At 41.6% G+C, this 131897-nt stretch overlaps 4 protein-coding genes across 12 annotated transcripts; all 4 read left to right on the top strand.

Annotated features, from left to right (window-relative positions):
* Positions 1 to 10519: 10519 nt before the first annotated feature.
* Positions 10520 to 31482, top strand: C8H5orf24 (chromosome 8 C5orf24 homolog). 7 transcript variants are annotated; one of them, XM_030572148.1, is made up of 6 exons: positions 10520 to 10655; positions 21240 to 21330; positions 21945 to 22037; positions 26724 to 27154; positions 29065 to 29144; positions 29443 to 31482. In XM_030572148.1, the coding sequence occupies exons 3-5, from the start codon at positions 21982 to 21984 to the stop codon at positions 29103 to 29105; spliced, it is 528 nt and encodes a 175-aa protein (XP_030428008.1). In that variant the 5' UTR covers positions 10520 to 10655; positions 21240 to 21330; positions 21945 to 21981; the 3' UTR covers positions 29106 to 29144; positions 29443 to 31482. The 7 variants fall into 7 exon arrangements, with proteins under 7 accessions (XP_030428008.1, XP_030428007.1, XP_030428006.1 ...); XM_030572147.1 differs by having other exon boundaries at positions 29414 to 31482; XM_030572146.1 differs by having other exon boundaries at positions 29065 to 31482.
* Positions 31483 to 46498: 15016 nt separating this feature from the next.
* Positions 46499 to 51688, top strand: TXNDC15 (thioredoxin domain containing 15). Of its 2 annotated transcripts, XM_030572141.1 has the most exons (6): positions 46499 to 46660; positions 47140 to 47615; positions 49171 to 49334; positions 50010 to 50140; positions 50221 to 50311; positions 51164 to 51268. In XM_030572141.1, the coding sequence occupies exons 1-6, from the start codon at positions 46582 to 46584 to the stop codon at positions 51174 to 51176; spliced, it is 954 nt and encodes a 317-aa protein (XP_030428001.1). In that variant the 5' UTR covers positions 46499 to 46581; the 3' UTR covers positions 51177 to 51268. The 2 variants fall into 2 exon arrangements, with proteins under 2 accessions (XP_030428001.1, XP_030428000.1); XM_030572140.1 differs by lacking the exon at positions 50221 to 50311 and having other exon boundaries at positions 51164 to 51688.
* A 3042-nt stretch (positions 51689 to 54730) lies between these two features.
* On the top strand, positions 54731 to 89145 carry PCBD2 (pterin-4 alpha-carbinolamine dehydratase 2). Of its 2 annotated transcripts, none has more exons than XM_030572283.1 (4): positions 54731 to 54847; positions 60089 to 60220; positions 85122 to 85202; positions 87255 to 89145. In XM_030572283.1, exons 1-4 carry the CDS (start codon positions 54734 to 54736, stop codon positions 87348 to 87350), a joined length of 423 nt encoding a protein of 140 aa, XP_030428143.1. In that variant the 5' UTR covers positions 54731 to 54733; the 3' UTR covers positions 87351 to 89145. The 2 variants fall into 2 exon arrangements, with proteins under 2 accessions (XP_030428143.1, XP_030428144.1); XM_030572284.1 differs by lacking the exon at positions 54731 to 54847 and adding an exon at positions 83258 to 83372 and having other exon boundaries at positions 60095 to 60220.
* Positions 89146 to 94526: 5381 nt separating this feature from the next.
* On the top strand, positions 94527 to 114590 carry CATSPER3 (cation channel sperm associated 3). Its single transcript, XM_030572958.1, has 8 exons — positions 94527 to 94971; positions 95660 to 95813; positions 98339 to 98578; positions 108954 to 109136; positions 109550 to 109690; positions 110469 to 110588; positions 112647 to 112804; positions 114362 to 114590. Exons 1-8 carry the CDS (start codon positions 94859 to 94861, stop codon positions 114462 to 114464), a joined length of 1212 nt encoding a protein of 403 aa, XP_030428818.1. The 5' UTR covers positions 94527 to 94858; the 3' UTR covers positions 114465 to 114590.
* Positions 114591 to 131897: the final 17307 nt, after the last annotated feature.

Raw genomic sequence — 131897 nt, 5'->3', positions numbered from 1 at the left:
AGTTTTTCTGTGTAGTGGGTGACATATATTGGTGGGAGCTACGTTTAGTGCAGATGCTTACAGAGTTAGATCAATGTAAGGTGCCTTACATGACCTAACTTTAGTGTAGACCAGGTCTAAGTGCCTATGCAATGGAGTGAAGGGAGAACAGGCATATCCCTTACACCTGTATGTTGGTTACATGTACCTTGCGTCACTGGGCCCACAGGAGTAAGCAGGTGCTGTACGTCCACTTACTACCTACACTTCCTTCCCAGCAGCTGAGTGGCAAATTGGCAGAGCCTTAGCTCCACTGGCTGGCCAGCACAATGGGACTTGCATAGTGGGAGTCACAATTTGCTGCTGGTTTTGTCTGGAACCGAATTCTTGCTCTCTAATCCTGAGTAGGGAGGAATCGTGTATCAGTTGGATGCTGGAGTCACAATGCCACATGAGACTATTTAGGGCAGTTAAGTTTATGCACTCCTTGCTCACAGCTGTGCCTACTATTTGTACTGTAGTAGTGCTAGGAGCCCCAGTCTGAGACCAGGACTCCATTGTACTAGGTGCTGAGCAAACACAAGCAAAAGTATAGTTCCAATCCTTTTACTTTGTCAGAAACACTGACTGGGCTTGTGCATGTAAGAATTCACATTAGTGGATTTTTCAGAATACATCAAAATGGTTGTCAATACAAGAATAGCATTCCCTCCACTGACTGCATTAGAGGCAGCTAATTACATGATCTGCATCTGTTCCTGAGGAGGTGTCAGCACAAGAGCTACCCCTCTGCTTTGCTTTCAAGTTGTGTACAGGGGTTTGTACCTTCGTGAGCACCGCAGTGCAATAGATGTGAAAATGATGCTCAGAATGGTGCAATGTAACTTGCAGTGTATATATAAATTGTACAGTCCCTTCCCCAAAGATCTAAGTGCACTCATGATGCAGCAAACTCACATGTGGTCTCTGAAGCCCATCATCCTGCAGTCCATCTTTGTAGCTTGGAGCATTCCGATGATCAACCTGTTTGCCACAAGAGATGAGAAGAAATGCCAGCTGTTCTGCTCCAAAGAGGGTCTCAGTCCAGACTCCTTGATGGATGCTTTTCACCTGAGCTGGGAATCAGCACTCTTCTATGCCTTTCCTCCAATTCCAACCATCCTGCAGGTCATTTTCAAGCTGAAACAACCATTCCAGGCTCATTTGTATTGCTCCTGTGTGGCTGGGACAATGTTGGTTCTCCGACCTCCTCGCGTTGTTGGTTCGGCTTCCCATATCTCTTCCTCTTCATCCTGACCTCCTGATTCAGCATCATGGTAAGGTTCTGTGTCCAGTGCTCAGCTCTCTATATCTCACAGCATTGATGCTGCATGGTTAGATGAAGAGGAGGAACAATGTTTGGAGACAGTCCAGCAGGTCTTGCTTAACAGTGGGAATTCCTCCACCCGGGCAGCCTAAGTGGCCAAGTGGAGGAGATTCTCAGTATTGTCATTAGGGGGAGTTCAACCAATGCTGGCTTTTATCCAGGACATCTTGGAGTACATGTTACACCTTCAGTCTTCTGGTCTTGCACTTTAGTTCACTGAGCATCCATATGAAGGCAATTTCGGCACTTCATCCACCTGTTCATGAGTGGTGGTGTCAAACTCTGTGGCAGTGAGGTTCTTGAGAAGAGTCATTTGTTTTCATGCACCAGTTAAAGAGCTGGTTCCTACATGGGACCTTAATACCATTTAAGTAGTGTGACAGACCCAGGCCAGTTGGGTGCAGGAGTCTGGTAGAGGGTAAATATACTGGTCACTGGGTGATTAGTTTTCTGTTTCCTGACTGACCAGAGCAGGGTCTGCACTAGAGTAATCAGGAACTTGCTAGAACCAATTAAGGCAGACAGGCTGATTAGAACACCTGCAGCCAATCAAGGCAGGTTAATCAGGGCACCTGGGTTTTAAAAGGAGCTCTCTCCAGTTAGATGGAGAGGAAGTGCATGTGAGGAGCTGGGAGCAAGAGACATAAGGAGCTGAGACTAAGAGGGTGTGCTGCTGGAGGACTAAGGAGTACAAGTGTTATCAGACACCAGGAGGAAGGTCCTGTGGTGAGGATAAAGAAGGTGTTTGGAGGAGGCCTTGGGGAAGTAGCCCAGGGAGGTGTAGCTGTCACACAGCTGTTACAAGAGGCACTATAGACAGCTGCAAATCCATAGGGCCCTGGGCTGGAACCCAGAGTAGAGGGCGGGCCTGGGTTCCCCCCAAACCTCCCAACTCCTGATCAGACACAGGAGGAGTTGATCCAGACTGTGGGGGAGATCACTGAGGTGAGCAAATCTGCCAATAAGCGCAGGACCCACCAAGGTAGAGGAGGAACTTTGTCACAGTGGCTCTTATGGAACCTCTTTTCAAGACTCTGGTGACTTCTTTCCTCCCTCTGTGTCAGAAAACTGCCTTCTGTGTGGTGATAACATCTGCTAGCAGTGTGAGAGTTGCAGGTGGAGCCTCCTTCCATGCAATTTCCTAAAGACAATGTGACCCTGCAACTGCACCCTTAAGTTTTTATCTAAAGTGGTTTCCTAGTTTCACTTGAACCAGGTTATGTATTTATTAGTGTTCTTCTCTAAGCCACATTCAACCCCAGAGGAGCAGTATCTTTACCTGCTGGATGTCAGGAAATGTCTAGCTTTTTATCTGGATAGAAGTAAGCCTTTCCATTCCTCACCTCATCTGTTTCATATGCAGATCAAATGAACAGAAGGACATATGGGTCAGACCAGTTTGCCCACCTTCTAACTATGCCTATGTTAGAAAGTGGGGGGCATGCTCCTCCCTTCTACAAAGGTTCCGGTGCCCTTGCTCCCCTTCCTGTGTTTCGGTGAAACAGGTAATTTAATCCATTACTCTTTATGCTGTAAAATGTGTATCCAAAATGTAATGGATGTGCAACTTGGCCCAGCATGGGGTATAATTAGAACATTAACTGTTCAGTGGAACATTCATACTGTACATCTTTGCTTGTATTATTGTTTAAATATGTATATAGCTGGTAATTGAATAAATGGTTGTGAGGGTTGCATACAATGTATCAGTAGCTTTAGGAACAATTTCTCACATGAATCACCCAATTACTTGAAAATATAGTTTGTTTCTAAAGCTAAAATGGTTTATTTGGCTAAAAGTTTGCAACTGTCATAGCCCAAGAAGATGAAATTAAGTGGTAATGGCTGGATCCAGGAGCTTGCTGAGATATGAAAAGATGGCACAGCTCTCTGGAAGGATGCAATTCAAGGCTGCAACCCTGCAAACATATGTACTTAGCTTTAAGCACACAAGTAGTCCCAACAACTTTGCTAGGACTACTTGTGCTTAAAGTTAAGCACATGTGTACATGCAGGATGGGGACCTAAATGGAAACCTATATATCTGGTTGGTTGTACAGATAATAAACTATCCATGGCTTGGTGCTGTGCTCCTCTGTGCTTAAAGGTTTTCCCAAACCAGCATGGCTCACCTTTAAATAAGCCAGTAAAACTGAGGTTTTTAGAATGTGAAACAGGGTATGATGCCAGTTCACCTCCCTATCTCCCTCTTGCACCAAAGCTTGATGGAGCTGTTTCTTAGAGCAGTGTCCTGTCCCTTTGCTTTAGCTGATGCTAAAATGTGCATGTGTGCAATCTGTTCCAGTCACATGACTGAAGAGGAATGCACTTCCCTTTTGATTATTTTTCTTGACCCAAATCTCTTCCAAATATGGTATCAGCTTAAACAAGCTTGTGATCTTAAGCTCAGGCTTTTGCAGAAGAAATTCTGGCTTCCAGAATGGAGGGGGAAAAAACCTTCTGCCTGGAGCTCTTTCCAAAAATACAAAGACTAAAGAGACAACGTTGGACTCAAATTTGGCCCCAAATGCACATTTTGCAAATATAAGTGTTAGCAAAACCTCAAACAGATTTTTATTATTTTCTTTATAGTTCCAGTGGAAACAACAGTTTTTAAACAAAGAGCCCTTGCCCTGCAGCGATTGCAACCCAAACATTGCTTCACTGAGAATTCTCATCTGAAACAGGCTTACTTGCAGGATGAGCCACACCTGGGTTGAATCAGGTTATCCCAGGATAAGAAGGCAGCAGGAAGCTGGGGGGGCCTCCTGCAGTGAGGGAATAGCAGTGTGAAGGTACAGGGAAGGAGGGCTTCCTGCAGCACTGTTCCTGAGGAAGGAGGGGCTATGCCCAGTTTAAGGCTAAGTGGAAGTCTGTTTTCTTAGGGCAGCTTTATATTTAAAGAGCTGTGACTGAAAGAGATTGTGGTGTTTCCCTGGGGAAGGAATCCTGGTGAAGGGAAAAAATAGGGGCACTCCTGTGCATGAGGGGGTACTTGGGAGGCAGCTGATCCTGTTACAGCCAGCATAAATGGGGGGAAGGGAAATAAATTTAGATTTAAAAAAAATTTAGTTCTGATTATCTAAGGAACTATTGGTAATATAATACAGAGGGGTGTATAATTTTTATGGTGACAGTGTTTCTTAAATAAGACTATCAAGGCATTCTAGTTAGAAAGTCACCACTACTCTGTGACCCTGTTTCCATAACACTAGATGCAGCTGCACTCTTGTTCTGAACCCTGAGCCAGGAAGTTTTATTATTTTTACCTTCAATGGAACATTAGCCCCTGTTGCATGTAGGTGTTAGCATCTGCCTGATGCATTTCTAGAAATGAACTATTTTATTAATTTACTATTAAATAGACATGAATACACAGCTGGAGTGGTCCAAGAATGAGATCTCGGGCATGTATAGCTGCAGCACAGATGTACCCACACCCAGATGTAGCACCCCTTCCTCTTCCCACTCTGCCACATGTGGTCCCAACTTCATGTGTAAAAAGAGAATGTTGCAAAGCTGTTTTGGGATGTGTGTATGGGAGGGAAATAAAAGGAATACATTTCCGCAAAACCCTTCTCTTACAAATTGAAATTCCCTGCCCTGTCCCTCAGTGAGACTAGAAGCTGCATTGGTGGGTGGGGACACCGACCACACTGAAGGCAGAAGGAGAACTCCATTCTTTTGGTTGGTGGAGAAAAAGGTAGCATTTCACCTCCCCTTTCCATACAGATGGAAAGTTTATAGTTTGCATAGTGCCTGGGTGCTTTGGAGACAGAAAGAGAAGGTCCCTGCCCCAAGTAGTTTACAATGTAAATAAGGGCCAGACTGCAGATCTTGAGGAGCGTTTTCAGAAAATCAGGTAGTGTAGCACTCAAATTCTTTTGTTTGCACCTTGTGTTAATCAAAAACCCTGAATCAGAAATCCAGACATTAGTGCTACCAGACTAACATTTGAGCAATATGGGCACCAGGGTTGCCTTACTGATCACCTGGAATTAATTTGCCCCCCGAACAATACATATCAGTCACACAGACTTAGTACAGCCACCAATCCATTTCCAGCTTGAAGGTCAAATGTTTAGATCTTGCTCTGTCAGTCTCACAGTGATAGCTTTAACAACAGGCTGATTTTGGTTTCCCTCTTTATAGAGCTGGAACAGTTCAATGCTTGGAAATGCTATCGCACTTCACTTGTACGCATTATTTTGCTAATGCTCGTGTCTGCTGAGATCAGAGAGCAGAGCTGCTTGTAGGGAAATTGGGGTATAAAGCATGCCAGGACTTCATCTGATTTCAAAGAATGGGGGTAGTGGTGGTTGGAAACTAAGGGGAAATAATGTAAAGGAAGGTAGCAAGGAAGTATTTGAAGCCTAATTCTGTTTGATTTGATATGGTGCCTCTCGGTAAAAATTAAACTGAGTCTGGCAGAAAGTCACATAAATAAACGAAATCATTGTGCAGGGATGAAAGTGGCTTTTAATTTAAAACAAAATCTTTGTTTGTCTTCCATGCTACTTCCTAATGGCAGAGGTTAAGAATTCCACAACGCTTGGGCAACAAAGGCAAGGAGGCACCTATTCTACCTCTGTCATTCCTTTGGATTAAAACCTTACTCTGTCTGAATTTAGAGGTAAATGTGGATCACAGTCCTGGCAAGTTAAATGTCTCGCATTTGTATAGCAACCTTCATCCCAAAGGACCACAACATATTTTAGAAATGATATATACCTTTGGGGTGGACCACAGCAGCCACGACACTGCACAACACTGGAGGAGGGAAACATTTGGACAAGCAGTGTTGGAAAAACTCTTACAGAAAGTTTGTCAGCTCTGTCTAATCAAAGCTAACACACCCTTGTTTTTGTAAGGTCTTATTTGAATAACACAGTACATCTCTCACCACTCAACTCCAGGTACATGGGACTCAGTCCTTTTAAGGTTTATTGTAATTTAAATCCAGGACCTATAACTTGACATGTATTGGACAAAGCAGCACTTAGGCAGAATAGCTTCTGACCTTATTGCTGCTGCAACTGCATTCATTAGCAAATTCAGGCAAAAATCAGCAGTTGGTAGCTCTATACAGTAATATGGCTCACCTTGATAACTAAAGGCCTAATGCTGTGAAGTCCATTGACTTTGGGTCCTAAGTTAGCCCATTTGGCTTTTAAATCTCCTTCAAAATCTCAAGTGGAATTGCTGTTCCCACTCTATAGGGGCTGAGATGAGTGTGTAGAGTCTGGTTTATAAACTGCCTACCTGAAGGGAAGAGATGATGAGGGACCTGCACTCTCAGGCTTCACAGAATTCAATCATTAAAAGAAATACAGCAGATTAAAATGTAATAGTTCTTTTGCTGGTGGTGCTGCAAGTCTATACTGGCCTACGATGCATGTACCCGGACACTTATGGGTTATACATAGCAGAGCAACGGCTGCCTTCCCTGTTGCAAATCTGAAGGGAAAAGGGGAAACAATCTTTCAGTGAATTATTTTTAATGCAGTCTTAGGACTTGATTTTTGCTCTTGTGGATTGTAAGGGGAGCGTTAGTGGGCCTTTGGAAGAGAACCCATCAAACTCTTTAGCACCCCTTCTAAAGGCAGCAATGGAAACATTGCTTGGGAATAAAATGCAGCTTTTTCTATTGTGTTTAACCCTTCATGTTCCAGAAAAAATTCCCCTATAAAAATATTTTATATTTTAAGGTAAAATAAATCAGTAATGTAACTTGTCTTTAATAGAGAGGCAATCAGTGGTAGAGAACAGCATTGTCAATTTCTACATAGATCAGAATAATAAAGTCAGGAAAGGAAGGATGGTTCAGTACTACCCTGAAACTTATAGACTCTCATAGACTCTAGGACTGGAAGGGACCTCGAGAGGTCATCGAGTCCAGTCCCCTGCCCTCATGGCAGGGGACTGGACTCAATGACTTGGGAGACACTGGTTCAATTCCCTGATCTACCACAGATTTCCTGTGTGACCTTGGGCAATTTACTAACCCCTGGTCTACACTTTGGGCGAGGAGGCGGTCAATCTAAGTTACACAACTTCAGCTAAGTGAATAACACAGCTGAAGTCAACTTAGTTAGATTGACTTACTGTGGTGTCTTCACCGCGCTGAGTTGACGGCTGCTGCTGCTCCCCCGTCAACTCTGCCTGCGCCTCTTGTGGTGCTGGAGTACAGGAGTTGACAGCAGGGCCGGCTCTACTGTTTTTGCCACCCCAAGCAGCGTGCCGAATTGCCGCCATGGACGGGGGGGGCAGTCCGTGTGCCATTAGAACAGCATGTGCGTTTCTGCGGTGGCAGCTTCTGGCTTCAGCCGGAAGACAGAAGCTGTGTTGCCGTAGACAGCTGAACATAGAAGCTGCTGCCAAATTTCCAGTGCCGCTGAAATGCATGTGCCACCCTAACGGCACACAGACTGCCCCCGCCGTCCACGGCAGCAATTCGGCGTGCTGCTTGGGGGCAAAACCACACAGACTGCTGCCCCTTGCACATTTCCGCCCCAAGCATCTGGTTGGGATGCTGATGCCTGGAGCTGGCCTTGGTCGACTGGAGAGTGCTCAGGGGTCGATTTAACGTGTCTAGACTAGACAAGATAAATTGATCCCCCTATATCGATCACTGCCCAGCGGGTAGTGTCAACATACCCTTAGTTGCTCTGTGTCTCAGTTCACCAAGTGTAAAATGGAGATCAATAGTACTTCCCTACTGCACAGGCCTATTAGGAGATTAAATTAATTAAAACAAATTGCAAGGCACTCAGATACAATGGTAATGGGGGCCTAAAACAGACCCATGTGCCTAAATAGATATGCAGAAACACTGGATTGGACATACAGAATCAGAAACACCAGTTGTTAACTCCAGTATGTTGCTTCAAGCACTGGCCAATATCAGAACCTTCAGAGGTGCTTTTTGGAGAAACTCTGAATATGTTCAGTCAGCTGTCGTCAATGCTGTGTGTCAGTACATATGTTTTTGTATTTAAATTAGGAAATTAAATCAACACCTAGGATTTATCTAGCACTTTTCATCTCCCAAGTGTTTTATCACACTATCTAATTAATCTTCAACATGCTGCTGAGAGAGCCAAATGTTCTCCCTAATTTACAGATTAGGAAATTGAGACGGAGTAGTTCAGTGACTGGCCCTAGGCCACAAAGGAAGTCATTATCAGAGCTGGCCACACATCACTTTTTAAATTAAAATCCTTTTAAATAGTTGAATATGCAGGCAAAAAAGTTACAGGTACCTTCTAGTTTGGTGGCTCTTTTTCAGCTTCCGGTTTAAATTGCAATAGGGCCTTGTCTAAGTGACAAAATTAAGTCAACCTAAATTAGGTTGATGCCCAGACACAACAGCAATTACTGCGGTGGTTCATGTCCACGCTATGCCCCCTCTGTCGGTGGTGCACATCCTCACCAGGGGTGCTTCCAGCGAATTAAGTGTGTGGGGATTGTGGGGCACTGACAGCTGGAGCCCCCCCTCCCTGGGGCTCACAGCTGGAGTCCTTCCACCCGGGACTGGCAGTTGGAGCTGTGAGCCCTGTGTCAGGGGGAGGGGAACAGGCAGAGCAGGGCCCCCCATCTCCTCCCTCAGTGCGGGGGGCAGGGGGACTGGCAGTTGGAGCTGTCAGCTGTGTGTGAGTTTGACTACTCTAGCTGTCAGCCCTGGGGCAGAGGAGCTCCAGCTGTGAATTCCTTGTGGGGCTCTCAGCTAACAGATTATGTAAGTAACGCAGTGTCTAGACAGACACTGTGCTGCCCTAACTATATCAACCTAAGCGCTGTGACTCTGGCAGAGGTTTAGTTATTAGGTAAGTGTAGTAGTGGGTAACTTACATGGGGGGGGGCAACACTGTAGTATAGACACACAAAGAGTTAAATTGACTTAAACTGCCTTACATTGACCTAACTCTATAGTGTAGAGACCACGCCTAGGAAACATGATGTGGATTGCAGTCAGGCCAGTTTGCTGGAATCTTGATAAGAGACAGTCCTGCCTTATTTCAATGTGCAATGCCAAATTTTCAGTCCTTTTAAATCACTTTTCTTTAATTCACCATTGTTCATAAAACATGGATATGTACAAATTGATATTTCTCTGATTTGGGGTTCCTCAATCCTTGAGGATGGGAACGGAGCACAAACAGCCATTGTGAGAAAGTCTGACCACTCTTGGATAATCATTTCCACTGCAGCTAACTGCTCTTATGAAATAGAAGTGATAGAAGAAAAGAGACCAGAAAATAACTCAGGGTGTCAGTCAGGATAAGAACCCCCCAAATCTCATACCAATTCTCCTCCCTGAACTTCCCCCCACATCCTCTCCCACTGCCCCCCAGGACCTCCCTCCATCTACATCTCCCCACTGACAATCCCCCTCCCCCTGGATCTCCAGCTACACCCCCAGTGAATCACTGCCCCCTAATGATTTCTCCCTCTCCCCCATCTACTCTCCCACTGCCCTCCAGGACCTCCATCCATCTACACCCCCCACTGATTCTCCCCCTCCCCCTGGATCTCCAGCTACACCCCCACTGAATCACCCCCCATCTATTCACCCCAGTGCTCCCCCCACATCTACTCTCCCACTGCCCCCCAGGACCTCCCTCCATCTACACCCCCCCACTGATTCTCCCCCTGGATCTCCAGCTACACCCCCACTGAATCACCCCCCATCTATTCACCCCAGTGCTCCCCCCACATCTACTCTCCCACTGCCCCCCAGGACCTCCCTCCATCTACACCCCCCCACTGATTCTCCCCCTCCCCCTGGATCTCCAGCTACACCCCCACTGAATCACCCCCCATCTATTCACCCCAGTGCTCCCCCCCACATCTCCCACTGCCCCCCCCAGGACCTCCCTCCATCTCTACTCCCATCCTACTGCTCCTTCCCACTGCGCCCCTTCCCCTCTAGGACCGCCCCCACCCCCACCTACTGCCCCACTGTCTCCCCGCGTCCCCTATCCACTAACTGTCTCTAGTCTCTCCCCCAGACCCAGGCTCTGCCCACGGCGCCTGTCCCCCCCCCCCCCCCTTCTTCCGTTAACCGCCCCAGCGCGCGCACCCGCTTCCCCACTCAGCCGCCAGGCTCGCTCGCCCCCTCCTGTCGGGAGCGCGCCCCGCACGCCCGCGCACGCCGCAGCCCCGCTCCCCGCCCGCTGCTTGCAGCCGCCCGGCCGGGCCCGGTCGCTGTGTGCTGGGGGGGAGGGGGCCGCACGGCCTGGTCCGATCCGGGCCTCTCCGACACCCCGAGCCGAGGAGGGGAGGCGCCGCGGTCCGGGCAGCCCTGCGGGTAGGTCCGGGCCGAGCCCCGGGACTAGGCAGTGGGCGGGCGGGCAAGATGGAGACTCAGCGGGCACCCGGTCGGGAGGGACGGGAGCCCCTTCCTCGGGCCCGGCGGGGGCCGCGGGCAGCTCCTCCCTGAGCGCCGGGGGAGCGGGGCCCCCACCTCTTCCCTGTACTCCGGGGGGGGAGGGAGCAGGGCCCCCATCTCTTCGCTGTACGCCGGGGGGGGAGCAGGGCCCCCATCTCTTCGCTGTACGCCGGGGGGGAGGGGAGCGGGGCCCCCCCATCTCTTCGCTGTACGCCGGGGGGGAGGGAGCGGGGGCCCCCCCATCTCTTCCCTGTACGCCGGGGGGGAGGGAGCGGGACCCCCATCTCTTCGCTGTACGCCGGGGGGGAGGGGAGCGGGGCCCCCCCATCTCTTCGCTGTACGCCGGGGGGGAGGGAGCGGGGCCCCCCCATCTCTTCCCTGTGCGCCGGGGGGGAGGGAGCGGGACCCCCATCTCTTCGCTGTACGCCGGGGGGGAGGGGAGCGGGGCCCCCCCATCTCTTCGCTGTACGCCGGGGGGGGAGGGAGCGGGGCCCCCCCATCTCTTCGCTGTACGCCGGGGGGGGAGGGAGCGGGGGCCCCCCCATCTCTTCGCTGTACGCCGGGGGGGGGAGGGAGCGGGGCCTCCCATCTCTTCCCTGTGCGCCGGGGGGGGGGGAGCGGGCCCCCCCATCTCTTCCCTGTAGGCTGGGGGGGGAGGGAGCAGGGCCCCCCCATCTCTTCGCTGTAGGCCGGGGGGGGAGGGAGCAGGGCCCCCCCATCTCTTCGCTGTAGGCCGGGGGGGGAGGGAGCAGGGCCCCCCCCATCTCTTCGCTGTAGGCCGGGGGGGGAGGGAGCAGGGCCCCCCCATCTCTTCCCTGTATGCCGGGGAGGGAGGGAGCAGGGCCCCCCCATCTCTTCCCTGTACGCCGGGGAGGGAGGGAGCAGGGCCCCCCCATCTCTTCCCTGTACGCCGGGGAGGGAGGGAGCAGGGCCCCCCCATCTCTTCCCTGTACGCCGGGGGGGAGGGAGCAGGGCCCCCCCATCTCTTCCCTGTACGCGGGGGGGGGAGGGAGCAGGCCCCCCATCTCTTCCCTGTATGCCGGGGGGGAGGGAGCAGGGCCCCCCATCTCTTCCCTGTACGCCGGGGGGGAGTAGGGCCCCCCATCTCTTCCCTGTACGCCAGGTGGGAGAGGGAGCAGGGCCCCCCATCTCTTCCCTGTACGCCAGGTGGGAGAGGGAGCAGGGCCCCCCATCTCTTCCCTGTACGCCGGGGGGGAGGGAGCAGGGCCCCCCCATCTCTTCCCTGTACACCGGGGGGGAGGGAGCAGGGCTCCCCATCTCCTCTCTCAGTGACGGGGCGGAGCAGGCCCCCCCCATCTCCTTCCTCAGTGCCGGGGGGGGACGACGACAGACGGAGCAGGCCCCCATATTTCCTCTCTCAGTGCCGGGGGGGGGGGGGGCGGAGCAGAGGCCCCCCATCGCCTCCCTCAGTGCGGGGGGAGGGGAACAGGCAGAGCAGGGGCCCCCCATCGCCTCCCTCAGTGCCAGGGGGGCAGGTTTAGGCGGAGCAGGGGCCCCCCATCTCCTCCATCAGTGCTGGGGGGGAAGGGGATAGGTGGGGTAGAGCCCCCCATCTTCTTTATTGCCCTGGGGAACATTTTTAACACCATTCACCCAGGTCTCCTTTCTCTGTGGGGAAGTGACAGGCCTGAGTAAAGCTGCCCCTTGTCTACTTCCTCAATTCTCTGGGGTCAAGGTGATAGAGCTGGGAACTCCTCTAAACATTTATCTGTCTCAGTGCCATGATGGGGAGGTGATAGAGCTGGGCTACTCCCCATCTCCTTCTATCAGTGCCCCAGGGAGGTGGCAGCTGGGCAACCCTCAGCTACCCTGGAGGTTGGGGTAGCAGCTGGACAACCTCCCCTGCAAATACTGGGAGGAGGGACATCCCAACTCAGATGCCCACAGGGTGGGGGCAGCTGTGCAACCTGTTCCCCCTCTTGTTTGTTACCCACTTCTCTGGCCTCTAAGCAGCAGGGAGAGCTGAACATCATGTTGTCTTAGTACAGAGTCTTTGTAGTGCCTTGAAATCATCTGTTTATTCTCTTTAGTTCATATTCTTTTTAATTCACATTTTTGACCTTTCCATTTAGTGCATAGTTCAATTAGTGCATGGAATTTTAATGCATGTAAACAGTGCATATTTATTAGATGCACATATTGTTTAATGTATATGAATAGTGCATATTTTCATTATCACATAATTTGAGTGCATCTACATTGTCTCTGTTAATTTCCTTTCGTGCATGTTTATTAGTATATACTGTACTATTGTAATGCGTGTAAATAATGCACATTTCCATTAGTGCATATAAATAGTACCTATTTCTTTCCTTTAGTGTGTACTTAATAGCATATAACACTTTCAGTGCAGTTAGCTAGTGGATATATATGTCTTGATTGTTTGTTTTACATGTGTTTATCACTGGGCATATATTTAAAGGGAAATAATACTATGATTTTTCTCTCTCTAACTCTCCACAAAATATAGAAGTAGCAAGAAGTTGCTTTTGGAGTGTGACCCTAGATTAGTTTAAGATGATTAGAAAAATAAATGAATATGTTACAACCGGTTCCTCGATCAGGATCAGAGGCTCTCTTACTCTAGTTTATTATTTTTTATCTTTCTTCAGAGAGATGTGTGTGTTTGCCTTTCTGTGTAAGGATCCAAGTGGCAATTGTTAAATATGCCTAGCAAGTGGACTTCAAACCGAACACATACTATCCTAGGTAAATTATGACTTGGCTTGGTAATGCAGGGCCACTGCAACCTTTAATGCATAGTGCTTGAGTAAGTAGCTCCATTGAAGTCAGTGAGGCTACTTCTGTAAGTGCTATTCAGTATGAGGAAAGGTTGCAGTAGCTGACTGTGTCATCAAGCCAAGGATCACAATTCTAATTTATTTGTGGTACCTTGTTTTGGTTCAGGAATCTCTGAACACTTCTTAGTACAGAGGGAATCTAATAGACTGCTTTCCTCCCATTCAGTCATCCACACTCACTCTTCTGTCATTCACAGTCTCTTGACATCCTTGTGGCATCTATAACAATTGTCTATGTAGAGGGGTGATACTAGGAAATAATTTAATATTTGTTTAGCTTTTTAAAATATAATTTCGCAAGTGCAAAATAAAAAGCCATACTATGCGACCAGTCTACTCTCTATGGGTCACCAGGAAATGCTTCATGACTGAAACTTGGGAAACTCTTATCTAGCTTCAGACGTAGACTGTACTTTTGCATGTATGTTTGGGTGGCTTGGTGGTGTGTGTTGTAGAAATACCGATAGCACTTCGAAAAACTACATACAAAGTTTGCTGGTGTTGGAGATTAGGATTTACAGGTAGCTTGTGCATATTTAATTTATTTAGGAAGTTTCAACAAGTTTATAAATCCTTGCCATGTAAATGTCAGAAACAAACAAAACCCCAAAATTTTTACAACAGTTAGATTTTGTTTAAAGCGCTGTTATAAAGTAATATAGTCATCAGAACACCTATAATATGATGCTTTAATAAAATCTCTAAAATTGAGTGAAAGCTCTCTACGCATTTAACAGACTAGGTATTTTTCTCAAAATTAATATTCAAAAACTGGACAAGTGTATTGGTTTTTTTTGCAGGTGAATGAATTTTATTGGAATATTGAATAAAAGAGAGAGAACCAAAATCTAAATATTTATGCTCTATTTTGCCGGGTACATAATTGAGATAAACCTATTTAATTCAGTGGAATACTCAAGATAGGTGAATGTTTCTTTTTATAAACTATTTTTAAAGCTTTATTTACAAGTTGCAAAAGCAAGCATTTAGTGTTTTAAAAAACAAACAAGATCTGAATTTCACCGGAGTTAATTTGTACAAACTGAGTTGATAAATATTAACTCTTTTTAGGTATTTGTACAGTTCCTTTTATTTGTGGATATAGTTCAGTTTATAGATGTTGTATGCCAGTGTATCTCTCATTGTCTGTATCCTTTGGTTGAAGCAGTAAAAACAATATAGTATGTGACTTCTTTTGGAAGTTTGAAGGTAAAATGTGCTCCTCCAAAGTACTAATCTGTGGCACATTGGGAACCTGCACTCCATAACATTGTAGCTTCACACTCAGAATCATACCAGTATTGTCCATGCTATGGCCTTGTAGATGCTAGACTTTACAAACACTCTACCTTGCTCTTCCACTGTTGCAGCTTCACCAGTGGCAGCAACAGTTGGAAATACTAGTGCAAATAGAACTTCTGGCATTCTTATTATCACATTGTGCAGACTTGCTCTAATCAAGGTTAGATGACAAGATGATATCATGCTGGTGCCAAGTCTGCACTAGCCACCAGTGGAGTTGGTAATTCAGTAGCAAGAGATTTCAGAAAATAAGGTTAGTTATGTTTAAACATTATTTCTAGCACAATTCTAGCAAGGACACTAGGACCATTTTTGTCAACACAACTTCAACTCTACAGTGTTGAGAGCCATAGTGTAGATGCTCTGCCAGTTATTGTCATCATTTTTAACTCTGCGTCAGGTAAACCTATTCAGAACAGGTCTTATCAATATTGTTAAAAACATCATCTGTGAGTCAACACTAGAACTTCCATTTTATATTGTTACCACTGGTGTTAACATTAGGGGGAAATCTCCCTACTGTGGACAGGACTCCACTTCCTGTGCTTGAAATAGCTGTCCCACTAGTGTAGGTAAGTTGAGCCACGTTCAATACGCATTGTAAGAAATTATGACCAGTTGATTATTAGTGGTGACTGATGCTTTCTGCCCGTGGTGTTGAACATGTTTTGGCTCTGTCCACAAAAGCAGCCTAACCCATGGTTAAGGAGGGAGTAGAGGGCATGGTGTTTGACAACTGGTATCAAACACCGCACGAGTTAAGACCTTAGGGGTTTGTCTGTGACATGGCTTGGCTAGTATTATTCTTTAAAAATACCCTCTCTGTCTCTTTGAACTGAGAAGCTGATTTAAACATAGTGTTAGCACAGTTTCCATCATCGTGTTGGATCGACCATAGTGGTGAAAGAGAGATCCCAGTAGCTCTAAGCTTAAAGCGTAAGGTTATATTAACACAGACAAAAACTATGATTAGTGATAGTTAAGGTTTCATCAGGATGTACACTGTGCATCCACCTCTGGGCATCTCCCTAGAGTGTCTACGCCCACCGGACACTCTCAGTACACCTCAGCTTACCAGTTACTCCTCAGGTCATCACTCCGCTTAACACACAGTACTTAGGTACATTTATAGTGAAAACAATTAACATAGAGATATAAGTGATGAAAAGTAGAAGTATTGGAAACAAATGGTTACATATAAAATGAAATCATAACATGCCTTCTACTTAACTAGATACTTTCATGTTTTATAGAGCAGTGCTCAGGTCCTTCCAACATTTTATAGCCAGGCTTGGCTGCCTGTCATCCTCCATTCATAAGACAGACACACTATTAGTTTGCCACCTCGGTGGAGGATCCACCCTTAAGTATACCCCAACAATCCATTGTCTTTGCTTGTAAACAAGATCCCTTCTTGCTGTTTTTCTCCCTGTAAATTTCCTCTCTTGAAAATTTTGCAATCTTGATTAACACTTGGCTCAATATGCAAACAGGCATCCATTGAGAGATGTATAATGCCTAATACACAACCATCTGCTTAAAAGGAACCTATCTGAGACGTGTCACCTCTTGGTTACCTGCCTTCAAAACAGAATTTTCAGTACTGACACAACGCTTTAAATATTATGCATACATATGTTTCACAGTGATTAGTATGTTTAGTGGGCTACTGGCTCTTGGGGACCTCACGTGCCATGCTTTAATGAATTATTATGCATATACCTGCCCTCAGGGGTCCCTGTAAAACACTCTACACCCCCTGTGCCCTCTGCCTGTCAGTACTAAGAGATTCCTGGGTCACAGTTAATAACACCCATAAGGCTTTCACTTCATTCTCCAGCAGATACCAAAAAGCAATATGTACCCAACTTTATCAAACTTGTTCATGGTACGTATAGGTACCGATGACACAGGGAAGGGTTGTAGAGATGTCTTGGAGGCCAAATTTAGGCTGTTAGGAAAGAGACTGAAATCCAAGACCTCTATGGTAGCATTCTCAGAAATGCTTCCAGTTCCACATGCAGGGCCAGGTAGGCAAGAAGAGCTTCAGAGTCTCAATGTGTGGATGAGACAATAGTGTAGAAGAGGGATTTATGTTTATTAGGACTTGGGGAAACTTCTGGGATGGGGGAAGGATGTGCTCCACCTAAGCCGAAGTGGATCCAGACTGCTGGCACTTAACATTAAAAAGGTTGCAGAGCATATTTTAAACTAAGAGATGGGGGAAAGCCGACTGCTGCAGAGGAGCGCATAGTTCAGACAGAGACTTCTCTTAGAGGAGAGCCTATTGATAGAGATTCTCTAGGTTTTAGTCAGGAGTAGAGGATGGAAGAGGATAAAGTATGGACCAGATCAGATGAGAAATAGTCACATAAAAAAGAATGTGACACATCAGAAAAGAGAAGACAAATAATCAGTGACAAGTTTTTAAAGTGGTTGTACACAAATGCTAGAAGTCTAAATAATAAGATGGGTGAACTAGAGTGCCTTGTATTAAAGGACGATATTGATATCATAGGCATCACGGAAACCTGGTAGAGTGGGGACAATCAGTAGGAAACAATCATTCCGGGGTACAAAATATATCGGAAGGACGAAACAGGTTGTGTGCGGGGGGTGAAGTGGCACTATATGTGAAAGAAAATGTAGAATCAAATGAAGTAAAAACCATAAATGAATCCACATGTTCCATAGAATCTCTATGGCTAGTAACTCCACGCTCTAATAAGAATATAACAGTAGGGCTCTATTATCGACCACCTGACCAGGACAGTGATAGTGACGATGAAATGCTAAGGGAGATTAGAGAGGCTATCAAAATAAAGAACTCAGTAATAGTGGGGGATTTCAGTTATTCCCATATTGACTGGGTACATGTCACCTCAGGACGAAATGCAGACACAAAATTTCTCGATACTTTAAATGACTGCTTCTCAGAGCAACTGGTACAGGAACCCACAGCAGCGGAGGCATTTCTTGATTTAGTCCTGAGTGGAGCACAGGATCTGATCCAAGAGGTAACTATAATGACCACTTGGAAATAGTGACAATAATATAACAATATTTAACATTCCTGTGGTGGGAAGAACACCTCAGCAGCCCAACACTGTGGCATTTAATTTCAGAAAGGGGAACTGTACAAAAATGACCAGGTTAGTTAAACAGAAATTAAAAGGTACAGTGACTAGAGTGAAATCCCTGCAAGTTGCATGGATGCTTTTAAAAGACGCCATAATAGAGGCCCAACTTAAATATATACCCCAAATTAAAAAACACAGTAAAAGAACTAAAAAAGAGCCTCTGTGGCTTAATAACCATGTAAAAGAAGCAGTGAGAGATAAAAAGGCATCTTTTAAAAAGTGGTAGTCAGATCCTAGTGAGGTGAATAGAAAGGAGCATAAACACTGCCAAATTAAGTGTAAAAATGTAATAACAAAAGCCAAAAAAGAGTTTGAAGAACAGCTAGCCAAAAACTCAAAAGGTAATGTTTAAGTATATCAGAAGCAGGAAGCCTGCTAAACAAGCAGTGGGGCTCATGGATGATCAAGATGCAAAAGGAGCGCTTAAAGACAATAAAGTCATTGCGGGGAAACTAAATGAATTCTTTGCTTCAGTCTTCACAGCTGAGGATGTTAGGGAGCTTCCCAAAACTGAGCCGTCCTTTGTAGGTGACAAATCTGAGGAATTGTCACAGATTGAGGTGTGTCACTAGAGGTGGTTTTGGAATTTATTGATAAACTCAACATTAACAAGTCACCGGGACCAGATGGCATTCACCCAAGAGTTCTGAAGAACTCAAATGTGAAATTGCATAACTATTAACTATGGTTTGTAACCTGTCCTTTAAATCAGCTTCTGTACCCAGTGTCTGGAAGATAGCTAACGTAACGCCAATATTTAAAAAGGGCTCTAGAGGTGATCCCAGCAATTACAGACCGGTAAGTCTAATGTTAGTACCGGGGAAATTAGTTGAAACAATAGTAAAGAATAAAATTGTCAGACAATTTAAGTTCTTCTGTGTGTTGGGCAAAAGTCAACATGATTTATGTAAAGGGAAATCACGTCTTACTAATCTATTAGAGTTCTTTGAAGGGGTCAACAAACATGCGGACAAGGGGGATCCAGTGGACATAGGGTACTTAGATTTCCAGAAAGCCTTTGATGAAGGCTCTTACGTAAATTAAGTTGTCATGGGATAAGAGGGAAGATCCTTTCATGGACTGAGAACTGGTTAAAAAACAGGGAACAAAGGGTAGGAATAAATGGTGCATTTTCAGAACAGAGAGGGGTAACTAGTGGTGTTCCCCAAGGGTCAGTCCTAGGACCAGTCCTGTTCAACTTACTCATAAATGATCTGGAGAAAGGAGTAAACAGTGGCAAAGTTTGCAGATGATACTAAACTGCTCAAGATAGTTAACACCAAAGCAGACTATGAAGAACTTCAAAAAGATCTCGCAAAACTAAGTGATTGGGCAACAAAATGGCAAATGAAATTTAATGTGGATAAATGTAAAGTAATGCACATTGGAAAAAATAACCTCAACTATACATACAATATGATGGGAGCTAATTTAGCTACAACTAATCAGGAAAGAGATCTTGGAGTCATCGTGGATAGTTCTCTGAAGACGTCCACGAAGCGTGCAGTGGCAGTCAAAAAAGCAAACAGGGTATTAGGAATCATTAAAAAAGATAGAGAGTAAGACAGAGAATATCGTATTGCCCTTATATAAATCAGTGGTACGCCCACATCTTGAATACTGCAAACGGATGTGGTCTCCTCATCTCAAAAAAGATATACTGACATTAGAAAAGGTTCAGAGAAGGGCAACTAAAATGAATAGGTCCCATGAATGGAATGGGTCCCATATGCAGAGCCTCCGGTGGGGGGGGGGGTAAGTGTGGCCATTTGTCAGCAAATCTTACTTTCAAACATTCAGAGTATTTGGGAAGTTAATCTGCTTTAACATTATTGAGGTTACCATTAAGGGTTTATCTTGTTCTGGTAACAAACCAGCTGTATTTTTTTTAGGCTGGGACCTGCTACTGTCCCCAAGATTCATAGGTGTTCCCATCAGAAATGCCTTGCAAGTTCCAGGGAAGAAGAACTTATTCTTTGACTCCTGTGTAGCACTGGTAGAGCTCCCGTGCTTCACTATAGAGGAGGTCCCTAGGCCATCCATCCTTCTTTTCCCAAATCCTCTGGCCTATTGTTCTCTTCCTTCTGCCACAGCAACACCTATTTTAAAAAAAGAAATTACCATGAAACCTCTTTTGTTTACAACCAGTTATAATTTTTAACACCCCCTCGCCACTGACTAAAAACAAGAAAACCTTTCTGGTCTCGTGCCACAGCCCTCCTTATGGAAGATAAGGATGTTCATGGAAGATGATCTAAAGCCTGGATGGCTGCTGATGTACCAAACAAAAATCTAATTGATGACCCAGCTGTGCAAGTGCCAGGTTTCTCTTCCCTACGTGCATATGGACAGCTCTAAACTATATCTGCATGTAACATGGAAGGTGCGCATACTTCATAGATTGAAAGCAAGGGAATTACCAAACTGCAACTGTGGTCTGATGCAAACTGTCAGACACACCATGGAGAGTTGCCCAATCCATGCTCTTCCTGGAGGTGTCTCAGACATTTACATGGCTGCCCCCTCTGCTCTGGACTGGATAAGAGATTTCCTAAGATCCAACTGTAATCATATTGTTGCTTTCACTGTTTGACTATTGCCATATGAAAGAAGTTTTTTAAGTGACACCAACACAAACCCCTAAAAGCAGGGAAATAAGTAGCTAAAATAATATTTTTTTCACTACCATAATACCCATCTCTCATATTAACTGTTCTTATGGCTTGTTTATACACAGAAGCTGCACTGGTTTAAGTTAGATTGGTTTGAAAGCCAATTTAATTAAATTGGTTCAAACTGTTGAGAGGGTGCACTTATATTGATTTACAAATGATTATATTGGTTTACCTTGCTCATCTAAATTTACAGGTGTAAGATAAATCAATAACAGCCAGGTTTACCACTGATTTAAGAGTGTCGACACATGCAGTTCCATGGGTTTAACTGAATGGGTTTTAAATCACACCTTTTGCTAAACCAATACAAATTTGCGCGTAGACCAGTCCTCACTTGTATTGTACATCTCTCTGCCAACAAAGTCACTTCCACTCTGAACATGAGTCTTAAAAACTTATTTTGAAAGAATCTCATTAAAAATGGCACAAATAAAAACAAAGAATGTAAACTTTAGCAACACTTGAATTTTTCATAGCATGATGAAAAAATTGATACAAAGAGAATAAGCATTCAGAAAAAAAATCCCTGTTTGTTTTTAACTGGATTGTCTCACCTTTTTTCAGACTCCCCCCTTTTGCGAGAACTCTGAAACACTCTCTCTGATCTGCGCTTTGCTCCTCATGTGTCAATTCTGGTATCATCAATTATAGACAGGTAACATTTGTCTCTAGAGAATTTTATCACTTGTCAGAAGTAAGTGCAAATATGTACGCAAAGATGAAGTTGCAGTATTTTACATGTTAGTGGTATATATTTGCGGGTGAGAACTCCCTGCTGTAGTGTTGGAGTGGTTGGGGAGGTGGATCTTGGAAGCCATGGCAAGACTCATTGTTCCCTGTGGGGAGAGGGGATGCAGATGGCAGGGGACGGTAGACTCTGAATAGGAAGAAAATGTTTCTAGGAATTTGAGGGGGGGGGGTTATTTGCCTGGCAGTGCTCTCTATGACTGCCTTCCTTGTGCATCGTTGAGTCTGTTCTCTCATTCTGTCCAATTCCCTGTTTGACGTTGCTCTTGCTCAGATGAAGCCAGCTTTCTCTGTGCCTGGGCCATTGACGCGGACTGGAGAACCATGAGCTCCTCCTGAAAGCTGGAGCCTGCACGCCAATGTTCAAATGAGACAGTGAAGGAAAAAATGTTGATTGTTACTCTGATTAATGTTCTCAGATATTATATCAACATATACAAATCTAGCATCATATGCATGGTGTGCTTACTTGCTGTTTGTTATATCTTTCCATTACACTAATACAACTTGGTGACACAAAAGGAGAATTTGCGGAACCCTCAATCATGCATTAAGTGTCATGAGAAGTCTCAGGCAATTCTGTAATGTAAACTATATTGAAGAGTCAAAAGAGAGGTGAGATGTTGCCTTGTTAAAATCAGAATATTTTTGACTGCGTTTTACAGATGCTAACTACTTACCTCTGTTATTACCACACCAAAATTTGTCCCCTTCCCAAATTGTATCTTACATTTTTTGTCCTTTTCTAAACAACACAGGATTACTGGGTATTCTTACTTTGAAACTGAAATTGTAATGCAATTTTAACTATGGTTTCACGACTGCTCCACCATATGTTGCTCAACAAATCTGAATTATAGTGCACAGAGAATCTGTGTTATAACAACCATTTAATACATTATTACTGCATCTATATTTAAATATTGCACATGTAGAATCATGTTCACATATTTACACATGTAGTGCATATGCACTGTGATAAGGTTTATATACCCATGTACCTTAGAAGGAAGAAAGGGGTTAATGCAGGCAATAGGAAGCAGGAAATGCCCCACCTGGAACTGATTACAACTGCTATGAATGCTATGCCCTCTGAAGGAGAGAGGTGGCTGGGGAGAGATGTCAGTTCTGGGAAAAGAGACTCAACCTTTAGATTGTTGTGAACTCTTTCTGCCAGTAAATAGACCCTGCAAGCAACTGTGTGATACTGTTTAAGTCTGGCTATGCTAAGCCGTTTATTGTATTTCTCTTTTTCCTATATTTAACATAATGGGCTACTGACCATTAGCTACTGATGGCTAAATTTGTCATGCTGAAAACTGTGCTCTCCTTGTCTTGCTTGTAAGGCACTTCATGGCCATGTACATGTTCTCCAAATAGTCTGTGTATTCCAGATAGTGTTTGGATTAGATTTGCCTCCAGCGGGGTTAAATACTTTCTTAGTCTGAGTGGTTTCAGCCTGTATAAATTTAATTTCTGTGTAGACAGTGCTAAAATGGTTCAAGTTGTCCTCCCACTACTGTCCAAGAGTGCACTGGTGGCCTTTCCAAATCTCTCAGGAGCCACTTCTCTTGAGATTTGTGTTGGGATCTGCATGATAGGAATCTAGAAGGCATTACAACAGGAAAAGGGTGTGGAAGTGAGGCAAAACTACAGTGATTCAAAATATAAATAAGCTTAGCTAATATGAATATACTGAACAGTTTGTGCTTAAATCAGTTATGCCCAACACATTCAATTAGAAATAGGTCAATTCTCAGTTGTGGACATGGCCTCAAAGGGGTGCTACCAGCTGGGGAAGAGACAACCCATTTGGAACATCATAGACAGGTGCATACCTTTTTGTACATTAGGATTAGAGTGCACTGAAGTGATGTGCAGACAAAAGGTGCTGATACACTTTTTGGAGATTTTTACCCTGTGAAGCTGTTCTGAAGGTCTGGCTCTGATATTACTTTATTCTGCTGGTCTGATTAAAAAAAAAAAAAATCCAAGGCAAATCTCTGGAAACATAATGGTCACTCCTTTTAATGTGTGAATTATTAACATGATATGTAAGAAGTTGTTACAGTACATCATAAAGGCACAGGATGCTATAAACCCTTAATTTGCAGATTATTGACATAACAGGCCACAATTGCTTTGCAGTATTGATGGGGATTTGTGCAAATATGTATGAATCTGTAAGACTTTTTTTTGGTCGCCTTATACCTTTAAAGCCAGTAAAATCAATTGTTAAAAATTATCAATTGTCACTCTTTGGCTGAGGCCTTCCATTCCATGTTTCTGCTTGGATCAAATGTTTATGGCTATTTTATAAACTTCCATTATAAATCCCATTTTTCAGCAAAAAGATTCATTTATTTAAAAAATACTTTTTTTGCAGCGTTCAGCTGGCTGGTTAGAGACTATTCAGAATTTTTTTCCAGCTATTTGGCCCGTCCTAATAGTGAGTTACATTTTCAAATGTAGTAAATATGATTATTGCTAAAACATGATACAATTAAGTGCTGTGAACAGAAGCAAGGCCTTAGGTTGTATGACTGCATAGGTATTTTCCACTCTGATTTTTAGGCTTAGATCTCAGGATGTTAGCTGCGGGGTAAATGTTGCGAGACTTGTTCATATCACATAATCTGCTATACAAATTACATCTTTAAATCCATAGGGAGACTGAAGTTTGCATTACTGGTGCCCATTCTTTACCTGCTCTGTTAGTAGATACTGAGGGTTTTTGGTGCTGCCAAATGCATCTATCTCTCTACCTGTCTACCTATCTAATCTTAATATGGGTAGTGGGCATGTGTATAGTAGTGTTGGGGAGATAAAGAGAACTGTTCCATTCCAGTCACAGGTTAAGCCTAAGTTGGGGCACAGTGCATTCATTTTGTGATAGCAAGTTTTAATAAAAGATGAGTTCAACTGAAGAAAGGTCAGAGGAAAGAAGCGCACATAATAAAAGCTTTGGGAAAAATAAGACTACGAAGCATGTTCAGTTTAGAGAGGGAGACCTGCTTGCTATGTACGAATAACTAAATGGAAGTACTAAAAATGATAGGAATCAATTATTCTCCATCACCAGGGACAGAACAAGAAGTGATGGGCTACAGCAGAGAACGTTTTAGGAAAAATTGGCATCACTAAATGCACAGTTCAGAAATAGGAGAAGCTGCCAAAGAAGGCTATGGAATTGGCATGACTGGAGATGGTGAGAGCTGGATTTGGCATTTATCTAAAAATATCACTAGGCACTCATCTAGAAACTTGTTTATATGAGGGAAATAATAATAAAAATTCCTACTGTTGAAGTCAGTGCTACTCTGCAGCACTACAGGGGTCTGTGCTGATGGAGTCCTATGCAGGATCTGTACTTCTGCTAGTACTATAATTTCAAAGTGACCCACTGGGATCTCATAAACAAAAGATTCTGTGCCAGATCATCAGCTATGGCTTAGGAACTACACAGCATAGGCTGTGTGCTAATGTGACCGTTACACTCCCTCTATCCTGTGACTGCTATGTGCTGGTCTGGATCCCAGGCCTAAGTTAAAACATCTTAAAGGGTACATTGGCTGCCAGGAGCCCCAAGCTGAAGCTGATCATCAGTGAAGAGTGTCCTAGCCATGCCCCTTATGTCAGCAGCAAGGGCAGAGGCGGATAATGGTGTAGGAGCTGTTACTTCTGTAGTGAGCTGATCCTCTTGTGTCTGATTATGGCAGCTCTATCCTATCAGATTTTGCTAGTGGTGTGATGCAAAGCAGATCTGGTCCTATGTCTTTCAGTAAGAAAATGTTATTTCACATGAATGTTATAAAGCATATGGAAAGATGGCACATAAAATAGGGTATACTTGCAGACTTGTTCAACTAGAATGTTTTAAAAAGTTCCATGAGCCACGAACAGCTCTTTAATGGTTATGGGGAATATTTTCCCTTTGCAGCACACAAGGAACTCTCATTAATGTCAATGCAAGTTCCATGCACCTTACAATAATGTATCTAATTACGAATTTTAAAATTCAAGTCACTGTTTAAAGATGTTAAAATGAATGTATTTACACAGTACTCTTTAGGAAAGATGTAGTTGGCAGGGTGACTTCTGTACAACAGTTGTCTCTGGAAGTTTTATGAACCTTACATATTGTGTGCTTTATTTGTTTCAATTCTTAATTTGTGTGTGAATTTGATGTTTTTAGATGTGACTAATAGCTATGCCAAGTATAGTGAGGAGTTGTGCTGTGCAAGTTTTATTTATTTCTCAAGTGCCAATATTTTTCTCGATGCTGTGAAAGGTAGCTTAAAATGTATTTGAATGGAATAGTTAGTGGCAGGTGTTGCCCTGATTTTCAGAGGTGCTGAGCACCTACTGCTTACAGTTACTTCTGGTTGTAAAAAAAAACCTTTGAAGTGTGATCCAACTCTGTTTGAAAGGGAACTAATTTAAACCATAACTCTGAGAGAGATTTGAGCTGACCAGGTTCATCTTAGTAGAGAGTTAGCTCAGGCTAATAGGTGTTGGATACATTTAAGCTCCACCTTCCTTCAAGCCCCCTGAATGAATTGAGTGATCTTTTTCTTTGTTGGTTTCCCCTTGCTGTTCCAAAGTCTGTTGCCTGCTTTGATAGTAGTAATGGAGTGGGAGAAGGGAGAGTCTCTCTGCTAATCTGTTCACTGACAGCCTTTGTTTTAGGATAGTTCTTGTCTGTGAATAGTTTCAGTACTTACCTCAGCTGCTGTTTGTAGCTTTCTTAACCTGCAGCAGAACTAAATTGACTGGATTTTTATCATTTTATATGTTTTCCACAAAATTCTGGGTAGCAGCAGTGAAATTGTTTATTAATTTTCCATTACAGCAGTAATGGGAAACTTAGAAGCAGCAGCAGAAGCACTGGGAGCCATTTGCTGAATCAGGAAGATGACGCTGTATTGCTTTTCATTTGATAGGTTATTGATGCAACTAAAAGTGGCTAAAATTGTTTTCCGCAAACGAAAGCTTAGATTCACCTAGGAAAGCTTCCAAAGCACTGTGGGTGAGAGGATATTTCAAGCCCAGATCACTTAAATTTTATTATTGATGCACTTCTTACATCATTTTGTGTGTTTGAATGATATTTTTTTAAATGTCATGCTACCTTTGATTTTTTGAATCTGTTGATAGACATCTTGTTTCCTTAAGTGGTTTGCATTCAAGCCAGTTCAGGCTAATTTTAGGGAACCTTCATAGCTGTTGGCAAAGAGAATGTTTTTGGTTAAATGATGTCATGTTATATATTTATACATATTTGTCTTTTATTTTTGGTAGAAAAATGATGCATCCTGTTGCCAGCAGTAATACAGCTTTCTGTGGGACTGGCAAGAGTTCTTGCCTTAACGAAGACAGTGTGAGATCCACTGATCAGTTTGACTTATATTCTACACAGCAAAGCAAATACAGCCACACAGTCAGCCACAAACCAATTGCATGCCAGAGACAAGACACGTTAAATGAAACACACTTGCAGGCCACAAGTGGCAGGAATATAGAGACAAAAGATGAACTAAAGAAAAAGAAAAACCTCAACCGATCTGGTAAACGTGGAAGGCCATCGGGGACCACAAAATCAGCGGGGTACCGAACCAGCACAGGTCGACCTCTTGGGACCACCAAAGCAGCTGGATTTAAAACAAGTCCAGGCAGACCCTTGGGTACAACTAAAGCTGCAGGATACAAAGTCAGCCCAGGCAGACCTCCAGGTAGCATTAAAGCTCTATCACGGCTTGCAAATCTAAGTTATACTTGTGGCAGTGCAGCTTTTCCCTATCCTGTGGTGCATAACAGAGGAGTACATGCTGCTGGTGAAACTAGTAGCAAAGTCAAACAACCCAATTAGTGAAAGAAAGGAATTAGATAGCATTTCCTAATTAATCCTTTTTAAACTGAGTCTTGGCATGTTTCTCACATTTTTATGTAATATTTCTATAACTTTGGCTTTCCAAATCTTATTTTTTGTTCATATGTCCAACGTGCAATCCACTATTTTTAATGTAACATGAAAGGGCATAGGTATTGCTTTTTTTGTTTTTTACATAGGTTTATAAGTAAACTCTTAAATTATGCCCTTGTGTGTTTTCTTAAAAGTAATATTCATATCCTGAGCTTCACAATTATTGTCTGAAAAATTTAATTGTGTGATTATGCACCAAGAGATTGAGATAAGCAGGAAAACATTATCTGGCTGTTGGCTATGAAGTGAGCCTAGGCCATAATAAAGATCTTGTCCAGAAGAATTTATAACTGATGAAACAAAACAAACAATTCTGGACTGTTTTACAAGTGAGAATCTGTTACAGTTTTGATATGCCTGTGGGTTTTGTGAATAGAGAGCAAACTAAATTTTCCACTTTTGCTAGACCTGATACAGACCTCAATTGTTCATAAATATTTTGAAACTTTAAAAACTATTTTTTTTAAAAGTGCTAATTTCAGGCAGTTTTTATTTGCTCTATTGTAGCATTGGCAGGTCTCACTGATGTTCCAAAAATATTTTTTGAAAATGTGTAATTATGATAATAAACAGTTATGCAGCGCTTTACATCTTCAAAAGCGCCTTACAAACATGAGCTAATTTGCCTTTAGATGATGGCAGATCTTGTAGTTATGCTACTTACAGGATTCTGCTGTATAGTTTAAAAAATGTCTGAGTGCATATATCAAACTGCAAATAATTAAAAATCTGATATATTTTATAAATAAGTACAAAATAAGTACTGTTAATTCTAGTAACAAACTGAATAGAGAGTAATATTAAGCAGTACGTTCTTAAATCTGTAAATAGCTACATAAACTGTTTTTTGCCTTCACAGTATGTGCTTTAATGGCAGCAGTTAATAAGTTTTAAAGTACTAATTTAATATGTTTATAGATTAAACTTTTTTACACTGTTGCCAGCTTTTCAGATTTTGTTTTTTTCAGATGTTCCAGGAATACAGTTATCCCATTGTGTAACGTTTATACTGTATTTAAGTTATGGAAGCTTATATATCTACCAAAGGATAACATTTTCATGATTCATAATAGCAAACTGAATAGCTGGTTCAAACAGGATGCAGTTTACCAAATTGCTAGACCCCAGATAGAAAGCATTTAGTAGGAATTAATCTATGCATGCAAGTTGAAATGCTATGTTGGTTAACTATAAATACCTTTTTCTGACTCAAACTGCGACCTTTCCTGCATCTAACCAGTTCCATTTTCAACTGGGTGTGTTTGGTTTAAAAAAGTGCATGTGTGTGTAATATGTACACACCCGCCTATACTTGGAAAATAACATTCCTCAATATTGCATATTGTTATATTTATTCTAAATAGCTCTTGCTAGAGTTAAAGCTTTTAATTCTGGAAGAAAGTTTACATAAAAATTGTTTAAAATATAGTTTAAAATGATACTGAATTTGTAGCTTCAAATACCGGGGGGAGTTATAAAATGTTTGCAGGTTTTTGGGAACAGAAGCTTTCAGGTTAATTAAAGCTTTTGTTGAAAATGAACAGTACCAATACTTTTGTTGTAAGATAAAGTCTGGCTTGCTGTAATTTTGATGAGAACTCTGATTTCAGTAATGACAACTTAAGAAACAGATGTCATGTTTCATACCTTTTTTATTAGGAAAAAAGCAGCAAGCCTTCAGGTGTTCCAGTGATGCCTAACACATAATGAGCTGGACTTTATGATGTACTTTACAATAGGTGGGTTGAATTGTGTTTGGGGGACTATGTATGCACTGGCAACTAAGACAATGAACCTCAACAATACTGGATGGCTCCTTAGTCAATGTGTAAACTAATGGCAGCTAAACTGCTACTAAAATATAGTTTCTCCATGCTGAAGCTATAAAGTCAAGTTACACTTTCTGTTCCTCAACAAACTGAAAAATATGACACTCTTAGTAATTTTTCTCAGAATGGTGTAACTTCTGATACACACAAAAAGCTAACATGAGCTAATTCACCCTCAGGATATGTGTTATATTGGCTGTTTTATCAGATGATTTTTCAACAAAAGTCTGAAACTCCTGAACTCTTCCTGGAAAGCAGTCTTCTTCAGCTGAATGTAATAACTGCAGGAGAGTCACACATCGCTGGCAAGGAACACTTTGCATGTCACCAATGTACCTTCGAATAATGCCACTTACCTCCTTCTGTTTATCTTGTTCACCTGTTTTGTTTCTCACTTGTGCATCTACTCAATGGTGCTGTGCCGTGTGTCAGGAGATAATGCAGATGTATTATTGTTCTACTAGGATAATGAATTTTGTATTCAAGTATGTGGATGAAATAATGAATTCATCTAAACAATTTATATTCATTATAGTGTTTATTAATATCAGATGAAATATAATCCCAGTAAAAAGAATGAATGTTGTCAATTGTGAAAGGATGAACTAAAATAGAAAAATGTGTTCATGGCATCTGTAAAGGGCCACTTGGCACCTTGGATTTGGCAATGAGACCAGAAAGTGCAATGCTGGGCACTTCCTTATTCTGGTTTATTTCATCCATAACTGCAGTTTACTGGTGCCATGCTGTGGGAGAAAGAGCAGGAAGTCAAAGTGAAATACGAATGGAATCTTCACGTTTTTGCTTTGCCTATTATATATAATCTGCAGACTATATTGTGCTTTTTTTGTAACACTGTCTGTTGTAATGACAAACACTGAAACAGCATGTTAATGCCTATACTTTGATATTATCAATGGGAAAACTGGCCTTTTCCACTATAGTATGAAAACATTATTTGTAAGGTAAATCGCTAATTTTATATTATGTACAATAATTCTGTTCTTCATAAGATAGGGTTACTGTTATGTACTAACACTGTTGAGAAAAATGATCTACATGTCATGTTTTGTGTTTTTAATGATTTTTTTAAATATCACATTTCTAATGTCTTATTTATACATAAGTGAAACCTAAGTAATAGAGAATTCAAAAGCCATTGTTTAAAATACATCCAGTAACTGCTATTCAATTTCCAATTAAATTTACATAAACTTTAGAATTCAATAATTTTGCTACTATTTTTGAAGTTTTGCACTGTACATTTTCAGAATGCTAGCAACACATACTGTCAGGAAAAAATATCTATCAGAAAGTGGCTAATTTTTAATACTAAAATGGCATTTTTAAATATCCACTGTTAGCTCTGTCATTAAAACAACACATTCTTTATACATTGTATTTGCTTTTAATTAATCACACACAACTTCAGATAAGACCCATTAAACATCTTTGTTCTGAAATAATACATTTTCATTTTGTCTGGAAGTTTTCATTGGATTCAGTCAGGACAAAACCAAACCTAGTCAGTGGAGTGATATGTTTATCTTTATCTGCAACATATGAAGTAATTGAGATCATAACTTCACTTTTTTATCCATTTTGAAGAGCTTTAAAAGGCAGAGCAATTCAAGGTTTTTTGTCTGAAGGTTACTTTAGCTGTGACTCTGCTGTTCTTTGTACTACATGTACAGTAAAGTTTAATGCTATTCCAACAGAAAATTAAAAATACAGAGCAGTTGATCACAATCATAAAAACTTGGAACTGCAAACTTTATTTCTGATCACAAAAGTTTGTTCCCTTGATTATTATAATACATATATTTTAACATTGCTTAAATATGTTTTTGAACTCTAGTAGACAATAGAGCCTTTTCCTAGTGATTATTCTCCCCATGTAGGCAAATCTATGTTTTCAAATTTTTGCAAGTATAATGATGATAGCATAAATTGTTAGGAAGATTTTGCTTATCATGTAGTAATTTGGACCACTTTGATTCCTTAATCTTTCACAGTTTGCTTTTCCCACAGGTTATTTTGGAGGAGACAATTACCCAATAAATATCTAATATCAGCACCCTGTTCTCTGCTGTAAAAAGCCTGTTTAGATGCTGTTTGTTTTTATGTCCATGAACTTGAGCTACTCATGTGCAATTATGTGTATGGGAATGGAGTAGTCTTCATGATCTGTATTTACATCACCATATGGATGTATATTTATTAATAAAGTCAATACATTAAAACCAAATATTTTATTCTTGTTTTACACCATTCTGAAACTTGGTTGTTCTCTTTCTAAAGAAGATGGAGTGGCAGCATTGTGAGCTACTTTTCAATAAGGCCTTAGATTAACTCATCTCTTGTGAATGTATGGATGCTGCTTTTCCTTCTGCTTTACTTCATTCATGTTTTCAAGTTACCTAAATTTGATACTGCAAATGTTATGCCATTTATTATATGGATTATATTTTAAATCCATTCTTATTTTCCTTTTGCCCCAAACATTATATATTTTCAGCTCTTTTTGAAGAGAGAGAGAGGAAAGACCTCTAAGTAAATCAGATTTTTCCCCCCACCTCCTCATCCCCACAGGGATGTCACCACACGACTTAATTTTTTTCTTCAGTATAGGATTTGCTAAGCTGATGCTTATATTTGTTAGTGATAAATGGCCAAGTGTTCTTTATAAGCGAGTGCCAGCAGATTTGTGGCCTAATAAAAAATCCCACTTTGTATTGCAAGTTATCAAAAAAAAATAGAGAAATGGCAACTCTTTTATTATTGAATGGAAAATGTAGCCAAGGTAGTTTTCATAACTTTGAAATTATCCTTCTGTTGATGCTTAAATATGACAGTCATTGGGGATGTGTGTGTGTCATATAAGTACATAAATAGATTAAAAGCTCTATTTATACTATTGTTTATAACAACACTGTGCAAACTTCTGTTGTACTTCTTTTTTGATTTTTCCCTTTCTTCACTGCATGTGAATGACAATTTGTTATTTTAGAGTTGCTCATGAGTTGGGCTGCATGCACCCAGTTTATTTTTGTGTGGTATTCATTAGTTTTGGGCTTCTGAGATTAGATTTAAAACTCTTACCAAAAAACCATATCACTGAAATATTTGCCTATTGTTTGTTTAAAACAGTACATTATGTGGTCTTTACAGACACAAAGGAAGGGGAAGGAATAGTAAGTAGTGGGTTTACCAACTTTCATAGTCTGTATATTGCACTGAAAAAATCATTTGAAAGTCAAATGTAAAGAAGACGACTATTAAATATTTGTAGGCAGGTGAAATCTGTTAGTCTCATGAATGGTTATAAAGTTAAAGAGGCGAAGCCGTCCTCTTTGAGTGTAAGCTGGAGTATTGCAACCTTCTGTCCCAGTCATTAAATATGGCAGTTTTTGTAGGAGCGGTGTGTTCATCCCTGTGTCCTGGCTACATTCCAGTGTGGGTAATTATATTGTTAAGGAAACCCTTTAGAAAAATACCACAAACCTGTGTTGCTCTTATGGTGAAAGTAATTATGGAGTAAGAAGGACTAATCGAAGCAGCTGCACTTTGGGGACAGAGAGGGTGTAGGCAGTCTAAATACTTTACTCTGTAATAAGTACTCTAGGAACACTAAATGTGGTTAGGGATGGATCATTTTAGAAACTATAGCTTGTGACTATGCAAAGGAGTATAGTGCCTGTTACTCAGAAAAGTTATCCTATGCCAGTTTTGATTGACTTAAACTGGTCTGGTAGTTCTAAGTGCCCTGGCTTTCAAGGTGATTGGCTATATTTAGAACAGAGTGAGTCAGACCTCAGGCAGTCTACCACATCTTATTGTATAGATCAGTTCTCAGATGCAATTCTTAGGGGAAAATGAGTAAATCCGTTAGTTTTCCATAAGACCTTAAGTATACAATACAAAGTCATTCATAAATGATATCACATGACAATACTGGCTTTTTAGCTCTGCTGGGAGCTACTTTACCACTCACATGGCTATTGTGTTCTCTCTGCCACATAATGAATTGAACAATAAGAATTGCAAAGCAATCTGCTCCCTCAATATGCAGGCAGTGTATAATGACAGGTGCAGAGTCGCTGACGACAGTACCATATTATGATTTATTCATGCTGAGAGACTCCAGGATTGTCAGTTTTTTGACACTGCTCACAGCAATGTTTGGATGGCTGTTAAGCAAGTAGGGCATCTTGGGAAAGTTTTCAAAGTGGTGACTGTCCTTTTGTTTAAGAGAGACATTATTTACTTGGTGAGATACCAAGCTTTTCTGTGAGGCAGGGCTGTTTTTATGCTTTTGTGCAGTATGAAGCCCAATGGAGCCCTGATGCCTGACCTGGGCCACTAGGTAGTACTTAAACTCACTTGAAATTAGTTCATGGAAATAATACATGTTAAACATGGTGAGATGGTGGCTAGGCAGAGCTACCTTTCACATTGAGACCAAAATTAAGAATGTTCCGAAGGTAGTGTTAAAGCTGTATTGTGAGAAATAAAGGCTTGGCTGGCTTGCGTTGGTGCTTTGCTTGTTGTTTTTACTAGGATCTCTGCCTATGGTTGAATATTGTTTTATATTTGAGAGACTGGCATAGTCTAAGCACATAGGACTGGCAGCCAGGAAGCTCCTAAATTCTAAATGTGGCTTTGGCCCAGATTCTCTCTCTCTAGCCTTGGAATAGGTCCACCTCATTTACCCATCTATAAAAGTGAAGTAAAATTACTTGCCTACCTTGCAGGGTGCTGGCGGGACTAATTAATGATTTTAAAGCACTTTGAAGATGAAAAGCATTGTAGAACTGCTAAGTGTTATGTCAAAACAGTTATAAAGATTTGACTCACATTGTTATGGTACATGCTATTTACCTTGCATACCACAAAAGCCTGTTCTAATAAGTAAAAGTTTCTATAATAGTGAAAATGAGTGTTATTATTTAGTCCTTTGTGACGTACATAGTAAACAATGTGTAGGCTGGTGCTGTCCATTTCAAGTATTTTCTGTGTTAATACCACGTTTAGATAATTACACACACAACTACATTAAAGCAACAGTATTATGATTGTAAAATGAAGCACTCAAATATTCGGAAGTGTCCGATTTAAAGTTGCCTGTGTAATTAGACTATCATAATGCATAAGCACAAGGGGGCTGAATTTAAAGTTGCACGAGCAATCTTAAATGTGGCATTTCCTTACTTTTGAGTGCTTGACTTCGCAACCTCAATACAGTATTGTTCTTTTAATGTAGATTTGTATGTGTGTAATTTTCTAATTTTTTTAAAAGAGCAAACAGAAAAAACTCACAACAAATTCCATTAGGTGGCATCATATTGACATGGGTCATTAGCAAGATTGGAACTAGAGCTGTCGAAAAAACAAAAATTCCTTCCCAGGGAAATAGAAATTTCTAAATTTCATTTCATTCTAATTGAGGACTAAAAGTTGAAATCTGAAAGTAGATTTTTTTTGCCCTATTACATATTCTGAAATATTTAATTTTGACCTTGTTTTAACTATTACATTATAATAAATTAAGTTATAATAAATCCAATCCCAGTTCTCCCCCTACACCTCATTTCTTTATCAGATCTGTCTCCTTGCCCCCCTCTTCCCTCTGCCCAACTTATTCTCAGTCCATCTCCCTCATTCCTGTCCTCATCCAATTTTGTCTCTTCTCCCTGCTCTCAGTTTCCTTGTCCAGGCCCCCCAGATTTCCTCCCCAGTCCCATTTCCCTCCTCCCGTGCCAAGCTGCAGTCCCAGTCTTTCTACCATTTTTTTTGTTCCAATCTAGGCTTCTCCTCACACCTCCCCCCAAGGCTCTTGTTCCCTCTGCATTCAAATCAGTCAGCTTCCTCTTTGCTGCTGCCCAGGCCCAGCAAGGATGGGGGCCGAGGGTGTCATTGAGAATGCAGGAGAGACAGTCTCCCTACTCAGGTGCCCAGACCTGGCATGACCCACAACAGTTCAGAAGTGCAACTGCAGGGAAAGTCTTACTCAGCCCCTACATAAGAATGGCCATAGTGGGTCAGACCAAAGGTCCATCTAGCTCAGTATCCTGTCTTCTGACAGTGGCCAACGCCAGGTGCTTTGGAGGGAATTAACAGAACAAGTAATCATCAATTGATCCATTCTCAGCTTCTGGAGATGCCCAGCGTGGACAGAATCCTTGGAGAATTTGGCTCTAAAATCAAAATCTCTATATAACAGGTGGGCAGACTGTGGCCCGCAGGCTGGATCTGGCCCACGAGCCGTTTTAAGTTGGCCCATGAGCTCCCACTGGGGAGCGGGGTCTGGTGCTTGCTCCACTTTGGTATTTCAGCTGGGGTACACAGTCGGGGGCCACACCACACAGCTCCCGGAAGCCACAGCATGATCCTGCTCTTGCACTCCAGCCAGGGCACAGGGTTAGGGGCTGCTCCACGTGGCTCCTAGAAGCCGTGTCATAGCCACACTCCGGCTCCTACAGCTCCTTCCAGCGCTCCAATGGGAGCTGCATGGGTGGTGCCGTGGACAGGGCAGAGCACAGAGCAGCCTGGCCACACCTCCATGTAGGAGCCGAAGAGAGAGAGAGAGAACATGTCATTGCTTCCAGGAGCCGCGTGAGGTATGCGCTGCTGGGAGCCCGCACCCCTGAGCCTCTCCCCGTACCCCTACCGCAGCCCTGATACCCCTCCTGCCCTCCAAATCCCTCGATCACAGCCCGAAGCACCCTCCTGCACCCCCAAACCACTCACCCCCGCCCCAGAGCCTGCACCCCCAGCCGTAGCCTTCCCCCCTGCCCTAGCCCTGATCCCCCTCCTGCTGAACCCCTTGGGTCCCAGACTAGAGCACCCTCCTACACCACAAACTCCTCATCCCCAGCTCCACCTCAGAGTCTGGACCCCCCAGCTGGAGCCCTCCCCCTCCTGCACTCCACGCTGGAGCCCCCTCCCACATTGTGAACTCATTTCTGTCCCCATCTCAGAGCCTGCACCCCCTCCCACACTTTTGTGAGCATTTATGGGCCACCATACAATTTCTATTCCCAGATGTGGCCCCACCTGATTTGTTAAAGCTTGTAACCTGGATGGATTTCAATGGATTTTCTCAGGGAATGACAAAATGCTTCTTGACAGTAAGGCTACCCCGTTGATGAATTTCAAGTCTTTGCTACACAGCATGGGGGTGCCAAAGCTTTTCAAAGAAAAGGTTGCCAGAATTCTTTAACCTGAGCAAACTAATGTAATTTTTCCTAGCCTCATTCGTGGAAATGGCTGGACCAGTTTGGCTGAAATTTAATAATAATCAGCTTGAGGCTGACACCCAGCATGTAAACTTTCAGCTCAATGGTTTAAGCTTGGCAAAGTTGTAAGCAATTGAAAACAGGGTCTTGTAATTGGCATTGTTAGGCAATTTTAATAACAGCATTGCCTAAAACACATGGATAGACTGGGATAATACATTTATCCTAACTTGTGTGGGATATGTGCTGAGTACCTACATCTCTCGGGAATATTTTGTTTAGTTCACAATACAGATTACTATCCCATTCTCTTGTGTAATGTGTGTGTAAATTCACATATATGCACAGCTCCTGTCACTTCTGTTGTGATGGAAGAGAATTCCATGGGTGTGATATTCTTTTCATTTCAGCAACACATCTACTTTGAGGGGTTGCAATATAAACAATGGGACAGGGATGTGATACCAAGCAGAGCAGTGGTTATTTGAAGAAGCTGCTATCTGATGGCTGAGAGGTCAGGGCTGGAACCCACATTTGACCAGGTATGGGAAAGAAATAGCTGTCAGGCAGGAAATCAGTTTCCTTATTCAAAATTCACCAAGGTGATGATCAGGACGAAATATGGTTTCCTGGATATTCTATTCTAGGCTGGATTCTTTAATCCCTCCTGAAAGAGAGTAGCATGTAAAGGATGGGAAGTGGAAAAATTCCCAAACTTGGACTGCCTACATGAAACAGAACTAGGTAAGAGATGGTTAGTAAAATGTCTGATAATTATAGGAGTTGATAAAGACAAGGTCTCATTTTTATTTAATACATTTTTTGACATCTGTATTCATTTATATGCACACACAATCTTTTGCCTGTTTTGATATGGTGGAAATAGTTCGTTCTTGTAATCTGTATTCTTTGTCCTTATTTTTGCCTGTAGCCTTGTTAACATTAATAAACATGTTTATTTCCCCCACCTTGTGTATGTTGCTGATAATTTTAAGGAACAATGGAAAAAGAAGCTAAGGAAGGTGTCCAAATCAGCCGAACCTGCAGACATGGCAAGTAAATAAATGGGCCCAGCCTGCCAGGGTGCCGATCCCTGATCTACATTCTTCTTGGTTTTTTTTATAATTTTGCACAACTCTGTTAATTAACTTCTTGAATGCAATGCGTTCATCTTTAGTGACTTCTTGTGTGTCCGGTACTTCCATTCCTTCAACTGATATGCTCATTAGTTTATTCACATGATCAGGCAGAAGGCAACTTCTTTCAGAACACAAAATTCTATTCAAAAGAACACTCAGTTGTAGCTGTTGTGACTGGGAGTAGCAAGAGATGAATTCCAAGTTCAGGTCGAGCCACTAGTGATGATAAAAAAAAGAAGTTGAAGTCAAATCTTCATTCATTTGTTGTATGATATTCCACTCTGTGTTCAAATTCTCTATTCTGTCCTGAGCCCATGGCTGCCCCATTTCTAGTAGTGCCTCACTCCACTCAACTGTCGGTGTTTTTATAGGACAGGGATCTGTAAAAGCTACGTAGAGGTTGACTAGAATCTAGACGTCGCTGTTGTAGATTTTTAAGAATAAAGTCTGTGTACTGTTTCAGTTGTCTTAGCAAATGTTTCTTGTCCTCTTTACTTAAGGATTCAATATAAGTGTCTTCATTAGTCAACTTCTGGACTGAAGTCTTTGCTGCTTCAAGTACTTTTTCAATGGATAGCTCTCTGATTGATCCAAATGTAGCTTCTATTGCTGGACAAAGATCTACTACCATTGTAGCAGATGCCTGGATGGTACTGTTTAATGACCCAAGTGGTTTCAACAGTAGACTTACAAGAGATAGAATGGCAATAATCTTCTCTGAACATAATAGCAAAAGTAATCCACCAGCCTCACTACTTAGATCCATCTTATCTTGGTAGATGCTTTCCAAAGCCAGTAATAACAGCTGGAGTAATTTTAAGACAACAGCCAACGATTGCTCATGAGAAAGCCAGAGGGTTTTCCCAGGTTGGACTAATTTGAACTTCAGTCCCAGCATATCTTCTTTATTTTTCAAGATATTTGGTCTTTTTGGACTCTTGCTGAAAAAAGAATATAATGAAGACATTACATTTATAGCTTTTAAAATGTCTTTTGAAGAGTCTGCAGCTTGTACTGGTGCTAGTTAGAGTACATGACTTCTGCAGCATGTATAGGATAGTTTAGGGCTTCATTTTTCTCTGAGCAAAGCTTGTACTCAACCATGTCTTCCAGAGAAGTTTGTAGCTCTATCAAATGCACAAGCAGCCATCTGTTTGGGGTCCAGTTGACAAACATTTAACTCTTCTAAGATGTGGGTTGTCACAGATGCAGCTGATGTATCTTCTATAACTTGAACAGCTAGAAATGTATTTACTGACCTCAAGATAATGTACACAATAACTTGATGTCCATTTGTATCAGTGCATTCATCAGCCACGTAGGCAGATTTTTTGAATGTGGGGAGAAAGTTCTTCACTTTTTCAACTTTTGAGTCTTTCACTGTTGCACCACATGCTTCTAGCCAGAAAGATAGTGAGCATTTGCTGGTCTTGTTTGGAACTAGTATTCAAACTTCAGAATGAACAAGTGACAAAGCACTTAATGTTGGCCTCCAGTTTGTAGTGTGGTATCTCTTGCTTAAATAGAAAGTATGATGCCATATTTGTTTGCATGAACTATGTTGTGTCTCCAGCATTCTTAACAGCCTCACTAACACTCACGGGTGTTGCCCTTGCTCAGTGGAGACTGAGTTCAGAGGTGCTTTCACATGAGTTCACCTCCTAGGTGGGGGGCAATAAGGCACCTTGCTCATTCCTCCATCTGCTCAATGTTTGCTCGGGCCACTGTTGTTCATTGTGCCACCGTTCACTCCATCGCTCTATTGTCAATGGTCCTGTGCGGTCACCTTCTGCTGCCACCTGCCACTGTGATCTCTACAAGTTGGTCTCTTGAGGTTCCACCCAGCTATGAATGATTTGAGCTGAGCTCTCAGTGGGGAACCTTGCTGCTAGTGCAGACTGGGTCATCACTTCCACAGAAATACGGTCCCACAGCTGGTCTAACCACTTAGACCTGATTATCAGTGATTTCAGCTGTAGTGGTCACTCAGTAAAACAAAAGACTCTCTATGGAGCCTAATCAGCTCTGTCTTTAAACAGTGGAGAGGGGCAGGTCAAATAGTACTTGTGACTTAGGCATTTCACCCCCCCTCCACATTCAAGTGATTTGTAAGCCAACCCCAGCCAAAATCTATCAGCTGGGCAACACAGCTCTGTTTGCTGGATAGCTATGGGTTAATGTCTCTTTCATCTATAAAGGGTTAACAAACAGTGACCTGCAAACACCTGACCAGAGGACCAATCAGGAGACAAAATACTTTCAAATCTCGTGGAGGGAAGCCTTTGTTTGTGGGTTTTGGGTTTGGCTTTGTTCTCTCTGGGTCCTGGACGGGACTAGAGGTGCAATCAGGTTTCTGCCAATCTCCCTGCTACAGTCTCTTATCTATTCAGAATTGTAAGTAAGAAAAGGCAGTCATAGTCTTTTAATTTGTTTTTTTTTTCATTTGCATATGTGTACTTGCTGGAAGTAGCTTAAATTGTGTTTCTGCTGGAGAAAGTTTCTTTCTATTGTTTATAGTTAAAAGACCCTGTAACTTTTTACCATCTAAAGTGCAGAGATAGACCTTTTACTTTTTTCTTTCTTTTTTATTAAAAGTTTTGCTTTTAAGACCTGTGTGATTTTTTTCTCCTAGTTAAGGTTCAAGGGAATTGGTGGGGAGAAGGGAAGGATAATTTTCTCTTTGTGTTAGATTCACGCAACTTGAATCTGTACGGCCCCTGGGTGAGGGGGAAGGTAACACTCCTCTCGGTGTGGTGATTCAAGAAGTTGAATCAGGCGATCTCCTAGTGTTCCCAGGGCGGGAAGGGGCTGGGAGGAAGAAGGGAGAGGGAAGGGAATGGTTTATTTCCCTTTGTTGTGAGACTCAAGGAATTTGGGTCTTGGGACCCCCAGGGAAGGTTTTGGGGGAGACCAGAGTCTATCAGGCACTCTACTCTAAGTCCTGATTGGTGGCAGCCTATCAGATCTAAACTGATAATTAAGCTTAGGGGAATTCATGCTAGTACCCATATTTTGGATGCTAAGGTCCAGAATTGGGAATTATACTTGACAGCCGGATACCTAGGTAGATTAGGTGTGAATGTAAATACAATCTGGTCCTGAAGCCTTTCCCCCAGCCCCTAGCTCATCACTAGCTGTCAGTGAGAGCTCATTTAGACTTCGCTTACAAATCATAATTTGAAATAATTAGGTTGGCCAACATCACCAAAATGAATGCACTGACATTGTCATAAAAAACAGCTGTATAAGGAAGCTAGTCTATGTTCATACTTTCCAAATCTATTATACTTTTTCAGATACACGTATTTTATCATACACTTTATATGTTATTAAAATGTATTAATGTTTCAATTTCAATTCAAATTTCCGAACAATCACTAAATTGGCAACACTGCACGTAACTAGTTCACAAAACTGGGGGGTGAGGGGAGTGTTGGGGAAATTCAGGGAGGGTGTAGGCAAATCCCTACATTCAACCCAAATGGGGGTAACTCTCTGGCAAGAATACCACCTCTTTTCCCCCTCTCCTCCATCCCTTCAAAAAGGAAAATTACCAAATTGTTCTTTACTGATGGTTTGATGGTCTGCTAAACGAGGAGTGACATGCTACAGCTACAGGCTGTAGCTGGTTGGCTCATTGTCCTTATAAATCTACCTGTGGCTGGCTTGGTGTGCTTGAATCACCCACTGTGTCTGATCAGGATGGCAAATAAATTTGTGCGAGTGCTCCACTGAAGCCAGCATTTCAGCTTTGGAAGGCCAAAGGCAACTAGGGATTGAGTTCCCATAGCTCAAGGGGGATGCCTGATATCTACCATGCTGGGAAGCTGGTAAACTATATTCCCTGCTACTTTCACTCATCACTGCTAGAGTCTAGCACTGTGATATTGTTCTACAATGAAGCACACTTTTGAAACAAACAAAACAACTAACAAAATCATCCAAAGCCCAAGATTTGGTGGTGATGGGGGACTTCAACTATCCAGATATATGTTGGGAAAATAACACCGTGGGGCACAGACTATCCAATAAGTTCCTGGACTGCATTGCAGACAACTTTTTATTTCAGAAAGTTGAAAAAGCTACTAGGGGGGAAGCTGTTCTAGACTTGATTTTAACAAATAGGGAGGAACTCGTTGAGAGTTTGAAAGTAGAAGGAAGCTTGGGTGAAAGTGATCATGAAATCATAGAGTTTGCAATTCTAAGGAAGGGTAGAAGGGAGTACAGCAAAATAGAGACAATGGATTTCAGGAAGGCGGATTTTGGTAAGCTCAGAGAGCTGATAGGTAAGGTCCCATGGGAATCAAGACTGAGGGGAAAAACAACTGAGGAGAGTTGGCAGTTTTTCAAAGGGACGCTATTAAGGGCCCAAAAGCAAGCTATTCCGATGGTAAGGAAAGATAGAAAATGTGGCAAAAGACCACCTTGGCTTAACCACGAGATCTTGTGTGACCTACAAAATAAAAAGGCGTCATATAAAAAATGGAAACTAGGTCAGATCACAAAGGACGAATATAGGCAAATAACACAGGAATGCAGAGGCAAGATTAGAAAGGCAAAGGCACAAAATGAACTCAAACTAGCTATGGGAATAAAGGGAAACAAGAAGACTTTTTATCAATACATTAGAAGCAAGAGGAAGACCAAGGACAGGGTAGGCCCACTGCTCAGTGAAGAGGGGGAAACAGTAACGGGAGACTTGGAAATGGCAGAGATGCTTAATGACTTCTTTGTTTCGGTCTTCACTGAGAAGTCTGAAGGAATGTCTAGTATAGTGAATGCTTATGGGAAGAGGGTAGGTTTAGAAGATAAAATAAAAAAAGAGCAAGTAAAAAATCACTTAGAAAAGTTAGATGCCTGCAAGTCACCAGGGCCTGATGAAATGCATCCTAGAATACTCAAGGAGTTAATACAGGAGGTATCTGAGCCTCTAGCTATTATCTTTGGGAAATCATGGGAGACGGGGGAGATTCCAGAAGACTGGAAGGGGGCAAATATAGTGTCCATCTATAAAAAGGGAAATAAAAACAACCCAGGAAACTACAGACCAGTTAGTTTAACTTCTGTGCCAGGGAAGATAATGGAGCAGGTAATTAAAGAAATCATCTGCAAACGCTTGGAAGGTGGTAAGGTGATAGGGAATAGCCAGCATGGATTTGTAAAGAACAAATCGTGTCAAACTAATCTGATAACATTCTTTGATAGGATAACGAGCCTTGTGGATAAGGGAGAAGCAGTGGATGTGATATACCTAGACTTTAGTAAGGCATTTGATACGGTCTCGCATGATATTCTTATAGATAAATTAGGAAAGTACAATTTAGATGGGGCTACTATAAGGTGGGTGCATAACTGGCTGGATAACTGTACTCAGAGAGTAGTTATTAATGGCTCCCAATCCTGCTGGAAAGGTATAACAAGTGGGGTTCCGCAGGGGTCTGTTTTGGGACCGGCTCTGTTCAATATCTTCATCAACAATTTAGATGTTGGCATAGAAAGTACGCCTGTTAAGTTTGCGGACGATACCAAACTGGGAGGGATTGCAACTGCTTTGGAGGACAGGGTCAAAATTCAAAATGATCTGGACAAATTGGAGAAATGGTCTGAGGTAAACAGGATGAAGTTCAATAAAGATAAATGCAAAGTGCTCCACTTAGGAAGGAACAATCAGTTTCACACATACAGAATGGGAAGAGACTGTCTAGGAAAGAGTATGGCAGAAAGAGATCTAGGGGTCATAGTGGACCACAAGCTTAATATGAGTCAACAGTGTGATACTGTTGCAAAAAAAGCAAACGTGATTCTGTGATGCATTAACAGGTGTGTTGTAAACAAGACACGAGAAGTCATTCTTCCGCTTTACTCTGCGCTGGTAAGGCCTCAACTGGAGTATTGTGTCCAGTTCTGGGCACCGCATTTCAAGAAAGTTGTGGAGAAATTGGAGAGGGTCCAGAAAGAGCAACAAGAATGATTAAAGGTCTTGAGAACATGACCTATGAAGGAAGGCTGAAAGAATTGGGTTTATTTAGTTTGGAAAACAGAAGACTGAGAGGGGACATGATAGCAGTTTTCAGGTATCTAAAAGGGTGTAATCAGGAGGAGGGAGAAAACTTGTTCACCTTAGCCTCTAAGGATAGAACAAGAAGCAATGGGCTTAAACTGCAGCAAGGGAGATTTATGTTGGACATTAGGAAAAAGTTCCTAACTGTCAGGGTAGTTAAACACTGGAATAGATTGCCTAGGGAAGTTGTGGAATCTCCATCTCTGGAGATATTTAAGAGTAGGTTAGATAAATGTCTATTAGGGATGGTCTAGACAGTATTTGGTCCTGCCATGAGGGCAGGGGACTGGACTCGATGACCTCTCAAGGTCCCTTCCAGTCCTAGAGTCTATGAGTCTATGAAATAAACTAAATGTTGTGTGCTCATGTACTGTATAAGCTTCCATACAATCAAAACATCCTGTCATAGCCACAGGGCCACCTCTTTCTCATTGCAGAAACTGGACCTGATCCAAGTTAAGTCCATAGTAAAATGTCTGTTGATCTCATGGCAGCATCAGCTGACACACTTTTGGCAAGTCTTTAAGCCTTCTTATTAGTGTAGCATTTGCTCTGAAACATGCTGTAAAAAAACAACTGTCAGTTGAATTTTCCCTAATTGTGTGTAAAGACTGCACAAATAAACTAATGGAACTGCCTATTTGCATGCTTGCATGGAAGTTAGAGGAGGGCTTCTGGCATGGATCGAAAGGTATGCAACAGCGAAGGTTTGAGTAAGAAATTGATTTAACAATAATTTTTGTGTCCATGTTGCTATGAGGATAGAATGGTCTAGTGCAGTGTTTTTCAACCTTTTTGATATCAGGGATTGGCTTGCTGCCTTCAAAAACTGTGTCAGGGAGATCCATGGACCTGCTGTTGAGAAACAGTGGGCTAGTGCTCAGTCAGAACAGAGGACTGGGATGTAAGAACTGAATTTTAATTCTTTTTTGCCACTGCTGTAACCTTGGGCAAATTGTTTAATCTCTAGTAGTTTTCTTATCTAGAAAATGGGGATAATAATCTTATCTACTTTAGGGATTTGGTGAGAAGTATTTTGATGTTTGAAGACTAAGATAGTTATGGATGATAACTCAGAACTCTGTGTTATCAGTTTGTCTCCCCTGTAAGACACTACTGCCTCCTTTTGCTTCTGCTGAGAAGTCATAGTCCTGTATATATATTACCAGCCTCTTGGGATGGAAATGCATCTTATAAATAATATGTAGGTGTAGTCAATGTCTTTTAAAATGCAGATAGCTGTGCTTATATGCAAATAAAAGGAATTAGCCTCTCTTTAGACAACAGTTACCAAACGTCAACACTACATTATTTACGGAAGTTATGAAATAGACTAAACCAGTGCTTCTCAAAGTCGGTCCGCTGCTTGTTCAGGGACAGTCCCTGGCGGTCTGGGCTGGTTTGTTTACCTGCTGCATCCGCAGGTTTGGCTGATTGCAGCTCCCACTGGCTGTGGTTCACCACTCCAGGCCAATGGGGGCTGTGGGAAGGGCGGGCAGCACATTCCTCGGCCTGTGCTGCTTCCTGCAGCCCCCACTGGCCTGGAGCGGCGAACCACGGCCAGTGGGAGCTGTGATTGGGTGAACCTGTAGACGTGGCAGCTAAACAAACCGACCTGGCCCACCAGGAGCTTTCCCTGAACAAGTGACATCCCAACTTTAAGAAGCACTGGACCAAACAATCCCTGAGAGGGATTTTGTCACTCCCCCCTCCCATCCTTGCAAACCTAGGTTGGGTGAAAGTTCACACTAAATGGTAACTTTAAACTAATCAGTCTCCTAATCTGGCTCCTAAAATCAGAGAAGGATGCTTAAACTAGTGAAAAATTAATGGGCCTAAGTAGCAGGTTTCCTGAGTTTTGACAGTCCCTGACAGTGCCTCTTGCTCTGGGCTTGAGCAAATCATCTAACCCAGTAGCCCTCAACCTTTCCACAGTACTGTACCCTTTTCAGGAGTCTGATTTGTCTTGCGAACCCCCAAGTTTTACCTCACTTCAAAACCAGACATAAAAATACACACGATTACAGCAAAACACCCCCCCAGAGCACACAGTTACAGAAAAATTGTTTGCTTTCTCAGTTTCTCAAGGTCCCTGCCACTCCTTGAATCTATGAATATAATTATAAACTAAAGCAATTGGAATATAAATATTGTACTTTCATTTCAGTGTAGGGTCTATAGAGCTGTATAAACAAGTCATTGGATGAAAGTTTAGTTTGCCCTGATGTGCTGGTGCTTTTTATGTAGCCTGTTGTAAAACAAGGCCAAAAGCTAGATGCGGTGATGTGCCCCCTGTGTACCCCCGGTTGAGAACCAGCGATATAGCCCTTCTGCCTCCCTTTCTCCGTCTGTAATGGAGTAACCGCCCCGCTTCGCTGGTCTGTCTAGGAGGATTAGTTCTGTCATGTTTGCAAAACGGGGGTGATGGAAAGCACTCGCCTCCCTGCTAAACGTTGAACACACCCGCTACAGGCCGGCCCAGCACCGGTGGCCGCGGTCACCCGAGACCTCTGCTGCAGCAACAGGGCCGGGAGTGGCTGTGAATGGCGGGGACAGGTTGCCACCTGTTGGCGGGAATCCTGCTGAGGGCTGCCCATGAGGGGCCTGTGCGGTGGGAGGCCGGGGCCAGAGTACCTCGGGCGCTGTAGGCAGGGATGCGACGGGGCATTCGTGCGGCGTGAGCGGGAGTGACTGACCCGTCAGTCTCCGCTGAAGTTCAGACCCTACGGATCCTTTGCCCGAACCCAAGATGGCGGCCGAGGCCATGCTGCCCAGGCCCAAGATGGCGACTTCAGAGCTGGGTCTGCAGCTTTTACCCCGGTAGCGGAAGTGACTGAGGAGCCGGCCGGAAGCGGTGGTTGTCAGTGGAGACGCAGGCCGGCTGGCTTCGTTCTTTTTCCCGCGCGAGGATGCGGGTTCTCCTCTCTACCGGGTGGGGACTCCGGCAGCTGCTCTGGGTGACCTGGCTGAGCGGGAGCTTCCTGGCAGGTAAGGGCACAGGGGAGAGGCCACGGAGCAGGCCGGCCCGGGGTAACCAGGGTGATCCGCCAGCCCTGCTCGCTCTTGCTCCCTTTCGCCACCGCCCTGTGTGTGTGGGGAGGTGTCTTTGTCTCCACCATCCCCGGCGCTGACCCAGGTTTTAGGGTCACGGTGCTGGTACCAGCCCTCTCCCGTTGCTCTCTGTCAGGGAGGCGGGTCGCACAGCGCTTCTGCCGGCCCCAGGCTGGCTCCCGTCTTTCCTGCTCCTCTAAGCTGCACAATGACCCTCTTGAGTAAACGGGCAGGAGGAGAGGACGGGACTCGTTCATCTTCCAGCTGCCCTCTGCCGTGGTATTGGCCGTGGTGGTTATCGCTCCTCCCTCTGACCCTCACTTCCATGAAAACTGCTGATCCCTTAAAAAAAAACCAGCCTGAAAGAAGCTAAAGCTACAGCTGAACGCAGGTGCTAAATATTGTTACTTTTATAGGAGGAGCAGCAGAGGAAAATGCTGACCCACTCTCTGAAACTGCCCGACCTCTTAGCACAGAAGGTGGTTCTGCCCTTACTGGAGAGCTTCAGGCGCCAGTGCAGTACAAGACTGCAGAAATTGCTGATGCAATGCTCGGTAGTGGGATTCCTGCTGATCAGTCTGTGGTGTTGTCAGTGATTCCGGGAGAAGCAAAGGACAGGCACATGTCTGAATTTGATATTGGCACCTGCGATGCAGCAGTAGAAGATGCTGAATGTAGTGTGGGGACTAGCCTTGCTTCTCACTTATCACAGTCTGGTTCACATGTTCAAGAACAAGCAGTAGACTCAAATGTAGTGCTAGAGGCTGTGCCTGCTTCACCAGCTGAGGAATCTAATAGCACAGACAACATGAAAACTCCCAAAGTGAACTGTGAGGAAAGAAATATTACCGGGATCAGAAACTTCACGCTACAAATCCTGAATGTTTCGCAAGTAAGTAGGAAATCATTCTGTTTGCTACTTTCTATGTCTATCTTGATACTTGGGTAGGTGTTACACAAATAGAGTTTTTACCCAAATGCTACATATATAATCCTTCCAGTATTTGCCCTTGTGAGTTTAGTGGCACAAAAAGGATAACTTAAAACAAATGTTTAGTGTGCTGGTGGGAGGGGAGTTAGTATACAGGGAAGTGCACTTTCCATATTGTTTTGAAATACAGAAATAGCAAGATATTCAATTCCGCTATGTTGCCATGCCTATGTTCCCCAAAGTCTAAAGGATCTCCCGGAACCCATTGTGACTTGTGCCAGCTTGCCTGCAGCACTTTTTTCCTTCCCTCAGGAATGCTTTGCAGCACTTGTTTCCACTAAATTCTAATTTAGGTGGCTTTACTTAAAGAGAGGGTAGAAAATAAAATAAAAAGAAACATTTCAGATAAATACTACTATGAATTACAGCTGGTAGGAAAATGGAAACTTTTCATAAATTTTGGTTGAAATTTTATTTTTGACATATCTGACCATCTCTATTAAGTATCGAAAATAACTGAGACACCTTTAAAAGTCCTTCAACTGACGCATAGTTTGAAAAGCAACTTGTCTTGTTAAAATCTCATTAAGGCATTCTTGTTCCCAGGAGGCTACTGCAAGTCTCTTTCGCCTTTGTTAGCTCCCAGCTTTGTCTTAAACACTGGTTTAAGTATTTGAGATATTACATCACCCCAGACCAAAGTATAGGGTAGCAGAACCAGTTTGAGTCTGGTTCATACAACAGAAGCTTCTCTCTGTTCCCCCAATGCTGGGGAGATAAAGGGAGTCAGAAGGGAGCCACGGGCCTGGGCACAGTTTATTTGAATAAGTTTAGCTTACCAGGTCCTTGCTTGCCTTCCTTCCTACCCTTACACAAGCCATCCTTGTCTGTGATTCCCCAGCCTGATCAGTTCTCTGTCCTATGACTAAGTAACTTCCTTTCGTATCCGTGTTCATCTCCCACTTTCTCCTCTGCCCTTCACTTTTCTTGCTTTAGGAACAGCTCCACTACCTTTTTATCCCACAAATTAGCTTCTTGGCCCTATTAAGGCTTGGAATTCCTCTATTAGAGAAGAAATGAAGTGGTAGATATCCTAACTTTCCCTTCAGAGCTGTCAGCCCCACTTCCTGACAAACAGGATTCAGCTCCTACATCACACATCTGCAGCCAGGGAGTATTCTTCTTAGGTAAGGGAGGAAAGAATGAAAAAATGCCTTTTTTACTTAGTAATAATCCGCAAAGTATTATTTGTCTGCCAAGGAGATTTTTACATTTGAAAAATACGGTTAGGATTAAAATCAGTCTGACTACATTTTATTCGTTGGATCTTCATGTACTGTTGCAATACTGCTAAAAACAGACTTCTGACTGAAATGCCAACTCAGATTTGCTTATGATGGTACTACAGTGTTCTCCTGAAATTAATCTGTTACCAGAGTATTATGTAATGATATGTAATAGAACCCTTTAAAATATTTGGCCCCTTCTTTTTAAATCAGCATGTTTTCTTTCACAGGACTTGATGGAGTTTTTAAACCCAAACAGCAGTGACTGTACATTAGTCTTGTTTTATACACCTTGGTGTCGCTTCTCTGCCAATCTGGCCCCTCATTTTAATTCTTTGCCCCGAGCATTTCCAACTCTAAACTTCCTGGCATTGGATGCATCTCAGCATAGCAGGTAACTTGCAATAAATACACTTCACCTTATAAAGCTTCACATGCTATAGTATTAGCACTTTGTTTCTGATTCTGACAAACCTTATGCTTTTAAAATGTATTGATGGAGTAATATGTACTCCCTGAGTAAATTAGAGTTCTCTGCCCCCCTGAGTCTGCCTTTACTTCCTTTAGCTTTTCTTCAGGCAATTTTCTCCCTCATTCATCTTTTAATAATGAAGTTAATATTTTCTTAAATGTTCAAGTGAACACCTTGCTCTTCAAGATGAGGGATTAATAGCACTGGCTAATATTTGACCTAGTGTAGATTGATGCCAGACTCAGCTAATTCATCTAAATCTTGACATGCAAATTCATTTCTGGGTTTCTTCTGAGCAGAGACTGTAAAATATGCTACATCCTTTTCTCTGACCACAGTGCATCCTCAAAGGACAAGAACAAGACCCTTGTGCCCTAAGACAGGATTGAAACATGGGTCTCCAGAATGAAAGTTAATGCACTAACCCACTGCAGAATTTTATATTGCCTAAATTCACTAGTGAAACATTCCCTAATGCCATAAGAAAATAGTTGTGCCCTTGTTCTTGTTATTGAGTTCAATTCAATGTTAATTTAGTAAAGCAGACTTTTCCTTCTTCTATTGTGACCTCACTTCTTACCTACTTATTTCCTTCAGTTTATCAACCAGATTTGGAACTGTGGCTGTTCCTAATATCCTTCTTTTCCAAGGAGCCAAACCCATGGCCAGATTTAATCATACAGACCGAACCCTGGAAATGCTGAAAGCATTCATTTTTAATCAGACAGGTATGTGGGCTAAACTTGATGCAGAGCTATGAAGGTCAGGATCAGGTATAGCCTCAAACTGACTTTTCCCTTTTTTAAAGAGGCTATATTAGAGCCTTCCTGCTGCCAGGAACAGAGCCTTCAGAAGATCCTGTTCGGTCACCATAGCACTGAGTGGAATTTCAGGACAAGGTAGAAGCAAACAGCCCAGCTATCGAAAGCTGTTTTGATGGTGTTTGGGGGGCTTGGTGCTCAGGCAGACAGTGTAAGTAGGAGGATCAAGCACTTCTCCACTCCTGAAGTCCTGGATTAATTGGGAATAGTTCTGGACAGATATTAGTACCACCCTTATCTCCGCATTCCAGGAGGGGAAAGGATCAGACTCCTATGCTCATTGTTGTAGGATAGGCAACAGGTGGGGGACATGGCAGCCTCAGTTCTTATGTTGGTGGGGACATAGGAGGAGCACAGAGAGCCCTGAATAGTTTTACTGTTGCTGGGAATCAGCTGTCCAGGCTGATCTCCATGGGCTGACTTTACCCAGCTCCCTTCTCTCTTCCCACAACATAGTTAGCCTTATGAGAGTAGAAGAAAGAACATGCACTAGTGTTGTGACAGATTAATGAAGGAGACTGCTAAATTTGTTATTAAAGCAGGATTACCTTTACTGTTATTGTAGATTCCCTGACTGGTACTTCTACCAAAGATTACATTGGGAATGCGGAGAATAAAACTCTTCTAATGACACAGTACTAAGGAAATATGTATTAAGATACTTTGACAGTTTGAAAATGGAGAACTGACTTTTAGCATAGGTCACTGAAAACAGATCTGTGCTGCTCTACTGTCTAAAACTCATGGGCAGATACCCTGTAGTTATATAGTAAAATCCTGGTGACTATATGAACCAGAGTTGTGTTAAGTCCTATAGCACAAGTTGCTTAATTTGGAGATGAGAATACAGTTCCTACAATGAACTAATGACCCATAGATTTAAAAAAATTGCTATTGCTAGCAGCTTTTATCACTGGTTTCTTCTTTCAGGAATAGAAGCTAAGAATGATGTGGTGGTAACTGAGGAAGACCGAGCGGGCCCTCTGCCGAGTGTCCTGACAAAAGGAATAGATTGGTTGCTTTTATTCTCTTTATTGTTTCTGGTTAGTTTTATTATGTATGCTACCATTCGGACTGAGAGCATTCGTTGGCTAATACCGGGACAAGAGCAGGAGCATCAGGAATAAGTTGAGATAATGACGGGAGAACACACTTCATGCCTACAGATAAAGCAGGAATTTATATGAACTGAAATTGCATAAACTTGTACAGTGAATTAGATGGTTGTAATTTATAATCTTATTAGTTAAAAATCACTTTTGTTCATTAACTACTGTATGTGTAAGGTCAAACTGCTGGTAATTAAGTAAACAAATATAAAAAAGTTCAGTAGAAGGGTTTTTATTTATTTATTTAGGAAGTATTAACAGGTTTACGAATCCTTGCTGTGTAAATATCAGAAAACAATTATTATGAAGATTGTTTTTTAATAAACTGACTTTTTTAGAAATAATGTTAATTTTGTTACAAAATTTTACTTTGAACTTGTAATCAGTAGTATCATACAGTGGGACCTTGAAATATTGCAGATGATCTTTATAGGGAAAGTAAGAGTTCTGCAGCCAGCGGTACTGCTTTGGCAGCAGTAATATACAACCACTTCCATTATTTTGGAACTGAGGGATCTCAGCCTTTTAATGTGTTTTTCCTTTTCAAGACCCATGACTACAAATTAAAACTACATACATGGATTGATGCTGTGTATTGTAGAAAACTACAGAGATTACTAGTAATAGGTGTAGGCCTACATGGAAGATATTCATGTTGTTGCAGGAAGGGAGAAGCCAAAATAAAAGGTTAAAGGATATTATATGTCCTTAAATAAAGGCATTCAGCATTTTAAACAGAGGTCACTAAACAAATTCAAATTGGTGTTTTTAACTAAGGCAAGACACAGTAACAGTAGAACCTCAGTGTTAGGAACACCAGAGTTACGAACTGACCAGTCAATTGGAACCAAAAGTATGCAATCAGGCAGGCAAGTACCATACAGTTCTGTGTTAAACATAAATTACTAAAAAAAAAAAAATAAAGGGAAGGAAACTGTTTCTCTGCTTGTTTCATTTAAGTTAAAATAGTTAAAATAATTTTTCTTCTGCAGAGTAAGCTTTCAAAGCTGTATTATGTCAATGTTCATTTGTAACATTTTGAAAGAACAACCATAATGTTTTGTTCAGAGTTATGAACATTTCAGAGTTGTGAACAACTTCCTTTCTTGAGGTGTTCATAACTTGGAGGTTCTATTGTTTTTTTAATAAGGTTTTAAAATTGTTTAGTAATATGTTTCACTAATATGTTGTTAAGAGTAGTTATTTCTCCCATCTTATATTTTAATGGTACCTACTGGAGGAAAGACCACTTCCCAAACATCAGTATTAAACTCCTTTGGGTTTGAGGGAAGTAGGTTTTGCACTTGCTGGTTAAGTTTAGCAACAACAAAAATCTTCATTTTGCAGCTGCGGAGAGGGTGACCATGTATTACATTTGCCCCTGAGGCTGGATGTTGTTTGATATCCTTGGTTTACCATGCTCTGTGAAGGATCTGCCTTTCCTTTCTAAGGATTGTGCAGAAAAGGCATTTTATTGTGTGTTAATTCTTCCTTGCTTCCCTACACAGTTAAACTTCACTTACTACTTGTTTTTCTATAGCAGGGTTTAATCTAACTTTTCAGGTCAGAATTGACTTCCTTTTCTCTAAGTACTGATTTCTGGCAGGAATAAAAATGGCCATTCAGTATTCCATACAACTTCAAGTACTGATCTCCCATCTAAATGAGCAGTCATGAGACTCGTTTGTATTTACACAAATCTTTGTTCATTGTTAGTTTGAAGGCCTCAGCTGCTGAGTGTATAAATAGTTGATAACTAGAGTAAGCTTATGACTTTTAGTACTAATAATCTGATTTTATTGACTGTGAGGCTCTAGAATAAGATACACTTTAGCTTTAGCCATACAGAGTCAGATTCTCAGCTGGTGTAAACTTGTGTAGCTCCACTGGCTTCAATGGAACAATGCTGATTTACATCAGCTGAGGATCTGGCCCACTTTTCATTTCCCTTTTGGCTTGCATTATTCCTCATATGGTTAATAGAGATCTGTAGAATACTCTTAAAATTGCTCCATTTCTGCAAAAGACTAAAAGATAAGATTTTCCTTAAGAACTTACATAATTTTATACTACATTGGGGTGGCATTTACCCTCCTGGCTGTTGGCATGTGGCTATGTATTTAAAACAGCTTATGAAGTTTTGTCTATGAATATGCACTTAGCTGAAAAATATAAAAGTTAAGAATGTGGACTTGATTTGTAGCTACCCTTCCCTTTCCACTAAGCAACACTTCTACCCTGAAAAGTGATTTGTAAAAAAGACAGGTCCGTGTTTTATTTCAATTATTCCATAGCAAAGGTGATCATTTTTTTTTGCATGGTCATTGTTTTAGAATAGAATCATATTTTCCAAGGCCACAATTTATACCAACATTAAAACTTTTGTAAGCAATCCTTTACAGACCATAAGCCCTATAAAGAATTATAAAATCCTCTTTTTTTTTTTTTTTTTTTTTTAAAAACCATTCCCTACTCAGTTGGAAAGGCTGCCTTTGCACCTCTAAGAACCTGAACATGAAACCAGCTTCATTAGCCAAACCAAACTGAATGGAAATAGGAACAACCCTCTTGAAGGCTGATGATTAAATGCCTGGCACTCCCTGATTTTGATAATTGAAGCCACTAACAGGTTGTGATAGAGTAACCAGATGTCCTGATTTTATAGGGTCTGTCCTGATATTTGGGGCTTTTTCTTATAGCGGTGCCAATTACCCTTCACCCCGTGTCCTGATTTTTCACACTTGCTATCTGCTCACCCTAGCAAGTGTGAAAAATTGGGATGGGGGTAATAGGAGCCAATGTAAGAAAAAGACCCCTAAATCGGGACTGTCCCTATAAAATCAGGACATCTAGTCAGTGAGGAGTTCTGCCTGCAGCCACATGCTGCAGCTGGTGGTACCTGCTCCTTCTAACGCAGCTGCCATTGAGAAGGGTTGGGGTCCTGGGGAGGCTGGGGTTTTGCAGCTAGGGTGACCAGATGTCCCCATTTGATAGGGGCAGTCCTGATTTTTGGGTCTTTTTCTTATATAGGCTCCTATTACGCCCCCCCACCCCCTATCCCGACTTTTCACATTTGCTATCTGGTCACCCTACTTGCAGCAGAGGTGCACGGACCACAGCTGGGGGTGGGGGTGGGGGTGGGGGGGGAAGTACCATTCGCTTAGCGCAGGGGAGCTCTGTGCAGATGTCGGGTAAGTACCATTCTTGTCGGGGATTGGGGGAACCCCCGAGGGGTCTTCTGCGGAGGCGCGGGCGCAGACGAGCCTGTGCCCCTCCCGGGGCCGCGTGACGGGAGGCGCCGCGCTGGGGGTGGCGGCGCAGGCACTTGCTTAGGCCCCTGCCCTGGGCCCTTCGCGCCGCGAGGGGGCGGGGCCACTGCGGCGCTGAGGCGATGGGAGGCGGCGGGGTCGGGCTGCGTCTGGCGCTGTTCGGGGCGCGCCTGGCAGCGACTGCGAGTGCGGGGCAGGGCGGCTCGAGACCCGGCCTCAGGAGCCTCTCCGCAAAGGTGAGAGGCAGGCGGCTGCCGCCCTCGGGGTGCGGGAGGGCGGCTGACCTGGGGAGCTCCCCAGAGATAATGGGGCCAGCGAGCCGCGATCCAGGGGCTGGGCAGACGGGAGTCCCTCGGGGGGTGGGCAGAGAAAAGCCCGCTAGGAGCAGGAGTCCTGGTCTTCTCCCCTAAGTTCAGCCTAACGCAAGTCCCGCTCTCTGGGGACCCTGTTCCAGATGTTACTTGTGCTGGATGCGGATGCTTCCTAGTGGGATCGTCCCTCTTCTTCCTTCCGTGCTGTGAAAGAGCCAGCTGCCTGGGTACTGACATGCCGTCATTAGGGTTCAGAGCCAACGCTGCTGAGATAAATATGGCAGGTCACATCCGCCCGGGCTTTTGTTTCATGGTGTCTGCAGAGTTGGGTGCCTACCTCTGTGTAGTAGTGTTTTGTGATTTTCTTTGCCTTTACAAGGATTTGATGCTTAATTTGTTGTGTTTTTTTTAATGAAAATTTTAATTGTGGAGCACAAAATGTAGCTACCGTGAAAAAAAGACTTTCCAGTCGCAGCATCGCAAATTTGCTTCATTTGTTTCCTGCTAAAGGGCCAGGTTATGTGGGTAAGGGGGTGACTTTCCGGGGGGGTCAGATGGGTATGAGCCCCTGAAGGCAGGCAAGAATGACTTGGGGTGAAGGGTGAACAACAGCCTCTCAAAATGTTGCATAATCTGTTTTGAGCAGTTCTAATCCTTGCTGTTTGTATAATGTGCCAGGTGTGATTCACACTGAAACAAATAATTAATTTAAAACTTTCTCCCAACACTTGGCACTTAATTTAACTAAATATTCAAGGGAACATGGTGGGAGATAAGGGACTCAAATGCGCTTTTAAAATCCTCCCAAACTAAGCAACTAAGAAATTATTATTCTAATCCTTATGTGCTTGATTACCCATCAAAAAACTTTTCCTGCTGGACTGACTGAAAGCTAATGATCTGTCAGTGTGAGAAGCAACTTTGGTTCTTCATATCTGTCAACATGTGAATGGGTGGGTTATGTGGATTTGGTGCTGGGAAGCACAGGATTTATAATCAGGAGATTTGGGTTTTATTTCTAGCTCTGACACAAATACACAATTTGACCTTGAGCAGATCACTTGACCTGTCAGAACTTCAGATTATCCATTTTTAAAGTGGGAGTAATACCTAACTCCTAGGGTTGCACAGAAGTGTAATTCACTCATATTTGCGGCCCTGCCTTGGAAGACTCTAAATAAGTGAAAATTATCTTGTGCAGGTTGTCTGAATGTGATTTTCTTGGGCAAACCAGTTGATGGAGCTTTCAGGCTGTGCCCAGTTTATCCATCTAAACCTTGATTGCCCCAGATGCTCTTCACACCCAGCCTGGCCATCCCATCTCCTAATTCCTTTGAATGCAGAGTCCTTTAAAAGCCACTGCATGAAAAAAAATGTACCAAGTATGCATTAGACAGAATGGTATTCCTTTGATTTAGCAGATTTACTAAAGTTGGGATGCTCCCTGGGCCTAGAAGCCAGGATCCTGAGTAGGAGTATGGTAATTCTTTAGGCATTATCCTGGGGGTAGTTGAATTAGTTCTTTATCTAGTATTGCTAATAAACTAAACTGTATCTTTAAATGTTCATCTAAATGTGGGTTATTGCTGGTTATGTACTGTATGACTTTTAAACCAACTTTTGTACTTTCACATAATTTAAGCACTATACCCAGATGTACAGACACTCTTTTCTTAACCTTTGTATTATATAATTTTAACATTAGCTTTAATAAAAAAAATTAAATCTGTTTCAGTCTTGGATCTACCTCCTCTTCTCTCAGAAGATATGATTATTTACATCCCCTGCATTTCAATCTCTATAAAGCATAGACAGTCTGACATCAAGTAATAGTAATACATAATTCTGCATATATGATTATCTAATAGCCGCCTCCATAGCCCTCAGAACATATTTTATTATAAAGATCTTTGATACAGGATAATGGATGCTTTGGCATCAGACTCCTCTCTTTCTTTCCTGGACTGCTTTCAAATAAAGCTATTATTTTTTAACTAGCTTAGGGCCCATCATATGACAGAATATAATCAGTAAATCGTGGGTCAGTTTTGTATGCTAAGTCTTATGTTTACATTTCAGTGTCCATACTCTGTTTGTTTCTGTTGTACCTTTCCACCTCTTCAGTGGGTTTGCACTGTGCTTCATTGTGTGTTACCACAGATACAGACCTGTGAGCATGTTTCTAGAGCAGGGGTCAGCAACCTTCAGAAGTGGTGTGCCAAGTCTTCATCTATTCACTCTAATTTAAGTTAATTAAATTTAATTTAATTACGTGCCAGTAATACATTTTAACATTTTTCGATGGACTCTTTCTGTAAGTCTATAATATATAACTAAACTATTGTTGCATGTAAAGTAAATAAGGTTTTAAAAATGTTTAAGAAGTTTCATTTAAAATTAAATTAAAATGCAGAGCCCTTTGTACTGGTAGCCAGGACCCGGGCAGTGTGAGTGCCACTGAAAATCAGCTTGTGTGCCACCTTTGGCACCCGTGCCATAGGTTGCCTACCCCTGTTCTAGAGCCTTGCACCGCCTTAAAGTTGTCTTAAAATAAATCAGCATGTGCTCAGTATACTGCTTTTTACTAAACTTTTTAAGTCAGTGGCAGGTGCATGTATATATGGAACCAGAACGCAGAACTTGGCTTTTACCACCATTATTTCTAAGCAAAATTTCTTCAGTGTCAAAAGAGCCGGTGTGCACTAAGGACCAGGCCGGTGGCAAACAAAATAAATCTATTAAAATCTGATGATCAGCTCTGAAATGAGTGGATGGACTCTCCGTTACTCCAGTGGGGTTTGGATAAGGCCTCAAGAAAGCAACTGAAATGTCTTAAGTGGTTCTAAAAAGTCAGAACACAAAAATCTCCAAGGAAACAAAACAATTTTACCTCCTGGCTGACTATAAACATGATAAATTTCAGGCCAGAGACTATCTGAACATGCTTTAAAACAGGCTTAAAGGGAAATTCTAATCAATAAATGTTCTTATAGCAACGCTAATATATATGTTTGTGGAACATTAATTTTATATTAAAGCAAGGGACATATTTTTGTTAGTCTCTAAGGTGCCACAAGTACTCCCATATTTTATAAGAAAGGCTAGATAGACTAAATTGAAATGTTAGTTTTTGGATATTTAAAACTTGTCTGTTAGAATGGGTGAATCTTGTTGAAAACAATTGTTTAATCAGTTGCATTAACTAGATCTGTACAGAGTGCTCTTTTTATCCTCACCGTTAGTGAATGTGTGTTATATTTGGCTTCTTGGAGTTAATTACTAGGTTACAGTAATATGTATATTTCATATTTAAATGATGCATGTGTATTTATCATAACTTTCTGTTCCAATATCATTCAGTAATAAGGAACAATCTTAAAATCTTTCTGCTGCTTAATTAGAATTAATTGAATTAACTTCTGATTTGGCATGCAGCACCATCTAGTGGTGAAGTGGTAACTTTATATTTATAATAAAGGTATGTACAAAGATCCAGCATTTATACACATACACAGTAGACTATATTTTCAAAAAAAGTTCACATCAGCATTGCCAAATGAGTGTATAATTAAGTGTGAGAACATAGCAGGTAAGCTATACATGGTCTGGCACTTCTAGAATGAAGTATCTACACACTTTAAAACCATCAAACTTAAAGTTAAACAGATGCTTAAGTACCTTGCTGAGTCCGAGGGCTTGTCTACATCAGAAAGTTGCAGCGCTGGTGAGGGAGTTACAGCGCTGCAACTTTGAAGGTGTACACATCTGCAGGGCATCACCAGCGCTGCAACTCCCTGTTTGCAGCGCTGGCCGTACTCCCGTTTTGTCTCGGGTGTAGAGGATCCAGCGCTGTAATCCAATGTAGACACTTACCAGCGCTTTTCTTGACCTCCGTGGAAGGAGGAAGCCTCTGGTAATCAAGCTGGTCTCCTTTCCCGGTTTGCTCTCTCGTTCCCGGAGCCCCGAGCAAGCAGGTCTCCTTCCCTGCGGTTTGCAGGGGGGTTCGGGGAACGCGAGAGCAAACCGCGGCGAAGCTGGTCTCCTTTCCCGGTTTGCTCTCTCGTTCCCGGAACCCCGAGCAAGCAGGTCTCCTTCCCTGCGGTTTGCAGGGTGGTTCGGGGAACGCGAGAGCAAACCGCGGCGAAGCTGGTCTCCTTTCCCGGTTTGCTCTCGCGTTCCCGGAACCCCCCTTGAAGCCGCCCAACAGCGCTGCAGTGTGGCCACATCTAACACCACTTGCAGCGCTGGTTGCTGTAAGTGTGGCCACTGCAGCGCTGGCCCTATACAGCTGTACTAATACAGCTGTAACAACCAGCGCTGCAAAATTTTAGATGTAGACATGGCCTGAGCCTTTTAGTGGGAGCTCTATTTAGTTGTTACTTCTGATTTGTAATGGTATGAGAGCGGGCCATGCTTCATATCCTTATACAGAACTCCTCGGTGCTGTCTGTGAAGTGCCTTGTGCAAATTGGGATAGCACATATCCTTAGTGCCGGATTGGCATTGAAAAGAAAAACAGAGAGAAACTTTTTTATAAATAGTTACTGAATTCAAATAATAACAATTTTGCTTTTTGTTTTTTAAACTTTCTTCTTAGGAAATACAGGGTACAATAATTATACATAATACACAGTGATTTCTGGTATAATCTGTGCTTTTCTAACTTAAATTTGGCCATGCTTAGTATTTTTCAGGTGATATTCCCTTTTTAACTTCAACTAATTACTGTACATTACATTTAACTTTAAGATTTAAATGAGGGAAAATGGCAAAATAGGATTGTCATCTAATATTTCAAGCTTCACAGTATCTGGATAATTCACATAGGCCTAGTATAAATGAAAGTAATAATACTACTGGACAAAGGTATTCTTGAGTCCCTATTTCATCCCAGCAAAAGAGTAAAAAATTCTTATATGCAAGCACATAAGCAAAATTAGTTCACCAAAATAGTTATGTTTCATGGCTCAGTTAACTGGCAAGTGATGGTGTTCTGTTAAATTATAAAGTGGAACAAAACCGCATAGTAAATTTTCCACTTCTGTTGTCCTGAAGGATTATATTTTTGAAATACATAAATCATAATTTCAGCACATAATTTTCTTGTTGTGTAAAGAAATGAGAGGACATTAACCCTAGTTCTGGAATGTATTTTTTTCTTTATAGTCTTCACAGTCTCACTGGTTGACAACAGAGGAAAGGACCCAAGTTTTACTTGAGCTCAAAGCTTCAGGATGGTCTGAGTTGGGAGAGAGAGATGCCATCTACAAAGAGTTCAATTTCAAAACTTTTAATCAGGTAACTATTGCTATATATTATCCTAATATAAAAGGAAATATAATTATCCTGGTTTGTATTGTGTTCCTAGTGAAGGGATGTTCACATCCACAAATCTAGGAGTATTTGGGACCAAATCCTGTTTGCTTTCCTCATGTCAGTAGTGTCGCTGAAGTTATCGGGCCAGATTCTAATCTCAGTTACCCGGGGTAATTCATTGACTTTATTGGCATTGTTTGACGGTAAGGCAAGCAGAATTTTGCTCTTGATATCTTTGTTATTACTAGCACTCCTAACTTAATGATAAAAATATTTGGCTATCAAGAACTTTACTAAGGTGAGTAAAAATGAAAGTACAGATATTTACCAAGCCAAACTTGGGGAAAAAATGTGAACAGAAGTGTCATAAAACTCACCTTTTATACTGGAAGGGAGAGTTATGGTACTGTCTTGAATGAATTGCAGTAGACACTCTGTGAGGCTGCCTTTTGTAGATTATATACCCTGTTGGGCTTGAATTTTAAGTCAAAATCCTGGGCCATGCCGTGTCATCAATTTTAAAGAATTTTTAAATTTGAAATCCAAGATGAAACCTGCTTTGAAAATTGTTGGCATCGTATGACCAACTATTATTTAATATATTTTCTTAAGATAAGATTGTCAACTAGATTCTTGCTACCATATCTCAATTCGGAAAGAAAATTTGATTTCTGATTAATCAAGTGAGACACGTACAAAAAGAGACAAGTTAGAAGAGGAAAAATTAGCTGTATTGTGGCCCTGCTAAATAAGACAAGAATTAGTTATAACATACCCTTCCCATTTCAGTGCCATTAAACTTGCGTTTATTTGGAGAAAATGGATTCTTTTCAGTTATGTCTTATTTAATTTTCTCATTGCTCTTTTTTAAAACCTGGCCTTACTGATATTTATTACACCTTTTATATAAGTGACCTATTTATATTCTAGCTTGGATCTTCTTACGCAGATTTAGGGTCACATTATCAAAAGCCTTACATATGACTCTGCAATTGTGCACGTTTGTGTGTAGGTGTCCACCCAATGTTTTTGAAAAATTGCCACTAAATGTGTGTGTTTAGGTCTCTTAGTCCTCTTCTCCTCATTTCTATTGCTCAGGTACAGTCAATTTAACAATCCTCTGTTCTGATCAAAATACTAGTAGATTGTTATATAATAATGATTAGCTGTGAAAGATCAGCTATTCCAGGGTTTCTTAAACATGGGTCGCTTCTTGTGTAGGGAAAGCCCCTGGCGGGCCTTTCCGGTGTGTTTATCTGCCTCGTCCACGGGTCCAGCCGATCGCGGCTCTCAGTGACCATGGATCAGTGCTCCGTGCCAATGGGAGCTGCTGGAAGTGGCGGCCAGTAAGTCCGTTGGCCCGCGCGACTTCCAGCAGCTCCCATTGGCTTGGAGCAGCGATCTGCGGCCACTGGGAGTCGCAATTGGCCAGACCCGCAGACGGGGCAGGTAAACACACCGGCCTGGCCTGCCAGGGGCTTTCTCTACACAAGCGGCGACCCCTGTTTGAGAAACTCTGAGCTATTCTTACAGTTTTAGGCAGATGATAACCTACGTGTGGAATGAAGATAATTCCCAGTTCCTACTTTATTTTTGAAAGGGCTATGCTCTCCCAGAGGTGAAGGGTAAGATTACATTTTTTTAAAGATGCCATATTCCTCTGAAGATCTCTTCTCCTCCTTCCCCCCTCCCAACCCCCGTCCCATCCACACCACACTGGATTTGCAGTGTAATACTATCTACATTTGTAGACTGAAGCATATATAATGTGCTGTTTGTTCTCGTGGCCATAATATAATCCAGACAAAGGTCTTTAGGAGACCCTGTATGGTGAAATGTGAAAATGACAATTTGCAGTGCCCATTCTTTTTAATATTTCACATTAGAGAGAACATAGAATAAAATATGTGTGAGGTAGGGAGAAAAGAGCAGCATCGCTACAATACAGAGCAAGAGCAGGTACAGAACTGCACGTGTGGAGCCTTGAGTACATATTTTCTGGATTGCACTTTAAACCTGGGAGTTAATAATAGAACAAAATAAACAACTTCAAACGAAACAAATTATGAGGCAATGAAGGAGGTGAAAACTACGAGGTGGAGTTTACATGAGATCTGGATGGGAGAACTGGAGAGCCAAGGACACAGGGATAACTACTCCTCTGCATCAAACTGTAGGTGCTGAGTTTACAGCTTTCACACTGGGGGCACTTTTGAAAGTGTCCATGCGACGGTGTAATTGGAGAGCTTGTTGGCTCAGCGTAGCTGGAAATGCTTTTTTTAAATTAGCGTAAAGTAGCCTTGTATATTGCAAATAAGTGAAATAAATCATTTCTGCAGTTCATCTTTAGGCAATGGATCTGAAGACTATATACCAAAGAGATGAAAGCAAACACAGCCCTGTAATAGAAATCTGGAGAACCCAGCAGCTTAGATCAGTGAAGAAATCAGAAGGAGAATTAAATAGTTGATTTTTTTAAGGCTTTATCCTTGAAATGGTATCGGGTAGAAATTAGTCAGGTATTCATAAAGTTGCATGTCTGGGAGAGAGACATGACGAGGATGCTAGAGTGGAAAGTCAAAATATATTTCAATTTACACCATAGGTTATACTAAGCCTAAAGCTAATAGTATTTTTTTTTCTGGGTTCGGAATTGGCTAGGTCTCACCCTATCAAATATATCATTCTAAAATGTCTCTTCCAGTTGGGTGGAAGATATTGGTGGATGCTGAGTGTGCCCCCATTCCTGCTTGACCCTTAAAAGTATTAGATGAAAAGGGCTACGCAGGAGCTATTATTACTCTGAATGATTGGAAATTGGCTTAAGAATTCAAAACTTCTGGCACTTTCAGCTGTGTGTACCACTGGGTAAACTAACAGGGGCCAAAGTGTCTACACTGCTTTCATTGTGGTCAAGGGGGTTACATGCATCTATATAAGGGCAGAATTTTGCCCTTAAGCATTTAGAAAATTGGGGCAGCTGTGGTGATGTAACATCGCCATTTGAAATTTCAGGCTGAAGAACAAGTTGGTGATCTCTTAGCCTTGGAGAATGGCTTAAGGTGGAATTTGGCTAGAGAATGCATGAATGTTTGCAGAGAGCAAATGTTTGTCTCCTGGGAAGGTGGCGCTGAAGATAAACTGAACTGCTATATTTTAATTAATCTACCAATGCTTACATTTACTTATGTCCCCATACAACATTTACTTATTAATTGGTATGTCTCAAAAGCAGATCAAGAAAACAGAAGTGCCAAAAATGGAGCTAGCTACCTGCTTTGTAGAGTTTTGCAGTCAATATGCTGTCCTTTAATACACATGGACTTTTAGGGGTAACTTCTTGTATTTAATAAATCTTCTGTTTACGGAACTTAGTTCTGTATATTAGTTCTAGAATATTTAGTAAAAGTCAGCCAGCCAAGAAATACAATTTCCTATATGATCTCCATCCTGCCCTTTTACAGATGGCATAAAATCAGGTGTGTGTTTAAACCTCCCCCCCTCAAAAAAAACAAACCCTGAGCAGTTGAACTGACATGAAAGGTATTTCAGATTTATGTTTTGCAGATGATATGAGTATGATTAATGTATTCATTGTTTCTTTATTGCTTCCCACAGATAATGTGCATGATGCATGGAAAATTCTGTGGCTTTAAAATCTATGCCAGGTTTACAAAGACTATGTATGTCAACAGATGTTAAGAATATAAACAGAGTTTTTATTATAAAGTCGCTCAAATGCGTAGACATGAACTTGGTTTATGTATATTATTTTCAGTATGAGGGAGAATGAAATGAAACTTCTGTGAAATGAGAAAGTTATTTAGATTCCTAAAGCTTTCAGACTGAGATTAACTTGCTTAAAAGCTATCAGAAATTACGCTTCTGGCTTGGGAAATTATTTTATTACAGGACTTCACGTGAAACCGCTGGTGGTGGTTGTTTTTTTTGAAGATAAATTTTACAAAAATGGGCTTTAGAAAATGAGTTGGAAAACAGTTTGAAATGTTCCTAAAATAAGTCAGTGAATGTACTTCCTGTTGTCAGTCCTTTTCTCTGCTATAACTGCCATTGCATGCTACTCGTGATGTCCTAGTTTGAAAAAAATATTGATGTACATAGTGTCCTCCACCCAACCCTACCCAGAAAGAAAAGCATCTGGTATCCATTGCAGCTTGTTCCCCGTCCCTCATTTGGGCAGCTTCTATGATTGAAATGTTAATTTCCACTTCCTCCTCATAACCATATTATCATCATTGCTGTTCACTCCATTCCCTATCAGCTGGGGGGACTGAGGCATAGGAAAATCATGGTACCTGATCACTTCAAACTCATCCACAGTAAATCACAGAATCCTGTAATAGCTCCCGAAGAAGACTAGCCATCATACATGGTCCCATCTTCACTGGAGACAACCATCAGTACAGCCTGATATTGATGCATCCTGCCATGTTCACAGAGATTTTTTTATTTTTTTATTTTTTTACAATTAGAGCTTCTGTTTTGACTGAGAAGACAACAAACACAAGTAGGGTGACCAAACGTCCTGTTTTGGCCAGGACAGTTCCCGCTTTTAAGCCCTGTCCTAGATGTCCCGACTTTCTTGGCAAAACTGGCCATTTGTCCCATTTGCTTTTGCCAACTTATCAGTTGGCAAGACCAAATGGGACAAATGCCCGGATTGCCAAAAAAGTGAGGGGTTCCCTCCTCCATCCCAAGGGAGTGTGGAGGATCTTTGGGGGAGGTGAATGATGACACCAGACGCTGGGCCTTGGGCTGTTAGATCTTCGCCACAGGGAGAAGGGGGGGCCTTGGGCAAGCCTGTGCAGTGTCCCATTTTCCCATGGGAAATATGGTCACCCTAAACACTGTTGTCATTGTCTGTTTTCCCATTGCATCATTCCTCCGTTCTACTGCCCTATATTTGTGTGAACTGGCAGGCTACAGATGTTTGAGACTATTGCCTTTTAAAATGGGTCTGTGGAGAGAGATAGCGGAGGAAAAAGAAAAAAAGTAATCTGTGCTTTCAAGCCACTTTGTATTACATAAAAGAAACATGTTTTAAAGGCTCTTAATTTCTATTCCCAAGTGATAGATATGGAAACAAAATGCCTATTCTCACTGATAAAGCAACCAATCCATTTCAATTTGCCAAAGCAAAAGTCTGAGTGAATGAGAGTTACAAAAATACTGTCACAACTTCAGGAGCCTGACTAGCAATGTTTGCTAATACATTTTTTTTTCTTCATTTACTGAAATCTCTGGCAAAAAGAAAAAGTTGAAAAATTTGTAGTCTAGAGCAGAGATCTCCAAATGGTGGGGCGTGCCCCCCTAGGGGGGCACGAAGGAACATTTGGGGAGGTGCAGCAGGGCCTGGGTCAGCCCCCATGGGGGGTGGGAAGGAAGTGTTACCTAGCCCTGCTCCATCCCAGGCTTCTGCCCTCAGCCCTACCCCCAGCGTTGGCCCTTGCCCACGACCCAACTGGAGCTTCTGCTCCTGGCCCTACTCCCACCCCTGGCCCCCGACTGCGTCTTCAGCCCCGCCTCCAGCCTTGGCCCCTGACCATGGCTCTGTTTCTAGCCCCAGACCTGCCCCCAGCTGCAGCCCCAGCCTTGGCCCCCTTACCCTTGTTCATGCCCTCCCCCTCCCCCTCCACAACCCTGCTCCTGGCCCCAGCTCTCGCGGGAGCGAGGCGCAGACGGGTAAAGGAGAGGCATGACTTTGAAAAGTTTGGGGACCCCTGGTCTAGAGAAAATAGAATTGTCACCAAGCTGTTCAAAACTTTGAGGTTCCTGGTCTGTTATAATTTGGCCTACAAATTTACCCTTTTTGTAAGCTCAGCTGTAAAAAATATGTGAAAATTAATAAGATGTCGCAATCACCAGGCAAGAGAGAGGTACCCAGATGATATGTCCATCATTTGGGATGAAACAGACTTCAACAGCAGCTTCAGCCAATCTTAACTAATGTCTTTTCTTTTCCCTGACGGGACAGTTTTTACCATCTTTGGTACCATCTGTCAAACAACTTGGTATTTTTCCCAAAAACTCTCTCCTGCTAAAAGGAAAGGGAAAAGGGATTGTTCTTGTTAAAATGAAAGCCTTATTTAATACTTAATATTTCAAATGCTTTAACTGTTTTTCCTTTTTATCTTTAATAAAAAGATAATCTTTTTTAATGGTGTTTACGCCATGGTACTAAGCGGACTGAGGTCTCTGTATGCCAAACCCCAAGCTTTGTTTCCAACTGTTCAGTATTGGACAATGACTGGTTTTATACAGAGGGATTCCATCAAAATTAATAAAACATGTTCTACATAACTCTAAATTCTTGAAGAATCCCTGTCGACTATAGTGCAGAAAGATGAGTCACTTCTATCTGAAAATGTTTTCCCTAATGCTTTTAGAAGGAACACCTAAAATTACTACTATTGAAAGAAAAAGAGGAAAAGTTGTTTCTGGTTTGTTTGCATAGGGCATGTCTATACAGCAACTAGACACCCACAGCTGGCCCGTGCCAGCCGACTTTTGCTCATGGGGCTCAGGCTGCAGGGCAGTTTCATTGCTGAGTAGACTTCAAGGCTTGGGCTGGAGCCTGGGCTCTAGAACCCTGTGGGGTGGAAAAGTCCCAGAGCTTGGGCTGTAACCTGAGCCCACAAGTCTATACTGCATTTAAATAGCTCTGTGAGCCTGGGTTGACTGGCACGGGTCAGCCACGGGTGTCCAGTTGTTGTGTAGACATACCCTTTGGGTTCAGCCAGTTTCACGCTTACCCTGTATAGTCAATCAGTTTCCTCTATTTGTGTGGGTCAATCCAATAGCAACAGGGAAGAGAGAAACATTTAGAACAATAGGAAAATGTGATTATAAAACCAAAAAATTTGGCAGGGACGCTGAGGTTTAATATCTGTGACTACTTCAAAGAATTTTTTAAAAATGAATACATTTAATCTTTTATCCATCACACTGTTTCTAGCTAGGTGAAGTGTGTATGCTTGTGTACAAGAGTTCAGTGACTGAACCTTTATTATTAAGGTTAAGATTCTGTTATGGGGATCTTTAGTAAAAGTCAGGGACAGTTTGTGGGCAATTAACAAAAATTCACAGAAGCCCATGACCTCTCCCTGGTGGGGGGCAGGGAGGGGACTAATAGTTGGAGCGCTGTTGGGCGCTGAGCTTCCACAGCTGCACCAGCCCCACTGCTGCTCCTGTTGGGCTGACTTCTGCAGCTCCAGCCCTGGGCGGGCTGACCCAACCCTGTCCACCACTTCGGCCCTGGGGCCGACTGCCAGCTGTTGCAATGGTGGTCCCTGCTCCGGCGGCCCTGCGACTGACTGCTGGCCATTGCTATGTGGCCCGTTGCTATGGCGGCCCCTGCTCCTGTGACTCCAGGGCTGACTGCCAGCCATTGTTATCGTGGCCACTGCTCCGGTGGCTTTGGGGGCTGCTGCTCTGGTGGCCTTGGGGCTGCCCCTTCAGAAGAAGTCGCAGAGGTCCCGGAAAGTCACAGAATCCATGACCTCTATGACAGAATCGTACCCTTATTTATTGTATAAAGTAGCAGATGGTTATATCCCATCTTAAAAGTCTGATTTTTTTTTAATTGTTTAAAATATCTTTTGCATTCAGGTGACAAGAACCTGTTTAAGTTAAAAGATAAAACTCTGACTGGAGAAAATAGCAGGGAGACTGCCTGCTGTGTTTGGGCTCATGGATCCTGAGAATCGTAGCAAATCTTGTCTCTCTTTGATTATTTGTTTAAAGGACACTTGCACAGCTTCTGAAGAATTATTTCAGAAAAAAATAAATCATTGTAGCTCTTGCATTAAATTGTGATACTTCCCAACTCTCCTTCTCCAAACCAGTAATAGCACCCAAAACTCAGAAAGCAGAGTTTCTGCTTTGTATGTCCTCTCTGTATTTCCAGCTACTTTGCTTTAACTGTGCTAGGGCATATTTATTTTTGTCCTCTCTCATGGATGGTCCCTGTTATCAGTATATCAAAACTAACTTGCTGGCTAGGCGATTTATGATCTTTATATAGTTTAATCTTCTTACTTGGTGACAATCCCTTGGTGCTAGTCCTTTCTATAGGTACCTTCACCTTGATTAATGACCAAGAAGATCTTCACAAATGTACCAAATCCTATGGAACTGGGATACAGGGAACACATCCTTAATGAATTAGTGCTCTTTTAGTTGCTGTAATCACTTACTTAATTTAGCTTAACTCACTTTGTAATAATACTGAATACTCCTAAACTTAATCTGTGTTGATACTTCCTTTTTTTCAGTTTCTCGGCACATTGCTTTGTCTTCTCTGTTGATCACAGGTTGGAAAATTTGTTTTTATGTGCATAGCCAGAGTATTTCATAGCTGTTTTACGAACTTAATATTTTGGCTGTTTGGCTGAAATATGTCTGCACCATTTATGTATTGAAAACATAAACCTACAATCTGCAGAGGTAACTTGAATTTTATGTAAAATATTCACTTGTGGACCGTATCTCCAGCTTTTTATATGCCACAGTGGTCTTATCCCCCTTCCCTATTGTCTGTTAGTGAGGTCATTTTCAGTCCTCTGAGAAATTTTATTCCCAGCCAGATGCAGCCCATATATTAAAAGTAGCACCTGTGACTAATATCACAACAGCTTACCATAAATTTACATGGTAACTAGGATTATGTCTGTCAAGACTGTTAAAAAATGTCTAGATTTAATTTGATTTCAAGTATTGAAGGAGCTCTCTAACATTTTGCGTCATAACTATATTTTAAAAGTTAAAATCACTCCATTGTTAAGTTTTATAGCACTCCCATTGCCCATTAAGTTGATTTGTTAAATGGAGGTCAGAGTAAAGCAACTTGGCTACATTAGGATCGGAAACCAACCCATTTGTGACAAATTTAGTCCTCACGTGTGAATCTTCTCAAAACCTCAGCCCTGATTGGTTTCAGGTGTAGCTTATGTCAGTTGTGTTTAACCTCAAAGAATGAGCAACATGAGTCCATTATTGTCAGTTTTGCTTATCAAAAGACAAACCAATTTTCATTTATTTGGTGGGTTAACTATTTGCCCCTCTGTTTGACTTTTGCATTAGATTGCCTCTTGGATGAAAATAATTGGTTTTGTATCCACCTAGGTAGGTGCTGTTTTTCTTATAGTGTTTCCTAGACTGCTTAATTTCCCATTATTCTTTGAGCCCTCTCTCATATACTATGATTTGTACACCTGCAAAATTATGAAAGTATTTCTGTTGTTTGCTAATGTCCTTGCATTTATGAATACAATAACTGATTTGCTATAAATCAAAATTATTTGAGTGGGTTTACAGAGTAGAGAAAATCTTTATATTTGAAAATAAATTTTGGCCTATCTGTCTGTCTGTCTGTTTTTCCTTATTAGAAACTGACAGTAAAATTTTCAGGCCTCATGAACATTAATTCAGGTCAAAATACGTGAGAGTGAGCTGGTTCAAAACATAGTTTAGTAAAAATATATTTTTATACAATCACACCTTCCTTATGGTTATACTTGTGAATGGCTTAGTAAATAACCCTCTTGCCTTTGCGTCAGAAGGTTATAGGGTCAAGTTCCAGCTGTGGGACTGGACACATTCCACCTACCCATATTCTAGTGTGGCACTGGGTCTGAAAAGCTCATGTGCTTGACTTTTGGATGAAAAATAAATGGAGGTTCTCTGGAGATCATTCATCTGAAAATTTATGATTCTTCTGCCCTAGGTTTAAAAAGACAGAGACAACAATGGTGTTCTAGTCAGTGCAGCCTCTTTTCAATAGTACTACCAGTTAACTGACAGAAGTAGTTTTCTTATTGATGAGAAATGCTGCATAATTATACAGAATCTGGTGTGATGTCACTGGTCAGACAGGAGCTACCAGATACAAATTAACTCCTTGTTGCTGGGAGTTCAGAAATATTTTTTGTTTTTTTACTTACTTACTTATTTGTCCTGGACACTGTGCAAAACACAGAGTGAAGGATCTCTCTGCCTCGGTGTTCAGCCTACATTTTTTAAATTACCAACATTTTTTTCTACTTGTAAATAATTGAATCATCATATTTACATTGGCAACTTTTGTCTTTACTTTCACCCCACACACACCCAAATTTAGTCTTGCTGTACCTATCTAACCTGTTTCCTTATTGCAAGGTCTGTGCCCACCTTCAATGGGCGCCAGCTATGCCAGCCTCAACCGGTCACTTCTCCGACAAATACTTTCAAGCTTTCTGTCATGCTGCTCCTTGTGAGTGGAGAAAGCTTAGTAAGAATCTATCAAGCCACCTCTTTATCCTCCAAACTCACCTCTGCTGCAATGCATATGGAAGACTGAAGACCAAGCAGGTGGCAAGCTGTGATCACTGCTAGTCAATGGCTAAGAGCTGTGCCCATTCCACTTAATTGTTTCCCCACCCTCCCACCCTATTACATCTTGTCTTTTAGGTTGCAAGCTCTTTGGGGAATTGGCTATTTGTGCAATGGAGCCTGACCTGTTTGTGGCTGTAGGTATTACTGCAATATTATTATTAATGCCACAGTATTGAAATTTACAATACTATTATATTTAAATGAATCATGATGATATTAAAGATTCAGAACATATCTTTGTGTTTTGCTTTCTTGAGCTGGGAAGAGGTTTTTATGTTTGTATCTATCAGGAGCAGCAGGCCTGACAGGCACAGGTAACAGGTGATATGTAGAAGTTCAAGACTTTTATTCTCCAGGTGCTCTAGAAACAGAAGTTGACATCAATTTGTTATTAGTTAAAACTTAACAGTGACTTAGAATATCAAGGAAATACGAGTTCTAAGTTCTTTCCTTATCTCTTTCTTTCCTTCCATTCTAGGTTAAAAAATAAAATACAAGTAAAGAAAGAATAGTGTATTTCCAAGGGGAGGAGGCTCTTCTACAGTTACTGTGCACGTGCTGCATACCCTTGGAGCAGTTAGACCTGTGTTATCTATTCTAAAGAGCACCAGGAAGTTCTTCTCCTGATCTTTGGTCCACTTTGCAGTTGACACTTCTACCAATGCTTCTCTTAAAAGATTAGTGTAGATTTATGATCACTTAAGTGAAAATTATTATAGTATTTAATTTTCATTCATTAACCTGGAAATATTGTCTCGGAGTTGAATTTGAAATGGCTAAAGATTTTTATAAATATACTTTTTACTTCTCACAAGTATTCATTTAGATTGAAAAAGAAAATGGAAGTGTCACACTGTTGGCTGCTCTATGTCATCCATAACTGCTCTTCTAATGCTTGCTCGTTGCATTTGAAATAAGGGGAAAAATGGTAATGTACACTCTGGAGGCAAGACTTTCCGTCACTCCTGTAAGATACCAAATGCCGGCGTGTTGACTTTGATTTTAACTAAAATTTGGAATCCTCTGAGATTTGTTAACTCAGTGGTGGCAAGTACTGTAACAGTACTGTTTCAGTTGGGGAAATCAGTAAGATTTACATTCTTGCTATTCTCAAGAATATCTTCATTCAGAATCACTTTCACTTTTTCAGTTACAGAAACCTGCTCTCTTGTAGCTTTGTAATGTCATGAGATAACTATTATGAACACAGGGGAACTGGGAAGATACTAATTTCAGTACAGGCAAGTTCTGTCTCCAGTTTGAAAGTGTTTAACCTCTTGCATCCCCTTGCTTTTAAAATGGTGAGCATGACCTTATTAATAACTGTAAATTGCATTCTACAATAATGGCTTCCCCCCCTGCCCCAAGAGTAAAGAAAAGGCATGTTTTGGAATATTATACTCTGCAATTGTAATTAAAAATGGACTCTGGCTGGTAAAAGGTAAAAAGTAAAATAAAAAAAATTACAATGAACCTATTTAAAAATTAACCATTACTTGCCAAAAGCACATCAGACCTACTTAGCGGACATCCGTTAATCCAGCAGTTAGCTGTTTCAGGCTTTAATGCACACTGTTTTACACGTTAACGGTTTTGAAGTTTCAGGCCAAGGTTGACCTTTCACATCTGCTCCTTTCACAGTAGGAATCTCCACTTACTGCTTCCTGTCAGAATGGATTAGAGTGACAAAGTGCAGAGCTTGCGCTGGCTGCAATTTAGTTTTTGATCAGAATTATTTCTTTCACAAACAATCACATTTTGCTAAAATGTTACATCTGCTCTGAAAAACCACTGGCAGACCCACAGTTGATCAGTGTGATGTGAGTATAATTTTTCATTTGTCTTTCATAAAGCTGTAAGCCAGCTCTAAATGTATTTTGGGGACTGCCTCCTCCCCGCCTTCATTTGCCATTTTCTTCCTTTAATTTTTGTTGGGTTGAGATTAAAACTTGCTTACATCTTGAACTAACATGGAGCTGGCTGAATCTATTGAGGGATGTGTATGAAATTGTTTTAGTAAAGCACAGGTTGTTCAGTTAGGAGCCAGGGTTCTAATTTTGGGTCCTGTCATGTGAGGTACTGAGTATGTTTAGGTTGTGGAGGGTTGAGGTTACTCAGCACCTTTTTTTTTTCTCCTGAGAATTGTTCATTGTGGTGCTTCACAAGGAAACATTCTGGCATTGGGATTTTGAGTGGAGAGTAGTAGTTCATTTCATGGACTCGGTGATTTAATCTTGATTGGGATGGTAACAGCAATAGCTATGTAAATGTGAGTTTTGTATTGTTAGAGGAATCTCTATCACCTGGTAGAAGTGGGCATTTGGAGGCAAAACTTGATTAGCTTTACAATCTTTGGTTGGTTACAGTTACATGCAGATTGTAAAGTGTCTAATCTAATAAAAGTGTACAGATGTTAATCTTTCTTACAAAGGACCATATTTCATCTCACTTACATAGGATGCATTTTTTTTTTATGTTATTTAAAAAAATCCCTTGCATGGCTAAAATCAGTTTTCATTATTCATGGACTGCATCTATTTCAAGGATGTATTGATTTGTGAAAGGGGTGGGTGTGTGGGTAGGTGGATGGGGGTGGATTCTACAAAAGGGAAAGAATAATTGTGAGATTAAAAAAAAAAACTGGAATTTCCCCCAATATATTGCATTACACATACTGTCTGGCACTTAGTCATAAATTTGGAGGACACCAAAAGTTTTTCAAGACCGCATAAAATATTGACCATGGGTCGTGTATTCTTATGCAAAATATTGCTAATAAAATTAGTCCACTTTCGTTTTTAATAATCTGTTCTTAATTTGTCACTTTTCTGTTCATTTCTGTATTTCTAGCCCCATTTCACCAGTTGTTCAAAAATCAAGAACAACAAATGAAATAAAATTAAATGTAATTTATACTGATTACATAACTTTTTGCATAAGGAAAATTGGAAATACTATGTAAGAAATACTATGTAACTGTCTAAACAAATCAGGGTTTTTTAAGTCTTATTTTTCTTTTTCTGTCTTCTCGTATTGTCTAGGAAGATGGTCCTTCTCTCCATACTCTTCTTTCAAAGAATGCATCATCACTAGATTTGAAATAAATACATGAAAAACACTTCATACAATTATTCAAATATTACAATTGGGTACAAATTATGAGCTTAACAACCCTGACTCAGGCAAAACTCCCATTGGAGTCATACAGTCTCCTTTCCTGAAGTTTTGTAGAAACTTGCCAAAGGCTTGAGAGAGAACTTGTCTCAGTATGGCTGGATAGTATGGCCAGAGTGCTTTCAGCCACACACAGTGGGACCAAATGACCTACCTGGTTGTACCTGCAGTTCTCCTTTCTCATCTCCCATCAATTTATGTCAGACCTTTTTTCTGCTTTAACATGTTTGAATTATTGACATTGAGATGTGCCTGTGCCGCCAAAAAAAATAATAAATAAAAGATCCCTGATGATGATATGGTTATAGGGCCAACTGCTTCTTCTCTTCATTCATCCTAACAGTAGTAATACCTAGCTCTTACATAGCACTTTTCATCAGCAGATCTCAGAGCGCTTCACAATCTTTAATGTATTTATCCTCACAACACTCTTGTGAGTTAGGGAAGTATTATAAAGTGCGGCTTTTTTATTGTTCTTTGATGTCCTCTTAGGATCAGAATTAGGACATGATTTTCCCTTTATGCTCAGCAGAGACTATATTGGATTTTGAGCTGACATTGCACATGATCTTGGCAACAGACCAAGAAGAACCTTGTATCATTGCTACTGATGTCATCAACTGCATGTCTGGAATGTGGACTGTCTTTTAATGTTCAGAGTGAAATCCTCTGTGTTCTTTGGGAAATGAAAGAAATAATTGGAAAACCAGCAGAATTTTGTTCTTTGTTCCTGATTTTTTTTTTCTGATACAACATAATTTGATAACTAGTGAATTTCCCTTGCATTTCTCCATTTGTTTTGGCCTGGCCTACGCCAAAAATTATGTTCGTTTCTGCTGACATAGCTAACTTCGTCTGGGTAGGTGATGTTTGTATGCCCCTTCTGTCTGTGTAGGCTGTGTCTATAACTACCAGTGTAATGTCTGTAGTATGGACATACCATTGGGCACCAATTCAGGAGAGCATTCCTATTCAAGAAAGCTCTTAAGCATGTGTTGTAAGTCCAACTGAAGTCAATGGGATTTGTATTTAAAGTTGGGTCCTTTCTTAAATTGGGCTTTTACAAACTGCTTATATAGCCATATGTTTTGGTATAGTAATATATGCTCAAACATTTCTAACATCTGAATGGCAGAACATTGTAAAGTATAAAAGATCAGGGTGAGTAAAGTGAGTTAACGGAGCATTCAGGTATATACATTCAAAAGATCCGAACAGGACCCAAAGTGCATTTTATTACTAGTTTGCATAGTGTTTTGTTTCAGGGTTTTATTACAGTACATCAAGTGTTTTTATTTGCTAGACCAAGCATTTATTTTAACAAGTCAAATTATCATTGTCCTTTCAGTTGCACAGCAAAGAGAGTTTATTATTTTAAGTAACTGATTGCTTTAACAGGTGCTCAGTTAATGAGGGTTTCGCTGTATTATTTAATTGTTTTGGTTGGGTGCACACTGCCTGTTCAGTAAATAAAAAAGAAGCCCAATTTCTTTAAGTAGGCATTTCATTTAGTGTAAACCTCTTAGTGAAAACTTTGCTTTTCATTTTTGAGCACAACACACATTAAACCAATATGCTTGGGAAGAGGAAGGTGGAAGTTAGCTGTCTATTCTGGTTGGTAAGTGAGATTTTAATTGAGACGTGGTGCTTCTTGATGATTTTTTCTCTACTGAGCAACTGACATAAAATATCAATAACAATGAAAAATGCAGCTTGGTACAAATTTTCTATGAATCTCGGTAATATTTTAAAATCTGACATGACTTCATTTTTGAAGAAATAATAATATAGTTACAAGGTAGCTCTTGCCCTATGCATTAAATGCAAAATGGAGAAATCCTTCCTATTCCAAATGTTTCTGAGTGAAATTATACATAACAAATAATGCCTTTTTGGAGTGCTTTGTAAGCTTACATGCTTTTAGCATACTGAACTTTGTTTCCAATACTGGTAGTATGGAACTTAATTAACAATAAGTTGGTAAAGTATTAAGTCACAATTTTTTCCTTCATTTTCCTTTTCCTCCTTTGAACAGTGCAAAGTGCACAGTGAATTGCAATACACAGTATTACCTAGACACCAGGTTTGTGATACAAAGCTGAAATTAATTTTCAGGAATTTTGTCTAGGGTCACTAGTAAAAGCCAGGAAGGTAGAGATTGTAAGGTTTGCCTTTACATTTGCCTATTCAGAAAGAATTGTATGTATTAGTTCGAGATTGTTGCAACAGACATCAAAGTTAGATGGCACAATAAAGGAGATTTTCATTGCTGCAAGCTAGTGTGAGTTAGTTACTCCATGTCAAGCTGTGATTTTGTAAATCCAGTCTTCTCAGTTTAGGAATCATACTTACTTTGGACTAGTCTTTATGGGCAAAGATAATTATATATTTGCCTGTGTAAGCAAACTGATACACTTTGTAATAAAGCGTATCAGACCATTTAGTTGTCAGGGCCAGCATGGCTTGTGAAGCAGAGCACTTTCCAATGGAGCATGAAAAGCTTTGAAATTTCTCAGCAACAGCAGAAAGTAGTTTTTGTTGCCACTCTAAAACAATTGTTTGTCTTCAATCCAAGTTTATAAAAATTTGGTTGTAAAGTCTTTTAATTGAATCACAGTGAATAGGGCCTGCACATGATTTCCAGTTGCATTCTGTCACTGTTGCAGTGTAAAATGGGAAGAGGGAAAGATGATCTCCAAATAACATTGTGGTTGTTTTGGGAGGCTAAGGATGAGGAAAAGGGTGATAGACCTGATACCTTGCTTCCCTTTAGGAGACTATCCGTAACATCAGTTACAAGAAAAAAAAAAATTCATAGGGCACAAATGCAGCAGTGATGCAAATCGGAGTGTAGGTTGGTCAGAAAAGCTGAATGTGTGGCTAGCAATAAGTGCACATATTTGAATTTCAGGGAGTGTGCAAAAATGAGTGTAACATAACACCCTGAGGAAATAGCAGGAAAGGAGTGTAAGAAGCAGAACAACTAAGGGCTTAAGGGAGAGAGTCTATTTTATCTGCACCCTTCTTTTAATGCTTTTTCTTCAACAATTCCCCATGCCTCCTTGGCACAAAAATGGTACCCATTTGCACACCCACTGAATGCCAAATAGAGGCAAATTACACTTGCACCTGTTTTCGACAAACGTATACCACAGTTTAGAGCACTGCTGAACTTGGCACATAATATCTTTGACTCTGATTTATTTTGTAGAATTGTATCTTTCGTAACATCAAAAATATGTAGCTTCTAACACTGCACCTGGTCCAGATTGTACAGAATGAACCTAATCTTTTTTCGCTGTGATTTTTTTTTTTTCCTGAGAACAGAATTCGTGGGATTGCCTTCGGTCTCCTGCAGTTCTTGACATTATACTGGTACCTGTGTGTGAAAAGTTCCCAGTGTAAGAAAGGCCATGCCTTCTAGCTGCAGTGCTGTTTCGCAGCATTTTTTCTTCATGTTTTTAAAATGAGTAAATCATATGACAATAAACAGAAATACCCTCAGTGAAGAGAGAAGGGGAAACTGTTGTTTATCTGGTCAGGTGGTTTAGATTAGCAGTGATGCTGGTCTGTATTATGTTACTTTAAATCATAGTGTCCCAACAGGATATAAATTATGAAGATTGTTACAGTATGTTTCATCCAATGTAAGATCAACAAATTGGAATAATTTTTTTATAGGAAAATCACAGTGCTTTGGCAGGGTTATTGTTAAAGAATTTAATTTAACTTCAGATTTACTCACATTATTTCTTAATATATAAAACACTATTTGCATGATGTATGAAGTATAAACATTTGTAGAATCAAAGGCAAGAATGCCTTTTCCAAGATTACATAGAGTGGCAAACTACTTAGAATAGATCAGTGTTTGTGCTTTTGCTGTCAAAATGTTTGATATAGAGCTGGCTAGCTAGTTTCTTCACCGACATAATTGTAAACAAGTGTTGCAAGCCAGAGACGGCCTCCTTTGTGGAAAAAAGTGTAAAGGTTTTCAGATATTTTGAAAGCTTTAACATATAACTTGGGTATAGAATTTACAGCTCTAATATTGATATATAATTTTATTTTAGGGATCAAAACAAACAGGCTTCAGTTTTGCATAAATGGGATGTGATGATCAGGGATGGAAAACTTCAGCAGCCAGTCCTCATTTAATTTCTAATATGATATTCTAAATTAGGAAGAGTATAGACCGATAACTGAGGTTAATATTGTATTGATATTTCGTACAAAGTCCATGTTTTTTTAGATGTTCCAATAAAAATTCCATGTCCATGCAGGCCTACATGTCGTTAGTATTGTACCCCTACTGTTTCCCTCCATTAGTATTTTTCATAGTTAAGCGCACAATCCTCTAAAGTGCTGAGCAGCACCCATGAGACAAGAAGAATTCATAGGGTGCTCAGTATACTGCACGTTCAGGCCCTTTAGGTGTCCATAGCTTTCACTAAACCTAAGTGATCAGGTACTGTTGGCAGTAGAAAAACATAAGTTCACCTTGTTTGCTAGGAAGTGCTGATGTTCTGGCCCCAGTGGTCTATGCATTAGGCACCTCCAATACGTATTAGTATAACTCCTTGGGCCTGAACATGAAAGCAATGCAGAGGCTCCAGCTTGTATTGTATGTGGTAGCCTGCCTCCATGATGGGCTGGTTGCTGTGCATCCATCACCCCTGCACTATGGTCCGTCCACTGGCTCCAGTCTGTTTCTGTTGCCAGTTCAAAGATATAGTCCTGATTGTCAAATAGATCAGGATATCAGCAACTGCTTCTCTATCCATAGGGTGACCAGATGTCCCAATTTTGGGGTCTTTTTCTCACACAGGCACTTATTACCCTCCACCTCCTGTCCTGATTTTTGACACTTGGTCAGCCTATCTATCCAGTACGCCTCAAGGCAGCTGTGCTTTTCTAGAGCAGTGCAGCCCACAAAGTGCAGGAGGTGTTTGAAAGGTGGAGATAAAGTTCTCTGGGTCAAGGAAGTTCAGTTGTCGATCTTGCTCCCACAAGGAGTCAGACTATGCCAGAGTGTGATTATATTTAGGGCATGCTTTAGCTGCCTCCTTTTCTGAGCGAGCTTTCCCACCATTCTTGCAATGATATTAAAAACCATTTTTTATATGATGATTAATGTAAAAGCCAGCCAGAGACAAGGAAAGGCAGTTCCATGAAGACAGCTGCTTAGTGCCTTGTAGCTCTAATTTACGTAGGTATTACAGTGATGGACACAATTGAGAATCTTTAGATGGATAAATAGATAAAGATTTGATAACAAACACTTCACCAAATGTCTCTTCCTTCCCTGTTTTAACGTTGGTCGAATCTTTAGGTTTTTAAAAACATTTAACGTTTTTAAAAAATACCATAACCATGTAACAAGATGCCTCTGTTTTAACAAGGAAAAATCTTCCCTAAATGTAGCCAATAAAATTTAAAAAATGCAGATTTCACTTGGAGCACAACAGAAAATGTAATGAAACTAACTTAAACAAAATCAAGTGACTATAAACAAAGGTATTGTACAGCATACCTTTAATTTAGCTCAACATTAAGCAACTTCTTTTCTCTGCCTGCTGACCCATAAATAAAAGTTAGCTAGTTACAGGAATTAGTGAAACTTCCATACATGCAACCTACTTCACAATTTGGAGCTGAGGCCTAATGATGTGTAAGTCTCTTTATTGTTGTGTAACAGGGAGTTAAACTGCATGAAGAACAAAGAGGACAAATGCAACGCATTGTGTAATGGTACGAAGTGAAAGCAAACATGCTAAGCACTGTATATTCTAAGGTATAAATGCATTATTATGACTAGTATTATCCATTACGTACATGTATCCTATTAATAAAGGATACAAAATGTTTTTGTTATTAAATAGTAATGCTGCAAAGACAGGTAGCCCTCACCACATAAGGTCGAGGTTAATACTGCCCTCAGCATTATAATGACAGATTGGAAATAAAAACCTTAATGTATTTGTGATTAGCATATGTTTCTCTTGGCTGAAAGATTTAGGAGGCCCAGGGACCCCAAGTTCAAAACCTTTGCATTTAAAAACAAATAAATAAAATGCTTGTTAAATTGCTAGGTCTCAAAGCTATTTTTCTTGAGGAGCCCCATCTTTTGAGTAAAGAATTGCCTGAATGCTGTGTTCCAGTGATACATTATGGCACTCTATCACTGGGAACTCACCAGGCAGTGATATATTAGCACAACACATGAGCCTGCATTGCTTTGATGTATTAATCATCAGGATAATGTTGGCAAGCATTGTGCAAAAGCTGTATGTTTAAAAAGTGTTAAGATGAATTGAGTCCTTGCTTAAGACATGTGAAAAGAAGAAGAATAGCAGATTAGCAGAGGGACTCTGCAAGCCTCCCAAAGCTGTTAAATACTCTATAGTGCAACGAGGTAGATGGAATTTCATCTTTCCATTCACTCCTGAAAGCAAAGCATATAGCACAGTTTTTACCTTTCTCAGGAAAAGCAAGTTGCATTAAGCCATATTTTGTGATAGCATGTTCTGTTATTTTAAAAGTACAGTTGGGCTGTCCCAGGGCACAGCTTGAGCAAGAGGTACCAGCTGAGCTTGCTTAAAATACTTTCTCAATATTTTCTTCTTTCAGGAGTGATTTAGCAAGGAAATATTTTCCCAAAACAGGTATGTCAAAGCTGGGAGCATCTAGAAAATGAATCTCTGTCTTAGAAATTGCAGCTGAGCTACTGCTGCAACTTCAGTAGTTTTTTAGCTATTCCTTTCGTGACTCGTAGAAGAGAGAAATGGAAAAGACCCATTGGATCATCCAGTCCATCTCCTTGCCAGAGCAGGATTGTTCCATACAGTAAAATTTCTAGTGGTGTTTCCACTCTAATTTAAGTGTTGCTTCCAATATTTCCCTGGGAAAATTTTTTCACAGGTTAAGGAATGTATAGAAACCTATATTTCTAAACTTTATTTTAGTAAAACATTATCTAAATATAACTAAAATTACACAGTAAAAAATCTATATAAGGTATTCCTGTGGCTCCCATTACCGCAGTACCAGAGTACCTCACAATTTTTAATGTATTTATCTTCACAACACCTCTTGTGAGGTAGAGAAGTACTATTTTATCTCCAACTTATGGATGGGGAACCAAGGCAGAGAGAGACTGTTGATCTCATCCGGTGTGGTATTTCCTTTATTCGAAATAGCTGCTTTTAAAACTTGATGCACAGATTTTAGAAAATGCTGCTGAGGTTCTGTGTTGTGGATGATATATATATATATATATATATATATATATATATATATATATATATATATATATATATATATATATATATATATATATATATATTCAAATTAAGATCTTAAAATGATGTAATCAGTGGTTATAGCTGCCACAAACAATCTGCTGAGGTCAAGGCCGTGCAGGGACTTATCAGCATAAATAAAACACTTATCCATCTAGCAACAAGAAATATTTTCTCTGTCTGGTAAACTGTACCCACCAATGCCAAGTGACTATACTGTCATGTGACTCGTGCTTGACAATGATCTTGCACTGCAGACTGCTTAATAATTTTCATTATTTTTAATTAAAGTTGAAGAAGTGCAGACTCCAGCTCAAAATAAGGTTGGTTATGTTGCCGGAATCAGGTAATTACTTTAATTGATCACAAGATAGTTTCCTTGATCACCAATTAGACCAAATTACCGATCATGTTTCAAGACGTGAAGACATGTCCAAACTGATTGTGTAATAGTGTTTTCATATCTAATCAAACCTAAATATCTTTTCCTCCAGAGCCAATTGTGTTTTGTAAAAGGAAGCTTATGGGCCTACAAACATAAAGGTGATCCATAAACAATAGATTTCTAATTTATGTAATTAGAAAAGGATGTATTTAGGGGCTTAATGGAGATTGCACTGGTGAAATTACTCAGCAGAGCTGCTGCTCATTTTCTTAGTGGGAGATATGTGCTCTTTTGTGCATAGTTAAAATAGGCTATAATCAAAATAGAAAAAGTCGTTTATTTTAGTAACGCAGAGGAGATTGCATTGGGTAAAGCAGGGTTATATGTGTATGTATGTACATACCCCTACGTGTATATAATTGCACACACACATGATGTATGTATAAAATCATGGTTATGGGATCCTTTTAGCTCTGAAACATCCAAAAGCCTCTGCTATGTTAGTTATGTCCCACTGGAACGCTCATACTACCTGTTCCCAGGATTGAGCTCATAGGAAAGGACAACAGGACATTCTCCACGGAGGGCCCAGTGCTTAGGAATTCATTCCCTCTTGTAGTTGATGAAAACCTGAGTTTGGCTACCTTCAGGATGAAGTGCAACTTTTAAGATAACTTTCCATTTTTAGCTGTGGTGACGATGGGGGACATCATGGTCAGCTAACTGGTAATTTCTGGTCAAGTCGGTAGGTGGGGGGGAGAGGCACAGGGAATGGTTTGGTAAAGTTTAATGGTAATGATATTTGGTCACCAATTAATTTGTTCTTTAATGTTTTTTCCATTTGAACTTAAGAGTGAGTGGTGATGATTATGCAATAAAATAAAAATATCCATGGAAAAATATATGTATGTACTTGTGTGCGTGCACACGTGTGTATGTCTGTACATAGATACAGATTCTGGAAGTGCATATATGGATTTGGTCAGTTTTTTCTTGAATTCCCTCCAGTTTTCCCTGCACTGCCTGAGGTTAAAAAGGCAATCTAATTTCAGATGCCTTTCTGACTGCAGCAGTGGCTTTTAAACTATCCTTTGGAGGCAATTCTAGGTATAATTTGGTATGGTCTTGTAAATAAAGATGTTAAGGCTATGGGTATTTAAAAAAAATCTTTAAATAAAACGTAAATCTTAGAATTTTGAATAAAGCTGTATATTCCCTAATGTCTAGTGATGAGTTTACTGCTTTATGCTTTGAAGCATCTTGTTGCAATGCTTGAAATTTTTGAAATGTAATTGTTCACTCCAAGTAAAATTAAACCAAACTAGAGCTTCAAGGGAAGCTAGTGTTCCCAATTTTTTCGAATGTTCTTGGGTCAAAGAAAAAAGCTTTTTAATTGCTGACAGTTTGGTGGTTTCCAAATGACAAACCTCATTGGAATAATTTGCTCTGATTGTAACGTTTGCATTCATCTGACTGGCAAAGTGACTTACAAAGTCATACTTCATCCAGGCACTGATTCCTTTTCTTAAAGTGTTTGTAATTTGTGAGAGAAAAAAAGACTGAAACTATTATCAACCATTATGTTATTTATTGACCACATGTTTGTTTGAAATGGCCATTGCTTGATGGACCATATACAGGCTAGACTATAAATTAGTGCTTAAAATGATCTAAACAGGTAGGTCTATGTCAAGATACTAACTTATGGCAAGTATTTTAATATGAACCAGATTATGTACGTGGATACGGGGTTTTTTTGCTTTGCAGTTTTAATTTAGGCCCTGATCCTCCTAGATGGACTCCTTCATCTGTGCAGAGCCCATTGACTTCCCTTGGTCTCTGGGCAGGCACAGGGGCCTACCTACATGAGTCCTATTGCAGAGTGAGTCCTTGATTTGCATGGAATTTTTTTTTTTTTTAATGCAGAGATTTTCTGCAAATATTTTTGGCAAGGGCCTCACATTTTCTCCTTGAGTCTGTGATTAAATCCTGTATCACGGGGGAGTGTGAAGAGAAGAGGGTGGGGGACTGGGAAGTCTGTATTCTCTCATTTAAACCAGAACATTTTCTCATAAAGGAGAGAAGTGACCTCATGTGGCCAACCTCCCTCCGCCCCCCTCCAAAACAAAACAAAAATGCTTACATTCAGGGAAAGTCACTAGAAATGAACTCTGTTCCTGAAAAATACACTGTGTATATCAGAGGTGGGCAAACTATGGCCCGTGGGACTGTCCTGCCTGCCCCCCGCATTCTTGGCCGGGAGGCTAGCCCCAGCTCCTCCCCCACTATCCTCCTTCCCCCGTAGCCTCACCTCGCTCGCTCCGCTGCCAGCGCAATGCTCTGGGCGGCAGGGCTGTGAGCTCCTGGGGCAGCACAGCTGCAGAGCCCGTCCTGACCCGGTCTCTGTGCTGCGTGGTGGCGGCATGGCCGTAGCACTGCCAGCCACTGGTGCTCCACGCAGCGCAGTAAGGGGGCACGGAGCAGAGGGGGTTGGATAGAGGGCAGGGGAGTTCAAGCTGGTGGTCAGGGGGTGGGGGTGTCGATAGGGGTCGAGTGGGAATGGGGTTGAATGGGGGCAGAGATCCTGGGGGGGCAGTCAGGAAGGAGAGGGGGTTGGATGGGGTGGCAGGGGGCAGTCAGGGGACAGGGAGCGGGGGTGTGTGGATGGGGCAGGGGTCCCTCCTGGTAATAGCGGGGGTTGGATGGGGCAGGAGTCCTGGGGGTGGGGGTGGGGGCAGATCAGAAGTGGGGGCCAGGCTACGACCCCCTCCCCTAACCGGCCCTCCGTACAATTTACGAAACCCGTTGCGGCTCTCAGGCCAAAAAGTTTGCCCACTCCTGGTGTATATTGATAGTATAGCAGAGTGTTTAACTTGGAGGAAAGGTGGGGTGAAGATCTAGGGGCATAGAGGTATCTCCCTTGGGTGAATATTTAAAAATATCTGATACCTGTTGCACACCGTAGGCAAAATAATTGTTCTTCATCAGTATCTTTGGATAAGTCATTTTGGACAGAATGATCGACCAGTATCCAAAGAGGGAGAGAACTCTATCAGCAGCAAGAAAATTACCACAATCCCTTTAGGTCGGTAGTAAATTTTTAACAAGGGGACCATGACTTGGAGCAGTATCCCACTGAGCAGAGGGGGTTGTAACCCATTGCAGGAAGAAGCCAGCTAATCAGAAAGCCATGAACTCTGAGAGTTAGGGTGACCAGATAGTAAGTGTGAAAAATCAGGATGGGGTGAGGGGTAATAGAGACCCATATAACACCCCGCCCTCTGCAAATATCGGGACTGTCCCTATAAAATTAGGACATCTGATCACCCTACTGGGAGTTCATCTCTGGAGCATGTGCTGCAGAATGCTGCTTTAGTAAGGGAACGGTGAAGATAGAATGGGGAGTAATCCAGGGAAGGTGGAATGCTCCAAAAGGTGACATACTCAGAGTACTCAAAAGTACTCAAAGGGGTAGGGTACAAAACCAATTATCTTTAGGTCCCAGTACACAAGGGCCATCCCTGTCATTACACATCACTGGGCTTTTGGAATATATCCTTGTAGATCCATAACACTAACCTTAACACACGTTCCTAACATGAAATATTTCTCTGTATTCTTTTTATCCTAGGCTTTTGGATTTATGACACGAGTTGCTCTGCAAGCAGAAAAGATGAATCATCATCCCGAATGGTTTAATGTATACAACAAGGTAATACAGTGAATAACCTTTTAGGGACCTTTATGAACAATTTACTAGACCAGATCAGCGTGTAGAACATCCATTTCTGTTCCTCCTTTTCACATTAGGAAGCTTCTATACATCAAAAGAGATAGTGACTTTACCTATCTCCTTTGTGGATTTTAAAAGAATATTTGCAAAGAAGATCCAGTCCTACTGATGGGCAGAATAAATTAGCGTTGTGTGTTTGTGTGTTTTTTGTTTCTTTTATCTTAGACTGGGCTGATTTTCTTCCTGTTGTCATCATGGTAATATACTTAACATTTGACACACTGTGAAAGTGTTTAAACCTCAAATTGTTCCTACTTTTTAAACTTGTATAGTGAAGAGATTGTCTAGTCAGTGGTTAGAGAGGCAGGAATCCATAGTTCTTCTCTCAGATTTCTCACCACAGGCTGTGTGGCTTGGACACATTATATAACCTCTTCAACCAAGATTTCCTAAAGTCGAAGCCTAAAGTTAGGCTCCTAAATCCATGTTTAGGCCATCTAGATAAATATTCGGATTTTTTCAAAGCTACTGAACACTCATCAGCTCCTTTTGATGCCTGTGGAAGTTAATGGGAGTTCAGAACTTTGGAAGATCAAGCCACTTGTTCCAGTGCCGAAACAGGAGCCTGGAAAGCTAACTTACCCCTGGTCTACACTGGGGGTAGAGGGATCGATCTAAGTTACGCAACTTCAGCTACGTGAATAATGTATCTGAAGTCGACGTACTTAGATCTACTTACCGCAGTGTCTTCACTGACACTTTCCTGTTGACTCCCGACTGCGCCTCTCGCCCTGGTGGAGTACCGGAGTCGGGGAGAGTGCTCAGCGGTCAATTTATTGCATCTAGACTAGACGTGATAAATCGACACCTGCTGGATTGATCGCTGCCCGTTGATCCAGTGGGTAATGTAGACAAGCCCTTAGACTCAGATCTTGAAAATCTTGACTCTGGTGTCTCAGTGTAGCTACCTGTAAAGTCAATTATAAAATTTATTTAATTCGTAGTGGTTTCATGAGAGCAAATATTAGTCAGGTGCACTGAGACCTTCCAATAAAGGCACCACTTCAAGAGCCAAATTATTACTATCATTTTATTTTCTAATAATTCTCATTTTGTTCTATTAACTATTTTTTTCTTTAGTCACTGGTAAATATATACCATGCCTATCTAAAACAAAACAAGGGACAAGCAGAGTGATGATGCATACACATAAAGCAGTGGTTTTTTCTGACTGGCACAAAGTGCCATGTATATTTTTTTTAAAATGGGATTAATTGGCACCGAAATGGTCTAATTCTTTTTTAAACAATAAGGCAAAATTAAATACATTCTAACTATCTCATTTAAAGAGAGCCATTAAGTGATGTTGGACAAAGTGCCTATCTCACACTCTGGAAGAGTGTCTTGACTTCCCAGGGTGTTTAGATTTTCTTTTTTTGCAAATCCCTGCTACACAGGAACAACTAACAATGTAGCACATGACTTTTCTTCTGGGTAAGTCTAAACAAACTCATGCAGGCAGCCTGTATCATAGCTACACATACACCAATCTGTTTATTTTTTCCTTTCAAAACTAATCTGCAAAGAGCTAACCAGTTTCTTCACCTTTAAGATACTGATTTTTATGCTCCAGTCACTTAATTTGGTGTTTGCAACTTGGTCGATGACCTGAATTCTTCATGAAACCAATATGTGGAATTTAAATTTAAAGAATGAGTAATTTAATCGGATGCTGCCTCTTGGATGAAACCCAAGAGCATGAAGTCTAAATTACTTTTTTACTCTGTGAAATGCTTCTTTGGTTAGTCTCCAGATTCTGCTGAGCCTGCTCACCTTGCAGCTGACTCATGTGATGTCTTACAATTTGAAAAAATAGTAAGATTCCAACTCTTAGTCTGCAGGCAGGGTTTTTTAAAACCAATTAATTAAAGATCACTCTCCCCACAAAAAATTTCAAATTGAATTCTGATCAGTCTTCACTGAAAGCTTGGAATGTAAATTGTAATCCACATCCTTTCCTTTTGCTTACAGGTTCAGATAACTCTTATTTCCCATGACTGTGGAGGACTGACCAAAAGAGATGTGAAGCTGGCTCAATTTATTGACAAGGCGGCTGCTTCTGTGTAATAACTGAATGTTGAAAATAGCATTGCCTTCAGACTGCTTTATATCTGAACCTTATCATTCATTCAGTGAACGGTTCTACGTTCTAAATTGCTGCTGCCCCTCGTAGTGTAAAATGATGTGTAATAAGACTAATTTAGCAGCAACATTTAAAAAGAAACAAAAACTCATCAACCTTAATATGAGAAAACTGCCAAATCCTTATACTTATCGTTACTGGTCACACGTACAATACATCAGACAAAGCAACAAAAGTAATTTTGAACAATCCTTCCTTAGAAATTAAAATAAACTTTTCACATTAAAAACCCAAACCAGAAATATGATTCACCATTATTCCACAATGGATAAAAGCCAGAATGCTGGAAGCCTTCCAGAGAGTGAAGGATTCTCCAAGCCCCTAGCCTAGTAACCCTGCAGGGAGTAATAGCACTCGGGTACTGCCAAGTGAGCGTGCCTTGTTCTTGATCCCAGCCAGCAGGCTTTCTTTTTCTCTGTACTCTTGTATGCAGATACCAATAGTGGTGAGGTGCTTTTCAGACCTGTCACCCTCCCAGTAGTAGGATATTGAGGGCTTGATCCTGCAAACTGCTGAGTACGCTGGCCTTTATCTGTCAAAGCTCTTAAGGACATGTTGAATTTTAAGCACATGAATAGACCTGCTGAAGTCACTGGAAAAACTCATGTACTTGGGGGAAGTGCTTAAATATTTTGATGGATTGGGGCCAGAGAACTCAATATCAAACCCTTATTTTGTAATAGCATTCTCATATTTTATTAAAGCTCATCTGTAGGAAAGGGGAGTGTGGACTAAGCCAGGTTTCCATCACACCAATAAGTGCTGCCAACAGTAAAGGAAGCAATGTTGGCAGGGTTCTCTTGATAAAGTGGGCAGGGCTAATCTCAAGTTATGGTGACCCATTTTCTTATAGTTAAAATAATTTGTTTGTAAATCTTGTTCTAGGAGCTACAGATCCTACCAGCTAGGTTTAAAATCTATTTCTCTCAACATCCCAAGGTTATAAAGTCTCTGGCCTTTACTCTCACTCAGACAAAATTCTCACTGATAGCAGTTGGAGTTCTGCTCATGTAAGTATGACAAGAACAGGCCCCTCTCTGCAGTACTGAGTGTACTCAACATGCACAATCAAGCCTTTCTAATAATTACGTTGCTGCTTAACTACTGGGTTGATTGGCACCTTATAAATGCCTAGATACATAGATAGAATGACACCAGAGGCACAATTAGTAACTACTAAGAAACTAGCTCTATATTGATTCATGTCATTGTCAAAGCCTTTTTGTACATATTAGATTTGTGCTCCCCCAATACTTTCTGGATGCAGTGCAGTAGCTGCCTTCCAAATATTCCCTTCAGTAAATTTGTAAAATATGAAGCACAAAATAATTAACATATGACGTATCATGCACTTATGGACAACAGTTGTTGATAAGATTTTTGAACCGAGAAGTTTTTTAAGTTAGCATCCGTAGGCTATCAAGTTAAAACTAAAGAGAAGTAGTCTAGGTTTTATGCTCTCAAATGCCCATCCCTTAAAATCTTTTTGTATTTGTGTAAAATTAAGGATTTCTTTGACATTTTAAAGTGATCAGTGCTGCAGGGAATTACTTGAAAAAATAACTGTTGTCTTTTGTTACCCACGGATGAATAAATCTGATCCTGAAGGTTTGACAGTGCCTCTCTAATAAGCCCTGAAAACTATTTTTGTTTTTTAGAACTGAGATATTATGGGAAAGCTTTGGATAAGAACAATAAAATCTAATTCCTCCTCTGTAATTTTGTTCCTGTATAATTATTATATACATGCACATATGTGACAAAGCTGTTTTGGCATTAGCATAACTTATATCTAGTTACTGGGAGGTCTTGGGTTTCAAATATTAATATTTATTTACATTCTCTTAGAAAAAAATCCCCACAAATTCATTGAGAGCTCAGAGCAGTATTCTTTTGTGATGCCCGGCTGTACAGTGTTGTTATTTTTTACGTCTGCTGCTTGGTGATGGAGACTGAGTGAAATAAATAGAAAAGGTGAGCAGCGCATTACTGCAGCATATTTTTTTGGGATAACATTTGCCTCCTGCTCCTCTCCTGGTTATTACAGAGAGCAGTGAGGTGCCCTCCGTGAGTATTGCTATATAAACTTTGTTATCTTATAATGAAAATAGTAGTGAAAAACTGCTCATGTCTGATCAAAGACTGTTGACTTCAGAGACAGAATCTAAGGGGAAAATCCTGGCTCCTTTGAAATCTGTGAGAGTTTTGCCATACGCTTCAGTGGGGCCAGGATTTCACCTTAGCCTCAGAGGCAATTTCCTTTCCTCCTGTTCCTCTTCAATTTTTTTGCTAAACTGCTATTGGCTGCTCTTCTCTCCTGCACTCCATGATACCTGCAGCTCCTCAGCACAAAAAGCAATGATGTTCTCCTGGGCTTTGGTTTGCCTTGCAGACATCAGCTCCTTCTTTCATTACCAAAGTCCGGTTTTTAGGTTTTTGACAGAATTCTTAGTATTTTTGAATTGCATCCAAACTGAGAACCTTCATCACACCTCCCTCTCCTTCCCCATCCCCCAATCCTTAGCTTTTGTAATAAACTAGCTGCTTTCTGTGAAGCAAGTGGCAATGGAATCTTGGCACTCTACTAGCTATGCTGAAAAACCTCTGGCTTCCCTTTCTGTATCTGGGAAAGATTAAGGAAACATAAATCAGCCATCTAGCTTGAGTTCGCAGTTTGTGCGTGTATCTGTGTCTCTCAAAATATGTTCCTGTATATAGATTCATAGACTCTAGGACTGGAAGGGACTTCGAGAGGTCATTGAGTCCAGTCTCCTGCCCTCATGGCAGGACCAAATACTGTCTAGACCATCCCTGATAGACATTTATCTAACCTACTCTTAAATATCTCCAGAGATGGAGATTCCACAACTTCCCTAGGCAATCTATTCCAGTGTTTAACTACCCTGACAGTTAGGAACCTTTTCCTAATGTCCGACCTATATCTCCCTTGCTGCAGTTTAAGCCCATTGCTTCTTGTTCTATCATTAGAGGCTAAGGTGAACAAGTTTTCTCCCTCCTCCTGATGACACCCTTTTAGATACCTGAAAACTGCTATCATGTCCCCTCTCAGTCTTCTCTTTTCCAAACTAAATAAACCCAATTCTTTCAGCCTTCCTTCATAGGTCATGTTCTCAAGACCTTTAATCATTCTTGTTGCTCTTCTCTGGACCCTCTCCAATTTCTCCACATCTTTCTTGAAATGCGGTGCCCAGAACTGGACACAACACTCCAGTTGAGGCCTAACCAGCACAGAGTAGAGCGGAAGATTGACTTCTCGTGTCTTGTTTACAACACATCTGTTAATGCATCCCAGAATCACGTTTGCTTTTTTTGCAACAGTATCACACTGTTGACTCATATTTAGCTTGTGGTCCACTATGACCCCTAGATTTCTTTCTGCCATACTCCTTCCTAGACAGTCTCTTCCCATTCTGTATGAGTGAAACTGATTGTTCCTTCTTAAGTGGAGCACTTTGCATTTGTCTTTATTGAACTTCATCCGGTTTACCTCAGACCATTTCTCCAATTTGTCCAGATCATTTTGAATTTTGACCCTGTCCTCCAAAGCAGTTGCAATCCCTCCCAGTTTGGTATTGTCTGCAAATATGAGTATATACACTCTTGTTATACATTGAGAGAATGTGTAGAGATATTGAGAAGTTGGGAGAATAATCGCTTCACTCAATATTGACCCCTCGGTTGGAGCTTAGCGACTGTAACAGTGTATAGCAACTTTAACCAAGGAAGTGAACGGTGCCATGTCCAGCTGAAACATTATAGGAAATTTTATATAGGAAGAATTTAATTACAGGTATTGCGTTTTAGTCAGGACATTTGGGCTAATGCTCCTCTTGTGAAAAGTACCAGTGGGTCTTGGATAACCAAAAGTGGCCAGAACTTCAGTTTTTAGTCTTGTCTGAAAAACAGAACCTCTAGAGTCATAATGCTCCATTACATCAGACAGGTATATAGGTCAAAACTCCCTATTGAATCACAAACACCACTTCTGCGGTGTCCTAATTTTTTTCTGGTAGCTTTCACTTTCTAGTACTGCTCTGCTTAGCCTTCAGAATAACAGCTCACTGCAGCATGGTGCCCCTTTCTCTTACTCTGGCAATGTTTCCCTGCTCGTTGCAACCACTAGGTTATATTTCATTGGAATGTTTTTGTTTCCAGGTTGATTGTGGTGCTGATGAGTGTTTGGATTATCTGTCATTAAACAACTGTTTTCTTTGAAGGTAATTTCCCTGCATCTGGATTAATCTAGACCTGTTCCCAGTTGCCAATAGGATCTTTAGTTTCACAGGGCAGTCTGAAACAAGTTCAGTAAATTCCCCAAAAGGCTGGCGTCCTCAGTGGGACTGTTCAGCAAACCATGCAAACACCACACTGGGTACTGGGTCTTGGTGAGGTAATTAAAGTAGTGATTATAATCACTGGCAGGACTGCTGGCTTAACTGCTATCACAGTGCAACCCTGATGCTATCCCATACAGTGCTAATATCACCAAGGTCACCAAATGTTCCCCTTTTCCCACTGGCCTGTGTGTTTGCTCCCACTTAGAGCCATCATCTGATTATAATCAAAGAGAACTGGAAGAGATAAAGACATTCTTCTCATCACAGAATATGTATGAAAAGAAGTAACCTTTTCCTAAAAAATTCCTGTGGAATACCAGAGGAAAAATAGAACAAAAAAATTCAAGAAAACCTTACAAATGTAAGTAGATGTAAGTGAAAGGACACAATCATTGGCCTTTTCTAGATGAAGCAGGAAGATTGGAAGTAAACCCATTCACCATTGAAGCATGTCCATCTGTCTATAAAAAACCAAACTTTTCCTAATCCTTATTACTCAATTGTAGTGATGGAAAGACTTTGGGGTGGTTGCTGAAGAGAAAGGTGTCTTTTTCTTTTGGTATTTCTTTTAATTAAATTTCAGTTTTTGCAGGAATAGAACAGAAGTCTGATATGCTAATAACAAAATATCTATACCCATTCCCAATAGCAGACTCCTCCAATTCGGAATCAGGGGAGAATAAAGGTCTTTTAATTAAATATTGTTGTATAATCATTTCATTCTCCAAACTTGATCTGTGAAACATTTTCTGTTGTGCTGTGATACCCAAATCTCTATATCTGTTCCAGGAGATAGAGATTTGACAGATTTATCTGTGGAGGATTATACAGTATTCAGAATATCTTCAGAGTATAGATTTATAGGTTTTAAGGCCGGAAGGGACCACTATGATCAACTAGTCTGACCTCCTGTATTACAAAGGCCGTGGAATTTTTCTTAAGTGATTCTTCCATCAAGCCCATAACTTCTGGTAGAGTTAGACCATGTTTCTTAGAAAGTCCACTCAGTCTTGATTTTGAGAACGTCAAGTGACAGAATCCATTACCTCCATAGGTAAATTGTTGCAGTGCTTCTTAAACCCCCCCCCCCGTGAAAAATATGCACCTTATTTCTAGACTGAATTTGTTTAGCTTCAGCTTCCAGCCGTTGGAACTTGTTATGCCTTTGTCTGCTAAATTTAAAGCCCTCTACCGTGTGAAGAGGGATTGAATATGGCAAGAGAGAAGTGAGTAATGGTAGAAGACACCACTCATACTATTACCTTCTGTGCTGCAGAAATTGGAGATTAGTGTCCCCCTCCTTGCCTTTCTGCCTTATTTTTAGAAAATATAATTAGACTGAGAGCAAGGAAAAGAAATGGCCTTCTGAAAACTTTAGCATATAAAAATGAGGTATAATTTCCCAGCATACTTCTAATGCTTTCAGATCGAGGCTGCTTCTTTTCTTTGAGATAAAGCAATGAATGATTGAGCAAACTCAGCCATTTGATTGGTGGAATGCTCCTGAACACCATTCGATTATATGGCCCTGATTCAGCAAGGTGCAGAAGCACAGGTCTAGTTTTAAGCTTCAGCTGAATTACTCCTTCAAGTTAGGTTGGCTTTTAACAGTCTTGCTGAATTGGGGCCTTCAGCATATACAAAGAGATCTTTGTTTACTATTTGCCTATTTCCTGAATAATAAAAATCCTTCTCCAACAAATTGTTGCAGTAAGGCTTGTATCCAGCCATAAAAATGTATTTCTTCCACTGCTTTGGCTCATCACAAAGCATAAATACTAAAAATGAATGTAATTTCACCTCATGGTGCAAATTTCTGCAGTTTTTAAAAGGATTTTGCCAGGCTGAAATATAAATTAAAACAGAACGAACAGCAGAATTGCTTGCCTGACTTGCTTCCATTGTTTTAGAATATTAAAGCATAAAGAATTTTTAAAAAAACTTCATTATCTTTCCCCTATTTATGCTGTCTGTTTGCCTTTCTCTGGGGTGAGACAGTGAAACGGGATTAGTTAATTTCATCTTGTTTTTAATCAGTTTTATGCCCTGGTCCTCCTGCACCAGTGTGAGGGTGTGATGATTACATTGGAAACATGATAGGGAAATGCAAGGGCTGGATTAAGGCCACCCAGGGCCGTAGACACTGATTTGTGACTCCACACTTGTGGCCTTGCCCCTGTGCCATGGTGGTGGCAGGTGGGCCTCCTCCTCTGCAGGCAGGGGAAGTGGCATGAGGCCCTTTCTTTCCCCTCAGGAGCGGCATCAACATTCCCCCATTCAGAGAGGAAGAGGTTGCAGCAGAGCCCCTCCATGTACACACCTCAGCTACTGGAGTGTATCTGCTTGGATCAGTGACTGGATTCACTGCACTCTTCTCCTCCTGCCTCACACACAGTCCTCTGCTGAGGTGGTGTTGACTGGGTCTCACCGAGTTAACATTCCATTGAGATGCAGGGGAAGTTCACACCTTTCAGGTCATCTGCAGACTCAGGCAGACATCACTGAATTGGTTACATGTGGGCCACACTTTTCAAACTTTTCTTTATAACTCTGAGGACTAGAAACTTACTAACGAAAGCTGTGGTTTTGATGTAGTAATCATGTGGCTCCAGGATCCAGATTCCTAGGCCTGTAGTGCCTATGGCTTAGTCTGGCCCTAGAGGGATAGCTTTAAAATTGAACAAAAACTTACACCAAATAAAAAAACATTTCTATTAATACTAGATTTGAATGTACTTTTAAACAGTCCCACTCCCATCTTGTGTATAAGGTGCTGCGCAATGTTAATCCAATGTTGCATTATATTTTCACAGCAGTGAATGTTTATTGCCTTCTTGCCTTGCTGACTCTTCACAAGAGTTTTCATTTGTCCAGCACTTTGTTTCAAGTGCTGACGTATCATTTTTATGCCTGGAAGTGACCTCATAAAGTGATGATGTCAAATAGAAAATTCCATTCTTTTCTATATAGAGTATTTCCATTCTCTGTGCTTGGCCTTGTGCACTCTGAGTTACTTAAGGGAATACATAATGACCACCTAAATCTCTTAAACTAAATAATCTGAAAGTGTGAGTATGGAGCCTACAGAATCTTTTCATCAGAGACGACTTGTGTCAAACTTGGTTGTTGAAAATTTTAAATCCTCATCTGATTCTGATGTGAAACACACTCTGTTCTGGCAATTCAGGTAAGTACTTGACCAAGTCCTTTTAAATATGTTTTTAAGTTTTGATATACAAAGAAGTTAAAATGAGTCTGATTCATCCTCCATATAACGCCATACAACATTAGTGTCTCTGGCTGGAGCTACCAAGTGATGAATTTGACCATTGTTTCTTTATGTATTAAAGTAAAGGCAAGGGATTTTTGCTTTCTGTTTGACTAAACCTCTGGGGTTATTTCAGTAAGAGTTTAATGAGGGAGACTGTGTTCATAAACATGCATTTAAATTAAATACCAAACAATTTTTGCCCTAGTGCCTTTAAATTGATTGCTAATAAGACTGGTCATATTCTCATCTGGATATCCTGGGGAAAGAATGGGACTTTCTTTGTTGTCTTGGAACTTTCTGAAAAATACTGGGAGCTTCTGAGTGATTCTGGATTAAAATAAAAAATTACCACTGAACATGCAAATCTATTTTTAATTTATTGTAGATTTCACAATGATTAACCACCTCGGAAGGGAAAGGACTGTTTGCTAATTCCATTCCTAATCAGTATTAGGGTATGTTTGAAGGGGAGAGGGAGAAATCCACCTTGTGCCTGACCTTGCTCTCTTTGAAGTCATTGGGAAGGAGAATCAGCCTGTCATTTGCCAGACTCCTAATGGTCCTAGAATTTACCCTATTGTTTGTCCCTTAAATTGTTTGATAGGAGACGGGACACTGAATTTTGTGCATATATACGCAGATTACTGCAGAATCCCCTGTTCAACTCAATCATGATAAGCATCATCTCACTCAATGCAGTGTTCTTGGGCTTGGAGACTGATTATGCTATTAAGCTTAATTCTTATGCATATCTGGAGGTAAGGAGCTGGGCAATAGAATGGGTGGTAAGTTTTCCTTTCCTTTCACTAGCATCTGGTGATGATGTAGCAAGTTTTTTAAGTGTTTTTTTTCTATCTGTGAATAATTGAGTAGTAAAGTGAAAAAAAATGGGAGCCTGCATTACAGAAACCAATATGTGTCCACTTTTCCATGTACAAAGCACACCAGTATCAGCAGACATTGGCCTGATCCTCAGCTGATGTAGCTCCATTGACACCAGTTTGCATCAGCTGTGAATCTGGTCCAAGGTGCACTGTAAGAAAGATCGTAGAAAGATTAACTCTAAAGCAACATCACTGAGATGCTCTAATTGATGCCAGCTGGAACTGGCCCCTCCTCACTATTCCCCTCCCTCAGGGTCACTGGATTGTTCTCTGGCCTAACCCCCTTCTTGTCCCTGGACTGCTCCAGAATGTCTTTATGCCCATAATGGCATAAAGCTGGCTATGCTGGTTTTACACCACTGGGGCATTTGACTACATCAGGCAACTTTGTGTCTCCTTTGTGCTGCTGGAGTGACACCCTGGGCATTACTTAGGGCTGAGGCTCTGCCCCAAAGGTTTAGATAAAAAAGTCAATCTTATTTTATTTTCTAAAATTAAATAAATGAATAAACATAGTGGTTGAAGCCCAGTCCCAGAGACTAACCCTACAATAACACTTTGGTGGATGTGACTGTGCCCTGGTGCGTACCCTAGTGTTGCTCTCCAATGGGGACGGGGCCAGAGCAAGAAAACCCAGGTCAGTGTCAAGTTTCACAACCATTGATCATTACTAAATTATTTTTTAAAATATCATGACAGAGTCCTTTTAATTGTTGCCAGTAATATTTTTTAAACCTGAAGAAGTTAACACCACTAACTTGAGCTCATATTTTCAATATTCAGTTTTCATGCTGAAAAATACTTATCTCCCACTCACACTTTGATTTTTCTTGTCTTACACATGTCAACTACTCTAGATAAATCTCTGAGTCTTTATAATATATCTCAGTAATGTGGGAACCAAAAGACAGGCCTGGCTAATACCAAGAAGTCCATTCCCATCTTGGAAAGTTTTAGAAAACTCCACTTCCAGAAGTAGACCCTGCTCAGGGAAAGGGAGGATGCATCATCTAGAGCAGGGGAAGGCAACCTATGCGCACACATGCCAAAGGCGGCACGCAAGCTGATTTTCAGTGGCACTCACACTACCCGGATCCTGGCCACCGGTCCAGGGGGCTCTGCATTTTAATTTAATTTTAAATGAAGCTTCTTAAACAGTTTAAAAACTTTATTTACTTTACATACAATGGTTTAGTTATATATTATAGACTTCTAGAAAGAGACCTTCTAAAAACGTTCAAATATATTACTGGCATGCGAAACCTTAAATTAGAGTGAATAAATGAACACTTGGCATACCACTTCTGAAAGGTTGCCGACCCCTGGTCTAGAAGTTAAAACAGGAAATGAGGCATCAGGAGACTTCAGGTTCTGTCCTTGGCTCTGCCACTGACCTGGGCCAAACACAACCTCCCGGTGCCTCAGTTTCCCCATTTGTACAATATCTTGTGAAGGGATAATACAACTCTCAATAGCAGATAAAAATGGTTTTATGATTTAATGACATATTTGGCATTTGCCTGACTCCCTTAAATAAACATATTCATCCCTCTTCAAGATCAGTTTGCATTCTTGATGACACTCATGAAGTGTGAGGTGGAGTTATATTATCAAGCTTGACTGGCTCAGCCTGGCCCGCTGCATGAGGCAGTAGGTGCAGTAGATAAGGAAACTCCCTGAGTGAGACCTCTTTTGTTCTGTCTGTTTTAATAGTGTGTTAGCAGTTGTTCTCATTTCAAGTTAGTATTGTTCTGGGTCCTGTTAGCCAACCCAATTGTTTAGACAAGCAAGAACTAGCATAAGAATTGACTCAGAAGAGGAGGGAGCATAATGGTCCACAAATACATTGGGTGCCATTATAAAAGTGGTATTTACTGCCCTGTGGTATTTATGGTATTCCCTGCACTTGGAATGGTAAATTTAACTGTGGTAAATGTCCAGTTTCTAGTGTGCTCAGCGTATTTGAAGAGTGAAAACACCATGAATGGAGAGGAATTCTGCAGAGTGGTACATGGCAATACAATTAAGACTTATTTTGGGTGGAACATGGCAGTGTAACTAGGAATATTGGGGTGAAATTTAAACTGTTAGGGAAAACTCCCTAACAGTGACCTGCATTCAGGTTGCCCAAGAATGTGGCTCCATGTTATTTTAGGACATTTAAATGAGACTAATGAAACACTGGCAGATGCCCTGGAAGGAACAGCCTTGTGATGGCAGGAAGAACTAAACAGCTTGACTGTATTTGCATCCCTGTGTATCTTAGAGTAGGATAGAGCTGTTGGTTAACCTAATTCAGGATTTAACAGGAACAACTGAAGGCTCTTTTCTTCTGTAATCAAAGCCTTCCCCTCTCCCCCACAGTGACATGTTCTAGACTCCTATTCTTTTCTTTTCAGCTGGCCGATCTGATTATTATATCCATCTACACCACAGAGATTTTGCTGAAGTTTTATGTGGATCCCTTGAATTACTGGAGGAGTGGCTATAACCTGTTTGATGTTCTAGTACTTTTCATTGCTTACCTCCCATATACCATTGACAAAAATGACATCAAACACTACAGGACATGGAACATAATTAATGGTTTCCAGGCACTCAAGATTCTGAAGCTTATCTCCTACAACAGAGGCATGAGGGTAAATTGATTATCTATTGTTGCAGTGGAAACACACTTCTGATTTTTATATCCAGGCCTTTACAACTGCACTTATAAGCAGTTATGGGATAAGAGGGAAGGTTCTCTCATGGATTGGTAACTGGTTAAAAGACAGAAAACAAAGGGTAGGAATAAATGGTCAGTTTTCAGAATGGAGAGTGGTAAATAGTGGTGTCCCCCGGCGTCTGTGCTGGGCCCAGTCCTGTTCCACATATTCATAAATGATCTGGAAAAAGGGATATACAGTGAGGTGGCAAAATTTGCAGATGATACAAAACTACTCAAGACTGCAGACTGCAAAGAGTTACAAAAGGATCTCTCAAAACTGGGTGACTGGGCAACAAAATGGCAGATGAAATTCAATGTTGATAAATGCAAAGTAATTCACATTGAAAAACACACTCCCAACTATACATATAAAGTGATGGGGTCTAAATTAGCTGTTACCACTCAAGAAAGAGATCTTGGAGTCATTGCGGATCCACTCACTGTGCAGAGGCAGTCAAAAAAGCAGACAGAACGTTGGGAATCATTAAGAAAGGGTTAGATAATAAGACAGAAAATATCATATTGCCGCTATATAAATCCATGGTACACCCACATCTTGAATACTGCATGCAGATGTTGTTACCCCTGCTCAAAAAAGATATATTGGACTTGGAAAAGGTTCAGAAAAGGGCAACAAAAATGATTAGGGGTAGGGAACAGCTGTCATATGAAAAGAGATTAATAAGACTGGGACTCTTGAGCTTGGAAAAGAGATGACAGAGGGGGGATATGATAGAGGTCTATAAAATCATGACTGGTGTGGAGAAAATAAATAAGTGTTATTTACGCCTTATAACACAAGAACTAGGGGCCACGAAATGAAATTAATAGGCAGCAGGTTTAAAACAAACAAAAGGAAGTATTTTTTCACACAACTCAGAGTCAACCTGTGGAACTCCTTGCCAGAGGATGTTCTGAAGGCCATGACTATAACAGAGTTCAAAAAAGAACTAGATAAGTTCATGAAGGATAGGTCCATCAATGGCTATGAGCCAAGATGGGCAGGGATGGTGTCCGTAGCCTTGGTTTGCCAGAAGCTGGGAATGGGCAACAGGGGAGGGATCGCTTGATGATTATCTGTTCTGTTCATTCCCTCTGGGGCAGCTGGCCTGGCCACTGTCGGAAGACAGAATACCGGGTTAGATGGACCTTTGGTCTGACCCAGTATGTCCATTCTTATGTTCACTTTCCTTTCTTTTGACTTCAGGTTTTTGTTTTCCAACATTTTTGTTGCTCTTTGGATCACATTCACCATAAATAACTGATGAGGGAACAGCATAGGAAGGGCGGTCCATCATGCAGAAGGCCTAGGTTCCATTACCTATCTTAGGTTGCTTTTAAATTCTAATTTCTGCTGAACATGAATTATCGTGAGTGAATCTTGCAACTAAACTGTGTTCTGTATCAGCTGAGCTGCAGCCATTGCTGGTACCTGCTGTCAAAACCAGGTAATTTTCTTAGTGTAGACAAGGCTTCATTGCCTGGAGCAGTGGGCAATGCTTAGGGAAGCATGTTCAGGGAGTGGCTGACGTTGCTCCACAAGGAGCCCAAGCCAGTATTATAGGTCATTGTGATTGTGTAATTATACCCCCTCCTCTTAAATTTAATGGAGTTTTCAGCAGGGGCTCTGCAGCCTTCTGACAGCAATCCATAGAATGCTGAAAGGGCAATTAAAGGGTCACTGCACTCGTTATTTAACAAAGGCAGGATAAACTGATGAGGGCGCATCCGCACACAAAGTTGCACTAGTTTAAGTAAATTGATACAACTTTGAGTGTCGAGTAGGGCTTGGTCTCTAGTTAAAATGTACACCAGTATAGCTGTGTCAGTCAGGGGTGTGAAAAACCAATACCCCCTGACCAACAGGCACAGCTATGGAGACAGAATTGTGCTTGTGTAAACATAACTAACATCATTTGGGAAGGTGATGTTCCTACACTCACAGGAAAACTCCTTCTGTTGGTGCACACTGTATCTACATTAGGGGACTCTGCTGGCCTAGGCTTTTGTCACGCAGAGCTAGCCTAGGTCTCAGTGGTATGCTAATCCAATGCCTGTGACATTGTAGTGGAAGTAAATGCAGGATTGTGGCATCACCAAACGAACCAGGCAGGAGTCTGAAGTGATTGTGGCTGCTTACAAAGGAGACAGCCTGTGTGTGTATAAACTCCCCAGTTTAAGATGAGCTCCTCTGCTTCGCTGCTGAGGGAGTGAGATAGAAGAATGAATCAGGACCATCAGGAGAACTTCAGTGAAGCCTGAACAGACCACCTTCTTCCGGGAGCCACTTGTCTAAAGAACCCCTCCAAAGTAGCTTGATGAGAACTGAGTACAATTCAGCCCTAACAATTAGAAAAATCACCTATGGAATGAAAGCATTGTTAGTCCCTTGAGTAATCATGGGTTTCACTGAATTTTGCTGTAATATAGCTAACCCCTTTAGAGGCTATAGTTTGTGCTGTAGCATAGAGCTGGCTGTAACGTTCGCAGTGTTCTCTGTAGATTAACAGTGTGTGCTGAGCCTTCTGGAATGATGGTGGTTGTTACTTGAGTATGGTGTGGGGAGCTGAAGAAATTTAATATTTTTGAGTTTTATAAAGTCCACAGCGTGAATATTATTTGCTTTCTGCTTCTCCCATGTTCAGGAGAGATTTTCCTTTCCATTTTCATTTTACCACAGTGCTATGAATGGGGAAAAATATCTATTAAAAATAAGTCACACATGCCATTTTAATCCATGAGTTTTTTCTCTCAAGCATACCATTTCTTACTTCGTTTTCTCCGGACAACCCTGGAGGTTTATTTTTTTTAGTAGGGCATTCATGTGGGTAGTGACTGCTCAGTCTGCATCTCTGCATGTAATTAATTGGTTGGGTAGTCCACTAGAAGTGGAGCATTTATGGGCATAAGGCTCTTATAATGTTCACTTCTGAGCCTGCCTTCCTCTAGTTTGGATAGTAAACTTCAGTGATTGCCAGACTTTTATGTATTAATTATTAACCGTAGCTGGAAAAGGGGACAAAATTGAGGTATGTGAAAGAATATGTGTGTCAGGTGCTGCCATTTATCCTTTCTGTTAATACTAGAGCAGTGGTTCTCAAACTTTTGTACTGGTGACCCCTTTCACATAGCAAGCCTCTGAGTGCGACCCCCCCCTTATAAATTAAAAACATATTTTTATATATTAACACCATTATAAATGCTGGAGGCAAAGCAGGGTGTGGGGTGGAAGCTGACAGCTCATGATCCCCCATGTAATAACCCCACAACCCCCTAAGTTGTCGCAACCCCCAGTCTGAGAACCCCTGTACTAGAATAAGGAGACACATAGCAAAATGAACAGCATTTACATTTTCTAAAAGCTCTTTTTAACCAATGGTGCACGATTAACTTGTGGAACTCATTGCCACTGGATAGGAGTGAGACCAAGGTCTTACCAAGGTTTTTAAAAACTAAAATAAAATAATTTCAGGTAAAATTGGGCATCTAACTCACATTAGGCACCTAATCAGATTAGGCCCTTTTGAAACTCCCACTAGACACCTATTTGCAACTTTGAGAGCTTAAATACCTTTGTAAATCTTGCCCTTAAGAGCCTAAGATTTATTGAAAGTCAGTGGGACTTAGGTTCCTAAGTCTCTTAAGTACTTTTGAAAATTGTACTCTTGGGCAATTCTATAGATAAGAACATCCAGGGAATAGGATAAAAAAGATAAGGATAAGAGGGTGTAAATCCTCATGCTTCAGGGCATAAGCCTGCCAATTCCTATTCCAACACAATTAGAAAGGTCCTTTATGAGCAAATATCCTGTAATTGTTCATCATGGTGTTTCTTGCATCCTCCTCTGAAGTATTTGGTACTGGCTGTTACTGGAGACAGGTTACTCAATGGACAATTGCTCTGATCCAGTCTGGCATTTCTTGTGTTCTTAGTGACCGAAACTCTCTGCTAAAAGACATTCTTTGTAAAATATGTTACAATCTGCCCCAGTGAGCTTTGCTGAAGGGATGGGAGGTTGTTCGTACCTATATGTGTATTATAATGAATTAATTGAAGTCTATATTAGCCTTTAATGGGGGAAATTGTGTTTAATGCTGAAAACTCAAACATGTAACACATTCTTGGCATACGTCCCTTTATTAATTAAAAAACTCTTTAAAACACACTGCCTTACACCTTGGGGCAATAAATTTCCACCTCGAGGAAATAATTTCCTTGCTGTATTCCATACAGAGCAGTTCTGTTAGCTGTGATCCCAGTCGTCATGTAGGCTCCATTTATCCTTATTTCAATTTGAAAATAAACTTTTTAAATGCCAGGTTGTTCCAAAAATCAACTTTTCTGCTTTTTTTAAAATGTATTTGGGATTAATTTCAACATATTTGCAGTTTAGGAAGACCATGAGCCCACAAAGCTGCGTCTTAATAGCTGAAGCACAGAGGACCTGTTATGGATTTCTGGAGCTGTACAGGAACTTCAGGATGTGCCACAGAAACTGAAAATTATTTGATGCTTCTATATAAGGGGCACTTGCTAGACTGCAATCACCAATGGCATTTTATGGCTCTCTTGTTACCTTCAGCTATGGGTGATTGTCGTTGTTTAGGATCATGTGCACAACCCCCGTTTGCTGAACACCATGCCATATCTTGGTTGGAATGTCATATGTTTTTGTGTAAATGACTTTTGTTTCTACTCCCAGACACAAATACAAGAATAAAATTAGGCATCGAGTGCTTGGGACAAACAGGGTTCAGGTGATGGCTAGGCTTCCATGGACAAAAGATGAAGGTGACCAGTGTGGGTTACCTTAGAAGCAGTGTCTGTACCCAGATCTCTGAAATGTGTCGTGCTTTATGTCTGTTGTTAGCAGCACTCCACAAAATATAGGATCCTTCCTGTAAGCAAGGGCGCTCAGCTTCTGTGTTCTGAAGCCACAAGATGTTGACATGATTTCACACACCTAAGCAGCTCTGACATTCCATCCAGTAGAGGGCAGTAGTGTTTATGTGCAGGAGGGAAGAATCCTAGGGAATTGCATAAATTGTACGTGGGACTGGTAGCACTGCCTATTATTCAGGTTGCCCGATACTTCCCATTATAACACTGGTTCTCAACCTTTCCAGACTGCTGTACCCCTTTCAGGAATCTGATTTGTCTTGCGTGCCCCCAAGTTATACTTCACTTTAAAACTACTTGCTTACAAAATCAGACGTAAAAATACAAAAGTGTCACGACACACTATTACTGAAAAATTACTTACTTTATCATTTTTACCATATAATTATAAAATAAATCATTTGGAATATAAATATTGTACTTATATTAAAGTGTATTGTATATAGAGCAGTATAAACAAGTCATATGAAATTTTAGTTTGTACTGTCTTTGCTAGTGCTTTTTATGTAGCCTGTTGTAAAACTAGGCAAATATTTAGATGAGTTGATGTACCCCCTGAAAGACCTCTGCTTATCCCATGGGTATGTGTATAATACCCCCATTGTATTGTAAGACCCCATTTTCAGTTGATTACTGTATAAATTTGCTAAGCTTTAGCCATTCAGGCTGAAATTTTCATGGGATATCAGGAGGTCAACCAGTCCAACCCCCTGCTTAATGCAGGACCAATCCCCAGATAGATTTTTGCCCCAGATCCCTAAATGGCCCCCTCAAGGATTGAGCTCACAACCCTAGGTTTAGCAGCCCAATGCTCAAACCACTGAGCTAGCCCTCTCCCCTGCATGTTGGGAGTCTGCAGCCAAAATATGTGTGTCATTTCCAAGAACAAAGCTAGGGAAAATATATTGTTTTGCTCATGCTAAAAAACTCTTGCAATCTCTTTGAAAAGCTGTAGTGCGCCTATGCTTTTGAGCAAGGGCTGTATATTTAGTGTGATGGTGGCCTTTGTGACAGAGATGAGTTTTTTGCTGTGCCCATGAAATTCTGATCAAATTCTAAGACTTTCTTTGCATATTCTCAGTAGAGATTTCATAGATTTTAGAAGCTAAAAACTCCGAATCTTCACTGAGAAAGCTCCATCCCTTCACAGGTCCTATGTGTGATCGGACTTTGCATGCCCTACCCGCACAAAGTGACTGAGCGTGCTCCAACCCAGGGCTATAGGGGCTCAGAAGGACTTTCCCTGTAATGGTTGCTCCCAGCTGCTCCAGACCAGGGTGGGTCCGGGCATTGGAATTGAGATCAGGGAGCCTGTCTCTCCTGTCTTCTCAATGACCCCTCCCCCCACCCCTGCTGGCACACTGACAGCGAGGAAGAGGGGACAAAACAGGACTTGGGGCAGGAAGGAGTGGATTAGACCAAGGAGTCTGGTGAGACGGGGACTGTGGGGAAGAGAAACTGGGACGGGGAATGGCTGGGCAAGGACCCTGGACGGGGAACTGGTATCGGGGAAGAAGCTTGAGGGGAGGGGAGGCTGGACATGGTTAGGCAGGAAGACAGGAACTGGGACCCAATGAAGGAAATGTGGGGAGGGACTGGGAGTCCATTGGCTGAAGGAGAAACATTGAGTTTGATGAGGCAGGGTGGGAGACTGGGACTGGCTGGTCAAGAAGACTAGGAACCATTGGAGCTATAGTCTTTAATTACATCATCACATCTTATTTTTAACCCAGGACCTCTGCCTCATTCAGTGTGCATGGTCCTCAGCCTTATTTACTGCACACTGTTCAAACCCTGCTCTGAAGACAGGATTATTGATTTCATCATGGGCTTTTCTGTGGTGCTCATCACTGCAGTATCTTGAGTGCTTAAGAACATAAGAATGGCCATACTGGGTCAGACCAAGGGTCCATCCAGCCCAGCATCCTGTCTGCCGACAGTGGCCAATGCCAGGTGCCCCAGAGGGAGTGAACCTAACAGGCTACGATCAAGTGATCTCTCTCCTGCCATCCATCAACATCCACTGACAGACAGAGGCTAGGGACACCATTCCTTACCCATCCTGGCTAATAGCCATTAATGGACTTAACCTCCATGAATGTATCTAGTTCTCTTTTAAACCCTGTTATAGTCCTAGCCTTCACAAACAACCCCCTGTGAGGTGACAGGGTGGTGTTATTCCCGTTGCGCAGATGGGGAACTGAGACACAGACCGACTAGGTACAAAGTATCTACTAATTTTGGGGGTCCAAACTGAGACACCTAGGACCTGAAATTCCATGATATTTAATATTATCTAGCACTTTATATGTTCAAAGCACAACATCCCATTGACTAGTTGCAACTGTGAGTGCTCAGCACTTCTGCAAATGAGATCTCAGGTATCAAGTTTGACATAGAAAATGCAAGACGCACTATAAATGACCATTTGTGAAAAGTCTGGTTTAAGTGACTTGCTGAGCATCCCACAGAAAGTCTGTAGTAGAGGCAGGGATAGAATCCAATTTTCCGGGGCAGAATTCAACTGCCTTAACTATGAGATCATCCTTTTTCTTCCTGCAATCCTTTGCCTCATTCACTTCACACCTTCCAACTTGTGCAACAGATAAAGCAGGGGTCTTAGAGACAACAGAATCTTTTACTACACAGCCCTGATTCGTTGCCAAAGCAGGTCCATCCTGTGCACTGTATGAGGCAGGGGTCTATAGAAAAAATACTTTGTGGTCATGTAGTTAAGACTGTGTCATAATGTGTACACACAAAGGGGCCTAATTAAAGTTATGCAGGCAATCTTAACTTTGGCTTTTCCTAACTTCTGAGTGCTTGCATTTGAAACCGTAATAAAGCTCTTTCTTTTAATATATATATATTTTGTAATACAGATATATCTTCAAGCATTTTTATGTTGCAGATTGCTTGTAAGTATCTTATAGCTGAATATTGGGTTACTTTTCTCAGATTAAAAAAACAAGGTTGTTTTAACTTTATTGGGCTTTAAATATGTTATTCTCTTCTTCTGATTCCTACTCAGGAAAAAAGTAAAACTGAATCCTTTTTAGCTTTACATAGTATATGGTGTATGAGCAACGTTTAGGGCTTCATAGATAATGACCAGCACTTCAGTTTGCATTCAGGAGTAATTAGCAACTAGTGCAGAGCCAGCAATGCAGAATATTGTTTGCTCTTCTTTACTTAAAAGGTGAAGTAGCAGCATTCTGCACTAGCTGAGGCTTTTCAGTGGCTGCAGCAGGATGGCAAGGCTCTGTCAGCAAATATTAGAGCCCTACATGAAACAGTTGATGTTCTGCTGACTCATTGTGGTAGATGCATCCAGGCAGAACAGCATTGGGAGTGGCTCTCTAGAAATTGGGAATTAGTGGAGATCCTGGAGGGAATCTTTAGGAAAAGCCAAGGTCAGGGAAGAAGCTTAGGCTGAGGTTTATGATGTGTTCTTCTTTTTGTTACCCATAAAGTCAAACTGCACAGAAGAAGTGGGCTTGGACCTTAACTCCAGGTATGTGTAGTCTGTTGACACAGCATTTAAAACAACAGTAGTGGGTCTATGGTATCTCTCTCACCATTGCTATCATCGTTGGAGCTGCCACTATCAAAAATTTTAGGGAAAAAGGCTAGTGTAGATGCTGCCCTCATCTAAAAAGGGTTCAGCATCTTGTCACATCTGACCTGGATGGAAACTAGCTGCATGAAACTTAATCCGTGGAGGTGATGCCTACTGCCAGAAGGAAACATCTGGAGGAATTAGCCAGGGTGCGACTGCTTCCTAAATTATTGATGTGAGTATATATTTCTTAGGGCAGACAAGGTTTAGGAAAACCTGGAAGTATCCACCTGATTGCAGGGGAAATTCTTAATCCATCATAACAAGTTTAACTATTTGGCAATCATAGGGGTTTGGAAAGTACATCTTACGTTAGCTTTGCACAAACCTCTTAACCAGGAAGTGCCACCTCAACAGATCAACTGGGTAGATTATGGAGTTTTAACTTGAGATGCTAGAGACATTGTCTAAAAAGGAATTGATAAATGGATATTCCCTGAACCAGTGCACTGCATTAGATCCTCTGGCATTAGCACATTTTTCATAACCAGGGGAAATCATCAAATCCATTCATTAGCTAGTGTCTAGAGTAATATAACATTGGTGCAAGAGGCTGTGTGTAGTTTTCTGCAACCTAGAGTTAACAGAAATGTTTGCAATTTGGCAGAGATCCATTACCAATGGTCTGACTTAAGCTGTATTCCCAAATCAGTATACATCAGTTCCTAAGAGCTCCTGCTGTGCGTATTGGTGTCATCCGTAGGATTTGTTCTGTCTCTCAGGCTGTTCCTGCCTAGTGAACCCCTGGTTTTCAGTGATTTCTTAACATGTGCACTACACAGGGGTTACCATAGTGGAAAAGACCATTGGCCCATCTGACACCCTGACTCTGATCAAGCAGTATTGGACACATCTAGTCAACTATACAGTGGTGGTAGGAATGGGAATTTCTTCCTGTCCCCAGTTCATGAACAGACTCTACACTGAACCGTGAGGATTGCTAGCTTTTGTAATTTTGATCCAACTAATTTAATACAAATGTTCTTCTTACAAAGTGTCTAACCTTTTATGAAGAGTCTATTACTCTGTTAATAGTGTGCAGCACTGAACCCTAGAAGGTGATAAAAATAGGTGTGAAAAATTGTCTTTTTTAAATATGGTCCTTTTGAATTCATTGAGTGCCCTGGGTTGTTTTAAAGGATACCACAAAGCTCCTTAATTTTTCATCTTTCCACTTGTTTGTACATTTGTCCTGCTTAATAGTAGAATAAACAAAATGAGTGGTAAATGCACTGCGGCCTGCACGGTTGTTAGCTAGAAAATATGGAAGGAGGGATGTTGTGATCTTGACTATTTAGCAGCTGGACTCTTGAGATGATAATGAATAATACTTGGCACTTCTATAGTGCCTTTCATTCCAAGACCACAAAGCATTTAAACACGAATGAACGAAGATTTACAACACCCTGTCCTAAGGTGCAATGGGGAGCCAGTGACTGAGTTGGGAATAGAATCTCTAATTCCACAGGCCTTGTCCCAGGCTCTCACCTGTAGGCAATACTTCCTTACTGCTGACAAGTAGAAAGGACTCTCCTGTAGTTTAAGAGGAAGAACTGTGTCTGTAATGGCCACACATGATCAGGACCTTGGTGTTTTCAATGTCTCACTTTACAGAGACAGGCCACCTCCCCCAGCACAGCACCCTGGGGGATTGGCTCAGAACAGGCTCAAAGGGAACAGTGCCACCTACTGAGTCACCGCTGTCTGTGAATTAAACAAGCCTTTTCTTTCATTTAGAGCTGCTTGTCTCTGCCCTAATCTGCACACATTTGTTTTTCCCTGTTGCAGAGTTTGATAACGGCTCTAGGCCAGACTGTGAAGACTGTGATCTACGTCCTTGTCTTGCTGTTCCTGTTAATGTTTATCTTTGCCATTTTGGGTTATGGATTGTACGGAGACCCTGAAACGGGAGACAGTAAAAACTGGGGCAACCTCGCATCTGCTCTTTTCACTCTCTTCTGTTTAGTAACGGTAATTTCTGCTGTCCTTTCCAGCTTATGTCTGCCTGTTTATAGAAACTACTGTAAGTAACCACTACCTCTGATTTTGGTTGGGATGTTGGGGAAGTCATGTAATGAAACTGTGATTGTTCTCAGCATTAAAGGTGGTGGGAGCTGTTCCCGGGGTTTTATTTAACATCAGGTGGTTGTGAAAATTCAGCTGGATGGATAGATTCATTTTTCTGGTATTAAAGACTCAGAAGGGCAAGCTTGTTGAGCTGACAACAATGGGATATTTAGTAGCTTTCATATGGCATCTGAGTCTGGAACTCTAAGCAACTGGGGGAAACCAGAGTTCAGTTTGAGAAAGAGAGAGGTTTAATCTGGTCTGTGAGTCAAGCTGTGGTTTGGAACTAGCTGATCAGAGATTTGATACATTTGCAGGTCGATGGCTGGACGGACTTTCAGAATGAATTAGACCAACGTGGTTTTAGTGCTAGCCGAGCCTTCACAATAGTGTTCATCTTGCTGGGGTTCTTTCTGTTTTTCAATATGTCTATTGGAGTTGTGATTATGAATATCCAGGTAAGTTGGGTTTCCCTTATTCTTTGTGTGTGTCTAACTATGGGGCCATTTGTCTGAAAACTAGTGTGTGCACCTTTTGAAAGCTGGCTTTTTGACACTGCTGGAGACTGAAGTCCTCTGTCCGCTGCATAGGAACAACATATCTTCCCCTCATAGCCCTGCTAGTTTGCCTCAGACCAGAAGGGAGCATCTTCAGGTAGAATGGTAGTGAATTCACTGTTCCCATTTAGGGTCAGTCCTAGATATAAGTACAGGCAGCTGTACGGTGCCCTGGCCCTTGTTTGTCTCTGCATGACACAGACAGAGCTAGCTGGAAACTCTCCATCCTCTCCTGTCCTTCCAGTCCTATCAGCTGCCAACACCTCCCATAGATGAGCATAAGGGAAGTTTGCCTGAAGCTCCACACACTGCAACAAGGCCCATCAGAAGGAAGGGCAAATTTGTGTCCATTTAAATCCATGGCTTACTGCAGGGTTTCTTGCAGCTTCCCCTGAAGCATCCGGTACAGGCTGGAAACAGGGATACTGACCTAGACAGACGGCTGCTCCAATTTGTTATGGCCATTCCTATGTTCCTGGGTGACACTGTTAGCAAGGGTGCCAGCTGTGAGGTGGAAATCTGCTAGACTGACCCTACCAAACTCAGCAGGTGGTAACCGCTTTGTTGCTACCAGTTTGGGCTTGATTTAGATCAGTGACTTAAAGGCGAAAGTGTCTCTGATTAATTGCCTGAGTCATCCAGTTAAGAACATTTAACATACACTGTTTTATATTTATAGGACTCCACTCAGAATTATGAACGAGAGCTTAAAGCAGAAAAACAAGCTGTTCTTCAGGCAAAAAAACAGGCCATATTACAAAGACAACAGGAAGAAGTAAACATGCTAATACACCAGCAGGTAGATGCACTGAATTGTATTTACTTGAAATTTATTGAACAGCGTAAGTATTACAAAACGTATGTAAGATACAGTTTAGTGATGCAAGACAGCATAGAGTTATCTTCAGTATAGGACTTTATGGTCATTTATCTCACAGAAGCAATTTTCTAAGCTTTTTCACCATTAGAAATAAGCCAGGCCACAGACCTTCATCTGTATCCTTTTATAAGTTCATGTGTCTGTTTGCCTGTATATATATGTGTGTATATACAGATTTCATTTTGAATCTTTTATGTAAGAAAAAAATGTCAGAGTGGAAAACTCCTCACAACATTTAAAATAATAATAATTTCCGAAACGGATTCCCATTGCTGTTTTTCTCTGACATATTTCTGCATTGTTCCAATGTTATTAAATGTAAGTCAGTTTGTATTATAATGATATCTCAGTGCAGTGCATATATTCCTCAGTTACCATATATTTCTTTTGATTTGTTATGTTCTATAGGCAGAATTTAGAAATCAGGTCACAGGCACCTTTCAAGATGACTTAGGTTACGTCTACTTCAGTGGTTCCCAAACTTGTTTCACTGCTTGTTCAGGGAAAGCCCCTGGTGGACTGGGCCGGTTTGTTTACCTGCTAAAATGTATTACTGGCACGCGAAACCTTACATTAGAGTGAATAAATGAAGACTCGGCCCACCACTTCTGAAAGGTCGCTGACCCCGATCTAAAGTCTGTTTATGTGAACTTGAAATTCATGTAATGGATAATTTTGATTTTTTTACCCTGACAGTTTTTGAAAATGAAGCTGATTTGATATAATTGTAAATACTGCTACTTCAGTGCAGATGATTGGAATAATCTGACTGCCTGTCCCCTGCCATCCTTTCTGTTCATTTTCATTATTACCAAATATAATTTAAATGTAATGCTGATAGACCCTGGTCATCAGTGGGTGGGATTGAACCTGGGACCTCAGCTCTCTGTCTCTCTCTTGTGGTCTTGGTGCTACTAGAGGGGACAGAACACCACCTCAGGAGGTGTGTGGGTTACATATACAGCTCAGTATGGCTTAGTGCTGGCGCTCTAACCTTTTGGCTATAAAGTCGTTGATTCAAGTTCTGATTCAAAAGACTGATTTAAGGTTAATGATTTCAGTTCCATCCACTGGTGATGTAAACTGTTCTAGGACCAGTCTCTTTGGCTGAGACCCTGAACTGCCATCTTCTCTGCCGGATCTGGTAGTTGTTCATGTTCAAGACAAAGATCCTATGACACTGCTGAAAAGAAGTGACTTTGGCACCCTTGCCGATGTTCTCTCTGGGTGCATCTACACTGCAGCTGAGAGCTCTGCTTGAGCTAGCGTGCAACAAATAGCTGTGTGCTTGTTGCTACACTGGCAGAGGCTTGGGCTAGCAACCTGAGCTCAGACTCAGTGGGTCAGGTCAGTCTGAGCTCGGGCGGTAACATTCACACTGCTGTTTTGAGCGTATTCGCTCAAGCTGAGCTAATGCTACCCTGTCTACTTGGGCTGGGAGGCTTGCTCCAAGCTGCAGCTTAGACATACCCACTGTGTTTTACAAACAAAAGTTACATGGCCAAATTTCCAGCCCCTCTTCCAGTTTTGCACACCCCCTTTTTAATGCTCATGAAACCAGGCACTCCTCAGACATATTGCCAGAGCAATTAGCTATGTGTGCAAAGCTGTGTGTGCAAAACCGGAGGTCAGAGGTGAAAGCGCTGGGTAAGTTATTGCTGAGGCCTAAGGCTCCACCTGTCTCCATGGTTCCTGCACTGCTATCATCTTTTGTAAATCAGAGGGGTAGCCATGTTAGTCTGGATCTGTAAAAAGCGACAGAGTCCTGTGGCACCTTATAGACACATGCATCTGACAAAGTGGGTATTCACCCAGGAAAGCTCATGCTCCAATACTTCTGTTAGTCTATCAGGTGCCACAGGACTCTCTGCTGCATCTTTCATAAAGCTCTTTAAGATACCTGGAGAACAAAAATCCCTGTATAAAAACCCATTCTGTTTTGATAACGTGTTTCCCTGGGATATTTTTTCACATTAGAAAACCAGTGAATATAAAACTTTCAGTGAATTGGTGGAGGACTTTAAAAAGACATTACATCATTCTGATCCTATGGTCTTAGAAGATTTTTGTGCCAGTATCCCATTTATTGATCTTTATTTGACATCCCTCGATCTTCAGGATAACACAGTTTATAGGTAGGTAACGTAAGTGTAAAGAAATAGAGACCAAGATGCTAGAAATCGTAAAAATGTGCATTTGAGTTGTTGTTTTCTTTCTTTGGATTAAATACTGGCCATCCCTTTGGCATTGTTACTGGTGAGTCTGTGACCAGTTAGTCTCCTTGGGTGAAAGATCTCTGAATGGACTATGAGGGCGCAGTTAAAGACATTTGATTTTACTGAAGCTGGTGGTCAGTGTTTGCAGGACAAAGCTTACAGAAGCTTTGATGGGCTGTTGCTAAAGTCCAACAGTCTTGGATATTCCATGGATGGTTAAAGCTGTGTTATGGAATGGCACTGTGGTAGCACTGACCTTCCCCTCACATTTGCAGATCTCTTGCTCTAGGTTCTGAGGTCTGCTGCAGATGATGGTGCTTCTCTGTTCTATGCAAATAGTACGTAGAGTGCTGATACTTATTTCTGGTACTAAGTTATTACAACAGAATGCCTTCTGACCCAGGCGCAATGCTTTACCATGCTCGGGATCTGAGTTTGGTTCCTAACCTTAGTCCCTCATATTTGAGCCTGGGAGCTCTGCAAAGACACTCCCGTAACAAAGCCATGTCTGTACATTCAGGTATTATGGTCTTTGGCTACACGCATAGGGCCTGGAATTGAGGAACTTTTGCTCCAAAACTACTTGAGCTAAAGGTGGGGTGACCAGATGTCCCAATTTTATAGGGACAGTTCCGATTTTGGGGGCTTTTTCTTATATAGGCTCCTATTACCTCCCACTCACTGTCCTGATTTTTCACACTTGCTGTCTGGTCACCCTCGCTAAAGGAGAAGCTAGGAGATGAGAGTATCATTAAGTAGCACTCTTTATGAGACAGCCACAAAGCAATCCCAAACTCTTGAGCAGATTTGACATTCCAGTCAGTAGAGGGCAGCGGTACGTGTACACTCTGGGCTAGACATTTACAGGGTCCCCCACCAGCTCCCTGACCTCCACCCCAGGAAAGAGTGTAAGGAAAGAGAGGAATACCCCAGATGTCGCTGTAACCTCCCATGGGGAGGCATGCAATGCTAATGATGAGATCTTGGAGGGAACTGATGTCCGACACTATCTTTCATTGCTGGGAAAGCTATCATGATGCAGTCCTGTGTGGGATGGAAGGAGTAGGAATACTCAGTACCGGGCAAGTGCAGACGCCTCTATTAGGGAGGGTGAAAAGAGAATGCACACATAAAATAATGCAAAAACCCAGAAAAAGCCTGCAGAAAATTTGACTATATAACGGGACCTGATTTGTCATCTGTTACTACAGGAAGATTTGGATTTCTTTGGAGATGGAGTAAAAAATCTTTCTTCGTTGTTATGCATATAACCCCCTTCAAAAAACTGATTATCCAGTTATTGTTCATTGTTCTTTTTATCTTATTAAATGAACAGTAAAAGATCAGATTAGTTGAAGAGATGATAGTTCTACGTATACGTTTTTCACTAGGCTCTTCACATTTTCCACTACATGTGAACGCACTGAAATCGTAATCTGATATTATTTCAGCCATGCTCTTGTCTTCTCCCTGTAGGTTACAAGAACTCTATTATGAACTAGTTGGCACGTTGAACACCATCTTGGAAGACATAAGAGAAAAATCCGTGCTGCCCCCTGAGAAATATATGAAGAGTTAAATGTTCTAGTGTAGAAAATGTGATGCTTTGCCATTGTAAAAAACATTGTTTAAAAACAGAGCATAAATATACATACATAAAAATAACTCAGAGGAGATTTACTTCCCCCTTTGATAACTTATCATAGAGTGTCTCCTTATAATAATACTGCACACTAATGCAGTACCTTTGATAAGAGCCAGTGTGGACTAATGGATAGACTGCTTGCCTGGGATTCAGAAGACGTTGGTTTTATTCTCAACTCTGTGACTAGCCTGCTGGGTAACTAAAGCAAGTCACTTCACTGCTCTGTGCCTCAGTTTCCCCAACTGTAAAATGGAGATTACAATACTAACCTGCTTTGTAAAGCGCTTTGAGATATACTGATGAAATGCACTAGATAAGAGCTGAGTATTATTATTTATTTAAGGACCACAACAAGCCTTATAAATATTGATTGATTTAGATATTATTGTGCATTTCCATTTTACAGATGGGGAAGCTGACAGGCAGAGAGATTTAAGGGCCTGAGGCTTTCTGGAAAGTTTATGGCAAACCTGAGATTAGATCCCCATGCTCTTGACTCCAAGCCCAGTGCTTTAACTGCCAGATCATCCTTCTTGCCTTTATAATTCAAAGTATTTGTGTGAGCTAACGTAGGGACTATGCTAAACAAGAGGCATTTGAAACATACTAAAGAAATTGTCCATAATCTCTCTAAATGTAGCAGTTCATTTTAGTGATAGGACTCCAGTTAGAATATTGGCTGAACCTCTTTGGATTTGGCCCTCTGGAGTTTTTTAAACAACCACACCCACTATGCTCTGCATTAACTCTTGCATATCTGAAAAGAGAGATGTAGCTGTTTCTCAAGGCCATGCACTTTGTACTTATACATGTAAGTGTAAAGTGATTGACTGAAAAGTTGGCCTTTGGCTGCGATAACATTTTTCTTAAGATCTTACACTTTTGCAAAGCCACTTGTGCAGATCCTCCTGCGGCAGTGATCTTGGGAGCATATGTGTTGATCAGCCGGTGGTGTTTTAGTACCATCTCACATAGACAGGGTTAGATGATGTGGTAGTAAAAATGCCTGCTAGCTGTTGATCTACAGTAGCTACTGTAGACACAGCCATCACAACTTGCTCCAGGCTGCACAGTGGCTGAGCTAGGAACAGATCTCAGACATTCTAGATTCTATTATTTGTCCTCTAAACGCACTTCCATTATCCCATATCCAGCCAGGCTCTTGCTGCATCCATAAAAGAAAATGACTCACACAGGTAAGTGCAAAGCAGAGCTGGAGGAGATGACTAATTGTTATTATGTGGTTTCTCAGCACGCCAGAGGCAATGCTACCCTTGAAAGAGATTCAAGAGAAACTCAATGCGGCAATGCTACATTTGGCTGTTTAGTAGCTTAGAGACGGAGAAGCCTGTCATTCCCAGATCTTGTCCATTTCCATGTAGAAGAGGTATCCAATGTTAAGCAAATACCATGCTTGATCTGAGAAGCAGCAAGAAAACACGTCTGACACAGTTGACTGGAAAAGTCTTCAGTTGTTAAAGTATTTTGAGAACTAGAGTTATGTGGATTGAATCTACTACTATATATATATAGCATTTGGTGCTGAGTTTTCTGAATCATGTATAATTTTTATATTACAGCTGTGAAGTACTTTATGATTATATGTAGTCAATAGATGTATAATATTACTGAAAGAATCACTTGAAAAATGGCCTCTTTAATAGCAAGTGGCTATTCTGGATCACTCAATGGCTTTCAGTACTAAAATAAATTAGAAACAGATGCATACAGTATCTAATTCTAGGGTTTAGAGTTTGTGAAAAAACTGGGCCCATAAAGCAAAATTACTGACACTTTCTCACAGAGATGGGTGGAATGTTGTTTTTTTTTATAGACATCTCTCTCCAGCTGCATGCTGCACATTTATTTCTTGAGTACAATGTACCAGACTTGTTATTCTGTGCCTCTCAAGCATCTCCACTGCTAGGGTCTAGATGTTCATCTGCCTAACTATCACCAAAGCTGGCATACTACTCTTTATATGTGTGTATGTGTAACCCACACACCTCTGGGGTGTGGTGTTCTGGCCCCTCTAGTGGCGCTGAGACCACTAAGTAGTTAATGAGTCTGCTATAGCCTTAGCTAAGGACCCTGTGGCTTTTAGCTCTAGAGGTCCCAGGTTCGAGTCCACCTGTCAACAACTGCAGTCTGTTGGTGTTACATATCTGCACATATTATCCTTTGTACATCAGTTTCCTAAATGCCCTTTGTGTCAGTTATTAAGCCACACAACCAGTCTCCCTCATGTCCCTTAGATTGATTTACTCATGATATTATTTAGTCCAGATTTGATTGTAGTATAGGAGACCCTCAAGTTCAAAGCGAGCCCTGCATCTTTGTTTCTACTTCCCTAGTTTAGCTCTTCAGAATCAGCCAACTTCAGAGGCCCCAAAACACCCTGATACACTTTAATTGCCATCTCTACTATTTTCCTTCCTAAAGATGTTTATGGCGGCTAACAGAAGCCCCTTGTAAAAGGACTAGAAAAGAGACAATGACACAAGTTCCTACTACATTTGTTTTCATGTTCTCATTTGTAATAATTTCACATTTTATGAGGAACACTTCCTAAAACTTCCGCAACATGATGGAAACATATGTGGCTCTATAAGATGTTATGGGACCATTTTCATGGAGAGACTAGATCAAAACCTCCTTTTCTCTGACAGTTATATGGGCCACATTTCAGCAAGCTGGATAAATGGAAAGAACATTGTCAAGAATTCTTTTAAGCATACTTACACTATCCCTACTTTCATAAATATGGTAATTTTCACACCCACTCTTCAGATGGATTTCTTGCAGTCTGAAATATAATTATTTAAACTTTTTATTAGAAACCCAATTTCCATCTGTGTCCTGCTAATCTTGTCACCCCACATATACCAGTGGCCGTGGGGGCGGCGGGTGAGCGGGGAGTAAAATTATGAGGAAAATGTTCTAATGAGGTATGACTGGGGGAGGGAGGAGAGTGGCTACAAAGAGTAGCTGGATTGTGCCTGGTTTTTCCTCTTTGTGCTGTTTGGAATTTATTTTTACATTGGCCGGGAATGGCGAACCAGGGCCACTGGGAGCTGAGGGGGCAATGCCTGTGGATGGTCAACATAAACAAAATGTCTAGTGGCCCACCATTGGATCACCCTGCTTGGCCACGTGCTGAAGGTTGCCGACCCCTGGGATGCATTGTTGCGAATATTTCTACAGTCACATTTAAAACAACAACCCCAAATTAGGGAAGGGCAAAATGCTTAATTCAGGAATTCCAAATCTGTCAAGCCATGTCACAAACAACTAACAATTGGATGGGCCCGTGGGGAAATCGCCTTGTGCTGCTGATAGAATGGATTTTATTTGGATGGCGATAAACTCCTGTAACATGCAGCGTTTTCACATTTCTAAAGGTACATGTGCTATTGTTTGTACACCAAAGATACTGCGGCTTTGAAAGGTCACTATGGTTATGTTTACACTGCAATTAAACACCCTAGGGTGACCAGATGTCCTGATTTTATAGGGACAGTCCTGATTTTTGGGTCTTTTTCTTATATAGGCTCCTATAACCCTTCACCCCTTGTCCCGATTTTTCACATTTTCTGTCTGGTCACCCTAAAACACCCACTCTTCGTGAGGGGGGAGGCTAGGGCTCGGTCTGGTTCCAGAGCCTAGGCTCTAGCTTGAGACCAAATATTTCCCCAGCAGTTTTATAGCCCTGCCCCCTACGAGCCCGAGACAGCTGACATAAGCCAGCCGCGGGTATTTAATTACAGTGTAGACGTATTGGATTTCTCTAGCTCTCTCTCAGTACCTTAATGTCTGAGCACCTGTAATGTCTGACTTTGCAATACAGGTGCTCGCGTTGCATGCTATGGAAATGAGGGATGGTTGTGTACTCCAGGGAGGAAGGATGATCCAATGGGTAGGCTGCTAGCCTGGGACTTTGGAGACCTGGATGTGATTCCCTGCTCTATCATGGGGTTCCTGTGTGACATTGGGTAAGTCATTGTATCTCTCAGTTCCCCTCTGTAAAATGGGGTAATGGTACTGTGCAGAGGCGGTGTGTGTTAAAGATTGTGATGCTCTCAGCTATGCTACAGGCCTGTTGGCCTTTTATAAGTATGATAGATAGATGAGCACCCTAAAATATGGACAAACTATAAAAAATATTCTGCTGGCACCACCTGTGAGTTGATAATGAAAACAGATACCTCAGATAGGAGCTATTTCCTGGCAAATCACCTGTGGTTGTCACTTATTAGCTGCCCTCCAAAATAAGTGCAGTGAGACAAGTATTTGCCTTGGCAACCGGATAGACATCTGTTAAAGGAGGCTGGCCTGCTGTTTTCCACCAGTTATGCTCTTGTGTGCAGGAATCTGCCTCTTTATGTGTCGGGGTATGTTGTGCGTCTGGTTTTGAGTGTGTATATGGGCTTGTGCACCCCACACTGAGGGGAAACAGGTTATAACCTCCTGGGATAGGCACTTTATGGAACCAATATTGAGCTGGCTTCAACCCAGCCTGAAAGTAAAAAGGTTTTTTTGTGCATGGCAATGCTATAGTGGGGGAGGCGGGAGGGAGCTAGAGGGGAGTTTAAGGGGCTGATTAGGGTGATGGTTTCAGGCTGCCTGATGAATTACAGGGAGGTAGTTGTTGGCAGGGCACTCTGCTTGAGGAGCCAGGGGTGTCACACATATGGCTCACAGAGTGCTGGATGCCCCCCGTGGAAGCTGCTGGCTGGGGAGAAGTCTTGCCTTAACTGTGTCTGAATTTCTTTGGGGAGGACTCAGCCTTGGGGTCCTCTCAGTGCCTCCCTGCCTGATTTGCACATGCACAGCCCCCCTCCCACTTGCAAGTGAAGTCATTCCAGGCCCCGGTTTTGTGTGTGCCCCAGCGTGTTAGAAGTTGGGGGTTGAAAACAAGGGTCTGTATTTTCAGGCTGCTGGTGCTGGGTGACTTTGAATCAGCTAAAAATGATGCCAATCCAGACCTTTGCCTCAGCCTTGACCCAAGCCTGTGGTGAGCTGCCGACAATTGGTTTTTCTCTCATGTTATTTTCCATTTTCACACACCTTTGCCCTTTCTAGATATGGCTGCGAGTGCAGCCAGAAATGCCGAAGCACAGCGAGAAAGGGTCTTAATATGTTGGGCCAAATCCTGGCCTTACTGTGGCCGCTTTGGGCTGCTCTGATGATGAAAAGCAGCCAGGAGGCCAGTGCATCTGGATCCTTGAGATTCCTTTGGGGAAATCCTTGATGGTGTAACAACAGCACAGCACCTCCCTAAACTGTTCCACTCCTGATCCTGAGTGTAGGGCATGAGTCTGGGAGAAAGGACACCTGGATGGGGGCACCTTCATCCAGTTGATCCCTGGCTGCTAAAATGGCCTTTAGGGGGAACCAGCAGATGCTGCAGAGTAAAGCCATCTTTGCCTCCTACATCTCCCTGAGCTGTGCTGTGTGTGGCACTCAGACATAGCTCAGGTTCAGAGGCCTGGGCTTCCTCTGGTCAGTAACAGCTGTCAGTCAAGTTTCTGAATAGTTCTGCTTTTTTTGAAGGGGGCGAAGGGAGAGTAAAAGTATGAGGAAAATGTTCTAAAGAGGTTCGACGGGGGGAGGGAGGAGAGTGGCTACAGAGAGTAGCTGGATTGTGCCTGGTTTTTCCTCTTTGTGCTGTATGGAATTTATTTTACAGTGCAGCTGCTCAGAAATTCCAGCTGTGAACATATGATCAGGCCGTCTACGGGTGAAAAGAAAGGGGTGTTTTGTCACAGAAGGACTCACAGTTGTGCTTTTGGTTCTTTCCAAAGCTCTGCACAGTTATTAGGCAACTCCACAATATGCAGCTATTTATGGGGCTTTTTAAAGTAGTCTTCAGTACATGCCCTCTTTAACCACTTCTTGAGCATATAACAAGCTGGAATACACACACTGTGATGATGTATGTGTCTTAATATGTCTGATCCTGTTGCCCGAGCCATGTGAAAGAGGATTGTAGGACTGATACTAGGTATATAATAAATTGTATTCTTTAAAAATAATCCATGTGTTTATATATTGGAGGAGGGTAAAGTCACACTCTGTCTACTCTCTCATTTTATTGTTATGCTGGAAAGTGTTAATGGCTGCCATCAATCACATCTATAGCTCAATCACAGACAGGATTAAAGTTGATGGGTGTACTAACTACCCTTCATGGAAGCTAACTGGAAGGAGCAATTAAATGTCACTTTGAATAGTGAGAGCTGAAACAAGAGAAGCCAATGCCCAGGGTACTGGCCAGCATGGCAGGGCCTGAGCAGAAGCTAAACCATGTGGGCTGAAGGGTTTTCCTGGGTATTTATTGACTGCAGCTGTATTTGTGTGTGGCAGAAAGTGAGGAGAAAGTCTTCAGAGAGCAAGAGAAGTAGTGGTGGGAGGAAGCCAAGAAACAGAGCTTTTTTTAGGAACAGGATTGGCTAGAAAGGCAATGGATTTCTTGGATTTCTCAACAAGGGAACTGCCTGTTTGTTTCTATTGAGTTCAGAGAAAGAGAATTTTGTGTACATTCTCTGTAAATAAACAGGATTGCACTAAAGAAATACCTGACTCATACAATCAACTTATTCTCTTTATGGTGACAACCTAGCAAGGCCCCAAATATTGATTTGCTGCTCTGGTCAAAAGGGGCTATGTTATCAGCCTCTTTTAAAACTACTTGTAACCCATAATCCATGGAGTGTCAACTACTGGCATCTGTCCATGGTCTGATCTCATATTCCTGCAATGCAGACAAAACGCTGGTGACTTCGCTGGAAGTTGACAGTTTTGCTCTTCTTCTGGAACCATGTCCTGAACAGCCAAAGGGAACGAATGTCTGTCTACATTTTAAACAAAATTATTTTTCTCAGATGCTGGACCCCAAATGAAACCCTGATGCAAGTGTTCAAAATTGGGAGCCAAATGTGGGCCTGTCTCTTGCCCTAACACAGCATGATTTGTCACTCAGCTTTGAGCTAAAGATACTTAGGCAATGATATTAAGTATACACAGAAGAAAATGGGATATGGTCACTGGAGGGGTCTTCAAACATTATCTAAATGTTAGTGATGTAAATTATGATTTTTCCCTGCCTTAGATTGGTGTAAATTGGGAATAGCTCTATGGAAGTCAGTGGAATTGCACCATTGTAAAACCAGTCTAAGGGGGAGGAGAGTGATGCCCCTTGTACTCAGGAGCTGACACTTAGCATTTATGTAGTGTTTTTTGCATCTTCAAAGCACGGTATAGATATTAATTGATTCCAGCTTCACTCTCTGAAGCAGACAAGCAAGTTCCATTTCGCAGATAAAGACACAGAACTGTGCCTTGCCAAAGGCTACGCAATAGGTCTGTGGTAAAGCATAGATAAAAATGAGTTATGCCCTCTACCCACTAGACCACGCTGCCTTGCTAAATATAAAACATTTCTGATGAATGTTAAAATCATCTATGAACCTATAAACCCAGTTACATTAAACTCAGTTTAAACGAAAGCTATTTATGTCTCAAACTCTCACTGAAGGTCAAAATAGAACGTAACTAACTGATACTGTTTGTGTTCAAAGTCTCTTAAACCACACATCTGACCATCTTGAGAGTGAAATATAAAGTACTTACTTAGCTATGGCCGTTTTCCAGATCGTCATTTCAGGCTCTCACTCCCTCTCTGTACCTCGGATGTTTAGAAAAACATCATAGAATTTAAACAGTGATGGAAAAACCATTTTAATTCTTGTCTGTTTACATAGCATTGGGAGCTCGTACAGTTCTGCCTGGCTGTTATTAATACTTAAACTGGCATGTTACAATTATTGCCCTGTCCTGTGAACATAAGACTAGTTTTGGAGCATCTGGGACTGTTTAACCAAGTGTCGCGTTGAGAGAGATATGGACTAATACAGCGGTTGGGTCCATTTGCTGGATGAATGTTATATATATCTGACTTTTATATTGGCATAACACATCCTGCACCCAGCTTGCTTCATTAACATTAAGTTGTTAAAAACTAAGGCCTAGATTTTCAAATCTGACTGGTGATTTTGAGGCCCTCAAGTTTTGGATGCCTAACTTGACATCTGAGCTCTCATCCTGTGAGAATCAGCCCCAAATAGGGTGTCTTAAGAAGGATGCCTGAACATAAGAACATAAGAGTGGCCACACTGGGTCAGACCAAAGATCCATCTAGCCCAGTATCCTGTCTTCCGAGACTGACTAATGCTAGGTGGCCCAGAGGGAATGAACAGAACAGGCAATCATCACGTGATCCATTCCCTGTCACCCATTCCCAACTTCTGGCAAACAGAGGCTATGGACACCATCCCTGCCCATCCTGGCTAATAGCCATTGATGGACCTATCCCCCATGAACTTATCTAGTTCCTTTTTTAACCCTGTTAGTGTCTTGGCCTTCACAACATCCTCTGGGAAGGAGTTCCACAGGTCGACTGTATGTTATGTGAAGAAATACTTTCTTATGTTTGTTTTAAACCTGCTCCCTATTAATTTCATTTTCTGACTCCTAGTTTTTGTCTTATGAGAAGGAGTAAATAACACTTCCTTATTTACTTTCTCCACACCAGTCACGATTTTATAGATCTCGATCATATCCCCCTTCCGTCATCTCTTTTCCAAGCTGAAAAGTCCCAGTCTTATTAATCTCTCCTTATATGGAAGCTGTTCCATACCCCTAATCATTTTTATTGATTTTTTCTAATTCCAATAGATCTTTTTTGAGATAGGACAACCAAATCTGCATACAGTATTCAAGACATAGGTGTACCATGGTTTATATAGAGGCAATATAATATTTTCTGTCTTATTATCTATCCCTTTCCTAATGATTCCCAACATTCTGTTTGCTTTTTTGACTCTGATGATCTCTGAAGATCACAACTCCAAGATCTCTTTCTTGAGTGGCAGCAGCTGTTTTAGAAACCACTAGTCGTTTTGCAAATCTTGGCCTAGGTGTTTAGGAGCCTGATGCTCCTTTTGCTTGCACTCATGTAAATCCAGCTTTACTTGACCAAAGCTGATGGAGTTACACTGGTGTGCATGAGAGGAGAATCAGGCCCTAGGTAAAAAACAATTATACTATGAAAATGTCTTAATTTTTTTTTTAACCAGAGGAGGAAACGAAGATGAACGTATTCAAATGGCACATTCAGCAGGTATTAACGTGCAACACCATTGTCTGGCCACCTGCTCCAAGCATCCTTGCACACCTCGATCAGAAGACTCAAACACAGTTTTATAGTCTATTGCCCAGCAGGATCTTGTACCTATAAAACTGCTCTTAATTACTGCCTAAGTTACTAAGCCAGGTGATGGTGATTTGTCATACACTCCAATAGGGTTTTCTTCTTTTCACAGAACACCTCCCTGCCTCCAAACTTCTTTTTTATTTTATACATATACCTATACATTACATATACACCCCACCTTCCTCACCCCCCAGAAAAACTCAGCATGGGCCAGATTTTCAGAGAGACCTCAACCTGCCCTCTGAAACAGCATCTCTTCTTTGCAGGTCCATGTTTTTGCATGTGCAGTTTTTCCCACCTAGGCTTCTGTATACACAGAAACTCGGCTTTGCTTCTGTGCACATAAATTGGATAGTGAGTTGCCTGTAAAATAAATAAATAATAACAACATGACCCCTAAGGCACAGTGACCACTTGGGAACCAAGTGTAAGGGGCCAGATTTTTAAAAGAATTCCAGTCTTGTTTAGGCACCTAACTGAAGCATCCAGCTTTTCAAGTGCTTAGCACCCAGCAGCCTCACACTATAGTGTTCACAACATTTCTGATCCTGTGTCTTTCTGCTTGGGTAGGGGAATTTGAAGTTGTGGAGTGTGGCTGCAAGAGTTTATTAGACTATAGGTAAAATAAAATGACACGTGATACCTGCTGAATCTCTGGCACCTGTTCAAGCATCTTGGGTTTTCCTTGGAGGTCTCCAATCAAAACACTAACCATGTCTAGCCTTGCTGAGCAGCTGAGATCCACTGAAATCACAGCACAAGGTGGTACAAATGACAACACTCATATTACAATGACCACAAACACTCATTGTACCTGTCTACTCCGCCAGTTCAACCTGACACAGATTGTAATACAAAAAGGACTAAAATCATGTTGATGTTAGAGGATGATCACCTTTATTATTGCTATGGTTGGATCTAATTGCAGTATGTTGCTAGCTGACCTGATAAAATAATTCATTATATATATGGTCTGCAGTGACAGAAAGAGAGCATTTAAAGAAGAAAATTTGCTCATGAAAAGAAAAGTCATGAGAACATTTTTCTAAAGAGACCCCAGATCCATCACCAAAATTAGCCATGGCAGAGACCCGTTAGATCATCTAGTCCAGCATCCCTTGCAGTACAAGCTGTAATCTTTAGATCGATGACATTTAGAACTAGGAAGTGCTATAGTCTTGTTAATAAAGTTCTTTATCATGTAAACAGTCTGAGACACCGAACTGTTTTTTGAAAGTGCTACTGATAGCTTCAGCTGCAAGCAATATGAAAAGGGAAGTTGCAGTGTCAGCAGGGAGCTCTTCTGATTTACAAGGCCTGACCGTCCTGCTGGAAGGAGATAAAAAGGGACAATAATGGTTACCAGCAGAACAAATGGAGTGTGTAAGTTAATAGGGTTGAACAGACTGGTTAAAAGACACAGGGTCTGATTCACCTTTCACTTACACCCATGTAAATCAGGAGTAAGGCCACTGGATGCAGGAAGTTGTGGGCTAAGCTAGTGGGAGAGACGAGTCAGCCCCATAGTTCTGAAACCTGATCTAAAGGTTTGCAGATGTGAGTGGTGTGGTGAATGTGAAATCTTTGCAGAGAATGGCCTTTTCCTTTGCTGCAGCAAGGAAGAGAACACTATTTCCCAGCACTGGATGTGGCCTCCTGCTGGACACCCTGCACAGCACAGCAGGGGGAGAAGCTTTTACCTTTGGAGAGCTGGGGTTATGTACCTCTGGGTCGTCTCACCTGATGATGCTCTTATGAGCACAAGGGGAATCTTTTAATCAATCAATCAATCAAACAAACAAACAAACAAACAAACCAAGCCCACATGATTTCAAATCCCAAAACAGAATCTGGACCAAATTCAGTCCATAGAGGCACCCAGAGTTTTTAGCAGGAGTTTCATTTGCCTACCTTCATGGGACAGAATTTTCCCCAAAAGCCTAATTTTTAAAGCTAGTTTTATTATGCTCAGAGTAGAGTCAAATCTGTCCATTAACAGCCACAGAAAGAATAGCTTATCACTGTCGAGATCAGCTATATGAATGTGAAGAAATGTGGACCTTGTTTCTAGATACATGTGCATAAAAAAACATGGGGCTGCTCAAAGAATGTCAGACCTATTCCAGCTAACTCCCTCCTCCTTTTCCCTCCCCTCCTTGGTCCCTGCCTTCCCTTTTCTATTTTTGCAGGTCTTTTTCTGTTGGATTACTGTACTCCCTCCCACCCACACCTTGGTTTTGCATTGTCTGGTCTTGCAGCTTTGACAAGTTGTAAAATGGCATAATTCTGTTGGCGGTCTCATGAAATGTGCCGTACTTGGAAACATACAAGCTGTAAGTCATTTGCCTCTTGTATTTTGCACTATTGTAGTTGTTATAAAAAGCAATAAAAATATTAATCACAATGCCCCCATCCTGCCCCTCAAGCCTTTCATTTTATACCCAAATTTTGGCACCTGTAACTAATTGCAGGTACCATTTTGTGGGAACAATTAGCTGCCCATGGCAAGGATGCAGATCCTGGAGACATTTAACAACCTCATTGCACCTGCAATGAGATATTTAGATTGAAGCATACCATTACTTGTGGGTGTAAAATGGGTGAGCCAAGCTGAAGCCCCATTAAAAATCAGGTCCTGCACATCTGTGCTTAGGCAGTACAAAGAAGTGACTGGTAAAACAAAATATTGGGAAATCTGTTTCTTATTTACTCTGTTGCCAAGTGCTGACTTCAGGATTCTGTTTTTCTTCTATGAAACTTGTTGGGTTTGTAACCTCAAACAAAAAACAAACCAAACAAAAAACGTGGGATGGGGAAAGAATTTTGCCTATCTTTAGGCATGTGCTAGCGATGTTATCAGCTGTGGTGGAAAAGTAAGCCAGCCTTTGACAGGTGTGTGCAAGAGGAAATGATTTTCAGCTGTTTTAAGTGGTGCCGGGAAGAAAATCTATTGTCCCATATTTCTCTCCATTCTCTTTGAGATGGAAGTTTATGAAGTGTTACAAGAATACAACAATGTTATGAGGACAAACCAGAATTCTTTGAGGATGCAACTCTGAAAGAGGTTTTTGTGGTTCACCTTAGAGGCAAATACTTTCTTCTTTTTTCACTGGGTTCAGGGTTTGAGAGAAAAATCATTCTACTAGGCAAGAATTAAGGGGTTCTGGGAAGTAGCAGTGGGCACAGAATCAAATTTTGGAGGGCGATTGGGAAGCCTCTCCAGTGACGAGGCTCGCGGGCTTTTCGCTGGAGCCCAGGTACCTTCCCACTCTCTGGGAATTGCTATATCTCAGCAGGGCTAGTTCAAAGTTCTGCCCAACTTGCCTTCTCCATGCATCATGGAGACTTATCCCACCTCAGTGAGGGATTGAGTGAAATCCAAGTGTGGCATTTATTGCCCCAGCAGCATGTGTTATGGAGTTCTGAGGTAACAAAGAGCTCACTTCTGTACAGCAAGAATCTTCCATCCCCAATTTGCCTAGTTTCCTCTACAAATACAGAGGTGGTAGCAAATTAACTAGCAACCTGCTGGGTAAAAACAAGAGGCTTCCCAGTGAGGAAGACAGTCTTACAGTTAATCTGTTTCCAGTAATGGTGATCCACAGGCAGTAAAATCAGCTGCACAATTAATGAGCGATGGTAGGTGGGATGGGTGAATCCAAGGCCACAGTAACATGTACAGTGAACCATTAAACCCAGCTGGGGCTTTGTTATAGGCAGATCTGCAGCTTGCAAAGAAGGTTTTTGGCTGGCTGATCATCATCCCGATCACCCAGTCTGCAGGGAGGGATGCAGATGGCGCTGGAAAGCAAGACTGGACTGGACTGGAGGACAGAGAATTCAGGTCAATGGGGGAATCATAGAAGCTTAGGGTTGGAAGAGATCTCAGGAAGTCATCTAGTTCAATCCAGCTCAAAGCAGGACCAACCCCAACTAAATCAAATGTTACAGACCAGGAGCTGAGCTGAAGGGACTCAGAGTAACAGACTTGTTTGGGGACTTTACATTCATGCCAAGCTGAGACCACTTATGCTTACATTGTGCTATTCTTCTTCTTCAGGGCTAACTGCTCTCGTAAGGGAAGCTGCCTGTGTGAGATGATGATGATGATGATCACCATTTGTATGACAGTAGTGCCTAGAGGCTGCAGCCGCATTAAGTGGGTGTTGTATGCCCATGTTAAATCAAAGGATTGCCCCTTCTCCAAAGATCCTACAGCTGATTTGTAAGACAAGGAACAATCGGAGGATATAGCAAGGTGGCAGTGAGACGATTATGATCAGCATGAAGAGCAGTGGTCACTGCACACCAGTGTTGGGTTTGTTTGCAGGCATTATGGCAGAGATGAGTTTTAAGGAGGGATAGAGGAGGACAATGAAATAGCTTTGCAGAGTTTCATGGGCAGCTCTTCCCTTGCATAAGGGTGGCAGGGGAGAAAGCATGATGGGGTTTCTGAGGTAAGAATGTGTTTTTTCATTAATAATGCTAATGAATCATATTTAGCACTTTTCATCTGACCACCTCTGAAGGGGCTACAACGCTGGGGAAGTATCATTATCCCTACAAGTGGGGAGACTGAGCCACTGTGTGGTTAAGTGACTTGCTCAAGAGCAAGTAAGTAACAGAGCCAGGAATAGAACCTTGGTCCCTGTCTTCCAGTCAGGGCCGGGTCTAGCAATTTCGCTGCCCCCAAGCACGGCAGCTCCACTGGAGCCGCGGGACCAGCGGACCCTCCGCAGGGATGCCTGCAGGAGGTCCACCGGAGCCGCCTGCCACCCTTCAGGCAACCGGTAGAGTGCCCCCCGCGGCATGCCGCCCCAAGCACGCACTTGGCGCGCTGGAGCCTGGAGCCGGCCCTGCTTCCAGTACCATTCCAGAATCTCTGGCCCACGTGCTCCTACCACTTTAAAGAAACCTACCACTTTAGTATCCCATCTGCTGGCTGGGATTACAGAAGCACAGGGACTGCCAGACTGGAGTCAGACCCATAGTCAATCCTTTCTCTGATGGTGGCCCGCACAAGTGCTTCAGAGGAAGGTGTAAGAGCAGTAGTCTTTGGATGCCTTCGCAGTTACAGCCTATAATAGACATTTTAAATGGCTATTCCTATTATGGTGAATGGGTGTTAAGTCACTGGAGTTTTGTTAAGGAATAATTTGGCCCATAGAAGGGTTGATGGAAGGAAGGAGAGAAGGGGAGAGGTACTGACTGGGAAGGGAGATGGGGTTGTATTGGGGTGAGAGGTAGGAGTGATCAGGAGGAATTTGGAATCTTTATTTGGTGTCCGGGGCTGGCAGCAGCAAGGTAAGCTCTCTGGGGCAGCGTCTGTCTTCTTGTTCTGTGTGCAGCGCCTAGCCCAGTGTGGTCCTGGTTCGTGAAGATGATGAGGGGTCCTAGGTGTGCCAGTAATACAAAGTAACAATAATAATACTAATGGGGAGCCAGGTATATCCTGAGACCTTCTTAAATGGCCATTTCTTGAACCTTAAAGCACATATGAGTTCAGATCAAGAGGTGGAAAAGGGATGCATCTTATTTTACATGCAATGAGTGAAGAGTGGCACAGAAACAGAACCTGCACAGACAGAGGTCACAACATCATCTGCCTGGGTAAGGAAGATTGTTATTTTAAGTAGATAGTTAGTGTCATGGGATTGCGTGGCACTATATAGACAAATAGAAAAATAGGATCTTACCTGGAGGAACATACAATTAAAATTGGACTTCAAACTCAGTGAAAGATGACCGTCGTCATGGGCATGAGTGGAGGTTGAATACAGCTGTTGGGTACTGTTGGCTTTGCAAGGCCAGGTGGCAGCGGTTGTCTTTGTTTGTCATGTATTTTGGGTGACAGTGTTGTCTTTGAGAGGAATGTACGCTTGGCTGCCGGAACAGTGGCACAGAGTTCAAGCCCATCCAACCGGTGCATTAGCAGGTGAAAGCCACTTGAAAGGAGTGAGACTGGGAGAAGGTGAGTGAGGTTGCTTGGACTGCAGCAGTAAGGAGGCTGTTCCAGGTGCAGGAGATGAGGCCGGGAAAGGCACGGAGTTGCATACGTCAGAGGAGATGAGGGGAATGTTTAGAAGAGAAGAGTTGACGCTGGGGATGGAGCACGAAGAGGAACATGTTGAGACATTGGCAGAGGCAAATTTGAGTAGAGAGTCTGGACTCCGTTCCAAAAAAGCCAGGAAACTGGGCAGTGGATTTCAGAAACTGGAAAATCCGTGTTGGACAATATGTCTAAGGTGATAGAAAACTATCTGGTGGCAGTAATGACATTCTGCCGTGGGGTGGAGAAGCTTGGGATTAGAAATCACCTCTCCTTCAGATTTTGCTGGGATACATTTAATCTAGACATGGGACTGACCCAGAGCCCCAAACCCAAGCAATGCCAAGCCTTGGGAAGATCCTATTGACTCCAGATTCCAAGCTCATAGAATCATAGAATATTAAAGTTGGAAGAGACCTCAGAAAGTCATCTAGTCCAATCCCCTGCTCAAAGCAGGACCAACACCAACTAAATCATCCCAGTCAGGACTTTGTCAAGCCGGGCCTTAAAAACCGCTAAGGATGGAAATTCCACCACCTCCCTGGGTAACTCATTCCAGTGCTTCACCACCCTCCTAGTGAAATAGTGTTTCCTAATATCCAACCTAAACCTCCCCCACTGCAACTTGAGACCATTGCTCCTTGTTCTTGTTCATGGCTCAGAGCCATCTCTTGTTTGGTCCCAGTGAATTGCAAAACCCCAGGGAGCCTACCTTTCTTAGTCTTTTGTAGGAGTCCAGGGCTCAAATGGAGCAGGAGCTTGGGGAAACTGTTTCCCTTGTTAAAATAAATGTATTAGTTTAATATGTACCAAGAGAGGATAGGGAGTTCTCCTTGTTAAATGTTTACCAGTCAAACCCTGCTGTGGACCTACTTGGAGAGCCTTCGCTCTTTCTTGCTATTCTAGAATAAATCTCCAGCAGGATCCTAGACTGTAGAGAAACTGCCATGTCGGAGGAAGAGCCTAAATCTAAGTGTCACCTGCCCAGCAGTAAAAACCATATCAAACCACATAATGCTATTTGAATAGAATAGGTGCCATGCTGGAGCCTAAAGAGACTGCACTAGGAATAGCTGCATGTTGTAGAACTTTGCTCTTGCAGGGTAAAAACTCATGCCTTCAAAGAAGACCGGGACAGATATAACTAAACCAAAGGTAGCAGCCAGCTTAATTGTTTCTACTGGAAAATGAAATACCATGTGCTTACATAAAGAAGTGGCATGAAAAAGATGGTCAGTAATGCATGATATTGTTCATTACTTAATAGCCACCTTTTACAATGCACTGATAGCTTTTCAAGTGCATGTTTTTAGCTAATTTTAATCAGAAGAGCCATATTCCACTGTGATTTATTCCAGGTAGAAAGAGTATGCACAGTATTTTTAAAAATCTAAATCACAGGCTGTTTTCAGTTCAGCAAGACGTCACTTCTACCATTTATGGCTTATTAAGCTACGTAACAGTAAACTGCCACACCATAGCCTTTCTTAACACGAGTAATATATCCATTTTTATCAAAAGGAATTCTGATTACCTGTCTATTCAATTAAACCCTTTTTGTTTTGTAACCGTGTAATTTTTTTTAAACCCTTCTTAGAATTACATTTAGATATCACGTGGGAAAAATGGATGTGCTCTTTACACAAGTACCACAGTGCACTGCACCCATTTAATAAACCTTTTATATGAGAAACAGCTGTATCAGGTTTTTACCCAACAATCTGGATACTCCAGGAGATGCTGATTGTTAGAAACTGTGGCCCTGACTCAACAAAGCCCTTGAGCAGACACTTAATCTTAAGTACGTTTTTAACACTGACCTCAGTGAGGAGTCAACACATGCTTTGCTAGCAAAGAAAGAACTTAAATATCTACTTATACTTAAACATGTTCTTACGAGCTTTGTTGAACTGCTGCCAACATTTCAACTCCCGTAATATATTTTTAATCTTAGCTGCCATCTAGTAGGTTAGGAAAGAATAAAAAGATAATTTGTTTTAATGGTGTCCCCTTCCCTTTCAGTTAATGAACACGATTGCTTCTC

This window comes from Gopherus evgoodei, chromosome 8 (genome assembly GCF_007399415.2).
Source record: "Gopherus evgoodei ecotype Sinaloan lineage chromosome 8, rGopEvg1_v1.p, whole genome shotgun sequence".
NCBI classification, from domain to species: domain Eukaryota; kingdom Metazoa; phylum Chordata; order Testudines; family Testudinidae; genus Gopherus; species Gopherus evgoodei.
The sequence above is the reverse complement of the archived record's forward strand: the minus strand, read 5'-3'. Positions and strand labels throughout refer to the sequence as shown.

Bases quoted from the DNA above. Each gene is read 5' to 3' on its own strand.
- C8H5orf24 (XM_030572142.1), top strand. From the start codon at position 21,982: ATGAGAAGTCTCAGGCAATTCTGTAATGTAAACTATATTGAAGAGTCA. The intron at 22,038-26,723 runs GTGAGATGTTGC...TATTTTTGGTAG, and splicing joins ATTGAAGAGTCAAAAGAGAG to AAAAATGATGCATCCTGTTG.
- TXNDC15 (XM_030572140.1), top strand. From the start codon at position 46,582: ATGCGGGTTCTCCTCTCTACCGGGTGGGGACTCCGGCAGCTGCTCTGG. The intron at 47,616-49,170 runs GTAAGTAGGAAA...TTTCTTTCACAG, and splicing joins AAATCCTGAATGTTTCGCAA to GACTTGATGGAGTTTTTAAA. The intron at 49,335-50,009 runs GTAACTTGCAAT...TATTTCCTTCAG, and splicing joins GATGCATCTCAGCATAGCAG to TTTATCAACCAGATTTGGAA.
- PCBD2 (XM_030572283.1), top strand. From the start codon at position 54,734: ATGGGAGGCGGCGGGGTCGGGCTGCGTCTGGCGCTGTTCGGGGCGCGC. The intron at 54,848-60,088 runs GTGAGAGGCAGG...TTTTCTTTATAG, and splicing joins TCAGGAGCCTCTCCGCAAAG to TCTTCACAGTCTCACTGGTT. The intron at 85,203-87,254 runs GTAATACAGTGA...TTTTGCTTACAG, and splicing joins GGTTTAATGTATACAACAAG to GTTCAGATAACTCTTATTTC.
- CATSPER3 (XM_030572958.1), top strand. From the start codon at position 94,859: ATGGAGCCTACAGAATCTTTTCATCAGAGACGACTTGTGTCAAACTTG. The intron at 95,814-98,338 runs GTAAGGAGCTGG...TTTTCTTTTCAG, and splicing joins ATTCTTATGCATATCTGGAG to CTGGCCGATCTGATTATTAT. The intron at 109,137-109,549 runs GTAATTTCTGCT...ATACATTTGCAG, and splicing joins CTCTCTTCTGTTTAGTAACG to GTCGATGGCTGGACGGACTT.